Genomic DNA, 120,351 nt, shown 5'->3' with positions numbered 1-120,351 from the left:
ACAAAAATATTACAATATAATATTTTTAATAATAAAATAAAATTATTATAATATAGTATTAAAAATATTATATTATTTTTAATATTATTAAAAATATTTTAAAAATATTATATGAAAAATATTATATGAGGATATTTTTAGATATTAGGTAAAAAAAATATTATTTAGAAATCAGAAAATAGTGAATTTTGTCGAGAAAAATTTTAATTTTTTTTCGTCGTCCTATGAGCCTAATAGAGCCACGCAATGGGCCTCAATTTGGGCCCAAGTTTGTTGCGTCCAACAACCATGTGTGCGACCCAAACCGTAAGCCAGCCAGCCTATAAATAGCCAAGCGTTCGCGATCATTTGCCTGTTGCTTCCCCTCGTTAGTAAACCCTAGCCACGCACCAGCCGTTACCCTCTTCCTCCGCCGTAGCCGTGGGCGATCTTGTTCGCCATGGGTGAAGGCTTCCTGTGACCAGCCAAAGCAAAGTTAATCCCACCTATCAATGATGGAGTGTGGCTTTCTTCACGCCGCAGGAATACACCCCTTTACCCCGCCCGCCCCCCTCTTCTCTCTTTGGATTTCGTTTGATCGGTGTTTTCTTCTTCTACTATATCTTTAGCTTCTTTCACCGTTTAGAAATGCAATGGTTCGTGATGTTTTTCCCCCAATTTCTCTCTCTTAATTTTGCTACCGATCATAAGTCAGGTGTCGGCCGGTGAAATCCAATGGCTGACACAGTTACATGCTCGGGAGATGGACGGTGCCCTTCGTTACACGTGCGGCTTTTTCTTTTGGTGCTGTCTCGTGTTCCATTGGGGTTCCATATCTTATCACATTTGCTTGCAGAGTTGGATTTCCTCGGTCGCTTTCTTAGAATACAAGAGCATTAAGTTTTGGTAGACAGGCTCGGTGGCATTTTAGGCTAAAAGCACATTAAGTTTTGGGAGATGGCATTATCTTCGTTCTTTTTTTTGATATTGTTTGCAATCATATTAAACACTGCAACTAATCACCTTATATGGTAAAGCTTGTTTCCGTTTTTTGAACCAAATGTCTCTTTGAATAACTGTTTTATCAATTTTATTAGGGTATTTTATTCGAAAATCTCTGTTATTTGTTTTTCACTGATGTCGTCTCCCATGTAATTCGGCGTTTTTTTGTATTTCTAAAAAAAATCCTTCCAGTTTTATTTCATTTGTTAATTTTAATAATGTATTATTATAAAATTATTAAACAAATATACACAATGATACTAATTATATTAGAATTATTTTGAGTAATTTATCAAAAAAGTCTTTAACGATCTTTTACGAGATTATATTTTCATATTTAATTTTTATCAAGGGTTATTTTTTAAAAATTTGATCAAAATGTCCTTAATAAAATCATAAAAAGATGATCGACTTTGACTAAGTATGATTTGGATTTTTAATATTTAATTAGTTTTTTGAAATGAATTATGTTCAATTAAACCTTAAATCATTCAATTTAGGTCTAAATTTGCCTTTTGATTTCTTTCAAAATCCCTTGGTCTCTTTCACCTCCATTTCACTTTCTCCTCTCACATCGTCGCCTCCTTTCCCTCCCTATCGTCTTCTCCCACTTCACATTCGCCTCTTCTTACTTTACCTTTATCACCTTCTCATCCTCTTACTTCTATCGCCTCTTCAACGTTTCACTCCGTCGTCTTCTCTCTTCTCATTGGCTTTCTTTATCTTCTCCTTAGCTTCTTCCTCTCATTCTACCTTCGTCTCCTCCGCCCACTCTATATTTGCTTCATCCTCTTCCTCAGGGTGGAGTGGGAGGAGGATGAAGCCATAGGAGAGAGGGAGAAGGAAACTAATGGCGTGGGGGAGGAAACGTCGGTTTGAGAGGATGATGAAGCCATGTGGGAGGGAACCTAATGGGGAGGCGAGGAGATAGCTAAGTGGGAGGAGGAAGCGCTATTGGTGAAGTTGGAGGAGGTGACGGAGTGGGAGAACTAATACTGAGGGAGGAGATGGTGAGTTGTTAGAAGGTATATGACTCGATTCGATTGGAGAACTACTAATACGGAGGAGGAGGCGGATCCGACTTGAATTGATTTGATATTTTTTTATTTAATAATGAGTGTTTTGTTGGAATTTTTGATAGTTGAGATGTTTTGTAAGAACTTTTGAAATAGAATAGTTTTTTTAATTTATCCGTAATTATATGATATTATTTTTTTTAATTTATAAAGAATTATATTCATAAAAAAATAAATCCATCGAATTATTGTTTTAACATTAGAAGCTATTTTAATTCGTCTCTTTTAATAAAACTCATTGTGAGAAAACTTATTAAAATAAATTATAATTATGATTATCTATTAGATTAAGATTTATTTTAGTCCTTATAATTTATTCAAATTTAAAATAATTTTTATATTTTAAAAAGTATAGCATATAAATTTTGTTAGTTTGAGTTAAATGACATTAGAATTTATTTGTGAATGTTGATTCATAATAAATTATCATTATTATAATATATATAATTTATTTTTTTAAAAAAAAAATTAAAATGATCATCAATGGCGAGAGGAGATATCGTCGTAAAAGTGATCATCAACAACAACACATAGTCCTTGCCTGGTAAGGTGTCGTACGTATGTAATCTCTCTTCCTGATTATGAGTTTAGGAACTTTTGGTTTTGTCCCAGGTGGATACAAATCGTATTGATTATGAACTCAGGAACTTTTGGTTTTACCTCAGGAGGATGCAAATCGACTAGTTTTGCCCCAGGTGGATACAAATCGTATTGATTATGAGCTCAGGAATTTTTGGTTTTGTCCCAGGTGGATGAAAATTGACTAGTCCCACATTAGGCATGTAGTGGTCTCTTGATATTTTTTCCTTCTAAACGTTTATCATCGTCTCTCACTTCGTCTTCTTTGTGCTCACACATTATGTTTATGATGTGGTGGTCTAATTTTTTATCATTTGTTCTCCATCAGTCTCTTTTATTTTTGCCTTTGTCTTTTCATTGCTATAATCTTTGTTGTTCTTTTTTCTCAAGATAAATTTTATTTTTTAATTTAAATTATGTGTTATTATTAATTTATTATGAATCAATATATCGCATAAATAAATTTTAATATTTATTATCTCATACTCTTTTATATATATATATATATATATATATATAGGGATCATCCATCTTACACTCACTTGGACATCCTTCGTGACTTTCCTCTATTGGCAACTTTAGTGAAAGAAGCCCAAGACCATCACAGTGATATATATGTGCTGCATGATTGGGTATTAAAAACCAATTCCTTTTGCGTGATGTCTCCCTTTACATGATCAAGCACCAATATTGAAACCGTAAAAAAAGAACCCTTCTTTTTCATCACTAGGTGTATGATGATCGACCGAGTCACTCCCAACAAATCTCCTTCCCTTTGCCTTGAAGCTTGTTCATGTTGCCAACCATTGTAACCATAGTGGAAGTGCATGCAAGGACACAACGAACTCTGACCCCACCAGAGAAGTCGGGGTTAAGATTTCTCCCACGACCCAATGATGGCCGACCGGAGTCACCGACAATCCTTAACTTTCTCAATCTTGTATCATTTAGTAGGGACTTTGTTTAGCAACAAGAAGAAAGATAAGGCAGAATAAAGGATGCTGGTCTTCGTCTAGAAAGTGACTATGATGAATGCTTTGTTAGATGAAGCGAATAGGATGATGAGTCACTTGAAGTAAAATAGGATAATAATTGAGTTTCACGTGTCAAGTTCCGATTATCCAATAAATATTGATCATATCATCAATAAATGCCTATTAGAAATTAAGGAAACAAAATAACTTGTTTTGGAACAAGTCCTGGACTATCTTGAATTGATCAGATGTAGTAGAATTAATCGTCAGCCATGTCGTGAGCTGGAACTCAAGCCAGATCATGTAGAGCTTTGAGAACAAAGTCATAGCCATGCTTGATGTGTGTCTCGATCATCTGAAAAATCTCCTTACTCTTGCTGAGGACTTTCTAGGTTGTCATGTTGGCAAACTAATTACATGTTGACTTAGCCATTTGTACTTGTCCTAGTTAAACCAATGCATTCATTATGATTTCTCCTAGTTGGATTAACAACTAAGAAATGGGATAGTGTTGTATACAGTACAAGAAGTTGACTTGATGCTTCTTAACATCGACAACTTAGTTTAGTAGAAACTAGATACTGAAAACTGCAAAACTTTGCATAAAAATACTGATCAGAAATGTAGTTCTGGGGTAGATTACTAATTAATGGTCCAACATATTGTTTGAATCTTTAATTCACTTGATTAGGAACAGCATTGCACTTTAAGTGATCACTATATCTTCCAACCAAAGAAATCCTAAGATCACCGGATGATCTTCTTTGTTGATGCACCTACTCGTAAGGACCTTTTTTTTTTTGTGTACTAAATACCCTTGTGACCAACCTATCATCCCACTCCAGTCTTAGAAAGCAGTAGTATCCTGTCACATTGCTACATGTAATGTGTACCAAAATTTAAGTCTACCACCTTACCAAAGGAACCTTCTTTTGTACTATTAGTTAAGTCCTCTCTCTCTCTCTCTCTCTCTCTCTCTCTCTTTCTCTTATATTTAGATTATCTTAATGCCAACCCTACCAAAGAAGAGAAATTAACAAATAGCATAACAAAAGTGGAGATCACCCAATTTCCGGCTGAAATCCAGGGATGTAATATGCTTTACAAAGGTTGATTCAAGCAAAGTCATGTTCGCTGCGGTCATACGTTAACCATGCAACTCCCAGACTTCAATTGCTCTGAAACGAATCAACAGTAAAGGGAGAGAAAGAAGCCTTTTCTTCTTCCTACGGACTGATGAGCAGCCTATAGGCAATTATTATTGTAGGGAAGGGAATCGGCTGCTGCAGAAGAAAGCCTCACTCATCTTATCATTCCTTATGAATTGATTTCTCTTTGCATGTGATTCCTACACAAATCAACCGTACCACCTCCTCCCCCCCCCTCCCCTTGTCTCACGTTATCAATCTCCTCACTCCAATGGAAGGAATCCTTCATTTCCTACACCATCGATGTACGGGTAGTCATATCACCAATAAGAAAACATGAGTAGCGAAGGATCCCAGCTCAGTTCTCCTTCTATTGTACTCTACCTACCCGTCTTCTAAGAACTTTGAACATTCAAAATTCCTCTGGCTATTGTAGCTAACCATTTAACAATCTCCTGGTTTATCGCTCAACTGTATAGTTTACTACCACTATTATGCCAGCCAGTATTAATGCTTAGCCAAATATTTGACATAACACACTAAATATACTCTAATTAAATGGTCAAACTAAAGCTGGGATGATTAATTAGTGCAGATTTCGTACCAGAATTCTTAGCAGCTCCTGTCTCCTGAAGCTTTTACTCTCGACGGTAATCTCCGTCCAAAAAAAAGTACATGTATGATTCTGTGAAGCAATCATTAAATCAATATCTATAAAATATTTAGATGTGCAAACATACACATACACTTACAGCGACTTCATTATAACCCGCCACCTGCTCTCTCTCTTTCTTTTGTGTGTATCGTCTCCTACTCCCTCCACCGAGACGTCTCTCCTTTGTTGCCTTTCCATCACCACATCTGACCGAAGAAGAAGAAGAAGAAGTTAACAGGAGACTGAAGCAAGCAAAGACGACGTAAGTAAACAAAACATTGGCACGCCATACCTGTAGCGTACACCACGCATTGCTGCAAATCCTAATGGAGGAGGCAGTGCTGGACCTCGACCGGCTCAGGGCAGTCCGCGTCCTGGGCCGCGGAGCCATGGGCACCGTCTTCCTCGTCAGGGCCGCCGACCGGGGCCCGGACCCGGACCCGGACCCGGACCCGGCCCCGTCCCTCCTCCCCGCGCTCTTCGCTCTCAAGGTGGTCGACAAGCTGTGCGCCTCCGCCAAGCCCGACGCCCTCCGTCGTGCCCGCTGGGAGCTGTCCCTCCTCTCTGCCTTCTCTCAGTCTGACAGCCGCAACCACCACCCTTTCCTGCCCTCCCTTCTCGGCTCCGTGGATACGCCCGACCTCCTCGCGTGGGCACTTCCCTACTGCTCCGGCGGCGATCTCCACGCCCTCCGCCGCTCCCTCTCCCCTGACGACGACGCCTTCTCCATCGCCGCCATCCGGTTCTACCTCTCCGAGATCATCGCCGCCCTCGCCCACCTTCACTCCCTCCGCATCGCCTACCGTGACCTTAAACCCGAGAACGTCCTCCTCCAGTCCTCCGGCCACATTACCCTCACCGACTTCGACCTCTCCCGCTACCTCCCCTCGAGATCCTCCACCAACCTCTCCCCTCTTCGTCCTCCGCCTCCACTCCCCTCTGATCACAACCGTCGCCACCGCCGGAGTCTTGCCCGGATCTTCGTCTTCGGCACCGCGGAAGACCACCTCAAGAAGAACGCCAGGTCGGCCAGGGTCTCGCCGCTGAGCCGCCGAAGGACGAGCTCTACCTCCACCTCAGGCGGAGGCGACGAGCGGTCGTTCTCCTTCGTAGGGACGGAGGAGTACGTGGCCCCGGAGGTGGTGCGCGGCGACGGGCACGGTTTCGCGGTGGACTGGTGGGCTTTGGGGATCCTGGCATACGAGATGGCGTACGGGAGGACGCCGTTCCGGGGGCGGAACCGGAAGGAGACGTTCCGCAACGTGCTCACGCGGCCGCCCCAGTTCTCCGGACAGCGGCGCACCGACCTCACCGATCTCATCGAGCGGCTCCTCGCCAAGGACCCGACCCAGCGTCTGGGGCACGCCAGGGGTGCGGATGAGGTGAAGGCGCATCCCTTCTTCGAGGGGGTGATGTGGGAGCTGCTCCCCGAGGTGTCGCGGCCGCCGTTCCTAGCGCCGGTGGTAGACGGCGAAGAAGGGGTGGGATTCGACGTCCGAGATTACTTAAGAGTCCTCCACCAACAACAACCAGCAGCAGCATCGCCGTCAGCGTCGTCGGAGTCGTTTGCCGAGTCTTGACGGTGACGGTGACGTGAATTCGCTGGCCAGATTGTTTTCCCTGTTTTATATTTCAGGTTAGCCAACGGCCTCCGTTGGAATCAAACGGAAGTTCAGGGGTTGAATTGTAATATAACAGCCTTTGCCACCTGATCTCGCTACTGTTGTCGAAGGTGTCTTATGTGTTTTACACTACAAGAAAAATCCCAAAGAATAAAGGATGGCTGCATATAAAACGAAGATTAGCCATATTCCTCGAATGAGCATATGTTATTTTAGAGATTAGATGATCCAAATCAGTTTATAGCACAGAAGGAAGAGGAAGCATGGAACCGTACCATCATATAGTTAGGACGAGGTGATGATGGCCTGCGGCTGTTGTTGTTGAAACCGCTCATTAAGAATGCATAATGGAAGAGAGGACAAGGCGATCAGTTAAAAAGGTAGTGAGGACCTTATCATCATATCCGGCGACCAGCATGGCACGTTCCGCTCATTGTTCGGTTGCAGTTTATCCCGGAGCGAAGGGGAAGAGGTGGAGGCGGTCCACCCCATCCTTGTATCGAGGAGGCCGAAGAAAAGCGAGGACCCCCGCCAGCCCACCTCGTCTCGTCTTCCTCTCTGCAGCTTCTTCTTACGGCAGGAGGAGGACCATGTGACCCGCAGTTCCTGCGGTGGCAGCTTGTTCATGCCGTGCCTTCTTCCTTCTGTTGTCCGAGTATTGTTCCGAGCCAAGCAGAGAGCATGCCAGCAAATAAAATCGACATCCTGCCATACCAAACAACCAACACATCATGACTTGAATCTGGAAAGCTGCTACACCTTGAGAGAGAACAATGTGGGGGCAAAGCTTTCCCCACTTGACCACTGGACCATTCAGCTGAAGAGTGAAGCCTAAAAGCTAAGCAAACGGAGCAATGTTGCTGCTACCAAGTAGAATGGAATTAACGGAGGCTAATCTGAATTTACTAGGGGGGAGTTTTACAGCTCTAAACACAATGTCAAAATATGGTGAAACACATCCAGGTAATTCAAAACAGAGCAGACTAGAGGTGTGAAATACTTGAAACCAGTGGGGGTAATGATCAGATTAATATCCAGACAGTTTGAAGTGCCACTAAAATGATTTTTTTCTCAAATAAAATTTTTTTATAACAAAGCGGCAAACTGCTAATAAAAGATACGGAGATCATTTGATTAACAAGTACGAAATCTACTTGTTCCATCCGGTTGGATAAAGGGGTTTGCAATTTCATCTGTTCCATCTGTTGGCGAGACCAGCATTTCAGCAGGCCCCCTACATATCTGCAAAACAATACAGGAAACAGTGATGTTGGAGATGCCTGTTTACCTACCTACAAAGTGTCTTCCAATATTGTAGGATGAGTATGGGAGGACAACAACAGAATAAAATGCAAAGAAAAAGCAAAGAGCTCCATTTAACTTTTGAAGCCCAAAAATTTCAGTAACATTTCAAAATCTTTAAGAGATGCGAGTCAGAGTGAATGACGTTCACAATAGAAAATGCAACACAGTGTCATTCTCAATATGCATGGCCATCATGGATAGATACAACATGTATATCACTCTCAACGTGTATTTTCATCTGATGGCAAAGGGTTCTCAATTGAACCAAGAGAAAAGGAGGTCTTCCTGATAAAAGAAAAGTCAATATACTTACGATTAGACCAAGGCGCCTGGTTTGATCAGTTGTCTTCAGTGGATCATCATGATCTACAAGAATAGGATAACAATGTTCAAGAAGCATTGTCTAACTTTGAATACATTAATTTTGGTCCTATAACTATTCGTTTAGGCATACAAAACAATGTGGTCAAGGATCTAAATATATTTATAATGACAACAATAGTTTAATATTATCCTAATATTGCAAGAGAACCAATAGTTTACACCAAGAAGCACTGTGGATGTCCTAAATTGGATAAAGTTTATGATGCATAACATCAAGAGAAAGCAACCTGATCAGTTTAGCAACATGAACAGTAAACAAAGTGCTACCCATAGACAACTTTCAATTAACATGATCATGGAAAATTAGTTACCTCTCAGGAACTCTGTCGCTTTGTCTAGCACCAAGTTTAGCAGCTGATCATAACCTTTCCACTTCAACATATGCCTACCAGGTTTACTTCTAATGGTCCTTATCGAGGTACACAAGCAGCTTTCTGAAACCAGCAAACTACCAACGTGTCACCATTTACAAACATAAATGATACTTTCTAAAAAACTTTTGACCATTCAAGAAATACTTAGAAGCTGAGACGAAATCAGCCCCTGGCCTGAAGAAAGTTATAAACAACACCATTGAGTAGTAGCTAAAGTGATAATGTATGGCATGTTATTAGATCTCACATGTAGAGTCTGTTATTAGATCTCTACGAGAATTTGGTACTGAATAAACCAAGAAATAAAAATGATAAGAAAGGAGCATATTACTGGGTCTGTAATTTACTAAGTTAACAATAAAATAAAGTCTTACGTCTAAATTATTTGGGGTTTATCATCATTAGGCTCTATCGAGGTCCACTGGGGTCAGTTACATTGCTCCTTTCTACTGTGACTTTGACCATTCAAGAAATCTTAAAAGCTGAGGAAAATGGGCCATCCTTTCCTGAAGGGAGTTCTAAGCAACAATATTGGAGTTGCTAAGTGAACATGTAAGGGATATTGTTAGACCTCAAGTATAATTAGGCACTTATTGGGATTGTAAATCAACAAAAAATTCAAGCGTTCATCTGAACTATTTGGGATCAGTTACATTGCCCATTTCTCATCAATTGGCTCAATCAAGTTACATTTCATATCAGTTAAATTGCTCCTTCCTATCGTGCCAAAGGACCATTCAAAAAAATTGTTAGAATGTGAGAGAAAAAGGACCATCCTCTCCTGAAGAGAGTTCTAAACAACAATTTTGGTGTTGTTTGACATCTAGAAGATTTCAGTGCCGACATCATCTAGAAAAAAAAAGATATGAAAGAAGCACATCATTGGGTTTGTAAATCAACAATAAAATGAAGCCTTACATCTGAACTATTTGGGATCGGTTATGTTGCTCTTTTCTCATCGTTTGGCACTATTAAGGTCAATATTCACCAACAATCCAAGAGTCATCATGTTCTTTATCACTTATTTTATGTCTACTTATTTGCATGCTCTCCCCCTAAAGTGCTTCTAATATAGCAGATTTCATTCATGATTAGGCCCCAAAAAGTTGCTTCTGCTCCAAAAGAGAATTTTCAACAAGTTAATTTTTCAAGGTGGCTAGTGATTTTCAAATTATCTCAAACACATGCCCCACATCCGATGAGGAAGTATCCAAGCATCACAATCTTCCACATTCAAGTCCCTGACATTCTCATCAAGATCCACATTTTTCACAAAATTCTTCACAGATGAAAGCATGTGGGATACAATTTTGTGACTCCAGCTCATGAAAACTTCCCATAACATTCCACCACAAATCCTCCAACAGGGAAAGTAGTTTACGCACCGCACTAAACTACATTAACTTTCATTCCACATTTGTAATGATCTCCTCAAGATAGCATTGCCCTGAAGAAGAACATTTGAGGAATCTCTTTACTGGCGTACAGTGAGAAACTATCCTTATTATGCACACATAATATAGGAGTCATGCAGATTATAATTCAGCTCTCATCATCTTTGGATACTAAGCAATATATCATATCTATCACTACCAAAAAGAGTAAGGGATCCATCTACCTAACATTAGAAAGATATCACTATAGATAGATTTTCAAAATACATTAACTTGAAAAAAAAAATTGCCTTCAATTAGTAGTCCAAGCGTACCAAAGATCTGACCGACATGTCAAGAGAAATGGTACTCTTATACATGCTTTTGTTTGCTTTCTTCTGGCTTCATTCACTGTCCTAAATTTCAAGCATGTAAATCAGCTAATGACTTTCCGTCTAGATAACATTGATCAGAGAGTAAAACCAGAAACTTCATTCACTCAAATGAGTTATTTCATGGATTAGGCAGCTGAGAGATAATAATAGATGTAGAAACAATTAACATGCCAGAATATAGTGCATAATTTGGACCCAAGAATAACATGAATAAGAAACCTTGTCTTCCCCCAGTTAACTTGACCTGGACGCCTTTGTCGATGAACTTCGCCAAATCATGAACTGTTTCCTTCCTACCTGACTAGATAGATAAAAGCAAACATTCTTAGACATAGATAGAGAAAATCAAAGCGAAGATCTTTCTCTGCGTGGAGAAGAGAATGTTGTTTAATGCAGTTTATTAACAACTTTGACACACTCAACAGGATGACACAATGTATCAACAATTTAGTTTCCCTATATGTTACGATTTCCGATAGTAAATCTTCGTAATCCCTTTACAGTAACACCAACATTGCAGAACACCATAACTTACCATTTGCACCGCAATCTGCACCGCGCTCCCGAGTTGTTCACGAGGGAGTACAACAAGTAACAAATATCTCGACTAAAAATCAAACACTTGATCACCTGCAGTCAGGCCGCCGGCCATCTCATGAGACCCAGAAAAGAAAAGGAAATCTCGAAACCCTAACCCGTCGCTAAGGCGATGGAGGAATCAACCAACAATAACACTAACTTTTCAACCAACAAATCACAAGGAAAAAAGAAAAAAAAAGGATAAGAAACAAAAGAGAAATCGTCATGGAATTTGGCGGCGAAGTGGAAAAAAATACATCATTCAAATACATATTAGATCGATCGAAAGCGAAGATAAAACGATAATCGAGTAAACAAACTCGAAAGCAGGCAGATTCGAAGAGAACTTAACCTTTTCTTCTTCTGGATGTGAAGATTCTTGGATGGGTTTTCTGGAGAGGCGAGGTTCCTTGGCCGCTATACCAAGGGCACCGGATCGGGGACGAGAGACAAAGTCAACGACTACGAATACGGATTCGGATTCGGATTCGGGTCCGGTCGAACATTTATATATAACCCCCTTTTTTAAATGTTTCCCGAGAAACGTCTCATTTCTAAAATCCCCAAATGACGTATTTTTTTACCTAATACGTAAAATATCTGCAGTCGACTATTCCTTTCCTTTTCCTTTTTGTTCTTTTCATCGACCGATACATAGGTGACCAGTTACAATGTGTTTACACTACTTTATAATGTATTTAACAATATCAAAAAAACAATATAACACAGTTAGAAATACTGTGCTACAGTATTTTATACTGTGTTATGATGTTTAACACAATGTTTTTATATTGCATTATAATGTTTTTCTTAGTATGGTTGAAAATAAAAATATTGTCTTATTGTATTATAATTTTTTTGAACTACATTACAATGTTTTTCTAGGATTGCTAAAAATGCTATAACACAGTAAAAAATAATATAAATATAATTGTTTTCTAAAATTCGTACATAAATAATATATAATTATGTTTTTTATTAAGTTATATTGTTTTTGTATTAGGTAATATATAATTGTTGAAAACATTATAACATAATATAAAGACTGTATTCGGAAAACTCGATAGGAAAAGTGTCATGGAAAAATATTATTAACATCTAGATTAGCCCAATATGATTTTGACCTGTGCGTAGGGATATCCGAGATATTATCGAGGTAAAAACGTCAAGCTTATGATGTGTCACCTGCAAAAAAAATTAAGGTGAGGAGGGGTTTCCCAACTTGATCCCTTCAACACCCTGCTAGTTATAGATGTCCTGCAAGCCAATCACATGCCCAGTATACGGTCTCTAGAATATTAGATGGATGAGAGACTATAGGTACACAGTAACTGAGTATAGACAGGTCTAATAAATTAAATTCTCTTGTATCGTCTGGGGACTACGGTATAGTGGCCTAGTACGTCCGTAGTCGATGAGTCAAGTGAAATATTATGGAGATAATGCTAGTCATATGTGCCCTGCAAGCCAATCACATGAGTGATGGCACGTGTGACTTAACACGTAGGCTTTTTACTTATTATATTTTGATATTTTATTACTTTATATCGACTGTTGTATATATGTAATATATATATTGTGATGTCCTTGGATCTATACAATGAGAATCGGATTGTGATGAGATCACGATAATGAGATCGATTCACCTTTAAACATATATCCTAAATAATCCCGATCATACATTACTCGAGAGGGATATCGAGATAACCGGATAGACCAATGTGCTGTATGCCCGTCCATATGATAGATGCAGTTGGTCTCATAGCTGCTCGTATATGGATACAATACAGGTGCTTATTGGAGAATGAGTTCACTGATTGATCCGCTTATGGAATGCTGGATGATTGATGATATCTTATTGTCAGACAATGATTCTGTAGTCCTAATGGTATATCTGGTTCTTAGACTTGAGATACCAAGGATATCCTATATGAGTACTTCATTCTTTGATATCAGACTTATATGTTTGGAGATTCAAGATCTAGCATAACCGGTCATCGAGAGTGGCAATCACCCTTACGAGGACTATTGAGTGTCAATAGATAATTATCCACTCTCGGTGTCATGAGAGGACTATCTCATGTGTTCTTGCTCAAACAAATCCTAGCCAGAGTTATTCGGATTGAGAGAGAAAGAGTTCTACAAGAGAATCCGACTAGAGCGAGACTCTAGTAGAAACTATATGAGTCTAATAGCACCATGCCCAGTATACGGTCTCTATGATATTAGATGGATAATGGACTATAGGTACACGGTAACTAAGTACAGACAGGTCTAATAAATTGGATTCCCCTATTCGTCTATGGACTATGGCGTAGTGGCATAGTACGCCCGCAATCGATGAGTCTAGTGAAATATTATGGAGATAATACTAGTCATATGTACCCAGCAAGCCAATCACGTGAGTGATGACATGTGTGACTTGACACGCAATCTTTTTACTTATTATATTTTAATATTTTATCACTATATATCGATTATTGAATATATGTAATATATATTGTGATGTCCTTGGATCTATGTAATGAGAATCGGATCGTGATGAGATCACGATAATGAGACCGATTCACCTTTAAACATAGTTCATAAATAATTTCAGTCATAAGTTACTCGAGAAGGAAATCGAGATAACCGGACAGACTAGTGTGCTGTATACCCGTCCATATGATGGATGCAGTTGGTCTCATAGCTGCTCGTGTGGGGACACTAGAGATACAGTACAAGTGCTCATTGGAGAATGAGTTCACTGATTGATCCGCTTACGAAATGTTGGATGGTTGATGATGTCTTATTGTTAAACAATGATTCTATAGTCCCAGTGGTGTATTTGGTCTTTAGACTTGAGACACCAAGGATATCCTATATGAGTGCTCCACTCTTTGATGCCGGACTTATAAGTTTGGATGTCTCAAATCTAGTACAACTGGTCATCGTGAGTGACAATCAACCTTACAAGGGCTATTGAGTGTCAATAGAGAATTATCCACTTTCGGTGTCATGAGAGAAATTTCTAAGGGTCATTCAGATTAAGATCAAAAGAGTTCTCCGGAAGAATCAAATTAGAGTAAGACTTGAGTAAAAACCATATGAGTCTGACAGTACCATGCCTGGTATACGATCTTTAGGATATTAAATATATTATGAACTATAGGTACATTGTAACTAAGGACAGATAGGTCCAATGGATTGGATTCTCCTATATCATCTGAGAACTATGGCGTAGTGGCCTAGTATGTCCGCAGTCAATAAGTTGAGTGAATTATTATAAAAATAATAATTCATTGGGTCAGAAGGAGTTCTGACAGATATGACTCATGGCTTGTTCGATATTGGGCCTAGAGGGGCACACACATATGATATGTGCTACGATGAGTTAAGAATCGGATATGAGATATTTGTCGGAGCCCGTATCTTATTAGATATCTAATAAGCCCCTGAATTATTGGATCCTATGAATGAGATCCAATAAGAGCCCTTAAGAGATTATTGGATAAAGATCCACTAATCTAAGAGGTTTGGGTAGTTGGATGAAGATCCAATACCTAATAAGGGAAGATCCATTAGGGTTAAGTTGACATGAGACCTCTATAAATATATTGACTTGGCTCCTTTGATCATTTTATTTAGTAAGATTTGAGTGCTAAACTAATATACATTTGGCATGCCTAAAGAGGGTTAAGGTGACCAATCCCAGCATCTCGGGTCAACGATGAGAAGAGTTAGGATGCTCTATCTTTAAGTCCTCAGTAAGGCTATACCTTTACACCTCAAGCAATGAAGAGGTCAGGTTTCTCAACCTCCATGTCTTGAGCAACGAGGAGGGGCAAGTTTCTCTGATACCATACTCTATGCTCTGATACCATAAAAAATATCACATCATATCTTTTTTGTTTCATGGGACCATAACATCTTCCACGTGTACACCAAGAGTTAAATAAATGAACAACACTTTATTAATATATACTATATAAATATTAATTATAAATAATTTATTTAATAAAATATAAATAAAAAATAGTCATAGAATTTATTAAGAAATATAGTTATGTTAACTCAAAAATAAATCTATCTACATAGCGGTAGAGGAAGGTTTGCTTTTTGTTGGAATGATCCGGTGCTTATTAAGAAATTACTATGAAAATCAAAAATAAAATAAAATAAATTTAACAATATTAAATATGGATTCTTACCAGTCAAATGTGAAACTAATATATGTTTAAAAGTCAATTATCTACTGACATATATCGAAAACCCGAAGGTGCACTTCCCTAGTGGATGGAGAAGCTTTGTACTATAAGATAAGTTTATGTTTTTCAACAATGGATCAAGGCAAACTCATGCCATACTCCCAACAATTGATGAAGTGGTGTCTTATACATATGAAAGTGAGGATATTTTCCTCCCAATAATAGATAGAGGAACTATTTAGCTATCATGTTTGACAGCCTACTAATCACCGAAAGAAATTATTCTACTTGCCCTCGGTAAGGAAATAAAATTATCTCATATTGGTTATATCAATATTAAGATAAAATAATATATTAAAGCATCTCAATTTATTTTTTAATCATCATTAAAATTAAATAATATCAATTATCCACCTAAACCCTTGGACAAAATCAATCTCTAATCCTTGTTTAATCAATTTGGAACAGACTGATATAATTTAGATAATATTAGGTTTAATTTAGGTAAAATAAATTTAAATAGGTTAAACCGATTTAGAATGACCCTAAATTAATCTAAAATTGATTAAATCTAATTTTGTCTAATCAATATTTAAGTTTCAATAAAACAAAGGGTAATGGACTAAACTGTAGCCTACATGTTGAAACTTGACTTAGGAGTTAGGCTTAACTTATTAGCTAGGCCTAGTCTATGGGTTATGGCTTAACCCATGGGCTTAGCCAAACCTACTACTTGATTTCAACCTATATATCTTGACCAATTTTCTTAATTCCAAATTACAATATCATGAAATTATAATAAAAAATCTAATCATTAATATTGAATTATTAAAACATAATAAATAGTATTAGATTAAAAAGATAAAAAATTTAGAAACTATATAGCATGAATAATTAAAATATATTTTAATCTAAAAATAAATTTTAAACACTAAAAAGAATATAAATAAATTTAGAAATTATATAAAAACATCAATAATTACAAAGTATTTTAAGTTTGAAATAAAACTTAAATATTTAAAGGAATTAAAATTTTCAGAAACTATATATAATATGAATAATTATAATATATTTTAATTTTAAAAATAAAATTTTAAATATTTAAAAGAATACTTTAAAATTTTAGAAAAATACAAAGTAACGCAACTGTCCTCATGAACTCCTCTTTCCTTAACGTAATGATTTATTTAATTTTTTATATCTTATTTAATTTATTGACAAAAATAATATTATCCACACTAGAATGTTAATAATTATTTTATAAATTTTATTAGCTACTAAATAACAAATCATGCCTAAAGGGAAGGTGTATCGTTATAGAAAGTACATGAGAAGACAAAGTAACATATCTGTCCTCATCCAACTCCTCTCTTTCCTTAAGGTAATAATTTTTATATCTTATTTACTTTATTGACAAAAATAAAATTATCCACACTAGAATGTTAATAATTATTTTCTAAATTTTATTAGCTACTAAATAAAAATAGTATGCCTAAATCGGAGGTGTATCGTTATAGAAAAGTACACAAACTAATCCTCATACAACTGTTTCCTTATGGTAATATATTTTTAATTTATTGATAAAAATAATATTATCCATACTAGAATGTTAATAATTATATTTTATAAAAAAATAATGCCTAAATCGGAAGTGTGTGTACAACTGTTTCCTTAAGGTAATATATATTTTTAATTTATTGACAAAAAATAATATGATCCATATTAGAATGTTGAATAATTATTTTCTATATTTCATTGATTACTAAATAAAAAATTATACCTAAATCGGAGGTGATTCATTGTATCGTTAGAGAAAGTACAGGAGAAGCAGCGAATGCATGGCGTTGCTCGCGTGGTTCAAAGAACAAAGCCGAGTCAAAGGAGAGAATTTGATGCTTCCAGCCAGCTTAAAATCCCATCCTTCTTCCCTCTTCTTCTTCTTCTCCTTCTTCTTCTTCGGACCAAAATGATGGATCGCTTGGCTGTTGCCCTCCTAATGGCAATCGCCGCCGCCATGGCCTTCTTTCCCGCTTCCGCCAACAGATGCACCGACAGGATCTTCGACTCCGCCTCCACGGTCGCCCACTACCAATTTCTCGGCCAGAACCGCAGCACGATGGTGGACTCCCTCTCTCGCTACCATCTGAACCCGAACGAGGAGTCGACGTGGATGAACATTCTCCCGCGAAAGGCCGGCCAGCCGGTGGTCACCGAGCTCGACTGGGCCATGCTGTACCGAGCCGTGAAGCGGCCGGGGATGAAATCCGCCGCCAACGGCGGTAGCTTCCTGAAGGAGATATCTCTCCGTGACGTCCGAGTCGACCCCAGTTCTTTCCATGGCACAGCCCAGCAGACGAATCTGGAATACCTGCTGCTCCTCGACGTGGACCGACTCGTTTGGAGCTTCCGCAAGCTGGCAGGCCTACCGACGCCCGGCGAACCCTACCTCGGATGGGAGGAACCTAACGGACAACTCCGCGGCCACTTTGTTGGTGATGAGCTTGCTCTCGAACCCATCCTTGATCTAGTGATGACAATATATACATTCGATTGATATGTGTGAGCTTCTTCAGGGCACTACATGAGTGCAACAGCGTTAATGTGGGCAGCCACTGAGAACGGGACGATACGCGACAGGATGAGCGCGGTGGTCGACGCACTCGACGAGTGCCAAAAGAAGATCGGAACCGGGTATCTCTCAGCTTTCTCTACGGAGGAGTTCGACCTGTACGAAGAAGTGAAAGTCGTATGGGCTCCCTACTACACCATCCATAAGGTACGTATCATACGTTCATACATCATGCGTACGTGAACGGAGATGTTAACCATCAATATACAGATCCTGGCCGGACTGGTGGATCAGTATTTGCATGGTAACAATGCAAAAGCACTAGACATGGCGATTTGGATGGCTGAATACTTCGGCAACCGTGTGATAGATAACATCAAGAAGCGTTCCATTGCATGGCATTGGGAAGCCATGAACGAAGAAACCGGTGGCATGAACGACGTCCTCTACACGCTGTACACAGTCACGGTATATATATATACACACATATACACATGTTTGCAAGAGAAATAAGATGCAGATTACATGTATCATTTAAGAGATACTGATGATGATGATGATGCAGAATAATACGAAACATTTGGTGTTGGCTCATCTATTCGATAAGCCATGTTTTCTCGGACCACTTGCAGTGCAGGTAACATCTGATGTGCTTTCTCGAGAATATAAATATGCTGATGATACAAGATGAGGGAGGATTGCTTCTTTTACAGGCTGATCTCCTTTCGGGATTCCATGGCAACACACACATTCCAATAGTGGTTGGGGCTCAGAAGCGATACGAAATAACTGGAGACTTGCTCTACAAGGTGTTTTTAACTTAGGTTTCTTGCCAAAGTTCCCACTTGGCGAAGCTCTTTTTCTTCTTCTTCTTCTTCTTTTAACTGCAGGAAATTGGAATGACATTTATGGACATTGTGAATTCCTCGCACTCATATGCAACGGGTGGATCGACCGTAAATGAACATTGGTTAGTAGGACCGAACTTTTGTGCTACACTGAAGCTGACAAAGATTTGGTCACCCTTATTACTCTCTTCTCTCTCTTCTTTCTTCTGCATGTAGGACTGAGCCGAATCGCTTGGCGAGTTTCTTGCTAGTGAACACTGAAGAATCTTGCACTACCTATAACCTGTTAAAGGTTCGTCACTCTGGTTCATTTCATTCTTTTGTTTCTCCGATTTAGGAACCGTCGAAGGTCGGTTCTGATTCGATTTGGAATCGTGGAATCATTGACGATTGACCGACTCGGTTCCGGGTCAGGCTATCTCCATCCCGTTGCTACGGAGAAGCCACCGTTTGCCACTCTAAACGCAGTAGAGGGATTGAAACATGATGCAGGTGTCTCGCAATCTGTTGAGATGGACAAAGAACATGGCGTACGCGGATCACTATGAACGCGCATTGACGAATGGAGTGTTGAGCATTCAAAGGGGGACTGAACCAGGAATCATGATCTATTTCCTCCCTATGAACCCTGGAGGCTCGAAAGCAGTGAGCGGCCAAGGCGGCTGGGGAACTCCCACTGCATCATTCTGGTGTTGCTACGGGACAGGTCCTTCTAATGTTTCCGTCGACCCAATTCAATTGCTTGGTCACCGCTTGCATTTCTCCTCACTTTCTTCTATGCTGTCGCAGCCATCGAGTCCTTTTCGAAGCTCGGGGATTCGATATACTTCGAGGAAGAGGGTGCCGTTCCAACTCTGTATGTCATCCAGTTCATATCGAGCACTCTTAATTGGCGTTCAGGAGAACTCACCCTGCAGCAAAACACACAACAAGTTTCTTCACTCGACGACCATTTTCGAGTTCAATTCACAGTCGCCAGCGTAAACAAGGTGATGCAGCAGCACGAGTTCTATCCAGTTTTAGGGATTTTGATCGAAAGTTTGATTAGTTTTCGATTATATTTCGCAGTCGCCATCTAAGAGCTCTACGTTGAGCATTCGCGTACCGATTTGGACTTCGAATAGTGGGGCGGTAGCTACAATAAATGGACAAAGCGTGGCCGTACCTTCTCCAGGTGAGACCGCAGTAATATGACACTTGCAATTCCCAGGTAAAGCTTGTCCAACCTTTTTCGCTGATGATGATAGGAAATGTCTTGTCGATCACCAAGACGTGGGGCAGCAAAGACTTGTTGAACCTGTCGATGCCAATTGGAGTGAGGACAGAGGCCATACAAGGTCAGTTGGTAGAGACTGCTACTGCTGCTGCTGTTGCTTGATTTGTAGTCATGATGTTCTGCTTGCGCAGATGATCGTCCGGAGTTCTCATCATTGAAAGCAGTTCTATTCGGACCGTACCTTCTCGTCGGTCTCAGCTCTGGTGAATATGAAATGGGAAAGCAGGATGTGGCTCAAGGGCTCTCTGATTGGATATTGCCAGTTCCGGATGATCACAGGCTTCAGCTCGTGTCGCTCACCCAGGAGAGTTGCGGCGGCACGACGTTCCTCTCCGGCTTGAACGCCTCCGGCCTCGACGCCACGCGCCTGCTCACCATGGCAGCATCTCCGAAGCTCGGAACGAATGCTGCTGCGCAAGCCACGTTTAGACTCGTCTACACGGACCAGAAAGCCGTACCTCGAATTGCATCCCGAGAGGCCGTCATCGGAAGGGTCGTCCTCCTCGAGCCGTTCGATCTCCCGGACAAGGTGGTACGCCACCAAGGTGCCGGTAAAGGGCTCGTTATCTCTGTCACGGCGGACGTGCCCCAGGATCGAAATGCTTCCGTGTTTCGGGTGGTGGAAGGATTGGATGGGAAAGCGACCACCATCTCGCTGGAAGCTGACAGCACACCGGGCTGCTTTGTGCACCACGATTGCGCCTCGGGTGATGGCGTTCAGCTTGTTTGTCCAGCCAACGACGCCGACCGCCATGGTGCCGCGTTCCAAACGGCCGCGAGCTTCACGTTCGGGAAGGGATTGAGTGGGTATCACCCCATCAGCTTCACGGCGAAGGGAACCAAGAGAAGCTTTCTGCTCCAGCCATTACTGAGCTTGCGAGATGAGACCTACACCACCTACTTCAACATTGGAGTTTGAAGTCACGGTGGTGGTGGTGGTGATTGACCTCCAAAGCCTTTTCTGTGTCTCCTTTTGTTTCTCTCACTTATTGTGCAGTTAAAATTAATTCAATAAAAAAATAGGAGAGTTTTCATTGTGATGTGTACAGAGAAACACTGGTTTCATAAAATAAATACAAGTGCTGGAAAATTGTCAAACAGGTGAACTTGTAATGTAAATCCAAAAGCCCTGTTGCATATCAGATGGATGGATCAGAAAGTTTGATAACCAAAAACTTCATTAACTTTCTCAATACTCACTCTACAGATATATATATATAATAATATTGTTTCCTTTGGGACAATAAAGGCACTTCCAGCTCTAACTCATCTCCTAGTGGCATTATAATTTTCCCAAAAGGCAAAAAGGCAAACGAAACATAATCCTCAATCAATTCAATAACATGTTAAGCAGGCCTTTTTGTTGGGAGAAGACAATGGTGCATGGAGAACCCTAAATCATGTAAAAATATTTTTAATCTTATTGGTGATAAGCACATGGTAGCAAAGACCAGCATATAATATGGTCATTAAGTTTTCTTGCATTCACCTAAGTCTCTGCAGATGAGCAACCCTATTGTTTAGATGAGACTAAAGCATTGAAAATGTTAGTAATTCTGAAAGCATAAACTAACTGCAAATAAATAACATGAGCAACTGCATCTGTTGGATATGAATAAATCAGTCATCACTAAGATGATCGACAACAGAGCCTTCTGTAGTTAAATCTTCTAAAAAAGGGAGACTTTAGGTTGAACTGGAACTGTAAAATATAGGTAATGTTAAATTGGTTCCGATGGGTTCAGGACACTATAAACATGGCACAGTCACAGTAACTCAAAAACAATCCCAACCTATATATATATATATGAACCTAATATTTCAAGACTAACTGACCAAAACGATCGATAAGGAATTGGACATGGAGCATAATTCTAAGTTGAGAAGGCCACACAAAATTTTCAGCAGAAAAGCTGGATCTCCGATACACAAATTGCTGCCGCGTTATGACAAGTTACTCCTAAAAAAACTCATGACAGATATAATCTTGAAACTTAAGATGGCTTGCAAAAAGTTCTCAAATTCATCCATTTAAGAGATTGGCGAGGCCACTTAACCAAAGTCAGTGTTTCTATTGTGAACCATACCATAGTTAATCAGGCCGCTTAACTGTTCCATGACTTCGTCGGCAATTCCCTATAGATTAAACTTGCAAAATATTCAGTTAATACCCATTTCATTATGCTCCAAAACATCTCCATTCTCAAAATCACAAATATTGGTTTTTGGTAATAGCATTATGGGTCCTCCATATCCTTTTTTCTTCAATTTCTAAATTGGAATTTATTTCATGGTAAAACAATAATTTAGCATGCCTTTAATTAACAAAAGGAAAAGACTTCATATTTGTGTCGATAATTAATTCCTTAAGAGCAGTCCTGTGTAGATAGAAACATGTGAATTTTAGAGTCGTGATCTCATCTTAGTCCTAAAATTAGCAGATACAAGAATATAGAGCAAAGTGAAAACAATAAGTTGCCGATATACAAATGGAAGACCTATAATCCACAATTAAATGTGAAGGTCGCAAACTGAAACCAAACACAATAACATAAAAGGGAATCCACAGAATTTGCATTAGAATCAAAAGATATGTGCTGCTTAATCTGAGAAAGTTGCAGATCCACTATCTCATTGCGAACAAATTAAGCCAGCGTGCATCTAAAGAAAACCATTGCACACTCATTCAAATTCTTAAACGCCATAGTTGATAAAGATCTTAAATTTGGTGAAGCGTAAAACTTGGAAAATACACAGATTAAGGGTTTCACAATTCCACTTTGTTTGCAGCATTCGAGAGAATCCTATCAAGACGCGTGATCCCTTCATATTATTTAACCCTAAACTCCAAATACTCCCATGACCATAGAAACAAAAGGCGAGATCCAAGGCGAAGCTTTTACCGGGAGAACGAGGGGTAGAGCGATCTGCCTAATCAGAATCGGAGGCGGTTTCTTGCTTCTGGAGGCGCTCGAGGGCCTTCTGGTGGGCCCAGGTCTCGAGAGTGAGGTCGGGCTTGGCGTTAAGGCCGACGCCGAGGATGACGATCGCGAGGAAGGAGGTGATGTAGCAGGGCAGCTCCCAGTCCTCCCACTCCCTCGACTTCCCCGGGGGGGGCGGCAGCCGATTGAAGATGTACCCCTTGGGCCGCTCCTCCGTCCCAGGGCTCGTCCACCGCCCAGCCCCCTCCCCGCCGCCGCCTCTGGTCCGCACCGCCGCCCTCAGCCGCTGTCGAACCATGCCAGCCACCGCCGCGATTGCCTTCGATGGAAGAGGAGCCATCGCGGTCTCTGGTGAGTAAGAGATGGAGGAAGATGACCGAGACACCTTGTTACGGTCGAGACTTAGCCCTAGTTAAAGCGATTAGAAATGGGCCGGGCCAAAGCGCTTCTCTGGGCCACATCTCAAAGAGAAAAAGAAAAATCCTTTTTCCTAAATTTAGATTAAAGAGAAATATAATTAATTCGACATATTTAAAGTACACGATATTATTATTCATATTTAACATGCTAATATATTTATTAATTTGTTCTGCTAAAATACATATATTTGTTTTAAAAAATATCTACCATGACATGTCAAGTTAATTCTCTATAAACATCTAAGAAGATTGTCAACTACATTTGACTTTTGATATCAAATTTCGTCTTCATTATTTATCTTTTAAAAAATATTAAAAATAAAATAAATAGGACATATCCTTGCTGTTGTAACAGTTTGAGAAATATGAAGGATAGATACCAAATGCAACAATGGTAAGTCAAATTGGTACATTCTTTAGCAAGAAAAAGGAAATATATGTCAAGGTATACATTTCCAATCATTTACTTTTCCAGCAATGCATGGCAAGGTGATGTGGCTGTGCCGATCATATGCCATCTTCTTCATCTTGAAGCAAGTCGGCAAAAATTTTCCAGCAACATATCTGCTGGTTCGAATCTTTGTTCCTACTAGCTACATGGAATTAACACACAAGGTTTTAGACATCCATAACATGAGCCCTCCCTCCACATTAGCCAAAAATATCTTCCGACAAGAATAATCGTTGGCTCTCATCCTCACTCGAGAGCGGGTACTGAAGCTGCTCATAGTTCAGCTGTCTGGATGCTTCATACAGAGCAATACCGACACTGACGGAGAGGTTCAGGCAGCGGACATATGTTTCAACCATTGGAATTCTGATGGTTCCACCACCGAGGCCTTCTGCGCTGCAATCAAACAGAGCTTCAGGTGGTAGTCCGCTAGTCTCCGAACCGAAAACTAGCCAATCACCTCGCTTGTAGGTGAAATCCTGGAGGCAGGGTGAGGCAGATCAAACTATGCATCCAGATCAAGATACTACTAGATTTACAGCACTGCTTTGCAGAAACAAGGATACTCTTACATGCAAGCTATGACTACAGTTAGAAAAGTGACAATTTAATGCTCGTGCATATTCCTTCAGACACTCCAAGGATAAGAACCCTAAACTATCTCTGAAACTTTAAGAATCTACCATGGTACCAGCATTTAATTCAAAGCTATCATCCATGGAATGATTGACATTTTGAAGAGACAATGATGTAATGCATACTCCAGAAAGAAAAGGTAGTTATGATATGAAAAGAACTTTGAGAGATCCACTACAAGTACCCAGTTCACTACTCACCGAGTGGATCTGTGTGCCTCTCTTGGTGAATGCTAAAAGCCGTTTTTCACCATCCTGAGACAAGTTGATTAACAGATCAAAGATCAAATGAAGATAAAAGAGTGTCATGATATCATCAGCTAGAAGAGGAATTACCTGTTGTCTGAAATATTCTCGAAACTCGGCCCAAGAGGTGTGTACTTTAACAACCACATATCTGTTAAAGTTAGTTTTAAGCTTGGAAAACTGATCTCATGATTAATTATCATCTGATTTAAATAGTTTTATTAATAAATTTTTAATTTTACAAAGAATTTCATTGTACTCAAACATGTTATCAAGCAAAGTATGAGTCCAAATGTCCCCTGAACTGCTTTAGTTACACAAATTTTTAAGATAAACTAAAACTTTCTCCTCTGTTCTTAAAATTCAAATTTGACACTCCTTATTTACAGTTAAAGAACATTACAAAAAGCATGAGGTAGGAAGCACACAAGCACATTGCATAATCCATATAACTGCAGGATACGGCCAATAATCCAATCCAGCACGCTTTAGTTTAGAATCTTCTATTGTATATCCTAAGGGCTGGAAGAAAGAGAACCAGTGAGTGACAAGCAACATGGACAAATATAAGTCATTAAAAGAAAAATAAAAAATCATAACTAACAGTAGCAGCTACATGCCTTCTGACAACATAACTAATCTGAAGTTCCAATTTTATTGCCCTTCAAGAAATTATCATCAGATAATCCTTGAAGAAACATGTCCCCAGCATACATCTTACTTGTTCAAAGGATAGCTCCTCTTGTTCTTCAATATGCAATAGTGCATATTTCCATGCTTTCAATGTGGTCTGATCACTAAACCTATTCCCTTGACTTATAAACCACCCACATCACATTCAGAAAATCTCTAGTTACTACTGTTTTTTCTTTTTTTCTTTGGGGTTGCACGTTTGTGTGGGGACATCCAAAGTTCGCAATTCACAGGATGGTCAGCTGTTCTTCATATGTATGTTTGTGACATCAGTAATTAATCAATAGCATGATAAAGAGAAAAAATAATCACGGAATTTTGAAGTCAAAATTTCAATTTTAAGGACAATGCGCACCAACCTTACCCCAACAAGATGCAGACCAACAGCTGATGCTGCACATGTTCTGGCAATGGATCCTGTATTTCCTGGAATCTGCATATCATATCTGTCATCAGAAACACATTTTGTTCTCGTCCAGGAGTCCCAACTAATCTTCTTTAGTCTTAGTTCACAGAGAAGCATTTGGAAGGTTAAACGAGACATCATTTCAAATAGAAATCTTTAACCTGAAAATAGCTGAGAATTAAGTGTCCATACAGAAATAGTTCAACCTACATCAGCAAATCATGTAATAAATTTCCTTGTACCAATCATCATGGCAGAACTAGCGATAAAGGAGGCTTGTGCCAATCTTTTATATTACTCACATGTAAACTTCCAGGTAGCCACCAGGAGACTTCTGGTGATTTGAAGTTCCTTTTAAAGAATCATTAATTTCATATTGGAAAACATGCATAGAAGATTTAACGCTTGGCATATTTCTGTTTGAATGATATCCATACATGCTGAATCCAAAATTTGCAGGATCAGCATCCAATTAAAATCAGACATAAGTATTAGGATCTGAATTAGTTAGATTAGCCAAATTGGATTCAGTATCAAGTCTTCCAACATAACTAACATAGATATGTTCAGACTGGAAAGAAGCTCTGATCGACTTTAAATCAGATAAAATTGGCCTTTTAAGCCAGTCACAGGCTAGTCAATTGGGAATCGCTGGACACCAAGTGGGAATCATGTTGAAGAATCATGTAGCTAATAATGTCTACACAGTACATTCTATACTTCTGGGGACAAAATTCAAGAGTTAAAATTACATACAAAACTTGAATGAATCTAGAACAAGCAACTACATGTTAAATCGAATCGAGTAAGCAACAAAATGCTAATTATAGGAAAATGTCCAATATTCATTAGAAACAAGTTGATAGATTGTTAAAAGTAATAGCTCGACGACATAAGAGAGCTTGCACAAGTACCTGTGGAGAAACAAGCACTACTTGAAGAAGCTTGTTGCATGAAATGTCATTAACAACTCCAGGAGTGCACCTGGTACAAGAGTTTGCATTACCATTTTCAACTGCCAAAATACGAAAGAGTGAAATTTTAGCTTCTAAAGCATATCAGAATGTGTTCATTAGTTTGCATATCAATTCTTCCCATCTTTATAAACGATTAAGACAGAAATTGAGCTACGTAGCAATAGAAACGACACAAAGCTGATCTATGCGTGTATGTTGAGGGTTCAAGAGGATGCATACCCGAGTAGGAGAGAGGCTCCGGCGAAGCAGCGGAATGGAAGGAGAGCGAGTGCCGTTTTTGGAGGGTTCTCGGTGGGGAAAAGAATTTGCGAAGAAGGCGGGGAGAACGAGTAGGAGGAGGGCGAAGGAACACGGGCGAGCACCGGAGGTGGAGGGTCCTTACGCCGCCCACCCCCATCCCCCCACCCCCCCACGGCGTCTCTTCGAGTGAGAGGAACAAAAAAGATGGGGAGGGATAAGGAGAGGAGGGCCGATTAGGAATTTTATTAGGCCTTCTTGCCTCTTGGCCTGTCAATGGCCCAAAATTAGAACCGGAATATATATATATATATATATATATATATATATATATATATATATATATATATATATATATATATATATATATATATATATATATATATATATATATATATAAAGATGATCTTCGCCCGAGGCATGGAGGTCAGGAAACTCGATCCCTTCCTCCACATAAGGAATATAGGTAAGGCACTCAACCCCCTCCGCCACCCAAGGTGTGTAGGTCGAGAAACTCAACCAAGTCGAGAAGAACACAGGCCCTCTATGCTTGAGGTGAGTCCCTCGATGATGGACTATCATTAGTAGCATTCGCATCCCTTGTTAGGGGGGTCGAGAAACCCAACCCCCTCCTCCGTTCGAGACATGGAGGTCGAGAAACACGACCTCTTTCTTTGTTTGAGGCACAAAGGTCAAGCACACAATCCTCTTTTTTTGTCGTTGACGAGCTGCGAAGATTAAGGAACCAACCCCCATCATTGCCAACCTCCACGCCCGAAGGAGGGTGGAGTTCACGTTGGCAAGGCCTGATTTGCTACCGACAAGAGTCCATCGACGAGGAGCGACCCCTTGTCGAGGGACGAAGGTCGTCGATTCAAGATGTGGGTCGAGCACCCCCCTGATCTTGTCGGTGTCCGACTAATGCGTAGAGTCGAAGAACCAATCGAAGAGACATAAGCTTAATATGTCGGATGAACCAAATGTTGCACTTTGGATCCCTCTTGCGAGAGCCCCCGAAGCATACCCTAGGGGGACAAATGATAGGGAGAACATTTATCACTAAATATGTGGCCTTTATGGGTGTCTAGGGTGGAAGGAGAATATGAGGCCACCTTTCGCCTATCTACCCATGTGAATAAGAATCCAAGGCAAACAATTATAAAGTATCCTCCCCTTGTTGCCTGCACGGATAAAAGGCTAAAATGAGGTTATTAGAGGTGGTTAGAGACTGCCTTTATAGAATATTTTATGAAATATTTTACCATTTTACGATCAGATATAAAACCTCATCTTCAACACAATAAAAGGGGATCACTTGACCACTAACATTCATACTCACCTATCTTGGGTTACTAATTTAGGCGTCAGAGAGATCGGGTTGGAAAACCTCTTCTGATCTTGGTCTTCATGCAGGTGATATCTCATGAGCTCGACGTTTTCACCTCGAAGGCACATTGGACAGTCCTACACATGGGTTCGGACCATGTCTAAGTTCTTTTCCTTCGTCTGTTTTATGTCTATGGCTGTGAATGTTACTTCGATCGTTTGTGCTGGAAGACAGTAGGAGAATCGGGCAAGCTGTACCTGTTCATCTGGCAAGCAGAAGAAAGATCTGAATCCATCAGCTTGAGCTGCATAACGGACACAATGGAATCAGATTTGTTTCAGCATGGATGAGATTGTTACCAATTTGAGAGGCTACTGAATTAACTAAGAATCTACATGCATACAAGATGTGTGTATTCTGAGTTGACAAAGAGCAAAGTGATGAAGGTACAAACATCAAGGATCAATCACATGTCAAACTGCTCCTACCCAGCACTATCTGCATTGGATCACACAAAAGGGAAAGATACGGGCAGTGACATCTATATAGTTCACCAGCAAATTGTCCATTGTGGAGTCTTGTGTTGAACACAATATGTTCTAAGGTTGACTTGCTTGATGAGAAAAATTAGGAAACATTGAAGACATTGGATGCTCTGATAAGAACTGTAAATGATAAAGCAGACATATGTTTTCATTTTCCCATAAATGGATCGCAGAAAGAACCTATCACATCTGAAAACAACGCAAATACATTCTATCATCACTTTCAGTCCCACTTCATCTGTACCACACTACTTATACAATTGTTAGGCGAAAATTACAGTTGTTTTATGAAGCCTGTACCTGACAGGACAACACAAATTTAAGATGGAACACCAGTTTCAACAGCTCATGAGAACACAAATTCCATCAGAAAGAACTAAAGATGATCGATTACTTTGCTAATGAGAGAGACTCACAGAGAACCCTGCACTTCAGCACTTTGTCTTGAATGTAGAATCCTGGCATAACCATGATCTTAACTTGGGCTGCAATTTGCGTGCGTTTTTTGTCCAAAAGAATGTCCTCCATGTAGAGGGGATCAAAGATTCGGTTCTCGTCAACTCGCAAGATCATCAATGGTGGGCTGAAGGAGAAGGCAAGCAGGTGAAGCAACCAAATGAATTTGGCAGCAATGAAGAAGCACTGGAGGAGCTGTTCAGGCCACAGTCTCGACCAGTTTAGCAACGAAGCAATGCAGCTCATCTTTTGGTCACAAAACGTGCTGAAATTTTTGCTGTAGTACTTTGTTCCCTTGTGAAGTACCTCATTCCAGCTCAAGTTCCGTAGTGCAAGGAATGCCGAGTAGTTCTCCCGGCGTTCTTGCTGTGGGTCTAGAAACTTTGGTGAGCCATTCTTCTGGAAAATGCAGTTCTCAAAGTCCTGATATAGACATTGGTTTATAAGAGCTTCGACATGGTATAGCATCACTTTCGAGTGTTTTTTACTTGATGACATCTGTTGATGTTGGAGAATCAAATTTAGCTTCTCCATCATATCACATTCAGTTTCTTCAATGTGGTGGATCAGCATCTTGCTAAACTGTTTGATGGAGAGCCTGGCTTCTGATACTATCTGCAGGAAACCTTCCATCATTACCTCATGGCTGACGGGCATCAACTCGTCCTTTACACAACCACTGGTTTTTGTTCTCTTCGGCAAGTTAGGCCTGTCCGTAACCTGGCAACTTTTCACATGTGCTGCCTGCTTCAAGGCCTTCTTCAGCTCCTCACAATACGTTTCCAAATTGACGAGCTTTTGTTGCAGCTCCCCAAACAAAGACCTCATTTTTGCAACTTCTGCGAGTGCAGCATCCTTGTTCTTGTTAGCTTCAAGCAGTTCCTTCTTCAGTGATTCAAATGAAAGTAATCCCCAGTCATTCAAGAATTGGGACATCTCTTCAGATTCTATCGGGTGTGGCAACATCTCTGGCTTGGGTTTCCTTTTCGATTTCGGAAATAACCATGACAGAACAGGCCCTCTGTGCTTTGTATGCACATGTTTTGATGTCCCTGTGTCATGCAAAGATGTCGTGCTCGAAACTGTCTTCAGGTTCCTGTGCTCCCTTTCGGGTTCCCTACTAATGGTTACAGGCTTGCATGTGTTGCACTTTTTGATGGTTTCATGCTCGCCGGGACTGCTTCTACCACTAGAGGAAATGTGGGTATCAGTCACCAGCGAAGCTTGCAAAAAGGAAATGTGATTTATGCATGAGCTTCTCTTGGATAAATGCTCATTCTTTGAGCAAATATTTTGCTTGTTTTTCTGGGCATCTATGTTTATTGTTGCATCATTTTTGCCTTCTACCTGAATGGCACTCCAGGTTTCCGATAAGCTTCGGGTTTCAGGACGGACGTAGTGAAAACCTGGTAAGGATTCTTCATCATAACTCTGCCAAACACAGAAAATAGAAATCACTATAGAAGAAAAATAAGGAAAACATTAGGAAACAAGCTAAACAACACTTTTCTATAGTCATCATTAATTCAAATCAAAATATCAATATCTCTTAATATGATCCTTGTAAGTTGGCCGAAAATTAAAAAAAGGGATAAGCTGTAATTAGATCAGACAAGTTAGATCTCAGAATCTTCAAAGCCTTGATTCTACTTTTCTGCTAGTCATTTGGTTACCAGAGGAAGATTATAAGATTGGATGAGCAGAACAGGAAAGAAATGAGTTCAAAGAATAGGAAATTGATGATATGCCCTTAGAAAAAGAGAACAAACCCTCACAATTGTTATTGCAGAATACAATTATCATCCTTGACACACTACAAATCCGAGAACAACAATGAAACTTCATGACCAATTAGCTACTCAGAATCTACCTCTTCGTATCGAAATTACCACTTTACGCAATTTAATTGATGCAATGATATATTATCCATATGAAAAAAAAAAACCCCCATTTCATTGATAAAGTGGGTCATTCCAGCTGCAGGGGCTGTCGGAAAGAATCACATCGCGACCTAAGAAGAGTGAACCACAATTATCCAAATGGCAAAAAGAATTGTGATGGAAGAAATACTTTCTCAGGGAAAACATAATGAGTTTTGTAGATATATGTCAGCTGCTAGTGAAGAACTGTAGTTTTCATATTCCAATTCCCATTCATTCTTCTGAAGGATTCCTATTATGAAGTCGGATAACAAGAGCAAATCTATTGCAAAGATGCAAACAGAATTTATACCTGAGGAACATAGAACATCAAGAAAATGAAAGCTCGTCACTCCCCCAAATGTAAATTATGCAAATACAAATATGGATCGAAAACGAGTTTCTCCATAAGGCCAATCGGTAAAAGACTTGCCGCTCATCATTATTTGGGTTTTGTTTCATTTTTCCATGGGGGAAGCAAGGAACATGTCTAGTTATACTAGCTGGTGATGTTCCCAACAACGAGGCTTAGCACCGCTGGAGAAGCTACAAAGATTTCAATGTCGGCGAGCGACCAGAAGAATGAAAGAACTACACCAAAATTGCTACGATACGTCTCCACTGTACCAAAATAGCACAAGCTAACAACACGAATCCACCAAGCTCAAGCCGAACTACAAGCCTACTGTGAATTATCGCAAGAAAAATGGGGTAAAAGGGCAAGTAGAAGGTCATCGAGTTCCTCACAGGTGTGAAGACAGGGTAATCTTCGGCGGTGGAGTGCGGATTAGAGTGGCGCAGAAAAGAAGCGGCACCGACGGGCGGGCCGAGCACAAAGGGGCCACCACCAAGGTTGCGCCTCTGTAGCAACTTCGCGTGCAGAGACCTCAGCTCCGCGGTCTTGGCAATGGCCGCCTGGATATCGTCGCTCTCGGTTCCATGAGCCTGAGAAGACGCGGTAGAAGAAGCCATGGAGCCCAGAAACTCTGGGCGCTCGTCGAGCAAGCCAACCTCCACGGAAGACCGACAAGACTAGATGAGGAGGAACAGGGAGAGGAAATCTAACGTTGGAGTAAAACTGCACGTATCTCCCAGAGGTCAAACCATGTCCGCTGGGTCAAACCATGCACTGTTTGCTGCTTCTTTTCCACATAAGTAGTATCTCCAAGACGAATTCTTACCTTTTCTTCACCTGAAACACTGCAAGATGATTACAGTAGAGATCAAGTCGTTGCTTCTCTCTTCCGTAGCCTTGTAACTACAATGAAGAGAGAGAGAGAGAGAGAAAGCGATGAAGTCATCCTGACACTGTCGGCAGTACTAATAGCATTCATTACACTGTCATGCAAACCTATAGATCATATATCAACGCATTAAAAGGTCGACATATTATCTCCCCAACTTTGTGCCAGTTAGCAGCCTGGGTTTTACGTAAGAACGAGTACAAGACTTCACTATCAGCCAACGAAGCCATGGGCCCTAAATCGAGGTCTGCTGTTTAATGTTGTCCATTTGGTGTAAAGCGGCGAAGAGGTCTATTGGAACCTTACGATCATATAATGCCACAATTTCATCTGTGTGATGGAAAGCTGCCCGCAAAAGCAACAAGATGGTGAAGCCCCAGTGCTTCTTGTCAGCAAATGAACAAGAGACAATTCCACCTGTACGAAGCCAAGGAGGAAAGAAGGGCAAAGCCCTCCCCATTCCATTGCCTTCTTGTCTCTTGTTTCGATCAAGGATTGGACGGATGCAAGCAGCAGTTAGATTAAAGCTTACAGCGTCCATTTGCTTCCCCAGAAGCTCCTGAACTCGTTGCAGTCGTAACTTGAAGCTGGAGAGGTTCACTGTCATGGCGACATCAAAAGATTGAAGCTTGTAGGTACTGCAGACTTCTGCTCGTATAATAATTCTGCGCCATCCCTGTTGATGTTAGGAGCTATCGACGAGGGTGTGATTAGCCAGAGAGAGAGGCAAGGCGACAACGACAGCAGACGATGGTGAAGAAAGAAGAATCCAATATGGTCACAACAGAGTCCTTCCGTGTTCACAGAAGAGAACAATATGACAGGAACTCTTGAGATGAATGGTCAGTTTGCTCGACCACAACTGTTACCATGTGAATGTCCATTCCATGAAGAAGATAGTGACACTGTCTTCTTTCAATAATAATTGTAGCATTGCTACTCTTCAGAGACAGGTCCATTTGATGAGATTGATTCTGGGAACGAGGGATTCATTTCTTCTGTCAATATAGTAGTAGATTGCAGTTCACGTTAGAGTAGTTTCACTCCCCAATCTATCATCCTTATCAACTACATTTACCAGCAGAGGATAATACGCACTGTTGACACCAATTAATTCTCCTCAGTAGTAGAAATAGTTGTATTTTCATTTCGATCAGCAGCCATCATAGTCCAAACATATTTTAACACCAAAAACAAATGGTAGCATACTGAGCATCAAAATAAGTTGAGACACAAACATACTTGTGAACATCCAATTGTTTTGCATTAATTACCACACTATTCTTCCCAAAATACAAAAAGATTGCAAGTCCACATCCAAAACACATGCTTGATAGCTCCAAGAGAAGGCAGACAAGGGATGTTCTACAGAGACCAGCGCATCACCTGACCGGATTCATCATATGCTGTTCCACTTGAGCCATGGAGGCACTGCCCGTCGCCATGCCGAGCTAATTCTAGCATGCCGGAAATCTGACCATCACCAACCTCAGCCACTCTACCCACCCCGCCGGCAATGTGTTGGATATTCTGAGGGTTAGGCCTGCCTCCATGACCAATGAAACCCCATGATCTTGTCATGCAATTATCTGATACGGTCGACCGAGCCATTGGGGTGCCGTCCAAGCAACTGCTTGCCGAGATAGTCGGAACCTGGTTCCTGGCAGTGTTGTGATTCCATGGCTGGGTTGACAGAAGAGAGAGAGCACAGCTGGAGTCTGAGGCTCCTGAGAGACAATCACGGAGCGGAGGTTTAGTGATGGAGTAGAGGGGCCCCTCTAGATGTCCATGCATACAAGGATGAGCCCCATGCACCACGGCTCCACTTGATAGAGGGTATAAGACTCCCAGACAGTGGTTGCCAGCCACCCAATCACCAGGCGCAATGGTCGGCCAAACATCTCGTGTGGTAGTTGAAAACCTCGGGCAGCTAAAATCAACTGGAAAGCTTCTGGCTCTGCCAAGTTCTTCTATAACACAATAAATCAAACATTTTGATGAAACATGCCGTCCTAGAAATCTAATAAAACTTATTACAAACATGTAAATGTGATGAAAAAAAAAAAGATGTTTCAGACCATGGAAGGATGGTGTATGATGACAGTGGCGTGATGCAAATGGCCCAGGAGGTGGTGGCTTCCTTCGACGTTCATTATGGCCTGCCAGCCGTCTGCGGCAACTGCGTTTTCCTTGGTCAAATTCAGGTAATTGGTGAAACCTAGGTTTTGGAATCACAGAGTAACAATTTATTAATAACTTGGTGGACTGGCTAATCCCTAGCTCACAAAACCAGTACAATGAAATGAAAATGAAACAACAAAAGATGATGAAGTGAGAATACATACCAAAATCTTGGAAGTAAGAGAACAATTTTGTATTTTTGTTCTTAATGGTGGTTACAGGTTCAACTTATAGATAATTAGTTAAGAGTTGGAGTTAATGATCATCACAAGTTTCGAGTTTCCTTGGATCAAGTTAAATGTTATCCAAATGATATTCCTCACAATAATCCTATCAAATTATAAATTCATGTCAACAAAGAGCTAGTTAAGATGTTCAGTTCACAATTGATGGTTTGATAGTCAGTCCATTAGTGAAATTATGGCTTAAACCATTAGCGAAGGCACACCGGGTGCAGCCAAAAACAAATACGACAGAGCTTGATAGAACATATATGATTAACCGACACAGAACAATTAATGCAGTATAGGATCTTAAAAAAATCTTTTTAGGAGACTCATAAAATATTCATAGTTATAACAGATCACATGTGCAGCTTTACAGACACTCTGCAGGTTGTTGAAATTTTCTCATTCACCAGCAATTAATTTTAGATTGTTGAAAATTATGATCACCAGCGATTTATATACCACCAATTTATTTTAGATCACCAGGTTGTTGAAAATTATGATAGGACCAAAGTTTCTAAGGTCAAAGGTTCAATTAGTATGAAAATAGGTTTCGGTACACATTGTTAACATATTTTGTATTCTCTCAGCCAGTAAAGTTACTTCATAAATTTAAGAATTGTGTAGTATGTCGTCTACTAATCGGTTGGCAAAGTGTGAAGAAAGAGAGAAATCACATGCAAGTGCAGCCCTTTCTCAAATAGTGGTAATAAGGAACTACTAACTCAAAATCAGACCAAATAGAAGAAGAAGAAGAAGAAACCAAGACAGAAGTTTAAAAAAAAACTATATTGAACTTATAGAAAAAAAAAGAGAGAAAAACACTTATAATATCTTAAACTACTCTTAGACTTAAGCCCTATAGGCCTGAACACTTGAGACTTGGATGCATCTGCACATGCATATGTCATCTATTTATAAGTATAGAATAACAATTTAAATCAAGCGACTCTTGTCTCTAAAGCTCAATCTAATCAACTTATTTAAAAGATAAAAGATAAAAATCTTAAAATTCTCTAAAATATAATACTTTAAATCTTAACACAAAGATCAAACGGTGAAAGAACTAATGTAATCTGTCTCACTATTTCTGTATCATTTTCCTTAGTGTCTTGACTATTGACAAAGTCATGTACATATGCACTTCAGTGACCCTTTATCTTTTTTTTTTCTTGTTAAAAAAGAAAAGGTGCAAATATGATCCATTTGCATTTATAAAATGAAAAATAAAACGTGATCAAGATAAACTATAAGCTAGTGAAACACATGAAGATAAGCAACATACTGTGGAGGGCATTATTCACTATGGAAGAAAAGAAAAGGATTCCAAAGTCCTATCGAACTTGAAGTAATTTCACATACAGGTGATCTACATGCACCGAAGAGTCAAAACAATGTCAAAACACAATCTTACAGAAAACAAACTCAATGTAGAGAGAGTATTTTCTGTGACTCAAACCCTGACATTGGAGTCAGGGAGCAACCATTCTGTGCCTAGAAGACCCACACACAATCTCACAAGGAATGTAAGACTTAACAGTATAATATTCCTACAAGGCAGAATCTCTATGAACCGACACATCATAAAACAATGATATCAGACTTATGAGGCTCTATAAAGCTTGAATCCATTAATAGACTTCTTTAACAAGGTCATGTGTCAAATTTAGGAGCTGTACATAGCAATCCTTTGAAAAGATAAGAACAGGATTCGGATGGAATTAGAATGCTCTTACATGCCAAAAGTTAGCACAGTTTCAGTCAAACAAACTTCCAATCCTTCACCATCACAACCATAAACAGCAATACTAGTCAAGTGCAGAAAAAAAAAAGGATGGACATGATCAAACTTGGCCATTTTATTTCATAATTCAGAGATTTGCAAAACCAAGCTTCTAAGCTCATAAAGAAAGAATTAGAAGTTAATAGTAGAAAACTAAAATAAAGCAAATTCAGAAGAGATAAAATAATCGATTGAATCTTCCACTGCCAATAGGTAGCATGAATGTCGTTCTCAATACATGTTCCTCCATCATAACATTATTTGCATCTATAGGAGCAAGTCAATCGATGGATCATTTCTCTGGGATACCCCGTCAACCCAAGGTTCCTCCAACATGAATCTCTCTGCCAGTTATGATTTACCACCAGCCCAATAATTTTCAAGAGATGAAGATCAATATGAAAAGATAACCTAAAGTTCCTCCGACATGAATCTCTCTGTCAGTTATGATTTACTACCAGCCCAATAATTTTCAAGAGAAGAAGATCAATATGAGAAGAGCCACATGAACCAAATCTCAGAAAACAACAGTTATTAATGCAACAATGACATCCTGAGACAAAATATAGCAGCAATTAAATTGTCAGTATGACATAATTCTTAAATCCAATCACCAAGAAGAGTAGATTCATGTAGCAGAATTTGCTCCAAAGATCATTTTGCAATGTATTTATAGATGATTAAGCTATCAAGCAGAAGTTGCACATAAGTCCACTTTAAAACCAACAAGGAGAGGCTGCATCCAAGTCTCTTCAAAACCAATAATTAACATGGTACATAAATTAAGACATTGATTTGTTACAAACTCAAAAGTTAAAGTTCCTCCACAACACTTCCATAGTTTATAATTAAAAAAAATCATTTACAAATTGAATCAGAAATAGAAGATAAAAATGAGTGGTTCAACCATTATAAAAAATGTCTTAAACCCCACAGACCAGCATCAAATTAGCTAGACTAACAACTATCATAATACACTTTGATGCCAAGATTAAATATGTAGAACTCCACAAGAACAAAGTACCATGGCATCACATGTGCTTTAATTTCCTATCATGCAAATAATAGAAACAGCAAATAAATGAAACAAAAAAAAAGCCAGGCAGGGCCAATGCTAAGAATATTTTGTCAACTAAAAGCAGCAACAGAAACCCTACAGCCCTTTTTTCTTCTACTTGTTCATTTTTTCTTTATCTTATAATTCTTTCACATTAGATCAACCGCATCATTAAACAAAAAAGAACATAATTATATTGGGATATCAGACTATGCTGTAAAAAATAAGGTAAAAGGAAATAAATTATAACCAGGAAAGCAAAGAAAACAAATCCAAGAACTATAAATTACAGAACATATATAGTAATATCAAAATATATTCTAATAATATGTTAAAATTAAGAAATTATTAGTAAGGCTGCAAAAGATGAAACACCCAAAAACATTCATGAACACACAGTTGAACTACATCCAAAATATTTGTCCAACATCAACCTGCCAAAGACAACTTGTAAATTGAAGTAAAGACAGTAAAAAAGGAAAATAAATAAAATGTCTCCACAAAACAACTTAAAAAGATTTCATCAGGTCTAAAGTAAGCTCACAATAGACTTCTACCACTTTTCCCCAAAAAACAAAGTCAGCATCTTCCTACCTAAACTTCACAATAAAATTAAACCTAGATATAGAAATGAAGAACAAAAAAGATCAAAACTTTTTTTCAGCCTCCAATACCTTGGAGAACGAAAAAATAAAAAAGGAAAGGGAATAGCTTGAATCAAAACAAACCTGCTGCACTGCTGGCAAAATCTCTGCTCCAAGCCTGCAACAGTCACTTTTGGTGCCTTTGAATGCATCCCACAGACCTTATGCTTACAGTAATAAGTTTTCGCCCCAGTGAGATCCACCTTGCAGCCATCTACCTGACACCTTGGAGGCTGCTGCAGCCCACCCTTCACAACCCCTCTCATTTTCTTCGTCGGTGGAGGCGGTGGCGCCGCCACAGAAGCCGGAGCCAGGGCATCCTTGGAGGAGTTCCCACCACCATCCTCAAAGTAGATCTTTTTCCCGAACTTGAGCCCATGGAGGGAGTCGCTGGAGCCAGAGGAGGCCCCGGAGACCCCAACCGAGCTGGAACCCATCTCCATTGCTGGAACCCCCTCCAACAGTCCTTGCATGGAGTCCGACACCCGAGAGGAACCAAAAGGGTCGATGGGATTCTATAGAGGATAGGTCTCACGAGTCCCTGCGGGGTAAAAGAAGGGACCCTGGTTCTTCTGCTACGTCATAAAGCTGCCAACTGCCATCTTAAGCTACCACTGTACAGCACTGTGATAAATCTGGCAAACATATCCAGTGGGAGCAATGAAAAGTAAGAGATTGTGATGGTTTGATAGCTAAGAAATGTGGAATCTTTAATTGAAATAAGCATTGCTTGGTCTTCCAAGAGAGCATTGCTTGAGTGGACGGGTGGCCTTGGAAAAAGCAGTATTTAAGCAGATCTCTGTACTTTTCTGCTTTGAAAAGATGGGTTTTTTCCGCCTCTCACATTCTTTCCTCTCGCAGAATGTACCTCAAACAGCTCTTGATTGATGGAGACTTCTGGCTTTTTTTTTTCCTACTTCTTACTGCCTCGGGAAGTGACGGCAAATCTAGCAAGCAAATGAATAGATTTGCTGGGGAGTTTCAAGTCTCAACTTCACCCGTTTGCGCATGAACAAGGTCCGGCCGGTACTGAGAAGGACTGAGCTAATCCAGCGCTGCTACAAGTCTTAGTCTGGGATTGGGTCTTTGAAATCAGTACGTCAGTTCTTCACCATGGCGCGATGCCTGGGCAAGGTGTGCTGAGGCGTCGATGTGCTTGATCTGGAACGAACTCGAAGGTAGAACAAGAGCAGCGGTACTTCGACTTCCGGTAATGATGCTGGTCGTGGTGTTACCCAACAGAAGGTACAGGAAAAGGATCGGTGATCATAGTACAAAGACTCTTGCCTAAATAGGAGAGCGACCACTGGATCGAAACTTGAAGAACATGGAGGACGACTGTTGCCAAGAAGAAGGCGGAGGAGCAAAATTAATGCGCAGGAATTCTGTGGCATCCTTATCCTAATTAAACGAATTGTTTTCATGATCAATATTCGTATTTGTTATTGTTGTGATCATACTGCTCTTAAAAATACCCAAATGGTTAGGAAAATAAAAGAGGGGATAAACTCTTCCCCAAAAGGCTGCTCAATTAAGATTATATTCATTGAGTTTTCATTGGCTTAGATATTCAGATTCTGCAGTACTTTATTGTTGATAATTCTTCACAGTCATAAAAATATCTACATATTAATCTCATAGTTGAAAATATTTATACAGATTCTTTTTTTTTTTTTTACAAAGATAAAAGATGAAGATGAAATTTGAGCATAGGATCTTATGGTAAATTATCAAAAAAAATTATCAATTAATATTTTTAATATATTAGATAAGATTTCAAATGAGTCACGATAAATATATATGATATTATATACAAATAATTCACTCACATGTATTGATGAATCTTTATGTCGTGACTGATGTGTCAGCTAAGTCCAATTCCAAATGCGCAAGGTTGCTCACGATGATGCTCGGATGGTGAAAATGAGCGTTGGGTTCCAGCCTTATCTCCCAAATGCAATTTTTTCTCTTGGTGAGTGGTTTATTTTTTCATTGTCGAGCTCCTGCACATATACTGAGGTTAAGTTAGAGTTGAGTGAAATAAGAAAAAATTGAGTGTTCAAAGTCCACTGCATTAGTTTGGGTGGTTATTTTTTTACCTGCAAGGGGGTGGTCGATCGTACATGGTCCTTTAATGACTGTAAACTCAACTCCTTGGAAGGATGGATTATACCTTATGGACGAGCGCCGATCAACCCATATAGGTTAGCGCCATGCGGCATTGTCCTAAGTTTTACGAAGCAATTCCATGGTGTTCAGCGACGAGCAAAGTGGCTTGTATCTTGTGGATGAGCAACAATCGATCCATATAGGTCGACGTCGTGCGATATCATCCTAAGTTTTCCGAAATGATGTGTTCGACGTTGAACAACGCGGAGGTTATGGTTGTCTAGTTCGAAGTATCATGTCGTGTCAGCGTGGAGATCCCTTGTTGACCTTGTCGCAATCCCTGTTGGCTGCCACGTGGATGTGCTGAAATGCGCCATATCAACCAGCACCGAGTCCATCTACATATTTGAAAGTAAAAAAGACGTGAGCCAATTGCATCGATTGATTACTTTCGACGGTAGCGTCAGTGGCATTCGGCAAATAAAGAGCTGAATGACATTTATGTCACATCTCGACCGTCCGTTCTTATCAGGCCCATTTTATGGCCGCTGAGAGGCGGCCGAGATGGGCTTTTGCTCAAACGATATATGTCAAGGTTTGGCCGAAACTTGGGCTGACATTGAGCCGGCTCCGGAGTCACGGCCCACCTATCGAACGATCGTGATCGACGTAAGCAGAGGTTTCGCGGATCGGACGGCGGTGGTTCTATGGGTCCCGGTGGAGAAAACCGCTGGCCCATCACCATTCACGCGCCCTCGACTCGACCGCCCCGCTCCGCTTCTTCGCTCCGGAGGCCATTAAATATAAAAGCCCCGTAACCGGGCATTACTCGCCGGCATCATCGAAGCCCAGCCCCGATATACACTCGACTTGAGGGGGCGATCTCTTCGTTCCCCTGTTACTTCTCGTCGCCCTCCCCTTGTGGTTCCAGCTACGAATCTGGGGTTGTGTTCTCAAGGGAACGCCTCCGATCTGGCTTTGATCGGATCCCCCGGCCCTGCGATCTCTCATCTCCGTGGCCCTCTGGAGCTTCTGGATCGATCGCCTAGGTGCGCAGATCTCGACTTCTTTACTGTTTTGTCTCGATCCGATCGGAGACCGGAAGTGGAATCCTAAGGCCGATCCGCAATGCATGCGTGTTTGCGGCGTGAGGCCGATTCATAGATCAGACTCTTGTTGGTTGTTAGTCAGGTTCAAATCATTGGTTGACACGAAATGGATCGATCGCTTACCATTTTATCAAATTAGACGAAATTTCAATCGTGCACATACGTTCTTTTAGTTCCACTAATGCCGGACATTATTATTCTGCAGTCTGAAACGTTGCAGCAGCTGATCTTTATTACTCATCAGAAGTGGAATCGGGCACTAACTAATCCTTTTTGCTAGTTTTAAAAAACCTGATCTTCTGTAAAAAGGCCTTCGTGGAGATTAGGTATTGAAGTTTTGTTGCAGAATTTCCTATTTGTTTTTGCTTTATTTTGTTTTAAGGTTTAGACCTGATGCAACTCCTTTCACGACAGAAGTAAGCATACTTAGAAGATTAGATTGGTAACACCCTTAATCATTCCAATCATGTGGATGTTCAAGCCATTCACGGGCAAAGAACCTGTTGGTCTTGAAGGCCGAACAATTGATGTTGGTAATGTAAAGGTCCATGTTCGGAATGTCATAGCACAAGGGGGGTTTTCCTGTGTCTACATTGCCCTTGATCCTGCACAATCATCTAAACAGTATGCCCTGAAACATATGATTTGCAATGATGCCGAGTCATCAGATCTTGTCATGAAGGAGATCTCTGTGATGAAGCTGCTCAGAGGGCACCCTAATGTTGTTACCCTCATTGCGCACACCATACTAGACATGGGCTGGAGGAAGGAGGCATTGCTTGTAATGGAGTACTGTGAGAAGTCTCTGGTTACTGTGCTAGGAAACAGAGGAGCTGGATACTTCGAGGAGAAACAGATCCTCTTGATATTTAGAGATGTTTGCAATGCAATTTATGCCATGCATTCCCAATCACCACCAATTGCCCACAGGTATTCTGATACATCAAATAATTTAGATGTTTTATTCTTCCTACCATAACAATGTTGTGTCAATGCATTAGCTACATGTTGTATCGTATCTAATTATTAAGTTTGATTGTTTGTTATGGAGTTTGAAGTAAATTGTCTAAATCTATGAATTAGCTGGTGATATTCTTACCTTCTTACTGATTTAAGACTTGGATAGAAGTTCTTTGTGGCTATTTGTGATATAATGGTGTCTATGCAGCAGCTTTTTCCCCTCTGTCAAAGTAGTCGAGTGGCTGCATTGTTGTTTATTTTGTCTTGCCTTGTTGACAGCATCAGTTTGAACGTAACCTACAAAGATAAAAAGAAAGTGCTTCACCATCGACTGTTAAGCCACATCATTTCCTCAAAGTGATCAGTATTTTTGTCTTTTAAATTTCACTCTGCTTAAAATTTCTCATGCCAAGTATGTTGTCTATTGAGCTCTGCAGGGATTTGAAAGCTGAAAATGTGCTGCTAGCTCCTGGTGGAGCTTGGAAGTTATGCGACTTTGGCAGCACTTCTACCAATCATAAATGCTTTGACAAGCCTGAGGAGATGGGAATTGAAGAAGACATTATCAGGAAGCACACAACTCCTGCATATAGAGCCCCTGAGGTTTAATCAAAGAATTGCTTTGATTAAATTATTGAGAAGAATATGTTTTATGTTTAACGAAGAAAATGGTTTTGATTATTATTCTTTTACCTGATACAGATGTGGGACCTTTTCAGAAAGGAAGTTTTATGTGAGAAAGTGGACATCTGGGTTAGTAATTTAAACTGAAATCCCTTGCCTTTGTCATTTACAGCTTCTCCTTCTCCCACACATAATGCTCTCATCTTTCATCCTACAATAATTTTTTTTTTTTTTGCTAAACTAATGATATTATGTCTGCAAAGTTAAAATTCTCTATATATCACCTTTTTTATCACCTTATCATAGCTACCACACACTAAATTAAGCAACTTCTTCATTTGGGTGATTTGACCAATTAGTGTAACTATTGTACTTCAATATTTTTGCTCAGTATATAAATGCTTTTGCAATTAAGGTCTTGCTTGTCTCCACTTATTTTCATGTCTGGTCTCTGCTTAATTTTTACTCTTTTTGGTTTTAATTAGGTTAATATTTGAAGTCCTCTGTTACTCATAGTCTCATAAGTTTGATAAGAGTCTAGGGTCTAACTTTGTTGCTGGATTTTTCCCTGAAATATATAGAAGTTAAATGCCTTCTATTCCAAAAAAAATTTTGGAAACAAAGTGTTTGCACTTACCACCACCCTCCTCCCTCATGCACCAAAAAATAAACTAAAAAAATATCAAACATATTTCGTGAACATCTCCCAAAATTTTTAAGCCAAAACCATAACTGTTGTTGAGTTGTTCCAGTTGTGCTTAATAGAGATGGTTAATTTTCATTTACTGTCTCCCACAAGTATGGAAACTGAATCTTAACCCTTACAATATCCCCACTCTCACAAACAATAGCATCATGACACTTTGACACAACAAGAGAGGTCAACTGCTGCTCGTTTGATTTCCGAAATCTCACTCTCGCTTTCGTCATTGCCCTCACTGTCAGCACTATTAGCATCAAGATGCTCTGAGCTTATCCTATTAACTCCCCATGTATATAGGAGTATGATAAAGCTTATGTTCACATCTTTCAGGCTCTTGGATGCCTTCTATATCGAATCTGTTATTTCAAATCTGCATTTGACGGTGAATCAAAACTTCAAGTCCTGAATGGAAACTATCGCATCCCCGACTTACCAAAGTACAGTGCTTCTATGACCGGCCTGATCAAGGACATGCTCGAAGCTTCTCCAAACGCCAGACCAGATATCATGCAGGCAAGGGCTTTGCTTGATTGGTCATTCATCTCCATGAAACTAGGTTAGTTTTAGATTGTTGCATATGCAACAGCCTTAGAGCTGCAGTAGATCTTAAATTCCTATTACTGATTGTGTATCCATCTGGCAGGTTTGGTTTCGTGTCAATGAACTGCTTCCTGAAGAGTTGCAGAAGCATTTACCTGATGGCTGTGCTGAAGCTGTTGCCATGCATCGATCTCGTTCAGATTCACAAGATCAAGGTAAGAACGTGCTCCAAATTCTTTTAGCTACTGTTTCCTTGTTTGTGAGTGAATTATGATTATGAATTATAAATGAGTGAAGGGACCAGTTATATTGATATTGTGATTGTACTTTATATATTATTTCGCTGGAAAATCTCTTGGGAGAAGGAAGATCTTCCTAAAGCAAACACTGATATGCTTGTTTGCTTCCAGAAAAATCCTTTTAAGAAAACTTCTTTGTATTTCAAGGACAACCTCACTTTTGTTTTTCTTAATTAAACCGTTTGAGAACTTGAAGGAAAAAGTCTACTTGTTTTTTATTCGCTAACATTTTTTGGATGCTATAGAAAAGTTCTATTTGCACAATGTTTTTCTACATTCCAAATAAATAAAATGAATTTATACTGTTTAAAAAGACCTCTTTTCCTTATGTAATGATTCCTTGAAGAACAGATACCAGCTTTCTTTGAATTTATAGATTTTATCTACACATGTAGTGATTCTTAATTATGATGATAATGGTGATTTGAAAATGGTCTGCAGAAGTCTCAAGAAAGACTTCTTTGACGCATCGAAGGAGCCCACCACCGCCACCTTCCTCACAAGAATCTGAGGATACGCAACACTCTGGACCGTCTCAAGATGCTTCATGGGAAGGGGGGCCCATCGGTGCATTTTGGTCCACCCAACATGCGAAGGATTCAGCGGTTATAGATAATAAGAGATCTTTCTTTAATGAACCAGTCAAACAAGCAGTGTCAAAGCAGAATCACGGTACCATTATAAGCAAAGATAGCCCTCCAAGGGAAAGCCATGCCCATCCCCGACAGCCAGGAAGGATTGAACGGGGAAACCCTGCTGATGAGGACTTTGAGAAAATGAAGCATTGTTCCCAGAGGCCAAAGGTGTTGTACCCTGAGGAGAAACCAGCTTTTGAAAATGAAACATTCAATACTTTCGTGGCTGATTTTGATGTCAGCAAGTTGAACTCGAGGAATATTGTTAGTGACAACAAATCAAGGAAAGAAGATCTGGAAGCAGAAGTCGGTAAGCTAAAAGAACAGCTGAAGCAAGCCAACTTGGAGAAAGTAGATATGACATCCAAATATGAAAAGTTATCTGCCATCTGTCGCTCTCAGCGACAAGAGATACAGGAGCTGAAGAGTGCTCTTTCGGCACTAAGCCCATCACTACCAAGCAAAGATAGGTCAAAGAGTCACAACCATCCTGGAAGCTTGGAGTCTGCAGCTCTTGTACATATTTCAGCAATAACTTGTTTTGTAACGTTAGATGTTGTTTGAAACTTTGCATGCCAGCTTCCCAGTTTGTTGATTCATACTAACCCCTCATCATGATGCCTGTGCTTTTGCAGCCAAGGGACAAGATGGAAGGAAGTGTATGGGACCTTCAGCAAGGAATGATGTCGAACTCTTCTGCATCATCACACAGACCAGAGCTGAAGACATGGAATGCTTTCCATGGAGAACCCAAAATTCAGGCTGCACCAAGAAGCAACCATCCTATATCTTCTGGAGCAACCAATGTCCCTCAAAATGTTACGCCTGCTGCAGAGCACTCCAGACATCGGTGGGGCTTTGATATGGAAAATTTTGCTGATCCATCTGGTCCACAAGCATCCAGGATTTCTGCCGAAGGAATTACTTCCCAGAGGTTTAACGGTGGGGCAACAAAGAAAACAGAATCTGAGCAGCCTGCCGGATGGGCCGGGTTTTGATTTGCCTTCCGAAAATAATCTCGAGCTAATGCATAGTGTCGACATGATATGATACTCTCGCATGGTTTGCACGACAGCAATGAGCAAGGGAACTCATATTTTGTACCGCCTGTCATGTTGCTTGTGGGTAAAGGTTCGATGAAGGGGATATCATTGGCGAATCAAGCTTAGGGTTCTTTCTGCCCTTCAGCGTATCCTGTGGAGGGGAACTGCATTTTGCTAGGGAAGATGATTTCTCTTCTTCGGGAGTTAAATTCTGGTAAAAGGTGTTTGCTGTCCGTTTGATGTTGTGTTAAATTGATTGTTTGTGCTTCAGCATTCTCTTATAGAGGCCATGATACTGACTCTCGTCTTCTTCTAGCCTTTCCCGCTACATAATTTTCCGTTGGTACTTTTATCATAGTCAGATATCTCAATCAACCAGTTCAGGGTGTCCATCATTGGACTTACCAACCTGAGGTTATTATTATAGAAGACGATGGAAAATGCTTCTTAGGTGGCCCAAATCGGTCCTGACACCTGCATGAGATGATCTAGTCTTTCACAGACTTAATGTGGTGAATACATACACCAGCTTTTTGAATGAGTGCATCACGTATTATGGTGTTCAACGATTTATCAGAAAAAAAATCTTTAGTTTTATGCTTTTATCAGATAACAGACTATGCTTTAAAACGTACCGAATACGAGTCAACAGAACTAAACGTCTTTAGTGACATCAAGCATCAGAGTGGCCGTATGATTTATGATGAGCCCAAAGGCTGAGCCTAAGTTAAATCCGAAACATTACCGTAACGCACAATCAAAATCTGAATTAATAGAATATATATATATATATATAATTTTCATTTCCATCCTTCTCACTCACTAAATTATAAAAATATTATTCATATATTTATATAATTTTAGATAATTATTTGAAAAAAATATATTAAATAGTCCCATCAATTCACGTGTCGTAGGTCGAAAATTGAGTCGATGTGATCTCCGATTCTAATATCTATGTTGTGATCTCAGTGATCATCTCACCAATCACGATGAAATGTTACCCATCACGTGCATAGCATGTGCATAAAAACCTTCCTACCCAATCCAATGGTCAGCCATGTGAGATCGGGTGGTGCAATGCCCGCACTTCAACGGACAGGATTCATTCGTAGTCCATTATAACTGGTGCCTGTTCGATAGGGTTTTCGGGTCAGCGGCGCGCCGATCGGGAAGCGAGGTATGGAGCTCCGTCTCCTCGTCTCCCTCTCGTCGTCCTGAAAACCCTAGTCTTTGTTGGTTCCCTTGCGATTGCCTGATATTTATCTCTTTTTTAAATTTATCTTTTGGGTTCATGGATCCCTTTTTGCCTCGTTCAGTCGTCCGATTGACTTCGAAAAGCGGCGATTTTTGATTGAAAATGGTGATATAGGTTCATATGTTGCTGTTTTTTCTTTGAAATACGATCATCTGCTTTGGTAATGTTAGGCTGTGATGAGATCCGCGGTCTCAGACGTGGGATTGGCTATCTAAAACCTAGCAAAAACTCGTACACCGCTCCTAAGGAGTCCTGAATCTTTTTGCGCAAAATGGATCGAGTGAGTTATGCTTGTAGAAACTAATCTATCGAGCAGCTCCGAACTACGTTACTTTGATTCTTGCTCCTGTTTGTTAATAGCTTCTCTTGTTGATCTCTTTTTCTCTTTCATCTTCCCATAAAATTGCTCACGTTTGAAAATGCATTTTATAGTCAAGTTCTGCGTTTGCTCAGAAATATACGTTTCCATTTACCGTATGGTTTTTGATGATTGATTGCTTAACTAGGAATTCAAGATATCTTAAATTCTCTTTATTCTGACTTGCAGTACTTTACTGACCTTAGTGTATTCTGTTTCGATAGGTTGAAGTTTGTTTACTAGGACACCTGTTCAGCAATCCTAGATGGCTCCACCCGCAAAAGGTACTTTGTCTGAATCCAATTTATCTTCAATATAATTTTTAGCTACTTCATATTTGGCTGATTTTATGGTTTAATGTGAATTTAACATGATGTGGAAATTGACATGGAGACTTCATTGACATGTTTGCTTGTAAATATTATCATGTAAATATCATCAATATTTGGCTATTTATGGGCAACCTGGGCTAGCATGGCATAATTGTTGCACTTCATGGAGATGATCTATTTGAGAAGTTGGGGTCAAATAGTTTAATCCCTCTTTTAAAGTCAGATGGAGTTTTTTTTCCTAATTAGCTCATCGGCACTGTGTTGTTTAAATGTTTATTCACAAAGCTAGAATCCTCCAATTCTGTATGGATTCATCCTTCCATTCTTGTGGATCCATTTTTTCTCGCATCTTGACCTTCCATTTATTGAGATGTTACACCACGGTGCATCCTGTACTAGCAAGCGGGTCCAAGATACTAGACTGGTAAGACAGATCTTTGTGATGGGCGAGAATTTGACCCCCGATTTCTCTGTACATAATAAAGAGGAACACAACGCTTCTCTATTGTTGTGATGATTATGCTTGCAGCTATTTGTAAAGTAGCTTTAAGTTTGCTGATGATTCGTTTTCTTTTAGAGCTGTATTTAGCTCCATGTTTGTGTATTATTATCATCTGTCCTTGTAGGATAACCTGTGAACCATAGCATTCAAGTAGTTCTCCATTTCCCCACGTCTCCAGGAATTGACATTGATGACCTATGTCTAACCCAATTTATCACATTTTTGGTTAAACACGAGGATAAATATTGAGTTGTGACTTGTGATTGTTGTTTTGGATTATATTGGCTGTGCCTTGAGAGAAAAATGTGGTGGATATTTGTTCATTCTGTGGTACTGTCTTGGAATTAATACCTTGTGTGAGGGATTAACTTTGTAATCTTAAATAGTTGGGTTTTTGGGGCACTGTTAGTAATTGTTTTGCTTTTCATAATTGGAGTTCATGTAGGAGATAAATGCTCAAAACTCTAATGGAAGTATATATTTTTGTTTCAATTGAATATATGAAAAATCAAATTGTTGCTTTAAAAAGTTCTGCTTTAATTAACCATTTATACATGAATTAAAAAGGTCATCTTGATGCAAGGATCTTTTTTTTTTTACTTTTTTTTTGTTTTGAAGTAAAACTAAGTTATGAAGGTTCTAGCTAATTATAGGCATATATAATGTACAAGTAGTTTTATCACTGATATTCATGTCAAAATTGACTCTGGTTTTGTGGTACCAACTTTGATTTTAAGAACAAAGAAAGAAATTAGATAAACTATCAATGGAGTAGCATCTTGATATGTTGTTCTTGTTACTTCGAGCCAAGTTAGAAGTGTTCTCACTCTAGGCTTTTATCTAACTTCTTACATTCTTCTTAGCAGCTACCTCCAAGAAGGCCGATGACAAGACACAGGCTCTGAAGGTTGCGAAGGCTGTGAAGTCCGGATCTACCTTGAAGAAGAAGGCCAAGAAGATTAGGACGTCTGTTACTTTTCACAGGCCAAAGACTCTGACAAGGGACAGAAATCCAAAGTACCCTAGAATTAGTGCTCCACCAAGAAACAAGTTGGATCAGTATCAAATTCTCAAGTATCCCCTGACCACTGAATCTGCAATGAAGAAGATTGAAGACAACAACACACTAGTCTTCATTGTTGATATTAGAGCTGACAAGAAGAAGATCAAAGCAGCTGTGAAAAAGATGTACGACATTCAGGCCAAGAAGGTGAATACCCTGATCAGGTGAGTTGGTTTTCTTTCCTAACTGCTACATGTTGATCATTTGGTCCAACTGTTAATGATTTGTGCCCGATCTGGAACAGACCTGATGGTACTAAGAAGGCTTACGTGAGACTGACTCCGGACTATGATGCGCTTGATGTTGCAAACAAAATCGGCATCATCTAAGCTTGGACAAATTCATAGCTATCCAAATGATTCTGACTTGAGGCTCTATTTGGGATCTCAAGAAATTTACAGCACTATGGAAGCCGATGTCTATGATGTGACTTCCGAAACATCATTCTTATTTTCAAAATGGAGTTTTATTCTGTCTTCGACATTTTTTTAGGTTTTTGTTGTGTTACTTTAAAGACTATTATGCAAGTTTGCCGACTTAGTTGGCTCGATAGCTTTAATCAGTGATTGAATTTACCCATTGAGCATCGATAAAATATTTTTCATCTTCCATGCTGAAGTAGAATTTTCTCCAGTGATCCTCATTAGTTTCAGTCCTCGGTTTTCTTTCCCCCTATTTCAAATATACTGTACCTACGTATTTTCCCTAGTTATCTATTTGAAATATTCCTCTTCCATGCAATATAACATGCGGTTCCCTGCAACTGGGCAATTCCACAAAACTGAACTGTTATTTCTCTAGCTTTATCTGTCACAGGCCTAAAGAAGATTAATATACAGTCAAGTTTCTCAGAGGCAACTACAGTGTCTTTTTAGCCATGAGTTTGCATCTGCCAACATTTCGGCGGCTACATGCGGAATATATACTTCTTACCCACGCATCACAATATCGATCATCTACTGCCAACACTACAGCATCTCGATACCACGATGGCACAGGACAAGCTACCATGAAACCATAGAAGTAAAACCATACAGGCATATACCGACTCTGGCACAGTCTTTTTATCAGGAGCTACCAGATGCCAAGAATAATACACACTTGGTTTCCTCTTTCAACCAGCAACATGTTCAAAAGATGTCGACCATTATTGCCAATCTGGATCCTGGCGTAACCACAAGCTTTCTGATGAATGCCTCAACAGAGGAATCGAGTTCCAAAATCGGTGAGGTCAGCACGGTGTTGCCTCTTGTCGCTGCTCAGCTCTGTTGTTGATCTTGATCTCCAGTAGCCGCTCCACCGGCTGCCTGCATATCGGGCATCGATTCGTCTGGAACCTAAGAACCTTTGCGCATTCGCTGCACATGCACTGCAAAGCCAGAAAGGAGAATCTTGTTTACTCTTGGCAAGCCAAACTTTAAGGAGGCCAACACTGTGCTAATATTACAACCTGATTTGATGACAAAATCTAAAATGAAGCTTTGAGGAGTTGTCGAATGAAAAGAAAAACAGTAGAACCCGGGATAAGATATTTTTACATCTAAGATACAATTATTTCTCATATGAATTTTTCTTGTTAATTCCACAAAATGAATAAAATAATATTAAGCATTTTTAATGCTCAGACTGAATATGTTGGAATCTCAGCCTAGAGCCTTGAACAGAACCTTTTGAGTTCTGCCAGAGCACAATGGAGCGATGGTTCGACAAAGAAGTTAGAAGCTTGATAGCTCTTTACATACTAGCAAAGGTACAGCAAGAATCTAAGAATCCTGTGATGGCTTGGTCACAAGTAGAAGCACTAAAAATCTTCTGACATCATGACAAAGGCACTACTAGCGTAATTCTATGAAGGGCCCACAAGCTCCATTAGCAGTTAACACTCAGTCGGAGAATAGTTTTGCTGACCCTTGGTAGCATCCCTATGGCAAAAGCACTATTTGTGTTTAATACTCTGTGAAAGATTTGTTGGACGCTAGAGGAGGCTTGCCAGAGTTACTAAAGCCCATATCTATGAAAATTTTAATTGCTGTCTATATAAATTTAGAGAAATTTTGGGAAATATTTCATCGTATCTGAGACCCAACAACTTTTTTAAAGATGGTTATAAACCAACAATTTTGACCAAGAGCTTTGCAAAGCTTTTGACAATCTTAATAGGCTATATTGAGCTACTTGCATCCTTTTTGAGCTTATGCTTATCCATCATTTTCTTCTGGCGCTCACTCCAAGTGAGAAAGAAAAGATTCCCTGCATCATTTGAATGCTTTCCTCATTGCAACTCCTTTTACATTATTGTTTTCTCTCTTGTTTAAAGTATGTATTTTGTTGACTGATTCAAAACGCTTCCTATCAAAGTATGGATCTAGTCTGTAAGGTTTATTTAGGATAGTTTACCTTTTATTGATTTTATTGATATTACTTTCCTGATTTTGAGGAGTTTAGATTCATAGTTTTAAGAACAGCTTTCCTGATTTTGTTTAATTCAGTTTTACTATTTATGTAAATGTGTTCTCTATAAATTTTGTAAGTTCCTTAGAATCAATGGTAGAAGAAGAATTCCTTTTTAAACATCTCAAAAGAAGCCTATTATGAATTTTAGAGAGGCTTTGGTCATAGTAGCATTTGTGTCACGACCTGGGCCTGATGGGCTAACTGACCTATAAACTTCGTTTGGTCTAAACCACTGACCAAAATGCTTAAGCTGAAGTTGATAGTAGTACACTCATCCAGTGATTGCAAAAGGCGCTCGGGCGAGGCGAGGCGAGGCCCGAGCGCCTCGCTAATGTCCCAGGTGGCGCGCTTCAAACAGGCGTCGCCTGGGCGCTTGCCCGAGCCCAAGCGCTGGGCGCTTCGGGCGAGCGCCTGGGTAAACCAAGGCGATCGAACCAGAATTTTAGGTCTGGTTCGGTTGTTAGTTGGTTCAATCGAACCAACTAAATCGATATAACCCCAACCCTAACCCTAACCCTAACCCAACACTAACCTGCTGCCGCTCTCGATCTCGATCCCGATCCCGATCGCGATCTCGTCGCTCGCTGCCGCTGCTCCCGCTGCCGCTGCTCGCGCCTCCCGCGAGCCCTCCCGCAAGCCTTCCCGCTGCTCGCGTATCTTAGATTTTCTTAATTTAATAGCATATTTTTATTTAAAATTTTAAATAATTATATTATATATTTTTATAATTTATTCGCTCGGGCGAGCGCCTAGCGCCTCGGGCGTTTGTGGACCTTGGCGCCTTTTGACACCTAGTGCTTTTTAAATCACTGCACTCATCAGTGCCCTTATAAGTCAATCTTAATCCTGCTTACAATCACCCCCACTCAAAGGCTTGACGTCCTCGTTAAGACCCAACTCAGATCAGACCCTAGCATAGTGCATGTGAGGCGTAGCCTAGTGGTGGCTCCACGCCGTGACGAGTCCTCTGACTCCGTCTACGAGTAGCCCTTTCCTACTCGAGCCCCCTCACCATACCCAAATGCTAGGTTGGCTCTGATACCAAATGTCACGACCTGGGCGTGATGGGCTAACTGACCTATCAACTTCGTTTGGTCTAAACCACCGACCAAAATGCTTAAGCTGAAGTTGATAGTAGTACACTCATCAGACCCTTATAAGTCAATCTTAATCCTGCCCACTTTCGATGTGGGACTAATCAGGGGTGTTACAATTTGTGTAAGTAGTTTGGTTATTGCCGGCAAAGAATATCATAATTAATGAAAAACCAGAGGATTTAAAGTAGTATAATATTCAAAAACAAACATAGCTCATACATGTTTAACTGGACCATGATAAACTTGTCTGCCTCCTCACTCATATGTTCTTCTCATATTTATTATGATTTTCAACTAGCACAACCATGACTCTTGCTTGGCTTTGGGTTTTTTATGTTGACTATAGGTTCGTGGTTTTTCATTTGACAACCTAGGGCCCCCTCATAGGCCGGCTACATATAATTGATAAATCCATATGACTTTTTAAGTTTTGAATCAACAAGCAAAAAAGATTATTTCTAAAATTCTTTGACAAAGCTTCAATGTAGTATGAATTCACAAAGAAATACTCTTTGACTTGAGCTAATTAAACTACAATTCCAATGAACTATAGATAAATAATCTAAAAACAACTTTTTGGTTTCACTTTATGACTTGATTCATGTTTGAATCTTAGTAGACGGCTAAAATTATGATTACATATGAATTTAAGCTCATTTTAAAGTCTCAAAGTGCAACACTTCTATTTAGTCCCATATTAGATGTGAGAGGCAAATCTAATTGTAGAAGGGCTAGATGAGTTAACGCTATGACTTGGGAAGCATTTTAGGTCATATGGTTATAGAACTAAAAAGCTAATGAGTCGATTATCCCATTGGATTGGATCATGACGATTAACATCAAAGCAAACCTAATACAAGGCATGTAAGGGGTCCAAGAAAGAAAGAGCAACGCAACCTGTGAATGAGGTCGGAGGTATAACATTATGTGAAGCCATCATTTGGTTGAGCCTCATGTGCCACCAACTAGAAATGATTTGAAGTCATGTATTGGACCTTGCACTTCCATGAGGGTATCAATGCCTAAGTGGAGAGATTCTGACATTTTGATTTAGTTCCGTATCAGAAGTGCGATGGATTTGATTGTATAAAGGGCTCGACGAGACTGCGATTATAAACTTGGGCTTAAGCATTGGTCCTAGTCCTATCACTTGTGTGGTGACAATAAACCAAGGAATTCTTTCGATATGGGATACTACATAACATAAATAACAATCAACTTAAATCCTAAAAAGTCAAATTAATCACGAGGCTAAATGATTGCAAACGATTGTTCAATCAAAACAAAACTACCAGTTTAGCCAACTTTAAATAATTTAAAACTTTGGAGAAGACAATAAACTCTAAATTATGCCCAAGAAATACACATGAGAATTGAATTTTATTATAAAATTCTAATTAACTTCCATATCAAAGCATCCCATAGAACATAATTATTTCAAAAGAAGTTACGCAAAAGTTTCTGTAACAATGGGTTTTATAAGTGTAGAAAGCATATAATAGTCTCAACGAAATCAAAATTACAGTATACAAAGCTTTCCTCTCCAACATGCAAATCTATCAAGTTATCTTCATATTTTTGTCAGGCAATTATTTCTTTTGGAAATTAGCAGAGATGAATAACTGAACTGTAAACAATAGAAAAACAAAATATTAAGAAACAAATAACTTAACATACCATGTGTCTGCATGGGAGGACAGTGGTATCATGTGGTTCAGAAAGACAAATCACGCATTCTTTTCCTGCATCATTCCCATCAGTATCATTGTCAACTGAGTTCTCGATGCCATAGATTTCCTGCAGCTCATATCTGATTTGATTCACATACAAGATCTGCTTCATCACACGAACATGATACTCACCATTCTCTTTCTTCTCAAACATAGCCTGTGTAATTTGCGAGTGCGGAGTTCCTAATTTCTGGTTCTCACGTTCTGGTCCTTGATTGTTGGATGGAGAAGCTTCTGCTTTTACAGCAAGAGGATATATATCAAGTTCCCGCTCTTTCACCAACTCGGCCTTGTTAAAAATTGAGAAATCAATTCCTGTCCCAGACGGTTGCCTGAACTTCTGACCCAAACCTTCCTTAAAGGACACTGTGACTGGTTTAAGCAAGTCCTCCTTTGTTGCAGTAAGGTTACAGTCCATATCTTCTTTTGCAAAGAAGAAAATAGTAATGCTGTTTACAGTATGTACAAAAGCATAGAATTCAGACATAAATACCACTGCATATTATAAGCGGTTGCACGTGGAAGTACATGCTGAAGTAGAAAGAGGTTATGTACTAAATGTAGCATGATAGTAGATCACAATCTGTGGGTAATCTGATCCCATCTTCTGGACTGGGATTGGCAGGGTCAGATTCTAAAACCCCTATTGGGTTTTTGCTGAATGGTTGAAGAAAATTTATTTATATGAATTTTGTCACATATACTGAAACTAGTGATATAAATTATAAAGTACAAGCACATAGGTAGATATTCAATGGCCCAAACATTTTTGTTCTATGCTTTTAGTAATAGATAAAATTCTAGTTCAGAAGCTAACTTCTAACTATAAGAAAACTAGGTCACCATATTATATCAAAGAAACTATAAAATCAACAAGAAAACAAAGACGACTCGGAGTCTAGATCCTACCAATAGTGTTATGTTTAGATTCCATAAAATGTGAAAGCTATGTACAAACAATATTTGGATTTATAACACTAAGGATTCATGTTGCAATATCAGCCTTTAGATCTTTATATTCTACCAAGTACAAAGGAAATTGACTGACCCTGCAAATTTTGCAATATCAACTCAATCAGCCACCTATTGTTTGTGTAAAAAACTGCAGAGATGTGATGTACATAATGTTTCCATATGAATAAAATCCTCAAGATTGAAGTTCAGTCTTATTGTTTTAGCACATTAAAATTACAGTTTTTCATAGTTGGATATCTCACCTTTGTTATAATAAAAATATCATGATCGAAGCAGGTATACTAGTACTACACCCAATTTTGAATAGTCGGTGCAAAGAGTCATCTTCAGCATTCATTTCATTCCAAAGCAGAACTACCCATATTAGACTCAAGTCAAGCTCTCTTATCAACCATTCCTGAATCAAGAATGATCAAACTGTACTGAACAAACAAAAAACGTTGGTTCTCAGTGATTGCACCATCCTAATCTCAGCACTCACCCTTTGTGATAAAAGCCCCTCTCTTTTTTATCCTCTGCAAGAGTCTATCAGCTAATATTCAAGTATATTACACTTGTGTTCCTTCAGATAATCTCATTTGACTGTTCAAAGACTTGGATTAATCTTCTTGAGGTTAATTTTGTGATGAATTTACTGGGATTTCAGTGTTTCCCAATTGTTACCTCATCCTTTTATTTTGTTTTTCTTTTCCCCTGCTTTTAGCATGTCCATTTCTGCTAAATATTCTAAATATGTTGGTTGAAATACCAGACTGGCTTTTGCTAAATCTTCTATATAGTAGGAAAAGAAATAATATGCCATATTCCTATCAAGTATACGAACATGTTAATATTGCTTCACATTCAGAACAATTGAGATGTGGGATGTCACCAATTATATCAATATCTCCTACAACTAGGTAACACAGAACATTGTTAGTACTTAAGTAGGGGTCTTAATTTTTAGGTGTGTTTTTGGATGCTCTGAAATATCTGCAAGTATTAACTTCCAGTGATCCTAGATGCCGATTTCCAAAGTTAGTTCTCCACATATCTGTTAAGCAAGTTAGAACTGCATACATCCACTAATGAATGTGAGACCGCAAGTTTGCATGCTTAATATAAAGCAAAGGGGAAGACAATCTAACCTATATCAACTTATGCAACTTAAAAATTGTTGCTTATGAAAAAACAAGTCAATTGCCAGAAACTCTAGAAGACTGTGCTTAAGATCACAAAAAGGCATGTTCATCTAGTTTTGGATCTGCAGTCATATTTGATAGATGAAGGAATAATCTAGCATCGCCTAACAACAATCATAACAACAACAACAACAAACAAATTCTAGGAAAAATTACAATTAATTTTCTCTCCATACTAAGTATTATTTGTCATATTAATATATACCATGGAAAAAAAGTCAGCAAAAGTTCCAGAGCAAAGTCAGAACTTTGACATCACATGAAGACAACAGCACTAAACATGTACATGTATGAGCAATTATTTCCCATAGAAAACAGGAAGGAAGCAAAAGAGGTCACCTTCCTGCGACGGTGGCATCGAAGGTGAAAGCCACGAGGAAACGACCTGTATTGTGGTCGTCAGGCTCAACCCTGAGGGTCTCCTTCTTCACATTGACGTCGTTCCTGATGGTGACGGCCTTGTGGTGATCGACGTACGGAGGAGCAGGGGGCGGGGCGCCATACGGCGAATACCTCCCGCCACCCGCCCACCCCGGGTGGTGGACCGGGTACTCTACCTGGGGCGCGCTGCCGCTGCCACCGTGTTGATGGTCGAACGGCGCCGGGAGAGGCACCGGCATCGTCGGTGGTGGAGGCGGGTAGTACCCGTACTGGTAGTACTGAGAGGGGTTCGGGTTGGGGTACTGCGGCGGGTAAGCGGTGGCCGCCCCGAACACGTAGCGGTTGGCGGTCACCTCCGGCGGCTGTAGCGCGGGGAGCAGAGCAGGTGCGGGGCCGAAGGGAGGCGGGTGGTGATGGTGATGGTGGTGGCGGTGGTGAAGGCTGGAGTTCCTCCGCCGACCACTTCCAATGCCGGAACCGCCGCCGTTGCCGCTGCTCCCGGTGTTTCCCATTCGACAAGGAAATTCCAACCGGAATCAGCTTTTCCCCTCGAGAAATTTGGAGGGCTTGTGGGCATCGAAGACAGGCACGTTAAAATCACATAAAGATCGGATCTTGCGCGCGATTTCGACGCCAATTTGGGGGGATTTCCCGCGACCCAAAGGAGAACGAAGGAAGGTAGGGGGCCTCCTCCTTTTAGGAAACACAGCATGAAGGAAGACATGGTGAAGTTGCAAACCGATTCCAACAACTGTGCGTATTTGCAAAAACGCCCCTTCTTTTACGGCTTTTCTGTCGTTTTCTCTTCGTTGTTACGAAGGCTTTTTTCTTTTTCATCCCTAAAACAATTGAGATTTCTCGACAGGTCCCTATGGTCGGAGGTGGGGACCACCTCCACTTGTGTTAGATTCCCGCGATGAGTAGTTTTGGGGCGTAGCATTTGGTGGTGGATTTGCATGAAGCTCCGTTTTGCGTTGCTTTAGTCACATTTTCTTATGACATAATAATGTGTCAATAGGATAATTAGCTTTTAATAAGCTTTTTATCCTCAGCTTAATTTAATCTTAACTATAAAATTAAATTAAGTAAAAATCTGATTATCTAAATCGAATATAGAGTTCAAGTCAATTGAAAATCAAGATGGTCCACTCCAAAAGACATTTAATCTTATAAATTATATTATATTGGGGGTGCACTCGATAAAATTCTTCAATGCTTAAGTTAGCTTGAGGATAATGGTATCACTAAAGCATTGAGAATAATAAATCAAAAATATTTGTAAAACGAGTGTGTTTATGAACATATTTAAAATAATTTTATATATTCCGTGGAATTATGTTGTGTCCGATATAAGCAACATGTGAGAAAAATTGACATAGACGGATAACATTCGAAGATCGTGATCATGTTAATCATACTCTTGATTTGATATCAAAGTGTCTCAATGTGTTGGTTGAAGCGTTACGAACTCAAAGCGTTAAGAAATAAAATAGTTTTTTTAAAAATAAAATATGTTATTATATACGATATAATTTTCTATCTGAAATCTTTTGTGGTCTATTATTATTCTTTTAAGGATAAAAGTTAATGTGGGAGTATATGTCTAAATTTATTTTTTAATAGATTAATACGCTTCAAAAACTATTAGAACTAAATAAGCTAAAGACAAATTTCCTTAATCAAATTTTCTAATATAAACTCTTCTTCCCATCGGAGGTAAAAACATTAACCCCAAAACTTTGTTTTGGGGGTGTGAACAATAGTTTTCTTCTATTCAAGTCAATAATAATACACTCCCGAATCTTTCATTACATTCTCTCTAAATAGTTATTCTAATATTTATATTCTTGTTGATAGCCATAAGTTTCACAAAATCCTGTTACTCAATCGAAACATAATTATGACCAAAATAAAACTACTCATTAGAAAGCAAAAGGATGAAGAATTGCCAACCCAACCAATTCTTTTCCTAATAGAAAATAAATTTTATTGAAGAAAACTAAAAATGGTACAAAAATCACTATGTCGTTCATAGCCAACCGAAAAATCCATATCAAATGAAGCATCTCAAACCCGTAAAAAAAAAAAAAAATCATGAAAAATATGAGAAATATAAAAACCTAAAAATTTCTCATATAGTAAGTACTTCATGATATTCCATAACTAAAACATAGTTACGTAGTTGTTATGTATGTACATAGAATTATATACATTTTTTTTTTCAGGCATGATATCACTTGTTAAAAACCTAAAAAATTTTAGTATAATAAGTACTTCGTAATATTCCATGAATAAAACATAGTTACATAGCTGTTATATATATATATATATATATATATATATATATATATATATATATATATATATATATATATATATTCTCTATCAGGCATGATATCACTTGTTAGGTGCACAGGTCAATGAAATTATTTTCAGCATTTCAAAGTTGTAATAGGAATGTTTTGTTTTGTCCATTTCTACATCTAATTGTGTACTCTAATTAATCGTTATCAGATGCATGGAAGGTCAAAATGGAGGTTTCTTTTCCAGCCTTTGTTTGACCTTTTAACATTCATTTCAATGCCTACACCAAAAGTCCACATTTTTCTACGGTTTCCAATGGATAAAACAAGCATATGGATCTCTCTAGAGAGGTGGAAGTCCTCCAATTACACCTTCGCTTGATTTGTTCCGTTCAAGGAACGATTATTAACGTTTTATACATCCATTTGAATCCATATAATAATGATAAATATTTTATGCATCCACTTCGTCAAACATTTGTTCAAACACCCATCTCTTGATTTGACCAAATATCTTTAATTAAAGCGGACTAATCTTGTTGATGAGATCGGATTATCCTACTAATATTCTATAAGAAAAAGTGAGTTCTCTGATTAATGACATCTCATTGGTTTATCGACGCTTTGTCCGAATCTATGATGCATCATCTTCTCTTGCGGCCTATTACCCAATTGGTCAGTTGACCTCCGTAACTCTGATTTCTTTGATGGAATTTTCATATTTTTTAGTCTAATGCTCGAACCCATGGCCCGAAGCCTTCTGCTGATATGTCGACTGATCCTCCGACTCGACGTCCAATCTTCTGCCTTCTGCCGATATGTCGACTGATCCTCCGACTCGATGTCCAATCTTCTGCCTTCTGCTGATATGTCGACCGATCCTCTGACTCGATGTTCAATCTTCTGATACATTCTACTCCGGCCCAATATGATTCTTTCTATTTTTAATTATCTCTCCCTGATGGAATCTTCGTGTCACTTGAAGCATATATCAGATAAACACTATCAATTAGTTTCATCATCAAAATCCAAATTTAACAAGAAAAAGATGAGTTATCTAATTATTTTCATACATAAACTATAAGAATAATGAAGAACATCATGAATCATAATTTATCCACCTCTTCTCTAAGTTTGTTTGTGCCTTTATAAATCCTTATTCTATGATTAATTTCATCCAAATATTCCCACGCACATCTGTAACCCAGTTTTTACATAATTAATTTTGTGGTGATTAGAACGGCTCATATTCTTTATACTATCGTCAACGTTTGGGCAGCGAAGTCAAGACATTTCTTTGACACGATCGACTTTTAGGCCATCCATTCGAATTGGATTCATGCCAATTAAATGAAACAAAGTGATGATGTTGGTGAAAGAAACAGGTCATTCTACAAGGACGACAAATAAATGTACAGCATGCGAGTTGCTTCTGTGACTCGACCACTAGGAATAATTGATCATGAGGAGGCTCTCCGGGGCCGCCTTCCTTCTCTACCTCCTCATCGCTCTCCTCGACCCTTCCAATGGAGCTGACACCTTGACTCTTGACCACCCCCTCGCTGACGGCGGGGAACCCTTGATCTCGGAGGGCGGCAGCTTCGCGTTGGGCTTCTTTAGCCCCAACGGTTCTGACACCCGCTATATCGGGATATGGTACGAGAAGATCTCAGTCCAAACGGTGGTGTGGGTCGCCAATCGCCGGCGGCCTGTCATCGGCAGCCATGGAAGCCTATCCGTGGCGGCCAACGGGACGCTCGTCATCACCGGCGAGAACTCGACCGTCGTCTGGTCCTCGCCGTCGCTCGCGCTTTCGAACCCGGTGGCGCAGCTCCTCGACGATGGGAACTTTGTCGTCAGGGAGGCGGATGGTAATCCTAGTGATCCCAACAGCTTTGCGTGGCAGAGCTTCGACTACCCGACCGACACGCTCCTGCCGGGCATGAAGCTCGGGTGGAATCTGACGACCGGTTTCAACCGCACACTCACGTCGTGGGCCAGCGCCAGCGACCCGGCGCCGGGCGAGTACACCTTCGGCATCGATCTGCGCGGCGATCCCCAGATCTTTGAATGGTCAGGGACGCGTCAGGTGTGGCGCGCTGGCCCATGGAACGGGCTGCGGTTCACCGGCGTCCCGCAGATGACGTCCTACAACATGCTCTCGTTGCAGTTCTTCGTCGACGCCACCCAGGTCGTCTACGTCTTCTACATGATCGACCCTTCCTTCGTCTCCAGGCTGGTCGTGAACCAGTCCGGCACCCTGCAGAGGCTGGTGTGGGTCAACGACAGCAAGTTCTGGAACGCCTTCTGGTACGCCCCAATGGACGCATGCGACACCATCTTCCCGTGCGGCCCCAACGCCGTCTGCGACACCAGCAGGTCGCCGCAGTGCGGCTGCCCGCAGGGGTTCCAACCGAAGAATCCGACCAACTGGGGATTCAGGGACGGCTCCGACGGGTGCGTGAGGAAGACGGAGGTGGACTGCCGGAACGGGACCGACGGGTTCGTCTTAGTGAGCGGCGCGAAGCTACCGGACACGTCGAGCTCGACGGTGGAATGGGTCGGCACGACCCTGGACCAGTGCAGAGCTAAGTGTTTGAAGAATTGCTCGTGCACGGCTTACGCTCAAGCCAACATCAGCGGGAGCGGCAGCGGGTGCATACTGTGGAGTACTAATCTCACGGATCTGAGGGTGTACGGCAATGGAGGACAGGATCTCTATGTCAGGGCGGCGGCCGCCGATCTAGGTATGTACAACTCGGTCTCGCTTAGTTTTAGATCGCTGGCTGCGGGAAGCCCGCAGTCGTCGGCAATTAGGGGCTGAAGCCTGTTAGCGTCGACCAAAGAGGCGGGTGATGGCGACGGATCATGCCGGAGTTTCTGACTTCGATGCCGCAATCTCCTCGATGTCATCTACAGAGTCTCATCTGAGAGGACTGTAGCCATGATTCGTTGCTTTGACTTTGAGTCTCATCTAGAGAGTCAAATATAGTGGCGCACATTAAGGTAGAATTTAAACGCATATATTAGAAATTAAAAACTTGATTACTATATATTTGTTCAAATTTTATGAAAAATTTCATGTACTTTTATTATATCTTGGTAAAATAATATCACCAAGAAAAAGAACATGGAATATAAATTAAGAAAGTCAGAAGTCAAAGTGAATATAAATTTGAAATTTTACCAATAAAAAATAAGAATATATATACAAAGAAGGGATAAAAGCATGTGAATGTAAGATATAAAGGTGTTGCTTGTAAGACCAATATATACCTTGGAATCAATAATCAACAAAGAAGCCACCATTGACCACAGAAGGTTTTTTTTTTTTTTTTTTTTTATGATGAGCTCTTCTTTTCCGGAATTTTCGTTGCCATTTGTGATATTATAATAGCTCATAGGAAAAATAGTCCAAGGAGAATTTGACATCTCTGAAGGTGGCGGTACTAAAAATATCATGCTAATATATACTGCACGCTTCTCGAAGGTTTTTATCTGAGGAGAACATATAATTTTGTTCTTGTTTTCATATGATCATGTTGATGTTTCAGACTCAGAATCAAGTCATCACCGGATCTATTTGATCGTGATCACTGTGATCCTTGCTCTCTTCATCTTAATCCTGGCTTTGGTCGGTTGCCGTGTTTGGAGAAGGAAGAAAAGAAGCAGCAGAAGTACCATCAACACTTGTTCTTCTTTACCTTGTTACTGCCACTTGAGAGGAATCCTTCATCACCAGTTGTTATCACTCAGCAGGTGTGTCAGGCATGGCCACCTCCTTCGCAGAGCGACATAACGATGAAGGAACAGAAGCGAAGGACTTGGACCTCCCGTTGTTCGATCTGGGAACGGTCGCAGACGCCACAGGCAACTTCTCCATGGAAAACAAGCTCGGCGAGGGGGGATTTGGTCCCGTGTACAAGGTAGGGAATCGACCGAGTCTCGCGATTTACAGTTTCACCAATTTGTCTGCTCTCAACCAGAAGCTCGCAGGGTAAGCTGGAGGACGAGCAAGATATAGCTGTGAAGAGGCTGTCCAAGACATCGGTGCAGGGCGTCGATGAGTTCAAGAACGAGGTAGTGCTGATCGCCAAGCTGCAGCACCGTAACCTTGTTCGCCTTCTTGGTTGCTGCATTGAAGGAGAAGAAAGAATGTTGATCTACGAGTACATGCCCAACGGAAGCTTGGACTCCTTCGTCTTTGGTGATCAGTTCATCCTTTCACCTTCTCATGGCATTTTGCATCTCCATTCATCACTCATCATGAGAATCTTTGCTCAGATAAAGCCAAGGGTTGGTTGCTGAACTGGCCAACGCGTTACAGCATCATAGTTGGGATTGCTCGAGGTCTTCTGTACCTCCATCAGGATTCCAGATTGAGAATCATCCACAGGGATCTGAAAGCTAGCAACATTCTTCTCGACATGCATATGAACCCCAAGATATCTGACTTCGGCATGGCAAGGATATTTGGAGGGGACGAAACGGAAGTAAACACCAAGAGAGTCGTCGGAACATAGTAAGACTTCAAGAACACATAATACATGTGCATCGTGACCAGCAGAATCAAAGACGCTTCTTACTCTTACCATTACTGCAGCGGATACATGTCTCCCGAATACGCCATGGATGGAATCTTCTCCGTGAAATCTGATGTGTTCAGTTTCGGCGTGTTGGTACTTGAGATCATCAGCGGCAAAAAGAACAGAGGAATCTATGACTCGTCACGCAACCTCAATCTTCTGGGATACGTAAGTATAAGAACTCATCGTCGTCTTCCTCCCTCGGTGTGCCACTAACAGTGATTGCCTTCAGACGTGGAGCCTATGGAGAGAAGGTAAAGGCCTCGACTTGGTCGACGAAGCCATCGGCGACTCGTACCCCAAGGCGGAAGTCTTGAGGTGCATGAAGGTCGGCCTTCTATGCGTTCAGGAGCGACCGGAGGACCGACCGACGATGTCGTCGGTGCTGTTCATGTTGGGAAGCGACAGCGCGCTGCTGCCGCAGCCGAGGCAACCGGGCTTTGTTGCCATGAGAGGGCCGCTGGAACCCGATTCCTCGACGAGCAAGCAGGACTCGTTGTCCATCAACAATGTGTCGGTCACGATGTTTGAAGGTCGATGATGAATGCCCCAAATAAACAAATCAGTGACATGATGTAGAATCGAATCCTGCATGCCTCCTGCAAAGAGCTGTTAGACTAATTGATGCAAGTACAACATGATAATGGAACAAATATCTCAATATTCTAGACGAAGCAAAATAAAACAAATAATAAAATAATTAATTATATCATCTTATGATCACTCGATTATATAGGGTCGGGTCAATATCGACAATTAAATATACTGTTACACTTGTTGTTGTGAACAACTTTTGAGTCGTGGCTTCGGGGCCGTCGCGGCTCAGTTCAGGTCCGAATAGCGGGGATCATGCTCGGAGTCCCTCGGGGGTTTCCGATGCGGGCGGTTGTAGGGATCCACTTACATAGGAACTCGTGGGTGCGTCCTGTGGGGAAGGGTTCCACTCTGCGGCGTCGGGAGGAAACTGCTCGGTGCTCGTACCTGCACACAGGTCGGGTCGGAAGCTCGGCCCGACCCTTCCGACGATCAAGTCAGTGATGCGAAGTTGTGTGGTGTTTTCCTATGTGCCTCTCCCTCTCTTCCCCCCCCCCCCCCCCCCCCCCCCCGCTCGTTTAGAACGCGGGGGTATTTACAGGGAAGTTTAGTGTTACCTGATGTGCCTGCTCGTAGGAGCAGGATCGTACCTTTGATGGCGTCTGACATTGCTGTTAGTGTGGCGTGAGGGATTGAGCCTGAGCGATCGTTAATGGACCTCGGCCTGTGTTCTGGTTCGTTTGACCAGGTTCTACCGGGTTGATCGAGGCGTGAGCTTCATCACGGTCAACTGACGTTAGTCCGAGTCTTGTCGTCATTTATTACCCTCATCAACACTCATGTTGAACGTCTTTATATTGTGATAATATTATGCTAAAAATATATCAAATATGAATATAAGTAGCTTGAAATTTAAGTAAAAAATAATAAACTGTCAACAAGTTATTATCATGTTGTAATCACTTTATTGTGTAAATCCTTGAAAAAAAATAATATAATATACTATTATTACATTCATATTACAAGTGAGTTTATATTGAGATTATGAGGTTACACGTAATTTGCTTTTTTTTTTTTTTTAAGAAATTTGCTTTTTTTTTTTTTTTGTTCCTATCGCTTGATCAAAACATGGCTCCCCACCGTAACATTGGTTTCAGGGTGTTGGTGAACTGATACGTCATGACCGATGAGTTAGCACGGCTTGATCCCTGGGTCAATGTTGGGAGTTCATGATCGATTGAAAGAAGTGCTGAAGCCGATTATATCAGGAAGTCAGGATGCAGACGTCGTATGAGGAAATGCGTCTTTCGGTCGGGACGCTGACACCGTCTTCCAGGAAGGCATCTCTCGGTCAATCCCCGAGTGGCGAGATGGTACCTTTGTGTGGTCGCCACCCGGAATGCACGGAACAATGCCATGCGACGTTGTCCTGAGCTTTCCGGGACGAGACTTGCTATGGGTTGCCTCTTGGTACGAGTTTCGGCTCGACGCGGGGAAGTACCACTCGTGCTGACTTGGTAGGGGTATGATGTGGTGCGGGTTGTGACATGGCTGGAGTCCAAAATATACCTTATTACCTCCCCTCCCCCTCCCCGGAGGCGTGCCATAGGGTCCTTGCAAGAGGGCGAGGGGCACGCCTGGCTCGTAGGAGTGTCACGTGTGGATCGATTGCTCGTGAGGGGTAGTCGGGCCGATTTGTCATGGGGCTGCTTGGCAGGTCGTGCTTCGTGTCTCGGGTGAGGATTGAAATTGTTGGCTGAGCCACGGAACTCAGGCAAGGTTGGACTGGTGAGTCCTTGGTCGGTGGATCGAGCTGCGCGACTCAAGCAGAGACTGAATATGTTGGTCGAGCTATTGAACTCGGGCTCAGGTTTGGACTGGAGAGTAGTTGGTCGGGGGATCGAGCTGTGCAACTCGGGCAGGGATTGAACCTGCTAGTCGAGCAATTGGACTCGAGCCCAGGTTTGGACTGGTGAGTCACTGGTCGGCGGGCCGAGCTGCATAACTCGGGCAGAGTCTGAACATGTTGGCCGAGCGACTGAACTCAGACTTAGGTTTCGACTGGCGAGTCATTGGTCGGGAGACCGAGTTGCGCGACTCAGACAGAGACTGAACCTATTGGCTGAGCGACTGAACTCGAGCTTAGGTTTCGACTGGCGCGTCGTTGGTCGGGAGACCGAGTTGCACGACTCGGGCAGAGACTGAACCTGTTGGTTGAGCAATTGGACTCAGGCTCAAGTTTGGACTGACGAGTCGCTGGTCGGGGGACCGAGCTACGCGACTCGGGTAGAGACTGAACCTCTCTCAGGACGTTGAATCCGCTAGGTCCGCTTCTTGGTCAAGCTTTGAAGGAGGAGTGCCTAGGGCTGCCCAGGAGAATTAAAGAAGCGATCACCGAGTACAAGAAATCTCCCGGGTTTTAGCTCGGTCTGCAGAGGTCGAGGTGAGCGTCGAACCCGAAAGACAAAAAACTGATTATCTAAATTGAATATAGAGTTAAAGTAAATCGAGTCATATTCCATATCTATCTCCTGAGGGTTGAATAGGAAAGACATTTGATCTTATAAATTGTATTGGGGGCGCACTCGATAAAGACATTTTAAGTTAGTTTGGGGATCATGATATCAATAAAGCATTGAGAATAATAAATCGAAAATATTTATAGAATGAGTATGTTTATGAACATACTTAAAATGACTTTTTATAATATGGCATTTAGAACATTATACAATGTCGAAAATAATTTTGTATATTCGGTAGAGTTATGTTGTGTTGAATATAAGCAATACGTGAGAAAAATAATATAGACGGATGACATTTCAAGATTGTGATCATGTTAGTCATACTCAATTGATTTGACATCAAACTATCTCAATGTTGGATGAAGTGCTATGAACTCAAAGTGTTAAGAAACAAAATAGTTTTTTTTTCTATAATAAAATATGTTATTATATACAATATAATTTTCTATCTGAAATCTTTTGTGGTCTATTATTATTCTTTTAATGATAAAAATTAATATGGGAGTATGTGTTTAAATTTATTTTTTAATATATTAATATGCTTAAAAATATTAGAACTAAATAAGCTAAAGACAAATTTCCTTAATCAAATTTTCTAATATAAACTCTTCTTCCCATCGGAGGTAAAACATTAACCCCAAAACTTTGTTTTGGGGGTGTGAGCAATAGTTTTCTTCTATTCAAGTATATAATAATTCACACCCGAATCTTTCGTTACATTCTCTCAATCATTTCATCCTTTCTTTTAAGAATTATTCTAATATTTATATTTTTGCTGATAGCCATAAGTTTCAAAAAATCCTATTACTCAAATGATGAGCAAAATAAAACTACTCATTAGAAAACAAAAGGATGAAGAATTGCCAACCCAACCAATTCTTTTCCTAATAGAAAATAAATTTTATTGAAGGAAACTAAAAATAGTAAAAAAATCACTATTTGGATCATAAAAAAATCCAGCTCAAATGAAGCGTCTCAAACCCGCAAAAAAAAATTTTATTTCATGAAAAACATGAGAAATTTAAAAACCTAAAAATTCCTCATATAGTAAATACTTCATGATATTCCATGAATAAAACATAGTTACGGAGCTGTTATCTATGTTATACATATTTTTTTCTCAGGCATGATGATATCGCTTGTTAGGTGCACAACTCAATGAAATTATTTTCAGCATTTCAAAGTTGTGATAGGAATATTTTGTTTTGTCCATTTCCACATCTAATTCTGTACTCTAATTAATCGTCATCAGATGCATGGAAGGTCAAAGTGGAGGTTTCTTTTCCATCCTTTGTTTGACCTTCTAACATTCATTTCAATGACTACACCAAAAGTCCACATTTTTCTGCATTTTCCAATGGATAAAACATGCATATGGATCTCTCTACAGAGGTGGAAGTCCTCCAATTACACCTTCGCTTGATTTGTTCCGTTCACGTAACGATTATTAACGTTTTATACATCCATTTGAATTCATATAATAATGATAAATGCTTTATGCATCCACTTGGTCAAACATCTGTTCAAACACCCATCTCTTGATTTGACCAAATTTCTTTAATTAAAGCGGACTAATCTTCCGTTAGAAAAAGTGAGTTATCTAATTATTTTCATACAAAGACTATCAGAATAAACAAGAGAAAGCTAATCAAATATTGTCTGCAATATCATTGATTCATCAACGTTTTATTCGAATATTCGATGTATCATCTTCTCTTATGATCTATTGCCCAATAAGTCAGTTGAACTCCGTAACTCCGATTTCCTTAGCGTAATTTTGACCCGATACCCGAACCCATAACTCGAAGTCTTCTAACGATACGTTGACCGATTCTTCGGCTCGATGTCTAATCTTCTTACATGTTCCACTCCGGTCCAACATGATTCTTTTAATTATCTCTCCTTGATGAAATTTTTCTACGTTACTCAAAGCACAGATCAGATAAACACTATCAATTGGTTTCATCATCAAATCCAAAATTTAACAAAAAAAAAATTATCTAATTATTTTCATACATAGACTATAAGAATAAAGAAGAACATCATGAATCATAATTTATCCACCTCTTCTCTAAGTTTGTTTGTTTGTGCCTTTATAAATCCTTATTCTATGATTAGTTTAATCCAAATCTTCCCACGCAGATCTGTAATCCAGTTTTTACATAATTAATTTTGTGGTGATAGAACGGGTCACATTCTTTATACTATCGTCAACGTTTGGGCAGCGAAGTCAAGACGTTTCTTTCACACGATCCTCATCTGTGACTTTTAGGCCATCCAGTATAATTGGATTCATGCCAATTAAATGAAACAAAGTGATGATGTTGGTGAGAGAAACAGGTCATTCTACAAGGACGACAAATAAATGTACAGCATGCGACTTACTTCTGTGACTCGACCACTAGGAATAATTGATCATGAGGAGGCTCTCCGGGGCCGCCTTCCTTCCCTTCCTCCTCATCGCTCTCCTCGGCCCTTCCAATGGAGCTGACACCTTGACTTTTGACCACCCCCTCGCCGACGGCGGGGAACCCTTGATCTCGGAGGGCGGCAGCTTCGCGTTGGGCTTCTTTAGCCCCAACGGTTCTGACAGCCGCTATATCGGGATATGGTACAAGAAGATCTCAGTCCAAACGGTGGTGTGGGTCGCCAATCGCCAGCGGCCTGTCGCCGGCAGCCATGGAAGCCTATCCGTGGCGACCAACGGAACGCTCGTCATCACCGGCGAGAACTCGACCGTCGTCTGGTCCTCGCCGTCGCTCACTCTTTCGGACCCGGTGGCGCATCTCCTCGACGATGGGAACTTTGTCGTCAGGGAGGCGGATGGTAATCCTAGTGATCCCAACAGCTTTGCGTGGCAGAGCTTCGACTACCCGACCGACACGCTCCTGCCGGGAATGAAGCTCGGGTGGAATCTGACGACCGGTTTCAACCGCACACTCACGTCGTGGGCGAGCGCCAACGACCCGGCGCCAGGCGAGTACACCTTCGGCATCGATCTGCGCGGCGATCCCCAGATCTTTGAATGGTCAGGGACGCGTCAGGTGTGGCGCGCTGGCCCATGGAACGGGCTGCGGTTCACCGGCGTCCCACAGATGACGTCCTACAACATGCTCCCGTTGCAGTTCGTCGTCGACGCCACCCAGGTCGTCTACGTCTTCCACACGATCGACATATGGAACGTCTCCAGGCTGGTCGTGAACCAGTCCGGCACCCTGCAGAGGCTGGTGTGGGTCAACGACAGCAAGTTCTGGAACGCCTTCTGGTACGCCCCAATGGACCCATGCGACAACATCTTCCCGTGCGGCCCCAACGCGATCTGCGACACCAGCAGGTCGCCGCTGTGCGGCTGCCCGCAGGGGTTCCAGCCGAAGAATCCGACCAACTGGGGATTCAGGGACGGCTCCGACGGGTGCGTGAGGAAGACGGCGGTGGACTGCCGGAACGGGACCGACGGGTTCGTCTTAGTGAGCGGCGCGAAGCTACCGGACACGTCGAGCTCGACGGTGGAATGGGTCGGCACGACCCTGGACCAGTGCAGAGCTAAGTGTTTGAAGAATTGCTCGTGCACGGCCTACGCTCAAGCCAACATCAGCGGGAGCGGCAGCGGGTGCATACTATGGAGTACTAATCTCACAGATCTGAGGGTGTTCGGCAGTGGAGGACAGGATCTCTATGTCAGGGCGGCGGCCGCCGATGTAGGTATGTACAGCTCGGTCTCGCTTAGTTTAGATCGCTGGCTGCGGGAAGCCCGCAGCCGTTGGCGATTAGGAGCTGACGCCTGTCAGCGTCGACCAGAGAGACGGGTGATGGCGAGGGTTAGCCATGATCGATTGCTTTATGATTTGGAGAAGGGTAGCCATGATCGATTGCTTTATGATTTGGAGGAGGGTAGCCATGATCGATTGCTTTGATTTTGAATCTCATTTAGAGAGTCAAATATAGTGGCGCACATTAAGGTATAATTTAAATGCATATATTAGTATATATTTGTTCAAATTTCATGTACTTTTATTATATCTTGGTAAAATAATATCACCAAGAAAAAGAACATGGATATATAAAGCATGAAACATAGAAGAGAAAAACAGAACTTAAATAAGAAAGAAAAGTAAGAAAGTCAGAAGTCAAAGTGAATAAAAATTTAAAAAATTACTAATAAAAAAATAATATATATACAAAGAAGGGATAAAAGGCATGTGAATGTAATATTATAGGTGTTGCTTGTAAGACCCATATACCTTGGAATCAATAATCAACAATGAAGCCGCCACTGACCACAGACCTTTTTTTGTTTTTTGTGATGAGCTCTTATTTTCCGGAATTTTCGTTGCCATTTGTGATATTATAGTAGCTCATAGGAAAAATAGTCCAAGGAGAATTTGACATCTCTGAAGGTGGCGGTACTAAAAATATCATGCTAATATATACTGCACGCTTCTCGAAGGTTTTTATCTGAGGAGAACATATAATTTTGTTCTTGTTTTCATATGATCATGTTGATGTTTCAGACTCAGAATCAAGTCATCACCGGATCTATTTGATCGTGATCACTGTGATCCTTGCTCTCTTCATCTTAATCCTGGCTTTGGTCGGTTGCCGTGTTTGGAGAAGGAAGAAAAGAAGCAGCAGAAGTACCATCAACACTTGTTCTTCTTTACCTTGTTACTGCCACTTGAGAGGAATCCTTCATCACCAGTTGTTATCACTCAGCAGGTGTGTCAGGCATGGCCACCTCCTTCGCAGAGCGACATAACGATGAAGGAAGAGAAGCGAAGGACTTGGACCTCCCGTTGTTCGATCTGGGAACGGTCGCAGACGCCACAGGCAACTTCTCCATGGAAAACAAGCTCGGCGAGGGGGGATTTGGTCCCGTGTACAAGGTAGGGAATCGACCGAGTCTCGCGATTTACAGTTTCACCAATATGTCTGCTCTCAACCAGAAGCTCGCAGGGTAAGCTGGAGGACGAGCAAGATATAGCTGTGAAGAGGCTGTCCAAGACATCGGTGCAGGGGTTCGATGAGTTCAAGAACGAGGTGGTGCTGATCGCCAAGCTGCAGCACCGTAACCTTGTTCGCCTTCTTGGTTGCTGCATTCAAGGAGAAGAAAGGATGTTGATCTACGAGTACATGCCCAACGGAAGCTTGGACTCCTTCGTCTTTGGTGATCAGTTCATCCTTTCACCTTCTCGTGGCATTTTGCATCTCCATTCATCACTCATCATGAGAATCGTTGCTCAGATAAAGCCAAGGGTTTGTTGCTGAACTGGCCAACGCGTTACAGCATCATAGTTGGGATTGCCCGAGGCCTTCTGTACCTCCATCAGGATTCCAGATTGAGGATCATACACAGGGATCTGAAAGCTAGCAACATTCTTCTCGACATGCACATGAACCCTAAGATATCTGACTTCGGCATGGCAAGGATATTTGGAGGGGACGAATCGGAAGTAAACACCAAGAGAGTCGTCGGAACATAGTAAGACTTCAAGAACACATAATACATGTGCATCGTGACCAGCAGAATCAAAGACGCTTCTTACTCTTACCATTACTGCAGCGGATACATGTCTCCCGAATACGCCATGGATGGAATCTTCTCCGTGAAATCTGATGTGTTCAGTTTCGGCGTGTTGGTACTTGAGATCATCAGCGGCAAAAAGAACAGAGGAATCTATGACTCGTCACGCAGCCTCAATCTTCTGGGATACGTAAGTATAAGAACTCACCGCCGTCATCCTCCCTCGCTGTGCCACTAACACTGACTGCCTTCAGACGTGGAGCCTATGGAGAGAAGGTAAAGGCCTCGACTTGGTCGACGAAGCCATCGGCGACTCGTACCCAAAGGCGGAAGTCTTGAGGTGCATGAAGGTCGGACTTCTGTGCGTTCAGGAGCGACCGGAGGACCGACCGACGATGTCGTCGGTGCTGTTCATGTTGGGAAGCGACAGCGCGCTGCTGCCGCAGCCGAGGCAACCGGGCTTTGTTGCCATGAGAGGGCCGCTGGACCCCGATTCCTCGACGAGCAAGCAGGACTCGTTGTCCATCAACAATGTGTCGGTCACGATGTTTGAAGGTCGATGATGAATGCCCCAAATAAACATAACACCGAAATGATGTAGAATCGAATCCTGCAAGAGCTGTTAGACTAATTGGTGCTACTAATTGATGCAAGTACAATATGATAATGGAACAAATATCTCGATATTCTAGACGAAGTAAAATAAAACAAATAATAAAATGATTAATTATGTCATCTTATGATCATTCGATTATATATATAAGGTCGGGTCAAGATCGGCAATTAAATGTACTGTTACACGCTGGTTGAACGTCTTTATATTGTGATAGTATTATGCTAAAAATATATCAAATATGAATACAAGTAGCTTGAAATTTAAATAAAAAATAATTAACTGTCAACTCGTTATTATCATGTTATAATCATTTATTATGTAAATCCTTGAAAAATATATATAATATACTATTATTACATTCATATTACAAGTGAAGTTATATTGATTTTACGAGGTTACACGTTGATATGACATATTTTGATATCACCCCCGTAGCAACGGTCAATAGCCACATCAACGCCAACATGGGGCTTTTGGGCTAACATGGTGCGCTATGCTGTTGCGATACCTCAAATTTGGACAAGACGATTAGTACTCACATTGTTCGAGGTCATGCAAGACGATGTTGCATTGTACAAAGCCACTTTGGAAAGCTCAGAACAGTGTCGCTCAGCGCCCATCCATGTAGGTTGGTCAATTTTCACATGAAAGGTATGAGCCAACCACCCGATGACCCGATGGCCATTAACAGACTTTGTACCATCTGACCTTTGTCCACAGGTTTAAAAACCAATATTTTGACCAACATTAGAGAGGGAGACTTGCAACACTCAAACTTCCCTGAGCTCTTATTACCTAATACTAAATAAAGTTTCAGAGGGGTTGAGTTTGAAAATCTCCCTATCAACTTCGACATGTGTGAAGGAATTACTTGTCATAGGTGCCCTGCAAGTCAATTACGTGAGTGATGACACGTGCAATATAATACATGTTCTTTTTGCTTGTTATATTATTTGTTATTTTATCACTTTATCTTGTATGCTATATATATTGTGATGTGCTAGTCATAGATATCATATAAGTCAATCACACGAATGATGATATGTGTGATATGACACATAGTATTTTTATTTATTATTATATTTTTTACTATATATATATATATATATATATATATATATATATATATATATATATATATATATATATATATATATATATATATATATATATATTCACGGATTTGTACAATAGAAATCAAATGAGATCAATTGTATAGTAGAGTCCACACTTCTGTCACCTGTCACATGTGGAGATATGGTGAGTGCTGGTCGTGCTGTGTTTAAGGGACTTAGTTCCTTTGCCTTCCGCAAATTGAATAGATTAGAATGTAACTCATTTGGGAATTCCATGAAAATAAAATATAAACACCATTAAGGCCTTGTTTGTCTTTGTGCATCATATTTTTTGTAAACTCAACTATTATTGCATTTGGAACTTATAACTAAGAAATGAGAGGATGTGGTCATGCACTGAAATACCTATACCTTGTGCAAGTGAACCAGAAAATGTTCAGGTTCCCACAAGTTGTTCTGTCATTCTCCACTGTGTGTTACTTGTATTTTACATGGTGCATCTCACTGTAGATGCTACTTTAGTGATGGAATTCAAAAGACCCACTCTGTGAATTCTCAGTTATTGAAGACTGCCTTTCATTTTCGTTATTTCACTTCCCAAAGCAGTTGTTGATAGTGCTTCATTTGTTGCTCTTAGTTAGTATTTGTATTGAAATGTTCTCGGTTATCGAAGACTGCCTTTCGCACATCCATTTAACATTTTAAGATATCATAAATCTATATATGCTATATTTTCTAAATGCAGGTTAGCAGCTTTTATACAGGATTATTGTTTAAAGGCCTACGAATATGTTTGTTGGGCTGACAGCCCACGGGTTTAGCTTATAGTGGGCTTTAATAGCCCACATTTCATCTCCTTTTATCTAACTTTTAGGAGGGTGCGATGATTAAGAATTTTTTTAAGAGAAAAATTATAGCAGCAACTTGTTTAAAAAAAGGAGAAGAAAAAAAAAGAAAAACAAGAGAAGAAAAGAGAAAAAGATAAGAACAAGAGATTATTTTTAATCATCCAATTTTCATCTATTAGATCTACGATAAATTCTTGCTGTGATTACTTGGAAAAAATTTAGATATTATGCATGATCCTTGTTTCACAGTTATTTTCTTGAGATTATTACTTGAGTTTTGGGCAAAAGATTGAGATTTGTATATTTATTATTTTTATAGTGGATTATCTATAGTTTGCCCCGTGGTTTTTACCCTTCACGTTAAAGAGATTTTCCACATAAATATGATGTTCTATTTTATTGTGATTCCATTTAATTTCGCTGCGTATTATGGCTTGCGAGTATTTGTTGATATACAAAAGTTTATTTCTTTTTATATCTCATCAACTAGTATCAGAGTAGGGTTTTGGTGATTTAATTTTTGTGTTTGAACATGGAGGCCAGTAGTGTTTCTTGTATGATTAGCTTGAATGGAAACAATTGGATGATATGAAAATCAAGAATAGAATATCTCTTGTATTACAAAGATTTGTATGGACCTTCGTAGGGAGATAGTGTAAAGCCCACAACTATGACAAATGATGAGTGGAAGATGTTAGACTGAAAAACAGTTAGGTTTATTCGATAGTGGCTCAATGATAGTGTCTTTCATCATGTTTCTACTGAAAATCCTGCATATTCTCTTTGGAAAAAGTTGGAAGGTCTCTATGAAAAAAAAATAGCTGACAACAAAACTTTTTTGATCAGAAAACTTGTGAACCTAAAATATAAATAGGATAATACTACGGCCATAGTGTAGGGTGGTGATTGTTTGATTTTGTCTTCTTCTCATAATATTTTTTCTTTTGTGTCAGGATCTTAAGTGGGTAATTAACACAAGTGCTTTTTATCATGCTACACAATGGAGGGAGTTTTTTTACTACCTACAGGTTTGAAAATTTTGGTGTTGTCAAGATGGGCAACTATGGTACGATAAACATTATTGGCATGGGTGATATCCACATAAAGACCAACTTTGGTTGTGAATTAATGCTTAAGGATGTGAGACATGTGGTTGACTTGAGGTTGAATTTAATTTTAGTTGGAAGACTAGATGATGATAGTAGATTTCACAGAGGGCAATGGAAGCTCAGTAAGGGTTCTCTTATTATAACTTATGGAAAAAAATATCACACCTTATACATATTGCAGGCCAAAGCTTATGGTGAGCAACTGAATGTTACATAGAAAGATTTCAGCATTGAGTTGTGGCATAGGCGATTGTGACATATGAGTAATAAGAGGTTGCAAGCTCTTTTCAAGAGAGAGGTATTACCAAACCTCAGAGGTACATATTTGAACCCTTGTATTGATTGTTTGATTGGTAAATAACACAGAGATTCATTTGCTAGTCCTACTTTGTCTAAAAAAAATGCATGCCTTAGACTGTGTTTATACAGATGTATGTGGTTATTTGAGGGTAAAAACTCCTAGTGAATCTATTAATTTCTTAGTATTAGTGGTGTACTTTATTTTGTCACTTTTATAAATGATTTTTTAAGAAAAGTTTAGGCTTATACTATGAAGACCAAAGATCATGTTATTATTATCTTAAAGAGTTTCATGCTAGAGTTGAAATGCATAAAATTAGATAATGATGGTGAGTATATAGGATTATTTAATGATTATTGTAGGTCATATGACATCCAACATGAGATGACAGTTCCTGATACATCTTAACATAATTCAATTACAGAAAGAATGAATCACATCATTATGAAAAAGATCATATGTATATGTTCACAGAGGGCCTAGCTACTCAAAACATTTTGGGATGAGATTTTCAAAATTGTAATCACCGTATATATATTCTTTTGTCAATGTGTCAATAAAATCAAGTTAACGTGCCTAAATTCTCTTTATTTTTTTATAGATTATCATGGATTAAAATTTTCCAATGACAAGCCATGGATCTTTTTAGGAGACCTACTTATCACCTCATATTTATTTGAAAGAGTCAATACCGACATAAGCCTCATCCATCACTGCTAGGCCATTCGATTCATGCCAATTAAGTGAAAGAAACAAGTCATCCTACAAGCACGCCAAATAAATGTACAGCATTCGACTTGCTTCTGAGGCTCGACCACTGATCATGAGGAGGGTCTCCGGGGCCTCCTTCCTTCTCTACATCCTCATCCCTCTCCTCGGCCCCTCCAATGGAGCAGACACCTGGACTCTTGACCACCCCCTCGCTGACGACGGGCAACCCTTGATCTCTGAGCGCGGCAGCTTCGCGTTGGGCTTCTTTAGCCCCAATGGTTCTGACAGCCGCTATATCGGGATATGGTACCACAAGATCTCAGTCCAAACGGTGGTGTGGGTCGCCAATCGCCAGCGTCCTGTCACCGGCAGCCATGGAAGCCTATCGGTGGCGGCCAACGGAACGCTCATCATCACTGGCGAGAACTCGACCGTCGTCTGGTCCTCGCCGCCGCTCGCTCTTTCAGACCCGGTGGCGCAGCTCCTCGACGATGGGAACTTTGTCGTCAGGGAGGCGGATGGTATTTCTAGTGATCCGAACAGCTTTGCGTGGCAGAGCTTCGACTACCCGACCGACACGCTCCTGCCGGGCATGAAGCTCGGGTGGAATCTGACGACCGGGTTCAACCGTACGCTCACGTCGTGGGCGAGCGCCATCGACCCGGCGCCGGGAGAGTACACCTTCGGCATCGATCTGCGCGGCGATCCCCAGGTCTTTGAATGGTCAGGGACGCGTCCGGTGTGGCGCGGTGGCCCATGGAATGGGGTGCGGTTCGCCGGCATCCCACAGATGGTGTCCTACAACAAGTTCTCGGTTCAGTTCTTCGTTGACGCCACCCAGGTCGTCTACGTCTTCCACACGATCGACGCATCGATCGTCTCCAGGGTGGTCATGAACCACTCCGGCACCGCGCAGCGACTGCTGTGGGTCGACGACAGCAAGTTCTGGAACCCTATCTGGTACGCCCCAATGGACCCATGCGACACCATCTTCCCATGCGGCCCCAACGCCGTCTGCGACACCAGCAGGCCGCCGCTGTGCGGCTGCCCGCAGGGGTTCCAGCCGAAGAATCCGACCAACTGGGAATTCAGGGACGGCTCCGACGGGTGCGTGAGGAAGTCGGAGGTAGACTGCCGGAACGGGACCGACGGGTTCGTCTTAGTGAGCGGAGCGAAGCTACCGGACACGTCGAGCTCGACGGTGGAATGGGTCGGCACGACCCTGGACCAGTGCAGAGCTAAGTGTTTGAAGAATTGCTCGTGCACGGCCTACGCTCAAGCCAACATCAGCGGGAGCGGCAGCGGGTGCTTACTATGGAGTACTAATCTCACAGATCTGAGGGTGTTCGGCAGTGGAGGACAGGATCTCTATGTCAGGGCGGCGGCCGCCGATCTAGGTATGTACAGCTCGGTCTCGCTTAGTTTAGATCGCTGGCTGCGGGAAGCCCGCAGTCGCCAGCAATTCGGGGCTGAAGCCTGTTAGCGTCGACCAGAGAGACGGGTGATGGCGAGGGTTAGCCATGATCGATTGCTTTATGATTCATAATAGGGAGGGCTGTAGCCATGATTTGGAGGAGGGTAGCCATGATCGATTGCTTTGATTTTGAATCTCATTTAGAGAGTCAAATATAGTGGCGCACATTAAGGTATAATTTAAACGCATATATTAAAATTAAAAACTTGATTTCTATATATTTGGTCAAATTTTATGAAAAAGTCCCATGTACTTTTTATTATTTCTTGGTAAAAATTACTAATAAAAAAATAAGAATATATATACAAAGAAGGGATAAAAGCAGCATGTGAATGTAAGAAGTCAACAATGAAGCCGCCATTGACCACAGACCCTTTTTTTCTCGTTGCCATTTGTGATATTTAGCTCATAGGAAAAATAGTCCAAGCAGTATTTGACATCTCTGAAGGTGGTGGTACTTAAAATATCATGCTAATATATACTGCAAGTTTCTCGAAGGTTTTTTTCTGAGGAGAACAGATAATTTTGTTCTTGTTTTCATATGATCATGTTGATATTTCAGACTCAGAATCAAGTCATCACCGGATCCATTTAACCGTGATCAGTGTGATCCTTGCTCTCTTCATCTCAATCCTAGCTTTGGTCGGTTGCTGTGTTTGGAGAAGGAAGAAAAGAAGCAGCAGACGTACCATCGACACTTGTTCTTCTTTACCTTGTTACCAGCACTTGAGAGGAATCCTTCACCAGTTGTTATCACTCAGCAGGTATGTCAGGCATGGCCACCTCCTTCACAGAGCGACGTAACGATGAAGGAACAGAAGCGAAGGTCTTGGACCTCCCGTTGTTCGATCTGGGAACGGTCGCGGACGCCACAGGCAACTTTTCCATAGAAAACAAGCTCGGCGAGGGGGGTTTTGGTCCCGTGTACAAGGTAGGGAATCGACCGAGTCTCGCGGTTTACAGTTTCACCAATTTGGCTGCTCTCAACCAGAAGCTCGCAGGGCAAGCTGGAGGACGAACAAGAGATAGCTGTGAAGAGGTTGTCCAAGACATCGGTGCAGGGCATCGATGAGTTCATGAACGAGGTGGTGCTGATCGCCAAGCTGCAGCACCGTAACCTTGTTCGCCTTCTTGGTTGCTGCATTCAAGGAGAAGAAAGGATGTTGATCTACGAGTACATGCCCAACGGAAGCTTGGACTCCTTCCTCTTTGGTGATCAGTTCATCCTTTCACCTTCTTATGGCATTTTGCATCTCCATTCATCACTCATCATGAGAATCTTTGCTCAGATAAAGCCAAGGGTTGGTTGCTGAACTGGCCAACGCGTTACAGCATCATAGTTGGGATTGCTCGAGGTCTTCTGTACCTCCATCAGGATTCCAGATTGAGGATCATCCACAGGGATCTGAAAGCTAGCAACATTCTTCTCGACATGCACATGAACCCCAAGATATCTGACTTCGGCATGGCAAGGATATTTGGAGGGGACGAAACGGAAGTAAACACCAAGAGAGTCGTCGGAACATAGTAAGACTTCAAGAACACATGATACATGTGCATCGTGACCAGCAGAATCAAAGACGCTTCTTACTCTTGCCATTACTGCAGCGGATACATGTCTCCCGAATACGCCATGGATGGAATCTTCTCCGTGAAATCTGATGTGTTCAGTTTCGGCGTATTGGTACTTGAGATCATCAGCGGCAAAAAGAACAGAGGAATCTATGACTCGTCACGCAACCTCAATCTTCTGGGATACGTAAGTATAAGAACTCATCGTCGTCTTCCTCCCTCGGTGTGCCACTAACAGTGATTGCCTTCAGACGTGGAGCCTATGGAGAGAAGGTAAAGGCATCGACTTGGTCGACGAAGCCATCGGCGACTCGTACCCCAAGGCGGAAGTCTTGAGGTGCATGAAGGTCGGCCTTCTGTGCGTTCAGGAGCGACCGGAGGACCGACCGACGATGTCGTCGGTGCTGTTCATGTTGGGAAGCGACAGCGCGCTGCTGCCGCAGCCGAGGCAACCGGGCTTTGTTGCTATGAGAGGGCCGCTGGAACCCGATTCCTCGACGAGCAAGCAGGACTTGTTGTCCATCAACAATGTGTCGGTCACGATGTTTGAAGGTCGATGATGAATGCCCCAAATAAACATAACAACGAAATGATGTAGAATCGAATCCTGCAAGCTGTTAGACTAATTGGTGCTACTAATTGATGCAAGTACAACATGATAATGTATCAAATATCTCAATATTCAAGACGATGTAAATATTGGCATCGAAATGTTCTCATTTATTGAAGACTGCCTTTTGCACATCCATTTAACATTTTGAGATATCACAAATCTATATATGCTGCTATATTTTGTAAATGCAGAGCAGCAGCTTTTTTACAGGATTCACCTGATCGTGCAAAGGCCTTGCTGTGGTTCTTGTTGGTGGATATGTTTCGCTCCAAATCTTTCCTTCGATTCTCCCTTACGTAGCCCTTCTCTCAAGGTATCAATTGGAGTTTTTCGATAGCTTATCATGCAGTAAAAACACCTATATGCTACATTTGATCATATGTATCTGTAAATCTATATTTATTTATCCAGAATATCTGTTTAGTCTTTGATACTTTTTGTCTGAAATCCATCTTTTCTTCCCAGGAGAGGGCAAATTTCCTTTTTCTCATCCCAAAAGTGCTCCTTGATGCTTAGTCCTAAATTTAGATTACTGGGTACATTTAATTGATATTGAAAGGAAACCAAGAAAACGTTTGGTTGGGTGTTTGGTGGCGGCAATTATGATAGTTTAGCCTATACCCTTATGTTACCATACACTTACTTCTCCAGTGCTGTTTTTAGGGAAGGAGGGAGAAGCATTATCATTAGTGGTTGCATCCTTTGACGTTTGGCATTTTCATTACTAGAAAGAAAATAGAAAGGAGAAAAGACAGACAGAGGATGAGAATGTAAGATACAGTTTATGCTGAACATATATAGGTGGTATCTTAGAGGATATCATGGATGCCAAGGTTTAGTGAGGCCCTAAATTTCTTGCTTGTCAGTCACCACATGAAGAATTTGATTTTGGTGTATAGTTCATGTTCAACAACAGTCCAACCACTTGCAAATATATTTCCTGTTCTCTCCGTAGGCCTTTGTCTTCCAACTGTTGGGGTAAGTGTCCAAGATTACATGAGATTCTTATTTCTTATCAGATTCTAGTTGCTAAGTTATTACAATCGCATTGGCTAACATGCATTAAGCATAAAATGACATTGTTTTACATCTAGGCAGCTAGCCGGATTCTGATTTCCAACCTAATGTTGTTTTTTCAATCTCTTAGTTTGTAATTTCTTTGTTTTGATTTGGTTTTCCTTATAGAGATTAAGAAGATCATCAGAAATTAGGATACACAAATGAGTGTGAGAAAAGACTTGATGAGGAGAAGACAACAAAGAAGAATTAGGATACAAATGAATGCAAGAAAAGATCTTCGAGGCTCGAAGAGAAGATAATTAAGAAGAATAAGGAGATTACAGGGCCAACAAAACCTAGAATATACTAGTACTAGCTTTATCTGAAAAAGTCATACCAAATCTTGAGACATGACTTGTTTATAAACTTGGGTACCGTAAGAACTCCAAAGATTTTGTTTCAGAGGGAAGAAAATATAAATATATGAAGTTTCATGTTATCATGGCTTCTATTCACATGTATGTGAGGTGTCCTTCTAAATTGTATTCAAGAAACCTGATGGCTATTATATAAACAAAATTTAAACTCCAATGAGTTGAACAACAAAACAAAAAGTTGAGAGTGCTAGCTCTCGAACTCTTGGACAATATTTTTGACGAGTTACGATGAGCTTCGTTGAGAAGGTCTTAGACTTCTTGATCAATTTTGACATAATTTTTGATGAACGTCCAGACTTCCGACGAACTCTCGAACTCTCAACGAAACCGCATTCTTAACTCTGGGACTTCATTTTTCTTTATGTCTTGCTATCGTAGTTAATCCTACACACTTAAAACTCACTTCGATATAGACAATTATTACTAAGCTAATCAAATATTGTCTGGCATGTCATTGGTTCATCGACGCTTCGTCTGATTCTTCGGCGCATCGTCCTCTCTTGTGGCCTATTGCCCAATCGGCTAATTGACCTCCGCAACTTTGATTTCCTTGGTGCAATATTCACTCTTCTTGACCCGATGCCCAAACTCATGGCTCGAAGTCTTCCATCGATATGTCGACCGATCCTTCGACGCGACATCTAATCTTCTGATATGTTTTTCTCCGGCCCAACATGATTCTTCCTGCTTTTATTGTCTCTACCTGATCGAAGCTTCCTGTGTCACTCAAAACGTAGATCAAATAATAAACTCTATCAATTAGTTTTATCATCAAAATCTAAGATTCAATACAAGGATGTCTAGTATGAGTACTCCACTCTTTGATACCAGATTTATAGGTTTGGAAGTTCCAAATCTAGTATAACCAATTATTGAGAGTGACAACCAACCTTATGAGAGTTATTGAGTGTCGATATAAGATCATCCGCTTTCGGTATCATGAGAGAAATATCTTGTGTGTTCTTGCTCAAACAAATCCTTGGCAAAGGTCATTCAAATTAAGAGAGAAAGAGTTCTCCGGGAGAATCCGATTAGAGCGAGACTCGAGGAGAAACCGTATGGGCCTAACAACACCATGCCCGCTATATGGTCTCTAAGATATTAGATGAATGAGGGACTATAGGTACATGATAATCGAGGACAGATAGGTCCAAAGGATTGGATTCTCCTGTATCGTTTAGGGACTACGGCGTAGTGGCCTAGTACGTCCATAGTTGATGAGTCGAGTGAATTATTATAGAGATAAAATTCACTGAGCAAGAAGAAATTCTAATAGGTATGACTCATGGCCAGCTCGATGTCAGGCTTAGAGGGTCACACACATATAGTAGGTGTTGCGACGAATAGAGGTTCGGATATGAGATATCCGCTGGAGCTCCTATCTTATTGGAAATCCAATAAGCCCCTGAATTATTGGATCCTATGGATGAGATCCAATAAGAGCTAATAAGAGATTATTGGGTAGAGACCCACTAATCTAAGAGGCTTGGGTAATTGGATGGAGATCTAGTACCAATCATTAGGGTTAACTAGGGGGCCTCTATAAATATGAGGGAACTAAAGGCCCATAGGCTGGGGCTTCTTAGTAGCCACCTCCTATTCTCCTCTCTCATTCTCTTCCTTAGATAGTAGGTTCGAAGATTTGAGGTACGTCGTTGCAACCCTGTTGTATGGATCATCACTAGAGAGGAAGACGTTTGACCTCCTTGTGCCATGTTGCTCTCACCAATGAAGAACAGGTTTGTGTGCTGGTGGCCATTTGGTTACACCTGCTCCCTTTTGACTCCATCATCATCTTTACATCTGCACTCTTTTTTAATCTCTTTAAAAAGAGTAAGAGTATTCATTTGTTGTAATCTCTTCATCTCTCTCTCTCTCTCTCTCTCTCAAAAAATTCCAATTAAATTTCTTCTTAGCACACACAAAAGAAGCTTCTTAGCAGGTGTGGACGCAAATGTGAACACACACAACGATGACAAGGAGGTGTGTGTATGACTTGCACTTGTGTGTGTTCCTCGGCCCTTTGTGCGTGCAGTTGGTTCCCAGAATCGTGTTGAGAGCTGCGATCGAAGTCAGCTTGTGATGACGAAGGTTGGACATAAGCAAGCTTCCCGTCCATTGTTTCAAACAAGGATCAAAGTGGTCTTTGGATCAGATAATTGCTGGGAAGGAGTCTCGTGCTTCGGCTGGAGACACACGGGAAAGTGTTGTGTTCACACATGGTATGACTTATCTATCTCCGATCCCGTTGGTCTCCATCAAATGACCACAAGTCAATCACCACCTCCTCCCACCAGCTGTTCTGCCCCGTAGTTCAAGTCCACGGAGTGCCACATCTGTCATATCCTCCCCGATTCCATTAATGAGACAGAGACACAAATTCATGTCGCTTTCATGGATGTGTAGTCTGCTGCTTGCAGTGACGTCTCTCGGTCTTTCTCTCTATGTATCACATATATGGGTGAACCGATAGGCTGATGTCCTCCATTATATATATATATATATATATATATATACATTGCTCTTCCTTTCCTTCTTCTCCTTTTCCGCCGGTTTGTCCGATTAGCACACGAGGCACGAAGACGCTTTCAAGTCAATGCATGTAAGTCCAGCTTAAAAATGAAATCCTGTGGAGATCGGAGGTTATGACATATATGCATATTGTGATGTTCGTTGATCTGTACAATGAGAATCAGATCATGATGAGATCGTGATAATAAGTTGAATCACTTTTAAACATAGACCCTAAATAATCATGGTCATAGGTTACTCGAGAGGGACATTAATATAACAGGAAAAACTGGTGTATTGTATACTTGTCCATATGATGGAGGCAGCTGGTCTCATGGCTGCTCGTGTGGGGACACTAACATGAATTGGTCTCAATATCATGATATCATCATAATCTAATTTCCGTTGCATATATCTAAAGACATTACAGTATATATTCATAATTAATATAAAATAATAAAATATAATAATAATAATAATAATAAATATTGTATAGTATGTTGCACGTATCATCACTCACGTGATTTGCTTTCATGACACCTAGCATTTAGTATAGGTGACACTCTGAAAGCTCAACCCTCACCCCGGAGCCACTCAAGAACTAAATTGAAATCACTTCAAATCCATCTCCAAGTCACTAAAGAACTAACTATTTAAAGTCACTCAAGAATCACCTTAGGCTCAAACCACGTAAGGTCAATAATGAATTCTCCTGTAGCATCCAAAATACAATTGGACCAAGTGATAGATAAAAAGCGAATGCTATATTGTTAAAGAAAGATGCTGTTTGAACTCTTTAAGAGTAAAGGGAAGATAATTCACACATTAATAAGAAAATATTTTAAAAATATTTATATGCAAAGAGTATATATTCTGGGTTTACTTTGCAACTTAGCAACTTAAAGTTTTTGTACTGAATTGATATGTGATTTGATATATGTTAACTCTAATCAATTTGATTTACATAGTAAAAGTATGTGGGTCACTAAAGTGAGGTCAGCGTGCTTCATTTCTCCTTGTTTTTGTAGACTATCATGGATCAAAATTTTCCATATGACAAGTCGTGGATCATTTTAGGACTCCTCACCGCTTCATATTTATTTGAAAGAGTCAATGTGGATCACTAAAGTCAAGTCAACGTGAGTCAATATGCCTCAATTCTTCTTGTTTTGGTGTACTATCATAATAGATCATAATTTTCCACATGACAAGTGGTGGGTCTTTTTTAGAGACCTCACTTCCTCATATTTATTTGAAGGAGTCAATACACAAGTCTCATCAATCACTGTTAGGCCATTCGATCGTACTTGGAAGACATTCCACCGCTGACTAATTTACTTCTCGATGCCTACATAAAATACAAAAAATACAATTCACGTGCTGGACTTTTGTAAACTTAGGATTTGTACGCGATTATTCTTTTTAATTGAATCTTTATAATTTAGATTCATATAAAATAATTTTAGCTCTATTTCATTATAGATTTTTATTGTTCAACACATAATTAGGCATATTGAATATTGTCACTTGGGTTTGTAAAGACTTGGAGAATTCGATCGCGTTGAAGTGTATTTACTCTTTTGTGTGATACTAAAAATGTCAGCTAATTTAGTGAAAAAGATTTAAATAATTATCATAAAATTTATGATAAATAATTAAAATTATTATTAAAATTTTTGATAATCAATAGAACATGTTCAACGTGAAAGATACGGAGTAATAGATTATTGAATCAAATTTATAGTCAATAACGTGTGGTCATCTCCTAAGGTCAAGTAAAAGTCTTCGTACCATAAGTGAGAATAAGATTAAGAATTTAAAATCTTATCCGATATATATATATATAATTTTTTTTTGTGGTACTAAAGGTGTCAGCTAATTAGTTAAAAGAATTTTAAATAATTATCATAAATTTTTTTTAATTTAATCTTCATCATTTATTAAAAAAATAAAAACAAGAGGAAGCGATGTCGACAAGTTGAAATGACAAGTCGGCTGGCTAGATGAGTTACAATGCCCGCAGCTACGTATCATGTCTCCCTTAGCACTCTTAAATACTATTATTATAATGCAGGGGCAAATAAGAAGTATAGAATTATCATCATTGCCCTTTCGGAAGAAATCAAGTTAATATGCCAAATGAGAGTAAACAAGTAAATGGCGTTGCGATGATGTTAGAGAAAGAAACTAGTGTTTTCCAGAAGCACGCCAACCAAATAAATGTACAGTGTTCGGACTTGCTTTTGAGATTCGACCACTAGGAATAATTGATCATGAGGAGTCTCTCCGGGGCCTCCTTCCTTCTCTACATCCTCATCCCTCTCCTCGGCCCCTCCAATGGAGCGGACACCTGGACTCTTCACCACCCCCTCGCTGACGACGGGCAACCCTTGATCTCCAAGGGCGGCAGCTTCGAGTTGGGCTTCTTTAGCCCCAACGGTTCTGACAGCCGCTATATCGGAATATGGTACCACAAGATCTCAGTCCAAACGGTGGTGTGGGTCGCCAATCGCCAGCGTCCTGTCACCGGCAGCCATGGAAGCCTATCCGTGGCGGCCAACGGAACGCTCCGCATCACCGGCGAGAACTCGACCGTCGTCTGGTCCTCTCCGTCGCTCGCTCTTGCAAACCCGGTGGCGCAGCTCCTCGACGATGGGAACTTTGTCGTCAGGGAGAGGGATGGTAATCCTACTGATCCGAACAGCTTTGCGTGGCAGAGCTTCGACTACCCGACCGACTCGCTCCTGCCGGGTATGAAGCTCGGGTGGAATCTGACGACCAGGTTCAACCGCCAGCTCACGTCGTGGACGAACGCCAGCGACCCGGCGCCGGGCGAGTACACCTTCGGCATCGATCTGCGCGGCGATCCCCAGGTCTTTGAATGGTCAGGGACGGATCAGATGTGGCGCGCCGGGCCATGGAACGGGCTGTGGCTCACCGGCGTCCCACAGATGACGTCTTACAACAATATCTCGTTTCAGTTCTCCGTCGACGCCACCCAGGTCGTCTACGTCTTCCACATGATCGACGTATCGATCGTCTCCAGGCTGTTCATGAACCACTCCGGCAAAGTGGAGCGACTGGTGTGGGTCGACGACAGCAAGTTATGGAACCCTTTCTGGTCCAACCCCATTGACCAATGCGACAACATCTTCCCGTGCGGTCCCAACGCCGTCTGCGACCCCAGCATGTCGCCGCGGTGCAGCTGCCCGCAGGGGTTCCAGCCGAAGAATCCAACCAACTGGGAATTAAGGGACGGCTCCGACGGGTGCGTGAGGAAGACGGAGGTGGACTGCCGGAACGGGACCGACGGGTTCGCCTTAGTGAGCGGCGCGAAGCTACCGGACACGTCGAGCTCGACGGTGGAATGGGTCGGCGCGACCCTGGACCAGTGCAGAGCTAAGTGTTTGAAGAATTGCTCGTGCACGGCCTACGCTCAAGCCAACATCAGCGGGAGCGGCAGCGGGTGCATACTGTGGAGCACTAATCTCACGGATCTGAGGGTGTACGGCAACGAAGGACAGGATCTCTATGTCAGGGCGGCGGCCGCCGATCTAGGTATGTACAGCTCTGTCTCGCTTAGTTTGGATCGCTGGCTGCGGGAAGCCCGCAGTCGCCAGCAATTAGGGGTTGAAGCCTGTTAGCGTCGACCAGAGAGACGGGTGATGGCGAGGGTTAGCCATGATCGATTGCTTTATGATTCATAATAGGGAGGGCTGTAGCCATGATTCGCTGCTTTGATTTTGAATCTCATTTAGAGAGTCAAATATAGTGGCGCACATTAAGGTATAATTTAAACGCATATATTAGAAATTAAAAACTTGATTAGTATATATTTGTTCAAATTTCATGTACTTTTATTATATCTTGGTAAAAGAATATCACCAAGAAAAAGAACATGGAGATATAAAGCATGAAACATAGAGCTGTTGCTTGTAAGACGCATATACCCTGGAATCAATAATCAACAATGAAGCCGCCATTGTCCACAGACCTTTTTCTTTTTGTTTGCCATTTGTGATATTATAGTAGCTCATAGGGAAAATAGTCCAAGCAGTATTTGACATCTCTGAAGGTGGTGGTACTAAAAATATCATGCTAATATATACTGCACGCTTCTCGAAGGTTTTTATCTGAGGAGAACATATAATTTTGTTCTTGTTTTCATATGATCATGTTGATGTTTCAGACTCAGAGTCAAGTCATCACCGGATCCATTTAACCGTGATCACTGTGATCATTGCTCTCTTCATCTTAATCCTAGCATTGGTCGGTTGCTGTGTTTGGAGAAGGAAGAAAAGAAGCAGCACAAGTACCATCAACACTCGTTCTTCTTTACCTTGTTACTACCACTTGAGAGGAATCCTTCATCGCCTCTTGTTATCACTCAGCAGGTATGTCAGGCACGGCCATCTCCTTGACAGAACGACATAACGATGAAGGAACAGAAGCGAAGGACTTGGACCTCCCATTGTTCGATCTTGGAACGGTCGCCGACGCCACAAGCAACTTCTCCATAGAAAGCAAGCTCGGCGAGGGGGGATTTGGTCCCGTGTACAAGGTAGGGAATCGACCGAGTCTCGCGGTTTACAGTTTCACCAATTTGGCTGCTCTCAACCAGAAGCTCGCAGGGCAAGCTGGAGGACGAGCAAGAGATAGCTGTGAAGAGACTGTCCAAGACATCGGTGCAGGGCATCGATGAGTTCATGAACGAGGTGGTGCTGATCGCCAAGCTACAGCACCGTAACCTTGTTCGCCTTCTTGGTTGCTGCATTCAAGGAGAAGAAAGGATGTTGATCTACGAGTACATGCCCAACGGAAGCTTGGACTCCTTCCTCTTTGGTGATCAGTTCATTCTTTCACCTTCTCATGGCATTTTGCATCTCCATGCATCACTCGTCATGAGAATCTTTTCTCAGATAAAGCCAAGGGTTGGTTGCTGAACTGGCCAACGCGTTACAGCATCATAGTTGGGATTGCTCGAGGCCTTCTGTACCTCCATCAGGATTCCAGATTGAGGATCATCCACAGGGATCTGAAAGCTAGCAACATTCTTCTCGACATGCACATGAACCCTAAGATATCTGACTTCGGCATGGCAAGGATATTTGGAGGGGACGAATCGGAAGTAAACACCAAGAGAGTCGTCGGAACATAGTAAGACTTCAAGAACACATAATACATGAACTTGTATTGGCATGTGCATCGTGACCAGCAGAATCAAAGACGCTTCTTACTCTTGCCATTACTGCAGCGGATACATGTCTCCCGAATACGCCATGGATGGAATCTTCTCCGTGAAATCTGATGTGTTCAGTTTCGGCGTGTTGGTACTTGAGATCATCAGCGGCAAAAAGAACAGAGGAATCTATGACTCGTCACGCAGCCTCAATCTTCTGGGATACGTAAGTATAAGAACTCATCGTCGTCTTCCTCCCTCGCTGTGCCACTAACAGTGATTGCCTTCAGACGTGGAGCCTATGGAGAGAAGGTAAAGGCATCGACTTGGTCGACGAAGCCATCGGCGACTCGTACCCCAAGGCGGAAGTCTTGAGGTGCATGAAGGTCGGCCTTCTGTGCGTTCAGGAGCGACCGGAGGACCGACCGACGATGTCGTCGGTGCTGTTCATGTTGGGAAGCGACAGCGCGCTGCTGCCGCAGCCGAGGCAACCGGGCTTTGTTGCTATGAGAGGGCCGCTGGAACCCGATTCCTCGACGAGCAAGCAGGACTTGTTGTCCATCAACAATGTGTCGGTCACGATGTTTGAAGGTCGATGATGAATGCCCCAAATAAACATAACAACGAAATGATGTAGAATCGAATCCTGCAAGCTGTTAGACTAATTGGTGCTACTAATTGATGCAAGTACAACATGATAATGTATCAAATATCTCAATATTCAAGACGATGTAAATATTGGCATCGAAATGTTCTCATTTATTGAAGACTGCCTTTTGCACATCCATTTAACATTTTGAGATATCACAAATCTATATATGCTGCTATATTTTGTAAATGCAGAGCAGCAGCTTTTTTACAGGATTCACCTGATCGTGCAAAGGCCTTGCTGTGGTTCTTGTTGGTGGATATGTTTCGCTCCAAATCTTTCCTTCGATTCTCCCTTACGTAGCCCTTCTCTCAAGGTATCAATTGGAGTTTTTCGATAGCTTATCATGCAGTAAAAACACCTATATGCTACATTTGATCATATGTATCTGTAAATCTATATTTATTTATCCAGAATATCTGTTTAGTCTTTGATACTTTTTGTCTGAAATCCATCTTTTCTTCCCAGGAGAGGGCAAATTTCCTTTTTCTCATCCCAAAAGTGCTCCTTGATGCTTAGTCCTAAATTTAGATTACTGGGTACATTTAATTGATATTGAAAGGAAACCAAGAAAACGTTTGGTTGGGTGTTTGGTGGCGGCAATTATGATAGTTTAGCCTATACCCTTATGTTACCATACACTTACTTCTCCAGTGCTGTTTTTAGGGAAGGAGGGAGAAGCATTATCATTAGTGGTTGCATCCTTTGACGTTTGGCATTTTCATTACTAGAAAGAAAATAGAAAGGAGAAAAGACAGACAGAGGATGAGAATGTAAGATACAGTTTATGCTGAACATATATAGGTGGTATCTTAGAGGATATCATGGATGCCAAGGTTTAGTGAGGCCCTAAATTTCTTGCTTGTCGCCACATGAAGAATTTGATTTTGGTGTATAGTTCATGTTCAACAACAGTCCAACCACTTGCAAATATATTTCCTGTTCTCTCCGTAGGCCTTTGTCTTCCAACTGTTGGGGTAAGTGTCCAATATTACATGAGATTCAAGGTTACGTGAGATTCTTATTTCTTATCATATTCTAGTTGTTAAGTTATTACTGTTAGAGCTAGCCCAGGAAATTTACCAAAGGATAATTTTGACAACCCAACAAAGACAATAAAGTGGAAGAATAAAAGAAACGACAAGAACACCAGATTTACGTGGTTCGATCAATTGACTTTGACCTACATCCACGGACGAAAGAGAAGCAAATCACTACTATAAAAGGGACAATTACAAATGTCTTAGGAAGATGTTCCTAGGCCATAAAACATCCGAAAATACTAAACAAGAAAAAACCTCAATTATAAGCCCAAACTATTTAACTAAGTGTGGACTTAAACCAAAGCAAGCACTTAGGTTTTTCTTGTGGTGCCACTTATGGTACCTCTTGTGGTGCATCTGACTTCAAAGCCCAGGCCCTTATTTATAGTTCCGAGACGAGACAACAAGTCTGATTTTCCCAATGTGGGACTATGGGACTTTCCAAACTAACAAATCTCCACCTTGGCATGTCCCCACAAAACTTGCTCCACCTTCTTCACAAAAGCCCCAATGGGCAATCACCAACAATGAACACCAACCAAGTCCAAGCACTGCTTGAACTTGTAAACCGGAAAAGACTTCGTAAGCATATCAGTTGGATTATCCTTCATATGAATTTTCTGAACAAGGACATTTCCCTCAGCAATGGTATCCCATTTGCATCCAATAATTTTCTTATCCGAATGCGGCTTCACAAGATCCCAAGTTCTATTCCGATGGAGAGACTCAATTTCTTCATTCATCGCAATCAACCACTTAGCGGAATTATCACAAGAAACTGCATCTGAGTAGAAAGTAGGCTCACCAACTTCACTTATCTCTTATGCAATAGACAAAGCATATGCAACCAAATTTGTATATCTTTGTGGTGGTCGAATATCTCTCCGTGGTCTATCCTTGGTTATGGAATATTGCTCTTCCTCTGGAACATCTGCGTTAGTAGACTCGGGACCACCTACTGGCATTCTTTGAGTAGAAGAGTTCGACTTAAAAGAATCTGAACTACAAATCTCAAGCTCCACATACTTCTGTGCACTATCATTTATACAACCAGTAGAATCCTCTTTGGAAGATAACATAAACAATTCATCAAAAGTAACATCTCTACTAATTATAAATTTTGGAGATTTGGGATCAGAACACCATAATCTGTATCCTTTCACCCTAGAAGCATACCCAAGGAAAATGTACTTTTTAGCCCGAGGCTCTAATTATCCTTCATTTACATGCATGTCTGCTGGACACCCAAAAATTTTTAAATCAGAGTAATCAGCAGGAGTACCTGACCAAACTTCATCCGGAGTTTTAAAGTTAAGTGCTGCAGAAGGAGCGCGGTTGACAACGTAACATGCCATATTAATCGCCTCTGCCCAAAAGTCCTTTGTCAACCATGCATTTGAGATCATACATCTCGCTCTCTCCAAGAGTGTTCTGTTCATACGTTCGGCCACACCATTTTGCTGAGGCGTCATCCTAACAGTGCGATGCCGAAGATTCCTTCATTTTTGCAGAATTCTTCAAAATCACCTTCACAAAATTCCATGCCATTATCTGTTCGAAGCCGCTTAATCTGTTTACCTGTTTGCTTCTCAATCAAAGCCTTCCATTGTTTAAATGTTAGAAAAACATCATTTTTATGCTTCAAAAAATAAACCCAAACTTTCCTGGAATAATCATCAATGAAAGTCAACATATACCGGGCACCACCCTTAGACTGAACATGAGCTGGACCCCAAAGGTCTGAATGAATATAGTCAAGAGTACCTTTCGTTTTGTGAACTGTCGGAGAAGTGAAGCTGACTCTTTTCTGCTTTCCAAAAATGTAGTGTTCACAAAAATCAAGTGGCCCAGTACTCTGTCCGCAAAGTAGACCTCTTTTGCTAAATATGCTCAAACTTTTTTCGCTCATATGACCCAAACGCATATGCCATAATTTGGTGATGTCAGAATCAGACAATGATGATGACGAAACTGCAACCGAACCTGTGACAGTAGTTCCCTGCAGAATATACAAGCTACCAGACCTACAAGCTTTCATAACAATAAGGGCACTTCTAGAAACTTTCATAACTCCACCTTCAGTTGTGTATTTACACCCAAGGGCCTCTAGGGTGCCTAAAGAGATGAGATTCTTTTTTAAATCAGGAACATGTCTAACATTAGTGAGCATCCTCACAATACCATCATGCATTTTAATTCGGATTGTACCTCTACCAATAACATCACATGCGGCATTATTGCCCATCAAAACAATTCCACCATTACAAGATTCATATGTGGAAAACAAATCCCTATTGGGACACATGTGATAAGAACAACGCGAATCTAAAATCCATTCATTTTTAGACCTCGTCCTATCATCAATAGCAGAGAAAATATTTTCAACATTCTCATCAGTTGCTACACTAACTTCAGCGGATTCAATAGTTTTCTCAACAAAGTTTTTCTTTTGCTTTAATTTATTTTTCAATTTAAAGCAATCAGATTTAATGTGCCCCATTTTATGACAATATCTGCATTCCAAATTTCTATGTCTGGATTTAGATCTAGATTTAGATCTACTACTGTCAAATTCTCTTTTATCCATTCTCCCCCTAACAACCAGACCCTCAGCCTGATTCTCTCTACTTTTCCCAGTGATATTCCTATCTATCTGCTCCTTAGATTTCAGTGCAGATTTAATTTCTTGATAAGAAACTGTTTCTTTTCCATAAATCAAAGTATCACGGAAATGCTTAAAAGATTGGGGAAGAGAACACAAGAGTAACAAAGCCTTATCCTCATCATCAATTTTTGCATCTATATTCTCCAAATCCATAACCAAAGAATCAAACTTATCAAGATGCGAGAGTATAGATGTACCTTCAATCATCCGAAGCATATACAGACTCTGCTTCAAGTAGAGACGATTCTCCACTGTCCTCTTCATGTACAAGGCTTTAAGCTTGTCCTACATGCTCTTAGCCGTAGTCTCTGTAGCTACCTCCCGTAAAACCTCGTCAGAGAGATTTAGAATGATGCTTGATCGGGCCTTCTTATCCATACCCGCAAGCTCTTCTTTTGACATATCATCTGGAATGCTCTCGGCTCCCTGTAGTACCAAATCAACTCCGTCTTAAACCAGAATGACCTCCATCTTGAGTTGCCATAAGTCGAAGTTGACATTTCTGTCGAATTTCTCGACAACAATCTTTGTTATTGTCATCGTTGCCAAAAGATCCCGAAACCAGGCTCTGATACCAGTTTGTTAGAGCTAGCCCTAGGAAATTTACCAAAGGATAATTTTGGCAACCCAACAAAGACAATAAAGCGGAAGAATAAAAGAAACGACAAGAACACCAGATTTACGTAGTTCGGTCAATTGACTTTGACCTACATCCACGGACGAAAGAGGAGCAAATCACTACTATAAAAGTGACAATTACAAATGCCTTAGGAAGATGTTCCTAGGCCATAAAACACCCGAAAATATTAAACAAGAAAAAACCTCAACTATAAGCCCAAACTATTTAACTGAGTGTGGACTTAAACCAAAGCAAACACTTAGGTTTTTCTTGTGGTGCCACTTATGGTATCTCTTGTGGTGCATCTGACTTCAAAGCTCAGGCCCTTATTTATAGTTCCAAGACGAGACAACAAGTCTGATTTTCCCAATGTGAGACTATGGGACTTGCCAAACTAACAATTACAATGACATTGGCTAACATGCATTAAGCATAAAATGACATTGTTTTACATCTAGGAAGCCAGCCGGATTCTGATTTCCAACCTAATGTTGTTTTTTCAATCTCTTAGTTTGTAATTTCTTTGTTCTGATTTAGTTTTCCTTATAGAGATTAAGAAGATTTTCAGAAATTAGGATACACAAATGAGTGTGAGAAAAGACTTGATGAGGAGAAGACAATAAAGAAGAATTAGGATACAAATGAATGCAAGAAAAGATCGAGGAAGAGAAGATAATTAAGAAGAATAAGGAGATTACAGGGCCAACAAAACCTAGAATATACTAGGACTAGCTTTATCTGAAAAAGTCATACCAAATCTTGAGACATGACTTGTTTATAAACTTGGGTACCGTAAGAACTCCAAAGACTTTGTTTCAGAGGGAAGAAAATATGAATATATTAGTCACATCTTTTCCTTGCTTATACTTGTATGAAGTTTCATGTGATCATGGCTTCTATTCAGGCGTGAGGTGTATGCATGTATGTGAGGTGTCCTTCTAAATTGTATTCAAGAAACCTGATGGCTATTATATAAACAAAATTTAAACTCCAATGAGTTGAACAACAAAAACAAAAAGTTGAGAGTGCGAACTCTCGAACTCCTAGACTTCACAACGATCTTCTTGGTGAGTTATGATAAGCTTCTTTGGCAAGCTCCCGGACTTCTCGATCAATTTCGGTAGAACTTTCGATGAACGTCCAGACTTCCGATGAACTCCCAATGAAATCGCGTTTTTGACTCTGGGACTTCATTATTCTTTATGTCTTGTTATCGTAGTTAATCCTGCACACTTAAAACTCACTTCGATTTAGACAATTATTACTAAGCTAATCAAATATTGTCCGGCATGTCATTGGTTCATCGACGTTTTGTCTGATTTTTCGGCGCATCGTCCTCTCTTGCGGCCTATTGACCAATCGGCTAATTGACCTCCACAACTTCGATTTCTTTGGCGCAATATCCACTCTTCTTGACCCGATGCCCGAACTCATGACTCGAAATCTTTCGTCGATACGTCGACCGATCCTTCGACGCAACGTCTAATTTTCTGACATGTTTTTCTCCGGCCCAACATGATTCTTCCTACTTTAATTGTCTCTCCCTGATCGAAGCTTCTTGTGTCACTCAAAACGTAGGTCAAATCATAACTCTATCAATTAATTTTATCATCAAAATCTAAGATTCAATACAAGGATGTCTAGTATGAGTACTTCACTCTTTGATACCAGATTTATAGGTTTGGAAGTTCCAAATCTAGTAACAGCCACTTATTGAGAGTGACAACCAACCATACGAGAGCTATTGAGTGTCGATAGGAGATCATCCGCTCTCAGTATTATGAGAGGAATATCCTGTGTTCTTGCTCAAATAAATCCTTGGCCAAGGTCATTCAAATTAAGAGAGAAAAAGTTCTCCGGGAGAATCCGATTAGAGCGAGACTCGAGGATAAACCGTATGGGCTTAACAACACCATGCCCGCTATATGGTCTCTGAGATATTAGATGAATGAGGGACTATATGTACACGATAACCGAGGACAGATAAGTCCAAAGGATTTGATTCCCCTGTATCATCTAGGGACTGCGGCGTAGTGGCATAATACGTCCGTAGTCGATGAGTCGAGTGAATTATTATGGAGATAATAATTCACAAAGCAAGAATGAGTTCTAATAGGTATGACTCACGACTAGCTCGATATTGGACCTAGAGGGTCACACACATATGGTAGGTGTTGCGACGAGTAGAGGTTCAGATATGCGATATCCGCTAAAGCCCCTGAATTATTGGATCCTATGGATGAGATCCAATAAGAGCTAATAAGATATTATTGGGTAGAGACCCACTAATCTAAGAGGCTTGGGTAATTGGATGGAGATCTAGTACCAAATAGGGTAGGATTCATTAGGGTTAACTAGGGGGCCTCTATAAATAAGAGGGAACTAAAGGCCCATAGAATGAGGCTTCTTAGTAGCCACCTCCTATTCTCCTCTCTCATTCTCCTCCTCAGATAGTAGGCCTGAAGATTTGAGGTGCGTCGTTGCAGCCCAACTATATGGATCACAGCTAGAGAGGAGGACGATTGACCTCCTTCATCTACTCCTATAGATCTATAGTGATTTAGGGATATACAATCTCCCTAGGTAACATAATCTATCTTATATGCAGTTTTAAGTTTCGCGAATTTATGCGCACCAATCTTCGCACGACGACGAACATATATTTGAGAATTTTGAGAATTTATTTTTTTGATCTTCCATTGCACATGTGATGTCGCGCCCAAGATTTCCCAACACTATGACCGGGAATATATAGCGATATATTTTTATAGGCAAATTACTAGTCATAGGTGCCCTGCAAGCCATTCACGTGAGTGATGGCACGTGTGACATGATACACATTTTTTTTTCTTATTATATTTTGATATTTTTATCACTTTATATTGCTTATTATATATATGCATATTGTGATGTCCGTTGATCTGTACAATGAGAATCAGATCATGATGAGATCGTGATAATAAGTTGAATCGCTTTTAAATATAGACCATAAATAATCATGGTCATAGGTTATTCGAGAGGGACATTAAGATAACAAGAAAAACTGGTGTGCTGTATACTTGTCCATATGATGGAGGTAGCTGATCTCATAGCTGGTCGTGTGGGGACACTAATATGAATTGGTCTTAATATCATGATATCATCATAATCTAATTTCCGTTGTATATATCTAAAGACATTACAGTATATATTCATAATTAATATAAAGTAATAAAATATCATAATAATAATAACAAAAAATATTGTATAGTATGTTGCACGTATTATCACTCACGTCATTTGCTTTCATGACACCTAACATTTAGTATAGGCGACACTATGAAATCTCAACCCCCACCCAGGAGCCATTCAAGAACTAAATCGAAATCACTTCAAATCCATCTCGAAATCACTCAAGAACTAACTATTCAAAGTGACTCAAGAATCACCTTGGTCTCAAACCACGTAAGGTCAATAATGAATTCTCCTGTAGCATCCAAAATACGATTGGACCAAGTGATAGATAAAAAGCGAATGCTATATTGTTAAAGAAAGATGCTGTTTGAACTCTTTAAGAGTAAAGGGAAGATAATTCACACATTAATAAGAAAATATTTTAAAAATATTTATATGCAAAGAGTATATATTCTGGGTTTACTTTGCAACTTAGTAACTTAAAGTTTTTGTACTGAATTGATATGTGATTTGATATATGTTAACTCTAATCAATTTGATTTACATAGTAAAAGTATGTGGGTCACTAAAGTGAGGTCAGCGTGCTTCATTTCTCCTTGTTTTTGTAGACTATCATGGATCAAAATTTTCCATATGACAAGTCGTGGATCATTTTAGGACTCCTCACCGCTTCATATTTATTTGAAAGATTCAATGTGGATCACTAAAGTCAAGTCAACGTGAGTCAATATGCCTCAATTCTTCTTGTTTTGGTGTACTATCATAATAGATCATAATTTTCCACATGACAAGTGGTGGGTCTTTTTTAGAGACCTCACTTCCTCATATTTATTTGAAGGAGTCAATACACAAGTCTCATCAATCACTGTTAGGCCATGCAATCATAATTGGATTCATGCAATAGTAGAAGGAAAGACATTCCATCGCTGATTATCATGGATTCGTCTTGTTATGGCATACTATCATGGATCAAAATTTTCGACATGACAAATGGTGGGTCCTTTTTACCTTACTACCTTATATATATTTGGAAGAGTCAATACTATTCTTTCTCACAAGCCTCGTCAATCACTGTTAGGCCATTCAATCGTAATCGGAAGACATTCCACCGCTGACTAATCTACTTCTCGATGCCTACATATAATACAATTCTCGTGTTGGACTTTTATGAACTTGTAGGATTTGTACGCGATTATTCTTTTTAATTGAATCTTTATAATTTAGATTCATATAAAATAAATTTAGCTCGATTTCATGATAGATTTCTATTGTTCAACACATAATTAGGCATATTGAATATTGTCACTTGGGTTTGTAAAGACTTGGAGAATTCGATCGCGTTGAAGTGTATTTACTCTTTTGTGTGATACTAAAAATGTCAGCTAATTTAGTGAAAAAGATTTAAATAATTATCATAAAATTTATGATAAATAATTAAAATTATTATTAAAATTTTTGATAATCAATAGAACATGTTCAACGTGAAAGATACGGAGTAATAGATTATTGAATCAAATTTATAGTCAATAACGTGTGGTCATCTCCTAAGGTCAAGTAAAAGTCTTCGTACCATAAGTGAGAATAAGATTAAGAATTTAAAATCTTATCCGATATATATATATATAATTTTTTTTTGTGGTACTAAAGGTGTCAGCTAATTAGTTAAAAGAATTTTAAATAATTATCATAAATTTTTTTTAATTTAATCTTCATCATTTATTAAAAAAATAAAAACAAGAGGAAGCGATGTCGACAAGTTGAAATGACAAGTCGGCTGGCTAGATGAGTTACAATGCCCGCAGCTACGTATCATGTCTCCCTTAGCACTCTTAAATACTATTATTATAATGCAGGGGCAAATAAGAAGTATAGAATTATCATCATTGCCCTTTCGGAAGAAATCAAGTTAATATGCCAAATGAGAGTAAACAAGTAAATGGCGTTGCGATGATGTTAGAGAAAGAAACTAGTGTTTTCCAGAAGCACGCCAACCAAATAAATGTACAGTGTTCGGACTTGCTTTTGAGATTCGACCACTAGGAATAATTGATCATGAGGAGTCTCTCCGGGGCCTCCTTCCTTCTCTACATCCTCATCCCTCTCCTCGGCCCCTCCAATGGAGCGGACACCTGGACTCTTCACCACCCCCTCGCTGACGACGGGCAACCCTTGATCTCCAAGGGCGGCAGCTTCGAGTTGGGCTTCTTTAGCCCCAACGGTTCTGACAGCCGCTATATCGGGATATGGTACCACAAGATCTCAGTCCAAACGGTGGTGTGGGTCGCCAATCGCCAGCGTCCTGTCACCGGCAGCCATGGAAGCCTATCGGTGGCGGCCAACGGAACGCTCGTCATCACCGGCGAGAACTCGACCGTCGTCTGGTCCTCGCCGTCGCTCGGGCTTTCGCACCCGGTGGCGCTGCTCCTCGACGATGGGAACTTTGTCGTCAGGGAGGCGGATGCTAATCCTAGTGATCCGAACAGCTTTGCGTGGCAGAGCTTCGACTACCCGACCGACTCGCTCCTGCCGGGTATGAAGTGTTGGGAAGAAACCTGTTAATGCGGAATAATTCTTTCCCTCTTTGTGTATCAAAATAGGTTCCTCATCAAAATACCAAGACATCCAAATGAAAATATCAATCAGCACAGCATAAACAATAGAGCAATAAATCAATCACACAGTGAGACCAAATCTTTTTAACGTGGAAAACCCAATGTGGGAAAAACCACGGGACCGTAGTCCACCTCAAACTTCCACTATCAATAATGATGATAACAGGTTTACAGTAGGTCTTCTCTAGAATAACTAGAGGATCAGAATAACATCAAGAACATAGATCTTGGCTCAAGAATACCATATCTTCTGGATCTCTCCCAAAGAGAATTCTAGGTCTCACAGAGTGGATATCGCAGGAAAGTATCTTAGAGAGGGTAAACCGCAGATCAACACCGTTAGGATTGTAGAGTTTGCTGCAAGGATTCTCCACATAAAATTTGGGCCGAAACTGACAACGTTTGGCCACCGATCATCAAGCAGAAAACTCAGAAACCTTACTTTCTCTCTCTATTTCTCTCTCCTCTTTTCTCTCTGCACGCCGTCGCTGTTCACTGTGCACGTACGCTGCACGCTGCACGCTGCACGTTGCTCTGCTTTTTGCATGCCCTAATTTGCCTTACTTCACCTTAATTAGTGATTTGGGCTCAATAGGCCCAATTTGTCCAAGCTCACATATGGGCTGGACCCAACAATTCTCCCCCTCCAGCTCATATGGTGGGCTGTACCAAGCCCGCTCTTCGCCTACATGCTTCAAGCTTCTCCTTAGGCAAAGACTTTGTCAACATATCTGAACCATTCTCACTGGTATGCACTTTTTCCAACTGTAATTCTTTCATCTCAAGCACATCACGAATCCAGTGATATCTCACATCAATATGCTTGGATCTAGAATGGTATGTTGAATTCTTGGAGAGGTGAATGGCGCTCTGACTGTCACAGTAAACAGTATATACTTCCTGTTTCAAGCCCAACTCCTGTAGAAACTTTTTCATCCATAAAGTTTCCTTACAAGCTTCAGTAACTGCTATGTATTCTGCTTCTGTGGTTGATAGAGCAACACACTTCTGTAACTTAGACTGCCAAGAGACTGCTCCTCCTGCAAATGTCATCAAGAATCCCGAAGTGGACTTCCTGGAATCAGTATCACCTGCCATGTCTGCATCTGTGTACCCTTCTAACACAGGTTCATCACTGCCAAAACATAAACACAACCTAGAAGTACCTCTTAGATATCTTAATATCCATTTCACTGCTGCCCAATGTTCCTTTCCAGGATTTGAGAGAAATCGGCTAACAACTCCAACTGCATGAGCTATATCTGGCCTAGTACAAACCATAGCATACATCAAACTGCCTACTGCAGATGAGTAAGGCACTCTGGATATTTCTTCTTTTTCTTTCTCACTTGTAGGACATTGTTTTGAACTCAGCTTGAAATGACCTGCAAGTGGAGAACAAACTGCTTTGGCTTTACTCATGTTGAATCTTTCAAGAACCTTTTCAATGTAAGTCTCCTGAGATAGCCAAATCTTCCTTTTCTTCCTATCACGAAGAATCTTCATGCCAAGTATTTGTCTCACCGATCCCAAGTCTTTCATCGCAAAAGACTTACTTAGCTCTCTTTTCAGCTTTTCAATTTTTTCAACATCATGGCCAATAATCAACATATCATCAACATATAGCAGTAAAATAATAAAATCATCATCTGAAAATTTCTTCATGAACACACAATGATCAGATGTGGTTCTATCATACCCTTGGCTCATCATAAAGGAATCAAACTTCTTGTACCACTGTCTAGGTGCCTGTTTAAGTCCATATAAGCTTTTCCTAAGCTTACATACCAGATTTTCTTTTCCCTTGACTTTGAAACCTTCTGGTTGCTCCATGTAAATTTCTTCTTCTAAGTCACCATGAAGAAATGCTGTTTTTACATCAAGTTGCTCAACTTCTAAATTCAAGCGGGCAGCCAAACCAAGAACAACTCGGATAGAGGACATTTTCACAACCGGAGAAAATATTTCTTCAAAGTCAATACCTTTCTTCTGACTGAATCCTTTCACAACTAGTCGTGCCTTGTATCTCTGTTGTGAGCTATTGCTTTCAGTCTTCAATTTGTAAACCCACTTATTCTTGAGAGCTTTCTTCTCTTTAGGCAACTTTACCAAGTCATAGGTGTGATTCTCAAGCAAGGATCTCATCTCTTCTTGCATGGCATTAACCCACTCATTCTTATTCTCATGTAGAATAGCTTCTTGGTAAGTTTCTGGCTCTCCCCCGTCAGTAAGCATAACATACTCATGTGGAGGATATCTGGTAGAGGGTTGTCGCTCTCTGGTGGATCTTCTTAATGGAATCTCAACTGGTGGTGGAGGTGCATGTTCAGTTGGTTTAGCATCATCAACTGTAGGTGTATCATCACTGGTATTCTCACCACTATCTTCTTGTTCATCTCCCCCATGATCATCATGAACTACAGGTGAAGGAACTGGACCCAAACTCCAAGGAATATAAACAGAGGTTTCTGGCTTCTCAACATTATCACCATCATCAAACAATTGGTCTTCAAGAAACACAACATCTCTGCTTCTAATAATCTTCTTGTTCACTGGATCCCATAATCTGTACCCAAACTCTTCATGACCATATCCCAAGAAGATACATGCTTTTGCCTTATTATCAAGCTTGGACCTCTCATTTTTGGGAATATGAACAAATGCTTTACACCCAAAGACTCTCAAATGATTATAAGATATATCTTTTCCTCTCCATACTCTCTCTGGAACATCACCTTGCAGAGGAACTGATGGAGAAAGATTTATCAGATCAACTGTAGTTCTCATAGCCTCCCCCCAAAATGACTTTGGTAACTTGGCATGGGAAAGCATACACCTAATCCTTTCTTCAATGGTTCTGTTCATCCTTTCTGCCACACCGTTCTGCTGAGGAGTTTTAGGAACTGTTTTCTCAAGCCTGATCCCATGGAACCTGCAATAATTCTCAAAAGGACCCCTGTACTCGCCACCATTATCTAATCGAACACACTTTAGCTTTCTGCCAGTTTCCCTTTCAACATTGACATGAAACTCCTTGAAAGCATCGAATACCTGGTCTTTAGATTTCAAAGCAAAAGCCCAAACTTTTCTAGAATGGTCATCAATAAAAGTAACAAAATAAAGAGCACCTCCAAGAGTTCTAGTTTGCATAGTACAAACATCAGTATGAACTAAATCAATAACATCAGATCTTCTAGATGATGGATATGTCTGAAATGCAACTCTATGTGTTTTTCCAGCTAAGCAATGATCACAAGATTTAAGAGATGTACCTTGCAACTCTGGTAAGAACTGCTTTCTAGCAAGAGTTTGAAGTCCCTTCTCGCTGATATGTCCAAGCCTCTTATGCCAAAGATCTATACTTTCACCTTTTCGAATTGCATTAATCTCTCCTTTGTGTAGCTTAACTTCCATGACATAAAAAGAGTTAATCTTCTTTCCTTTTGCCACAATTAGAGAACCTTTAGTGAGTTTCCATTTACTTTCACCAAAATAATGTGCAAAGCCCTCATCATCAAGTCTACCTGTAGATATCAAGTTAAGACGAATATCTGGAACATGCCTTACATCTTTGAGTATCAATTTGCTCCCAATACTGGTCTCCAAGCAAATATCTCCAATACCCACAATCTTAGATGTACAATTGTTTCCCATTCTGACATTACCAAAATCACCAGCAGTGTAAGATCTAAAGAAATCACCATGAGAAGTAACATGAAATGAAGCACCAGAGTCAATTACCCAATTACTGTCCTGAGCTACAAGGCTAACACAACCTTCATCACAGACAATAGTGATATTACCTTCAGCAGCAACTGTATTGGTCTCTTTCTCATTTTTCTTCATTTCATTCTGTTCTCGCTTCCAAAACCTACACTCTTTCTTCATGTGACCTGGTCTGTTACAGTGAAAACATTTGATATCTCTTCTAGACTTGGATCTTCCTCTATAACCATATGGATTTCTGCTATGACTTCTTCCACGTCTTTCTTGTTTTTCAGTAACAAATGCACCAGAAGAAGATTCACCCTGTTCTTTCCTTCTTGCATCTTCATTTAGCAAACTGTCTTTAACCATATCTATGGTTAGAGTCCCCTCTGGCGTGGAGTTACAAATAGTCACCACATACGTTTCCCAACTTTCTAGTAAAGAGCTGAGAAGTAATAATCCCTGCATCTCATCATCTATATTCATTTTCATAGCAACCAACTTGTTTGCAAGACTCTGAAATAGGCTTATGTGCTCAATAATGTTACCACCATCTTTATACTTCAAATTTACAAGCCTTCTGAGGAGAGAAATTCTATTTCTCACTGTCTTTTTCGCAAAAAGATTTTCTAACCTTTGCCAAACAACATCAGCTCTGGTTTCATCTGAAATATGCTCATGCAAGTTTATATCCATCCATCTTCTAATATAGGCAATAGCTTTTCTATGTTGAACTTCCCATTCTTCATCGTCCATAATAGAAGGTTTATCTTTAACCTTGATAGGCTTATACAAATCTTTGCAATAGAGCAAATCTTCCATCAGACGCCTCCAAGTGGAATAATTTGATGAGTTCAATTTAATCATACCATCTGACTGCTCCATTTCAATCACACAAGAAAACTAGCACCAAACAACCTGATGCTCTGATACCACTTGTTGGGAAGAAACCTGTTAATGCGGAATAATTCTTTCCCTCTTTGTGTATCAAAATAGGTTCCTCATCAAAATACCAATTTGACATCCAAATGAAAATATCAATCAGCACAGCATAAACAATAGAGCAATAAATCAATCACACAGTGAGACCAAATCTTTTTAACGTGGAAAACCCAATGTGGGAAAAACCACGGGACCGTAGTCCACCTCAAACTTCCACTATCAATAATGATGATAACAGGTTTACAGTAGGTCTTCTCTAGAATAACTAGAGGATCAGAATAACATCAAGAACATAGATCTTGGCTCAAGAATACCATATCTTCTGGATCTCTTCCAAAGAGAATTCTAGGTCTCACAGAGTGGATATCGCAGGAAAGTATCTTAGAGAGGGTAAACCGCAGATCAACACCGTTAGGATTGTAGAGTTTGCTGCAAGGATTCTCCACATAAAATTTGGGCCGAAACTGACAACGTTTGGCCACCGATCATCAAGCAGAAAACTCAGAAACCTTACTTTCTCTCTCTATTTCTGTCTGCACGCCGTCGCTGTTCACTGTGCACGTACGCTGCACGCTGCACGCTGCACGTTGCTCTGCTTTTTGCATGCCCTAATTTGCCTTACTTCACCTTAATTAGTGATTTGGGCTCAATAGGCCCAATTTGTCCAAGCTCACATATGGGCTGGACCCAACATGAAGCTCGGGTGGAATCTGACGACCGGGATCAACCGCCAGCTCACGTCGTGGGCGAACGCCAGCGACCCGGCGCCGGGCGAGTACACCTTCGGCATCGATCTGCGCGGCGATCCCCAGGTCTTTGAATGGTCAGGGACGGATCAGATGTGGCGCGCCGGGCCATGGAACGGGCTGTGGCTCACCGGCGTCCCACAGATGACGTCTTACAACAATATCTCGTTTCAGTTCTCCGTCGACGCCACCCAGGTCGTCTACGTCTTCCACATGATCGACGTATCGATCGTCTCCAGGCTGTTCATGAACCACTCCGGCAAAGTGGAGCGACTGGTGTGGGTCGACGACAGCAAGTTATGGAACCCTCTCTGGTCCAACCCCAATGACCTATGCGACAACATCTTCCCGTGCGGTCCCAACGCCGTCTGCGACCCCAGCATGTCGCCGCGGTGCAGCTGCCCGCAGGGGTTCCAGCCGAAGAATTCGACCAACTGGGGATTCAGGTACGGCTCCGACGGGTGCGTGAGGAAGACGGAGGTGGACTGCCGGTACGGGACCGACGGGTTCGCCTTAGTGAGCGGCGTGAAGCTACCGGACTCGTCGAGCTCGACGGTGGAATGGGTCGGCAAGACCCTGGACCAGTGCAGAGCTAAGTGTTTGAAGAATTGCTCGTGCACGGCCTACGCTCAAGCCAACATCAGCGGGAGCGGCAGCGGGTGCATACTGTGGAGTACTAATCTCACGGACCTGAGGGTGTACGGCAACGGAGGACAGGATCTCTATGTCAGGGCGGCGGCCGCCGATCTAGGTATGTACAGCTCTGTCTCGCTTAGTTTGGATCGCTGGCTGCGGGAAGCCCGCAGTCACCAGCAATTAGGGGCTGAAGCCTGTTAGCGTCGACCAGAGAAACAGGTTGTTAGTGTAAACAGCTTTGAGCCGTGGCCTTGGGGCGACGCGACTCGGTTCGGGTCCGGATGGCGGAATCTCCCCGGTGCGGCCCTCGGGTTCACCGAGGTGGTCGCGCTAAGATGGTCCGATCAGGACGGGGTCACATTTTTCCTCCGGGCGGGAACTTCTCGCCCGCGCGTCCAGCAGAGACCTTCGGCTTCGCTCCTACACAAAGGTCAGGTCGAGCTTCTCGACCCGACCCCTCCGACGATCGAGTCAGAAGATAGTGGAGGGGATTTCGGAAGAAGAAGAGTTTTTTTCTCATCTGCCCCCCCTTGCTCGTTGAGAGTGCGAGGGTATTTATAGAGAAGCTTGTCGTGGTTTAATGTGCCCGCTTGCAGGGGCAGACGGTGGCGTCTGACATTGGTTTGGCGTGGCGTGAAGAACCAAACTGTCGCAGGGCATGGGCGTGCTTCGGTCGTCGTTCTCCTCTGCCTCGGCCAAGCAGGTTGGGTCAGACAACGTTGAAGTCATTGTCTGAGAGCGGGTGACGTCAGCACATATCGCATCAGCATTATTGCCCTCTTTGGGCAGAGTGTCGTCCAGGCATGGCTGACGTCGTGGCGCGTCATGTCGCCATTATTACCCTCATCACAGGTGATGACGAGGGTTAGGGTGGCGTTTTTGACTTTGATGCCGCAATCTCCTCCATGTCATCCATAGAGGTGATTTATGATACGGAGGACCGTAGCCATGATCGATTGCTTTGACTTTGAATCTCATTTAGAGAGTCAAATAAAGTGTCGAACATTAAGGTATAATTTAAACGCATATATGAAAATTAAAAACTTGATTTCTATATATTTGTTCAAAATTTATGAAGAAGTCCCATGTACTTTTATTATATCTTGGTAAAATAATATCACTAAGAAAAGAATCATGGATATATAAAGTATGAAACATAGAAGAGAAAAACAGAACATATCGCCAATTAAAAGATCATTGATATATAAAGCATGAAACATAGAATAATTTTTTAAAAAATTACTAATAAAAAATAAGAATATATATACAAAGAAGGGATAAAAGGCATGTGAATGTAAGATTATAGGTGTTGCTTGTAAGACCCATATTCCTTGGAATCAATAATCAACAATGAAGCAGCCATTGACCACAGACCTTTTTCTTTTTGTGTGCCATTTGTGATATTATAGTAGCTCATAGGAAAAATAGTCCAAGCAGTATTTGACATCTCTGAAGGTGGAGCTACTAAAAATATCATGCTAATATATACTGCACGCTTCTCGAAGGTTTTTATCTGAGGAGAACATATAATTTTGTTCTTGTTTTCATATGATCATGTTGATGTTTCAGACTCAGAGTCAAGTCATCACCGGATCCATTTAACCGTGATCACTGTGATCATTGCTCTCTTCATCTCAATCCTAGCTTTCGTCGGTTGCTGTGTTTGGAGAAGGAAGAAAAGAAGTACCATCAACATTTCTTCTTCTTTACCTTGTTTCTACCACTCGAGAGGAAGCCTTCATCACCTCTTGTTATCACTCAGCAGGTATGTCAGAGATGGCCATCTCCTTGACAGAGCGACACAACGATGAAGGAACAGAAGCGAACGACTTGGACCTCCCATTGTTCGATCTGGGAACGGTCGCCGACGCCACAGGCAACTTCTCCATAGAAAGCAAGCTCGGCGAGGGGGGATTTGGTCCCGTGTACAAGGTAGGGAATCGACCGAGTCTCGCGGTTTACAGTTTCACCAATTTGGCTGCTCTCAACCAGAAGCTCGCAGGGAAAGCTGGAGGACGAGCAAGAGATAGCTGTGAAGAGGCTGTCCAAGACATCGGTGCAGGGCATCGATGAGTTCATGAACGAGGTGGTGCTGATCGCCAAGCTGCAGCACCGTAACCTTGTTCGCCTTCTTGGTTGCTGCATTCAAGGAGAAGAAAGGATGTTGATCTACGAGTACATAACCAACGGAAGCTTGGACTCCTTCCTCTTTGGTGATTAGTTCATTCTTTCACCTTCTCATGACATTTTGCATCTCCATTCATCACTCGTCATGAGAATCTTTTCTCAGATAAAGCCAAGGGTTGGTTGCTGAACTGGCCAACGCGTTACAGCATCATAGTTGGGATTGCTCGAGGCCTTCTGTACCTCCATCAGGATTCCAGATTGAGGATCATCCACAGGGATCTGAAAGCTAGCAACATTCTTCTCGACATGCACATGAACCCTAAGATATCTGACTTCGGCATGGCAAGGATATTTGGAGGGGACGAAACGGAAGTAAACACCAAGAGAGTCGTCGGAACATAGTAAGACTTCAAGAACACATAATACACGAACTTGTATTGGCATGTGCATCGTGACCAGCAGAATCAAAGACGCTTCTTACTCTTACCATAACTGCAGCGGATACATGTCTCCCGAATACGCCATGGATGGAATCTTCTCCGTGAAATCTGATGTGTTCAGTTTCGGCGTGTTGATACTTGAGATCATCAGCGGCAAAAAGAACAGAGGAATCTATGACTCGTCACGCAGCCTCAATCTTCTGGGATACGTAAGTATAAGAACTCATCGTCGTCTTCCTCCCTCGGTGTGCCACTAACAGTGATTGCCTTCAGACGTGGAGCCTATGGAGAGAAGGTAAAGGCCTCAACTTGGTCGACGAAGTCATCGGCGACTCGTACCCCAAGGCGGAAGTCTTGAGGTGCACGAAGGTCGGCCTTCTGTGCGTTCAGGAGCGACCGGAGGACAGACCGACGATGTCGTCGGTGCTGTTGATGTTGGGAAGCGACAGCGCGCTGCTGCCGCAGCCGAGGCAACCGGGCTTTGTTGCCATGAGAGGGCCGCTGGACCCCGATTCCTCGACGAGCAAGCAGGACTGGTTGTCCATCAACAATGTGTCGGTCACGATGTTTGAAGGTCGATGATGAATGCCCCAAAAAAACAAGACAACGAAATGATGTAGAATCGAATCCTGCAAGAGCTGTTAGACTAATCGGTGCTACTAATTGATGCAAGTACAACATGATAATGGAACAAATATCTCAATATTCTAGACGAAGTTAAATAAAACAAATAATAAAATAATTAATTATGTCATCTTATGATCACTCGATTAATATTATGCTGAAAATATATACTGTTACACTCATGTTGAACGTCTTTATATTGTGATAATATTATGCTGAAAATATATCAAATATGAATACAAGTAACTTGAAATTTAAATAAAAAATAATAAACGATCAACTCGTTATTATCATGTGATAATCATTTTATTGTGTAAATCAATGAAAAAATAATATAATATACTATTACATTCATATTAGAAGTGAGGTTATAAGAAGATTACGAGGTTAGCCAACATTTGGCCTCAAGGCTAACATAGTGCATTATGTCGATGCGATACGGACAGGGCGACCACTTGCTCTCACATTATTTAAGGTCATGCAAGACGACGTCGCATTTTACATAGCTGTCTTGGAAAGCTCGGAATGACGTTGCTCGACGCGCATTCATGTAGGTTGGTCAATGTCCGCACGAAAGGTACGAGCCAATCGCACGAGGAGCCGATGGCCATTAACAGACCATGTACCATCGACTTTCGTCCACAAGTATAAAAACCAACCTCTTGACCAATGTTAGAGAGGAAGACTTGGAACACTCAAACTTCCCTTAACACTAAATTAAGTTTTAGAGGGGTCGAGTCTGAAAACCCCCATATTGACTTCGACATATGAGAAAGAACTGCTACTCATAAATGTTTTACAAGTCAATCACATGAGTGATGACACGTGCAATATGATAGGTCCAAAAGATTGGATTCCCCTGTATCATCTAGAGATTGCGGCATAGTGACCAAGTACGTTCATAGTCGATAAGTCGAGTGAATTATTATAAATACAATAATTCACTAAGCCAAAAGGAGTTCTAACAAGTATGACTCATGGCTAGCTTGATATTTAACCTAGAGAGTCAGTCACACACATATATGGTAGATGTTGTGATGAGTAGAGATTTGAATATAAGATATTCGTAGGAGTCCTTATCTTATTGGATATTCAATATGACTTAAATTATTGGATTCTATGGATGAGATCCAATAAGAGCTAATGAAATATTATTGGATAGAGATCCACTAATCTAAGAGGTTTTGGTAGTTGAATAAAGATCCAATACCTAATAAGGCTGGATCCATTAAGGTTAAGTTAACAAGGGGCCTCTATAAATAGGGGAAAACCAAAGGGTCATAGGCTAGGCTTCTTGGTTGCCACTTTCTATTCTCCTCTTCCCTTCTCCATCTCAGCCAACAAGTATGGAGATTTGGGCAGCGATTTAAGGAGCGTCTTCGTAACCCCTACCATGTGAATCACCGCTAGAGAGGAAAGCACTTAACTTCCTTCATCCTCTCTTATAGATCTGTAGGAATTTAGGGATATATGATCTCCCATGATAACACAACTATCTCACATGAGGTTTTCAGTTTCGTAGGTTTTTACGCACCAATTTTTGCACGATGATGAACACCTTTTGAAAAATTTAAGATTTTGTTTTATATTCTTCAGCTACGTATGTGATGTTACCCTCTAGATTTTCCAACAGTAATTGCATATAGAAGTTGAAACATTCTCACCTAAGAGAGATCGTATATCCTATTATATGTAGTCTATGGATGAAGGAGCTCTAGCAAACTCCTCTCTAGCAATGATCCACACAACAGATACGGTGATGATGCACCTCCTTGCGCAACACATCCTTTTCTCACGTTCACGCACCACTATACCACAACAACCAAATAGAAATCGATCCCTCTTGCTGCCCACTCATACTAGAGAGGGACTAGTTGATTGGAGGAAGGAGCATGGAGGAGATAAAGGAGGTGGCGATAGTAGGGGACTAGCTTATAATTCCTTTTAGTCCAAACTCCTATTTATTGAGACCCTCCTTTAACTAATCATAGTGGATCCTTCTTTTTAAGTATTAGATCTTCATCTAATAATCTCTGGCTTAATAGATATTGGATCTCCATCTAATAACTATCATAAGCTCTATTGGGTTTCTCCCAAGAATCCATTAAAACATGGGGCTAATTGGATATCTTATATATGATCCCTTATTCGTCATGTTTTCCACCATATGTGTATGATCCTCTGTGCCCAATACCGAGCTAGGCATGAGATACACCTGTCAAAACTCCTTATAACTCAATAAATTATTATCTCTATAATAATTCACTAAACTCATTGACTACAGATGTACTAGGCCACTACGCCATAGTCCTTAAATAGTATAGCGAGATCTAATCCATTGGACTTGTCTGTCCTTAGTTACCATGTATTTATAGTCCATCATCTATCTAATATCCTAGATATCATATACCGAGTATGGTGTTATCAGGCATATACAAAATATATTCAAGTCTCTCGATCTGAATATCACACTCATCGAATTCATTACAATTTGATTGACCCTAATTAGGGATTTGCTTGAGTACGAGCACATGAGATATTTCTCTCATAATACCAAAGTGAATGATCCTATATTGATACTCAATTACGTTAGATTTGGAACATCCAGACCTATAAGTTTGATATCAAAGAATAAAATATTCATACATGACATCCTTAGTGTCTCAAGTCTAAGGACCAGACACATTGAGACTATAGAATTACTATATGATAATAAGATATGAACTAAATCTTCAATGAGTAGTTGTATTATATCCTTAATGTCCCCACACAAGCAACTATGAGACTAGTTACCTCCATCATATGCATGAGTATATAATACATTGGTATGTCCAGTTATCTCAATGTCCCTCTCGAGTAATCTATGATTGAAAATATTTAGTAATTTGTATTTATAGGAAAATTGATCTCATTATCATGATCTTATCATGATTCAATTCTTATTGCACATATTGAAGGATATTATAATATATATTCATCATCAATATAAAGTGATAAAGTGTCATAATAACAATAACAAAAAAAATTATATAGCATGTTACATGTGTCATCACTCACGTGATTGACTTGCAGGGCACTTGTAACTAACTCTTAGTACAAGCGACACTCTAAAAGCTCAGCCCCCACCCCGGAGCCACTCAAGAACCAACTCAGAATCACTTCATGTCCACCTCGGAGTCACTTAAGAATTATCTCGTAATCACTCAAGAATCATCTTAGAGTCACGTCAGATGCTCCTATGCCCTTAGGCTCTTACTATGTCGGGTCAACGATGAATTCCCCTAACACATAAAGTCTAAAAAAAATCGAACTAAGTGATCGGTAAATGAGAACGAGTGAATTGCCATGTAGCGTCAAGAAAGATGCAAACTAGATGAAAGATAAGGGAATATGTTAAAAATATTCATATGAAAAGACTATATATTCTGGGTTTACTATGCAACTTAGTAACTTAATAACTAAAGATTTTATACTGGATTGTGATTTGATGTATGTTAGCTTTAATCAATTTCATGCACCGACACAAATGTACTGTCTAATATTTTTGGTAATTTAAGATTTACATAGTATGAAAGGTTTGTGGGTCACTAAAGTCAAGTCAGCATGCCTCGTTTCTCCTTGTTTTCGTAGACTATCATGGATCAAAATTTTCCACATGACAAGTGGTGGATCATTTTAGGTGTCATCACCGTCTCATATTTATTTGAAAGAGTCAACGTGGGTCACTAAAGTCAAATCAACATGAGTCAATGTGCCTCAATTCGCCTTGTTTTGGTAGACTATCACCGATCAGAAATTTCTGCGTTACAAACTGTGGGTTCTTTCTACCTCGCAGCCTCATATTTATTTGGAAGAGTCAATACCATTCTTTCTCACAAGCCTCATCAGTCACTGTTAGGCCATTCAATCGTAATAATAGATGGATTTACTTCCCGATGTCTACATATAATACAATTCTCATGCTGGACTTTTATGAACTTGTAGGATTTCTAAGCGAATATTCTTTTTGATTGAATCTTTATACTTTAGATTCATATAAAATAATTTTAGCTCTATTTCATGATAGATTTTTTTTGTTCAACACATAATTTGAGATCTTACAAAAATCATATTAGGGGCATATTGGATAATATACCGGGAAGATACGAAGTAATAGATTCTTGAATCAAATTTCTAGTCAATGCCGCGTGGTCATCTCCTAGGGCCAAGTCAAAGTCTTAAATACTATGTCCGCAGCTACGTATCATGTCTCCCTTACCACTCTTAAATACTATTATTATAATCCGGGGATTATATGCAAATAAGAAGTATAGAATTATCATTGCCCTTTCGGAAGAAATCAAGTTAATATGCCAAATGAGCGTAAACAAGTAAATGACGTTGCGATGATGTTAGAGAAAGAAACTAGTGTTTTCCAGAAGCACGCCAACCAAATAAATGTACAGTGTTCGGACTTGCTTTTGAGATTCGACCACTAGGAATAATTGATCATGAGGAGTCTCTCCGGGGCCTCCTTCCTTCTCTACATCCTCATCCCTCTCCTCGGCCCCTCCAATGGAGCGGACACCTGGACTCTTCACCACCCCCTCGCTGACGACGGGCAACCCTTGATCTCGAAGGACGGCAGCTTCGCGTTGGGCTTCTTTAGCCGCAACGGTTCTGACAACCGCTATATCGGGATATGGTACCACAAGATCTCAGTCCAAACGGTGGTGTGGGTCGCCAATCGCGAGCGGCCTGTCACCGGCAGCCATGGAAGCCTATCCGTGGCGGCCAACGGAATGCTCCGCATCACCGACGAGAACTCGACCGTCGTCTGGTCCTCTCCGTCGCTCGCTCTTGCAAACCCGGTGGCGCAGCTCCTCGACGATGGGAACTTTGTCGTCAGGGAGAGGGATGGTAATCCTTCTGATCCGAACAGCTTTGCGTGGCAGAGCTTCGACTACCCGACCGACACGCTCCTGCCGGGCATGAAGCTCGGGTGGAATCGAACGACCGGGTTCAACCGCACGCTCACGTCGTGGGCGAGCGCCATCGACCCAGCGCCGGGTGAGTACACCTTCGGCATCGATCTGCACGAGGTTCCCCAGGCCTTTGAATGGTCAGGGACGCGCGCAGTGTGGCGCGGTGGCCCATGGAATGGGCTACGGTTCACCGGAATCCCACAGATGGCGTCCAACAACTTGGTCTCGCTGGAGTTCTTCGACGACAACACCCAGGTCGTCTACGTCTCCCACGCGATCAGCGATTCGATCGTCTCCAGGCTGGTCATGAACCACTCCGGCAAAGTGGAGCGACTGGTGTGGGTCAACGACAGCAAGTTATGGAACCCTCTCTGGTCCCACCCCGATGACCACTGCGACACCATCTCCCCGTGCGGCCCCAACGCCGTCTGCTACCCCAGCAGGTCGCCGCAGTGCGGCTGCCCGCAGGGGTTCCAGCCGAAGAATCCGACCGACTGGGGATTCAGGTACGGCTCCGACGGGTGCGTGAGGAAGACGGAGGTGGACTGCCGGTACGGGACCGACGGGTTCGCCTTAGTGAGCGGCGTGAAGCTACCGGACACGTCAAGCTCGACGGTGGAATGGGTCGGCACGACCCTGGACCAGTGCGGAACTAAGTGTTTGAAGAATTGCTCGTGCACGGCCTACGCTCAAGCCAACATCAGCGGGAGCGGCAGCGGGTGCATACTATGGAGTACTAATCTCACAGATATGAGGGTGTACGGCAGTGGAGGACAGGATCTCTATGTCAGGGCAGCGGCCGCCGATCTAGGTATGTACAGCTCGGTCTCGCTTAGTTTGGATTGCTGGCTGCGGGAAGCCCGCAGTCGCCAGCAATTCGGGGCTGAACCCTGTTAGCGTCGACCAGAGAGACGCATGATGGTGAGGGATTAGGGCGGCGTTTTTGACTTCGATGACGCAATGTCCTCGATGTCATCTAGCGAGTCTCATCTCAGGATTTATGATGACGCAATGCCATTTTTGACTGAGTCTCACCTAGAGAGTCAAATATAGTGGTGCACATTAAGGTATAATTTAAACGCATATATTAGAAATTAAAAAGTTGATTTCTATATATTTGTTTCAAATTTTATGAAGAAGTCCCATGTACTTTTTATTTCTTGGTAAAATAATATCACCAAGTAAAAGATCATTGATATATAAAGCATGAAACATAGAATAAAGTAAACTACAAGAGAAAAACATAACTTAATTAGGAAAGTCAGAAGTCAAAGTGAATAATTTTTTAAAAAATTACTAATAAAAAATAAGAATATATATTACAAAGAAGGGATAAAAGCAGCATGTGAATATATATACAAAGCAGTATAGGTGTTGCTTGTAAGACGCGTATACCTTGGAATCAATAATCAACAATGAAGCCGCCATTTCGTTGCCATTTGTGATATTTAGCTCATAGGAAAAATAGTCCAAGGAGTATTTGACCTCTCTGAACGTGGTGGTACTAAAAATATGATGCTAATATATACTGCATGCTTCTCGAAGGTTTTTATCTGAGGAGAACATATAATTTTGTTCTTGTTTTCATATGATCATGTTGATGTTTCAGGCTCAGAATCAAGTCATCACTGGATCCATTTAACCGTGATCACTGTGATCATTGCTCTCTTCATCTTAATCCTAGCTTTGGTCGGTTGCTGTGTTTGGAGAAGGAAGAAAAGAAGCAGCACAAGTACCATCAACACTTGTTCTTCTTTACCTTGTTACTACCACTTGAGAGGAATCCTTCATCACCTCTTGTTATCACTCAGCAGGTATGTCAGGCATGGCCATCTCCTTGACAGAGCGACATAACGATGAAGGAACAGAAGCGAAGGACTTGGACCTCCCATTGTTCGATCTTGGAACGGTCGCCGACGCCACAAGCAACTTCTCCATAGAAAGCAAGCTCGGCGAGGGGGGATTTGGTCCCGTGTACAAGGTAGGGAATCGACCGAGTCTCGCGGTTTACAGTTTCACCAACTTAGTTGCTCTCAACCAGAAGCTCGCAGGGTAAGCTGGAGGACGAGCAAGAGATAGCTGTGAAGAGGCTGTCCAAGACATCGGTGCAGGGCCTCGATGAGTTCATGAACGAGGTGGTGCTGATCGCCAAGCTGCAGCACCGTAACCTTGTTCGCCTTCTTGGTTGCTGCATTCAAGGAAAAGAAAGGATGTTGATCTACGAGTACATGCCCAACGGAAGCTTGGACTCCTTCCTCTTTGGTGGTCAGTTCATCCTTTCACCTCCTCATGGCATTTTGCATCTCCATTCATCACTCATCACGAGAATCTTTGCTCAGATAAAGCTAAGGGTTGGTTGCTGAACTGGACAACGCGTTACAGCATCATAGTTGGGATTGCTCGAGGCCTTCTGTACCTCCATCAGGATTCCAGATTGAGGATCATCCACAGGGATCTGAAAGCTAGCAACATTCTTCTCGACATGCACATGAACCCTAAGATATCTGACTTCGGCATGGCAAGGATATTTGGAGGGGACGAAACGGAAGCAAACACCAAGAGAGTCGTCGGAACATAGTAAGACTTCAAGAACACATAATACATGAACTTGTATTGGCATGTGCATCGTGACCAGCAGAATCAGAAACGCTGATTACTCTCACCGTTCCTGCAGCGGATACATGTCTCCCGAATACGCCATGGATGGAATCTTCTCCGTGAAATCTGATGTGTTCAGTTTCGGCGTGTTGGTACTTGAGATCATCAGCGGCAAAAAGAACAGAGGAATCTATGACTCGTCGCGCAGACTCAATCTTCTGGGATACGTAAGTATAATAACTCATCGTCGTCTTCCTCTCTCGCTGTGCCACTAACCGTGATTGCCTTCAGACGTGGCGCCTATGGAAAGAAGGTAAAGGCCTCGACTTGGTCGACGAAGCCATCGGCGACTCGTATCCCCAGGCGGAAGTCTTGAGGTGCATGAAGGTCGGCCTTCTGTGCGTTCAGGAGCGGCCGGAGGACCGACCGACGATGTCGGCGGTGATTTTGATGTTGGGAAGCGTCGTCTCGCTGCTGCCGCAGCCGAGGCGACCGGGCTTTGTTGCAACGAGAAGGCCGCTCGAAACCGATTCCTCGAGCCAGCAGGACTCGTTTTCTATAAACAATGTGTCGATCACGACGTATGAAGCTCGATGACGAATACCACAAATAAACGTAACGATGAGATGAGATGATGAAATAACTAAGTATCATGTTATAATCATTCGATTTTATAAGATCGACAATTAAACATACTGTTATACTCATGTTAAACGTTGTTAGATTGTGATAAATTAGACTTAAAATATATCAAGTATGAATACAGTATATTGAAATTTGAATAAAATAATTAATTATAGGCTCATTATTTTTCTTTAATTCCGCCTTCTCTTTATCATTGCCTCGTTTCTTCCCTTTTAAATTGTAGGCTCATTAGTATCGCAAATAATTTTTTTTTTTAATTCCGCCTGCTATTTACCTTGCCTTTTTTCTTCCCCTTACTCTCCCTTCTCTATGTCCTCCCCCCCAGTTCCTCCTCCTCCGCCTCTTATTAGGATCGAAATCGATACTAAGAGGGAGATGTGAATTAGTGCTTACGTAAAACTTCTATCGATTTGAAAAACTTCGTTCGATAAAGCTCGTATCGGAAAGACGTTTAACTTGAAATCATTCGTAAGCGTAGTGAATAAGTAAATCAGTTTGTAATAAGAATAAAAAGTATAAAGTAAATGCAAACTGATTTATAATGGTTCGATCGCTGTGACCTACGTCCACTCCTGATTTCTCTTCACTTGAGGCTACCGGTTTTTACTATCGATCTTCTTTCAACAAGCGAAGATCAATTACCCTTATAACTCTTTCTTTTTCATAGGTTCAGGAGAGAACCTTTACACTTCTCTTTTAGACCTTACTCCTCCCTTGGAAACCTTATAACTCTAGGAGGAAGAGACTCACTAATATAAAGATATTACAATTTTTACTCGATGATTCTTTTCTTTTTACTATTCAATTTCATGTATAAATCGAGTATGGACGAGTAAGGTATTTATAGGCCCCAAATAGACTCAAATTTGAAGCCAAAACGGTCTCATCCTGGGTTCCCCATGTTCTAACGGTACCACCGCCTGCAGCATTAACACTGCCACTAACACTGGATAGTACGACCATCGGTACCACCGCTTGACATATTGACACTAGGTGGTATCACCGCCTAGTCTAACAATACTACCGCTTGACATAATTTAGGAGAGTGTGTCTGGGTGGTATCACCACCAGACCCTACTATATGTCACTGAATGAGCTAATCAACCAGCCCAATTCAATCTTGATTCAAGCATAATTGGCCCATAATTGAGTTGGTATTATTTTCATCCCAAAACTGATT

At 41.0% G+C, this 120,351-nt stretch overlaps 17 protein-coding genes across 25 annotated transcripts; 11 read left to right on the top strand and 6 right to left on the bottom strand.

Annotated features, from left to right (window-relative positions):
* Nucleotides 1-5,739: 5,739 nt before the first annotated feature.
* Nucleotides 5,740-7,120, top strand: LOC135643666 (serine/threonine-protein kinase UCN-like). The gene has a single exon (XM_065160931.1). The coding sequence runs from the start codon at nucleotides 5,740-5,742 to the stop codon at nucleotides 6,991-6,993; it is 1,254 nt and encodes a 417-aa protein (XP_065017003.1). The 3' UTR covers nucleotides 6,994-7,120.
* Nucleotides 6,896-11,917, bottom strand: LOC103990875 (sm-like protein LSM7). 3 transcript variants are annotated; one of them, XR_010498337.1, is made up of 10 exons: nucleotides 11,798-11,917; nucleotides 11,402-11,496; nucleotides 11,086-11,167; nucleotides 9,036-9,158; nucleotides 8,654-8,706; nucleotides 8,190-8,277; nucleotides 7,427-7,740; nucleotides 7,311-7,347; nucleotides 7,122-7,196; nucleotides 6,896-7,033 (listed from the first exon to the last, which is right to left on the bottom strand). XR_010498337.1 is itself a non-coding variant. In XM_065160933.1 (8 exons), the coding sequence occupies exons 5-8, from the start codon at nucleotides 9,103-9,105 to the stop codon at nucleotides 7,607-7,609; spliced, it is 345 nt and encodes a 114-aa protein (XP_065017005.1). In that variant the 5' UTR covers nucleotides 9,106-9,158; nucleotides 10,807-10,887; nucleotides 11,086-11,167; nucleotides 11,402-11,496; nucleotides 11,798-11,917; the 3' UTR covers nucleotides 7,338-7,606. The 3 variants fall into 3 exon arrangements, 2 of the variants coding, with proteins under 2 accessions (XP_065017005.1, XP_065017004.1); XM_065160933.1 differs by lacking the exons at nucleotides 6,896-7,033; nucleotides 7,122-7,196 and adding an exon at nucleotides 10,807-10,887 and having other exon boundaries at nucleotides 7,338-7,740; XM_065160932.1 differs by lacking the exons at nucleotides 6,896-7,033; nucleotides 7,122-7,196 and having other exon boundaries at nucleotides 7,338-7,740.
* A 5,682-nt stretch (nucleotides 11,918-17,599) lies between these two features.
* On the top strand, nucleotides 17,600-21,244 carry LOC135643723 (uncharacterized). The gene is made up of 12 exons (XM_065161048.1): nucleotides 17,600-18,124; nucleotides 18,206-18,408; nucleotides 18,472-18,669; nucleotides 18,767-18,838; nucleotides 18,915-19,010; nucleotides 19,092-19,171; nucleotides 19,266-19,341; nucleotides 19,542-19,755; nucleotides 19,839-20,038; nucleotides 20,118-20,223; nucleotides 20,297-20,386; nucleotides 20,457-21,244. Exons 1-12 carry the CDS (start codon nucleotides 17,602-17,604, stop codon nucleotides 21,242-21,244), a joined length of 2,646 nt encoding a protein of 881 aa, XP_065017120.1. The 5' UTR covers nucleotides 17,600-17,601.
* Nucleotides 21,245-22,987: 1,743 nt separating this feature from the next.
* Nucleotides 22,988-23,647, bottom strand: LOC135642596 (uncharacterized). Its single transcript, XM_065158871.1, has one exon. It carries the CDS (start codon nucleotides 23,605-23,607, stop codon nucleotides 23,257-23,259), a length of 351 nt encoding a protein of 116 aa, XP_065014943.1. The 5' UTR covers nucleotides 23,608-23,647; the 3' UTR covers nucleotides 22,988-23,256.
* A 434-nt stretch (nucleotides 23,648-24,081) lies between these two features.
* LOC135642566 (uncharacterized) lies at nucleotides 24,082-27,537 on the bottom strand. The gene is made up of 7 exons (XM_065158821.1): nucleotides 27,314-27,537; nucleotides 27,032-27,132; nucleotides 26,076-26,144; nucleotides 25,482-25,540; nucleotides 25,109-25,169; nucleotides 24,974-25,027; nucleotides 24,082-24,616 (listed from the first exon to the last, which is right to left on the bottom strand). Exons 1-7 carry the CDS (start codon nucleotides 27,489-27,491, stop codon nucleotides 24,338-24,340), a joined length of 801 nt encoding a protein of 266 aa, XP_065014893.1. The 5' UTR covers nucleotides 27,492-27,537; the 3' UTR covers nucleotides 24,082-24,337.
* Nucleotides 27,538-29,320: 1,783 nt separating this feature from the next.
* On the bottom strand, nucleotides 29,321-32,765 carry LOC135642602 (IRK-interacting protein-like). Its single transcript, XM_065158885.1, has 2 exons — nucleotides 32,326-32,765; nucleotides 29,321-31,090 (listed from the first exon to the last, which is right to left on the bottom strand). The coding sequence occupies exons 1-2, from the start codon at nucleotides 32,548-32,550 to the stop codon at nucleotides 29,594-29,596; spliced, it is 1,722 nt and encodes a 573-aa protein (XP_065014957.1). The 5' UTR covers nucleotides 32,551-32,765; the 3' UTR covers nucleotides 29,321-29,593.
* A 1,296-nt stretch (nucleotides 32,766-34,061) lies between these two features.
* Nucleotides 34,062-40,083, bottom strand: LOC135643190 (squamosa promoter-binding-like protein 17). 2 transcript variants are annotated; one of them, XM_065159871.1, is made up of 3 exons: nucleotides 38,799-40,083; nucleotides 34,901-35,040; nucleotides 34,062-34,789 (listed from the first exon to the last, which is right to left on the bottom strand). In XM_065159871.1, the coding sequence occupies exons 1-3, from the start codon at nucleotides 39,185-39,187 to the stop codon at nucleotides 34,188-34,190; spliced, it is 1,131 nt and encodes a 376-aa protein (XP_065015943.1). In that variant the 5' UTR covers nucleotides 39,188-40,083; the 3' UTR covers nucleotides 34,062-34,187. The 2 variants fall into 2 exon arrangements, with proteins under 2 accessions (XP_065015943.1, XP_065015941.1); XM_065159869.1 differs by having other exon boundaries at nucleotides 34,062-34,792; nucleotides 38,799-40,081.
* A 1,566-nt stretch (nucleotides 40,084-41,649) lies between these two features.
* LOC103990880 (uncharacterized) lies at nucleotides 41,650-47,039 on the top strand. 2 transcript variants are annotated; one of them, XM_018829104.2, is made up of 9 exons: nucleotides 41,650-41,872; nucleotides 42,138-42,258; nucleotides 42,350-42,862; nucleotides 43,330-43,495; nucleotides 43,595-43,645; nucleotides 44,550-44,732; nucleotides 44,863-44,974; nucleotides 45,500-46,209; nucleotides 46,329-47,039. In XM_018829104.2, exons 3-9 carry the CDS (start codon nucleotides 42,399-42,401, stop codon nucleotides 46,689-46,691), a joined length of 2,049 nt encoding a protein of 682 aa, XP_018684649.2. In that variant the 5' UTR covers nucleotides 41,650-41,872; nucleotides 42,138-42,258; nucleotides 42,350-42,398; the 3' UTR covers nucleotides 46,692-47,039. The 2 variants fall into 2 exon arrangements, with proteins under 2 accessions (XP_018684649.2, XP_009408443.3); XM_009410168.3 differs by having other exon boundaries at nucleotides 42,347-42,862.
* Nucleotides 47,040-47,817: 778 nt separating this feature from the next.
* Nucleotides 47,818-50,858, top strand: LOC135643547 (large ribosomal subunit protein uL23). The gene is made up of 4 exons (XM_065160631.1): nucleotides 47,818-47,916; nucleotides 48,577-48,636; nucleotides 50,053-50,413; nucleotides 50,494-50,858. The coding sequence occupies exons 2-4, from the start codon at nucleotides 48,618-48,620 to the stop codon at nucleotides 50,576-50,578; spliced, it is 465 nt and encodes a 154-aa protein (XP_065016703.1). The 5' UTR covers nucleotides 47,818-47,916; nucleotides 48,577-48,617; the 3' UTR covers nucleotides 50,579-50,858.
* A 206-nt stretch (nucleotides 50,859-51,064) lies between these two features.
* LOC135643546 (probable E3 ubiquitin-protein ligase LUL2) lies at nucleotides 51,065-58,785 on the bottom strand. 2 transcript variants are annotated; one of them, XM_065160630.1, is made up of 4 exons: nucleotides 58,026-58,785; nucleotides 55,663-55,979; nucleotides 55,478-55,542; nucleotides 51,065-51,618 (listed from the first exon to the last, which is right to left on the bottom strand). In XM_065160630.1, the coding sequence occupies exons 1-4, from the start codon at nucleotides 58,577-58,579 to the stop codon at nucleotides 51,481-51,483; spliced, it is 1,074 nt and encodes a 357-aa protein (XP_065016702.1). In that variant the 5' UTR covers nucleotides 58,580-58,785; the 3' UTR covers nucleotides 51,065-51,480. The 2 variants fall into 2 exon arrangements, with proteins under 2 accessions (XP_065016702.1, XP_065016701.1); XM_065160629.1 differs by having other exon boundaries at nucleotides 55,478-55,979; nucleotides 58,026-58,784.
* A 2,964-nt stretch (nucleotides 58,786-61,749) lies between these two features.
* On the top strand, nucleotides 61,750-65,668 carry LOC135643873 (receptor-like serine/threonine-protein kinase SD1-8). Of its 2 annotated transcripts, none has more exons than XM_065161267.1 (7): nucleotides 61,750-63,117; nucleotides 63,925-64,047; nucleotides 64,127-64,296; nucleotides 64,367-64,577; nucleotides 64,655-64,892; nucleotides 64,974-65,124; nucleotides 65,189-65,668. In XM_065161267.1, the coding sequence occupies exons 1-7, from the start codon at nucleotides 61,833-61,835 to the stop codon at nucleotides 65,495-65,497; spliced, it is 2,487 nt and encodes an 828-aa protein (XP_065017339.1). In that variant the 5' UTR covers nucleotides 61,750-61,832; the 3' UTR covers nucleotides 65,498-65,668. The 2 variants fall into 2 exon arrangements, with proteins under 2 accessions (XP_065017339.1, XP_065017340.1); XM_065161268.1 differs by having other exon boundaries at nucleotides 61,754-63,117; nucleotides 64,130-64,296.
* Nucleotides 65,669-70,360: 4,692 nt separating this feature from the next.
* Nucleotides 70,361-74,268, top strand: LOC103972722 (receptor-like serine/threonine-protein kinase SD1-8). Of its 2 annotated transcripts, none has more exons than XM_065161269.1 (7): nucleotides 70,361-71,714; nucleotides 72,524-72,646; nucleotides 72,726-72,895; nucleotides 72,966-73,176; nucleotides 73,254-73,491; nucleotides 73,573-73,723; nucleotides 73,788-74,268. In XM_065161269.1, the coding sequence occupies exons 1-7, from the start codon at nucleotides 70,430-70,432 to the stop codon at nucleotides 74,094-74,096; spliced, it is 2,487 nt and encodes an 828-aa protein (XP_065017341.1). In that variant the 5' UTR covers nucleotides 70,361-70,429; the 3' UTR covers nucleotides 74,097-74,268. The 2 variants fall into 2 exon arrangements, with proteins under 2 accessions (XP_065017341.1, XP_065017342.1); XM_065161270.1 differs by having other exon boundaries at nucleotides 70,363-71,714; nucleotides 72,729-72,895.
* Nucleotides 74,269-78,275: 4,007 nt separating this feature from the next.
* Nucleotides 78,276-81,968, top strand: LOC103991143 (receptor-like serine/threonine-protein kinase SD1-8). Of its 2 annotated transcripts, none has more exons than XM_065157916.1 (7): nucleotides 78,276-79,591; nucleotides 80,231-80,353; nucleotides 80,433-80,599; nucleotides 80,670-80,880; nucleotides 80,958-81,195; nucleotides 81,277-81,427; nucleotides 81,492-81,968. In XM_065157916.1, the coding sequence occupies exons 1-7, from the start codon at nucleotides 78,307-78,309 to the stop codon at nucleotides 81,798-81,800; spliced, it is 2,484 nt and encodes an 827-aa protein (XP_065013988.1). In that variant the 5' UTR covers nucleotides 78,276-78,306; the 3' UTR covers nucleotides 81,801-81,968. The 2 variants fall into 2 exon arrangements, with proteins under 2 accessions (XP_065013988.1, XP_065013987.1); XM_065157915.1 differs by having other exon boundaries at nucleotides 80,430-80,599.
* Nucleotides 81,969-88,038: 6,070 nt separating this feature from the next.
* On the top strand, nucleotides 88,039-91,746 carry LOC135587018 (receptor-like serine/threonine-protein kinase SD1-8). The gene is made up of 7 exons (XM_065157917.1): nucleotides 88,039-89,358; nucleotides 89,990-90,112; nucleotides 90,195-90,361; nucleotides 90,432-90,642; nucleotides 90,720-90,957; nucleotides 91,055-91,205; nucleotides 91,270-91,746. The coding sequence occupies exons 1-7, from the start codon at nucleotides 88,074-88,076 to the stop codon at nucleotides 91,576-91,578; spliced, it is 2,484 nt and encodes an 827-aa protein (XP_065013989.1). The 5' UTR covers nucleotides 88,039-88,073; the 3' UTR covers nucleotides 91,579-91,746.
* Nucleotides 91,747-101,143: 9,397 nt separating this feature from the next.
* On the top strand, nucleotides 101,144-110,350 carry LOC135643722 (G-type lectin S-receptor-like serine/threonine-protein kinase At4g27290). The gene is made up of 5 exons (XM_065161046.1): nucleotides 101,144-101,683; nucleotides 107,061-107,888; nucleotides 109,539-109,705; nucleotides 109,776-109,986; nucleotides 110,064-110,350. Exons 1-5 carry the CDS (start codon nucleotides 101,182-101,184, stop codon nucleotides 110,300-110,302), a joined length of 1,947 nt encoding a protein of 648 aa, XP_065017118.1. The 5' UTR covers nucleotides 101,144-101,181; the 3' UTR covers nucleotides 110,303-110,350.
* A 73-nt stretch (nucleotides 110,351-110,423) lies between these two features.
* Nucleotides 110,424-110,922, top strand: LOC135643720 (receptor-like serine/threonine-protein kinase SD1-8). The gene is made up of 2 exons (XM_065161044.1): nucleotides 110,424-110,549; nucleotides 110,614-110,922. Exons 1-2 carry the CDS (start codon nucleotides 110,424-110,426, stop codon nucleotides 110,920-110,922), a joined length of 435 nt encoding a protein of 144 aa, XP_065017116.1.
* Nucleotides 110,923-115,454: 4,532 nt separating this feature from the next.
* On the top strand, nucleotides 115,455-118,866 carry LOC135643719 (receptor-like serine/threonine-protein kinase SD1-8). Its single transcript, XM_065161043.1, has 6 exons — nucleotides 115,455-116,739; nucleotides 117,538-117,660; nucleotides 117,743-117,909; nucleotides 117,980-118,193; nucleotides 118,268-118,505; nucleotides 118,603-118,866. The coding sequence occupies exons 1-6, from the start codon at nucleotides 115,455-115,457 to the stop codon at nucleotides 118,799-118,801; spliced, it is 2,226 nt and encodes a 741-aa protein (XP_065017115.1). The 3' UTR covers nucleotides 118,802-118,866.
* Nucleotides 118,867-120,351: the final 1,485 nt, after the last annotated feature.

The sequence above is a fragment of the Musa acuminata genome, chromosome BXJ3-7 (assembly GCF_036884655.1).
Source record: "Musa acuminata AAA Group cultivar baxijiao chromosome BXJ3-7, Cavendish_Baxijiao_AAA, whole genome shotgun sequence".
Lineage (NCBI taxonomy): Eukaryota > Viridiplantae > Streptophyta > Magnoliopsida > Zingiberales > Musaceae > Musa > Musa acuminata.
The sequence above is the reverse complement of the archived record's forward strand: the minus strand, read 5'-3'. Positions and strand labels throughout refer to the sequence as shown.

Coding starts and splice junctions, on each gene's coding strand:
- LOC135642602 (XM_065158885.1), bottom strand. CDS start 32,550: ATGGCTTCTTCTACCGCGTCTTCTCAGGCTCATGGAACCGAGAGCGAC. Junction 31,091..32,325: donor ATTACCCTGTCTTCACACCT/GTGAGGAACTCG, acceptor TGTGTTTGGCAG/AGTTATGATGAAGAATCCTT.
- LOC135643873 (XM_065161267.1), top strand. CDS start 61,833: ATGAGGAGGCTCTCCGGGGCCGCCTTCCTTCTCTACCTCCTCATCGCT. Junction 63,118..63,924: donor GGCGGCGGCCGCCGATCTAG/GTATGTACAACT, acceptor TTGATGTTTCAG/ACTCAGAATCAAGTCATCAC. Junction 65,125..65,188: donor ACCTCAATCTTCTGGGATAC/GTAAGTATAAGA, acceptor GATTGCCTTCAG/ACGTGGAGCCTATGGAGAGA.
- LOC135643190 (XM_065159869.1), bottom strand. CDS start 39,187: ATGCAAGGACTGTTGGAGGGGGTTCCAGCAATGGAGATGGGTTCCAGC. Junction 35,041..38,798: donor TTTTGCCAGCAGTGCAGCAG/GTTTGTTTTGAT, acceptor TCCAAAACCTAG/GTTTCACCAATTACCTGAAT. Junction 34,793..34,900: donor TCATACACCATCCTTCCATG/GTCTGAAACATC, acceptor ATTGTGTTATAG/AAGAACTTGGCAGAGCCAGA.
- LOC135643547 (XM_065160631.1), top strand. Junction 50,414..50,493: donor AAGGTGAATACCCTGATCAG/GTGAGTTGGTTT, acceptor GATCTGGAACAG/ACCTGATGGTACTAAGAAGG.
- LOC135643720 (XM_065161044.1), top strand. CDS start 110,424: ATGGATGGAATCTTCTCCGTGAAATCTGATGTGTTCAGTTTCGGCGTG. Junction 110,550..110,613: donor GCCTCAATCTTCTGGGATAC/GTAAGTATAAGA, acceptor GATTGCCTTCAG/ACGTGGAGCCTATGGAGAGA.
- LOC135643723 (XM_065161048.1), top strand. CDS start 17,602: ATGGATCGCTTGGCTGTTGCCCTCCTAATGGCAATCGCCGCCGCCATG. Junction 18,409..18,471: donor CCTACTACACCATCCATAAG/GTACGTATCATA, acceptor ATCAATATACAG/ATCCTGGCCGGACTGGTGGA. Junction 20,039..20,117: donor CAGTCGCCAGCGTAAACAAG/GTGATGCAGCAG, acceptor TATATTTCGCAG/TCGCCATCTAAGAGCTCTAC.
- LOC103990875 (XM_065160932.1), bottom strand. Junction 8,707..9,035: donor AGCGACAGAGTTCCTGAGAG/GTAACTAATTTT, acceptor CTATTCTTGTAG/ATCATGATGATCCACTGAAG. Junction 7,741..8,189: donor TATCCAACCGGATGGAACAA/GTAGATTTCGTA, acceptor TTGGTATGGCAG/GATGTCGATTTTATTTGCTG.
- LOC103991143 (XM_065157915.1), top strand. CDS start 78,307: ATGAGGAGGGTCTCCGGGGCCTCCTTCCTTCTCTACATCCTCATCCCT. Junction 80,354..80,429: donor GAAGAAAAGAAGCAGCAGAC/GTACCATCGACA, acceptor GTTATCACTCAG/CAGGTATGTCAGGCATGGCC. Junction 80,881..80,957: donor CTTGGACTCCTTCCTCTTTG/GTGATCAGTTCA, acceptor ATCTTTGCTCAG/ATAAAGCCAAGGGTTGGTTG.
- LOC103990880 (XM_018829104.2), top strand. CDS start 42,399: ATGTGGATGTTCAAGCCATTCACGGGCAAAGAACCTGTTGGTCTTGAA. Junction 42,863..43,329: donor TCACCACCAATTGCCCACAG/GTATTCTGATAC, acceptor TGAGCTCTGCAG/GGATTTGAAAGCTGAAAATG. Junction 43,496..43,594: donor CTGCATATAGAGCCCCTGAG/GTTTAATCAAAG, acceptor TACCTGATACAG/ATGTGGGACCTTTTCAGAAA.
- LOC135643666 (XM_065160931.1), top strand. CDS start 5,740: ATGGAGGAGGCAGTGCTGGACCTCGACCGGCTCAGGGCAGTCCGCGTC.
- LOC135643546 (XM_065160629.1), bottom strand. CDS start 58,579: ATGGGAAACACCGGGAGCAGCGGCAACGGCGGCGGTTCCGGCATTGGA. Junction 55,980..58,025: donor GATGCCACCGTCGCAGGAAG/GTGACCTCTTTT, acceptor TACTGTAAACAG/CATTACTATTTTCTTCTTTG. Junction 51,619..55,477: donor TCCTCCCATGCAGACACATG/GTATGTTAAGTT, acceptor CTGGCTTTGCAG/TGCATGTGCAGCGAATGCGC.
- LOC135643722 (XM_065161046.1), top strand. CDS start 101,182: ATGAGGAGTCTCTCCGGGGCCTCCTTCCTTCTCTACATCCTCATCCCT. Junction 109,706..109,775: donor GATTTGGTCCCGTGTACAAG/GTAGGGAATCGA, acceptor AGAAGCTCGCAG/GGAAAGCTGGAGGACGAGCA. Junction 109,987..110,063: donor CTTGGACTCCTTCCTCTTTG/GTGATTAGTTCA, acceptor ATCTTTTCTCAG/ATAAAGCCAAGGGTTGGTTG.
- LOC135642566 (XM_065158821.1), bottom strand. CDS start 27,491: ATGGGGGTGGGCGGCGTAAGGACCCTCCACCTCCGGTGCTCGCCCGTG. Junction 27,133..27,313: donor GGAGCCTCTCTCCTACTCGG/GTATGCATCCTC, acceptor GTATTTTGGCAG/TTGAAAATGGTAATGCAAAC. Junction 25,028..25,108: donor GAGAATATTTCAGACAACAG/GTAATTCCTCTT, acceptor AACTTGTCTCAG/GATGGTGAAAAACGGCTTTT.
- LOC135643719 (XM_065161043.1), top strand. CDS start 115,455: ATGAGGAGTCTCTCCGGGGCCTCCTTCCTTCTCTACATCCTCATCCCT. Junction 116,740..117,537: donor GGCAGCGGCCGCCGATCTAG/GTATGTACAGCT, acceptor TTGATGTTTCAG/GCTCAGAATCAAGTCATCAC. Junction 117,910..117,979: donor GATTTGGTCCCGTGTACAAG/GTAGGGAATCGA, acceptor AGAAGCTCGCAG/GGTAAGCTGGAGGACGAGCA.
- LOC103972722 (XM_065161269.1), top strand. CDS start 70,430: ATGAGGAGGCTCTCCGGGGCCGCCTTCCTTCCCTTCCTCCTCATCGCT. Junction 73,177..73,253: donor CTTGGACTCCTTCGTCTTTG/GTGATCAGTTCA, acceptor ATCGTTGCTCAG/ATAAAGCCAAGGGTTTGTTG. Junction 73,492..73,572: donor AAGAGAGTCGTCGGAACATA/GTAAGACTTCAA, acceptor CCATTACTGCAG/CGGATACATGTCTCCCGAAT.
- LOC135642596 (XM_065158871.1), bottom strand. CDS start 23,607: ATGGCTCCTCTTCCATCGAAGGCAATCGCGGCGGTGGCTGGCATGGTT.
- LOC135587018 (XM_065157917.1), top strand. CDS start 88,074: ATGAGGAGTCTCTCCGGGGCCTCCTTCCTTCTCTACATCCTCATCCCT. Junction 89,359..89,989: donor GGCGGCGGCCGCCGATCTAG/GTATGTACAGCT, acceptor TTGATGTTTCAG/ACTCAGAGTCAAGTCATCAC. Junction 90,113..90,194: donor GAAGAAAAGAAGCAGCACAA/GTACCATCAACA, acceptor ATCACTCAGCAG/GTATGTCAGGCACGGCCATC.